This window comes from Lepidochelys kempii, chromosome 3, assembly GCF_965140265.1.
Source record: "Lepidochelys kempii isolate rLepKem1 chromosome 3, rLepKem1.hap2, whole genome shotgun sequence".
Lineage (NCBI taxonomy): Eukaryota > Metazoa > Chordata > Testudines > Cheloniidae > Lepidochelys > Lepidochelys kempii.
Window position 1 is genome coordinate 209,908,767 of NC_133258.1, and position 104,677 is coordinate 210,013,443.

The 104,677-nt window shown below is 49.8% G+C and overlaps 3 protein-coding genes across 14 annotated transcripts in view; 2 read left to right on the forward strand and 1 right to left on the reverse strand.

Moving 5' to 3' along the window:
• GINS1 (GINS complex subunit 1) overlaps nucleotides 1-11 on the forward strand; it is a 5,047-nt gene extending 5,036 nt beyond the window's left edge. For both annotated transcript variants that reach the window (XM_073339966.1, XM_073339965.1), the window contains one exon: nucleotides 1-11. This exon is cut by the window's left edge and continues 185 nt beyond it. The gene's annotated coding sequence lies outside the window, so the exon portion shown is untranslated.
• A 3,353-nt stretch (nucleotides 12-3,364) lies between these two features.
• Nucleotides 3,365-74,166, reverse strand: NINL (ninein like). Of its 11 annotated transcripts, XM_073339954.1 has the most exons (26): nucleotides 73,916-74,166; nucleotides 72,579-72,703; nucleotides 70,402-70,471; nucleotides 50,920-51,124; nucleotides 44,387-44,483; nucleotides 42,062-42,237; nucleotides 39,653-39,719; nucleotides 38,620-38,810; nucleotides 37,314-37,466; nucleotides 34,254-34,421; nucleotides 33,032-33,168; nucleotides 32,682-32,822; nucleotides 31,180-31,354; nucleotides 26,116-26,226; nucleotides 24,982-25,071; nucleotides 21,891-22,023; nucleotides 18,499-18,564; nucleotides 16,868-16,977; nucleotides 15,003-15,349; nucleotides 13,298-13,402; nucleotides 12,504-12,573; nucleotides 11,096-11,380; nucleotides 10,343-10,456; nucleotides 7,951-8,163; nucleotides 6,330-6,443; nucleotides 3,365-4,214 (listed from the first exon to the last, which is right to left on the reverse strand). In XM_073339954.1, the coding sequence occupies exons 2-26, from the start codon at nucleotides 72,604-72,606 to the stop codon at nucleotides 4,023-4,025; spliced, it is 3,558 nt and encodes a 1,185-aa protein (XP_073196055.1). In that variant the 5' UTR covers nucleotides 72,607-72,703; nucleotides 73,916-74,166; the 3' UTR covers nucleotides 3,365-4,022. The 11 variants fall into 11 exon arrangements, with proteins under 11 accessions (XP_073196055.1, XP_073196061.1, XP_073196060.1 ...); XM_073339960.1 differs by lacking the exon at nucleotides 70,402-70,471 and having other exon boundaries at nucleotides 73,916-74,165; XM_073339959.1 differs by lacking the exons at nucleotides 70,402-70,471; nucleotides 72,579-72,703 and having other exon boundaries at nucleotides 73,916-74,165.
• A 7,254-nt stretch (nucleotides 74,167-81,420) lies between these two features.
• EIF4A3 (eukaryotic translation initiation factor 4A3) lies at nucleotides 81,421-97,610 on the forward strand. Its single transcript, XM_073339969.1, has 12 exons — nucleotides 81,421-81,666; nucleotides 82,499-82,571; nucleotides 85,689-85,755; nucleotides 87,392-87,454; nucleotides 88,696-88,828; nucleotides 91,499-91,579; nucleotides 92,007-92,148; nucleotides 93,741-93,879; nucleotides 95,529-95,644; nucleotides 96,745-96,852; nucleotides 96,934-97,061; nucleotides 97,365-97,610. The coding sequence occupies exons 1-12, from the start codon at nucleotides 81,504-81,506 to the stop codon at nucleotides 97,379-97,381; spliced, it is 1,230 nt and encodes a 409-aa protein (XP_073196070.1). The 5' UTR covers nucleotides 81,421-81,503; the 3' UTR covers nucleotides 97,382-97,610.
• Nucleotides 97,611-104,677: the final 7,067 nt, after the last annotated feature.

Genomic DNA, 104,677 nt, shown 5'->3' on the forward strand with positions numbered 1-104,677 from the left:
TTCTAGTGTAATGTGTCCGTGTGTTGCTATAGTCTGCAAAGCCCTGGGGGGAACAATTAATTGTTGGAAAATACACAGAGGCTTTGGGGAGCATTTTTAAAGTGATGCCAATTGGCAACTGAGTAGTTTCAAAGAGTCTGAAGTAGTTTCTGGGGCATCACCTGTGTGAGTCCCCTTTGGCAACTCTGTGCTTTTACACTCGCACTTCGACTCAAGCAGGGATGAGTGAGATGGACAGCGAGTGATGCACTCAGGGCCCCTGGATGCACAGAGCCAGCTACCTGGAACCCCAGAGAGGATTTTTCTCTAATCTTTCTGCAACAACTCTGGTTCATGGGGCCTCTTGCTGCCAGGGACAGCAGCCTGAAGGAGACAAGAGTCACCCCAGGCTGCTCCTTGGCCTGGCCCTTGCTACCCTCCTAGCCCTGGCTGGTCTTGCCCCTCAGCCAAGATCCCTGAAAGCCCTAACACCAGGCCCCTTAGGTGGCCCCTCTGCCCCCACCTGTCTTCATGGCTCCTTCCCTGGGGGCCCCTGCCTTCAGCCCCAGAGGTGGCTCATTTCCTAACCCCCTTCCCTTTCCCTGCATGAACACCATTCTAGTACTGCCTCCCCTGCAGTGCCCTGTGCTGGGACATCAGCTGCTCAGCAAGTTGCCTGCCACACACCCAGCCCCATCTGCTGGGCCCCACCGACCAGCACTACCAGGCAGCTACCCAGGCCTGCAGGGGAGACCAAGGGGCCTGGTTCCCCCTCACTTTAACATCAATGCCAGGCAATTCCCTTCCCCTGTAACGAGGGACACTCAGCCCCTGCTACCATAGAGCCCCAAAGGCTGGACTCCCCCTGGTTTTCCTTCGATGCCAGGCTCCTCTATCGCCCAGCCGAGAGGGATGCGTTGCTGTTCTTTGGGAACCATCAGAGGCCTGGCTCCAGGCCCTAGCTGATGTAGTTGGTGGCTCCTATGGCCCCTACACTGAGGGGCTCTGCTGGGGTATTGCTGACAAGACACTGGTGCCTGCTCTTCCTCCTTCCATCATGCTGGGCAGGGAGGGACGCTGAGCCTGGGGGTGGGGTATGCAGACTCCACTCACTGCCCTACAGGATGATGCATGGCTCCTGCTCCTGGGGCACCGCGAGGACTGGCTCTACACGCCCCCCACACAGCGCCGCTCAGAGCCACTCGCTGCTGCTGGGCAGACCCTGGGGCCTGGCTCTATCCCCAGTCAGTGCCAGGCCAGGATAGGGCCCTGCTAGGAGGGGGGCTGCTGAGCTGCTCCCCCACCACCGACAGTGCTGATAGGCTCCTCGGTGGCCTGCTGGGAGCACTTGCGTCCTCCCCCAACCAGCCTCCACAGCCTGACACGGAGGGGCGCTCTAGGTCTGTGTAACTGGCCTGGCAGAGAAACGGGAGGAAATGAAGGTAAAGCTTTTGACCCTGCCCCAGGAAGGAGGAGGATGAGTGAGTGAGGCTGTCGCCAGAAATAATGCCCGGAACAGCTGGTAAACCCCCTATGACCCCGCCTGGCAGGAAAGTGCTGCGAAAGAGGTTTTTAAAACAAAACCAAGCAGCAGAAGAGGGATGAGGTACTTGGGTTACAAGCAGAGAACTGTGGAGTTCACAGGTAACTTTGCAGATAGAAGAGAGGCCCTGGTTAGAGATGGGTTCCTTGTGCGCCACACGGCTCCAGCTTACAGGAGAGAGTGGGGAGAAACAGCGCTACCCTTAGAGCCATACCTCCAAACGGCCAGGGCAGGAAAGGATCCAACCCCTGACAGCCACTCGTGCAGACCAGCTGCCCAGCCTCCCACTTAGGAACACAAGAAGCAGCAGCAGCATGTGCCGTGACTGAGGCCGTAGAGACGCTCAGCGAAGAGGAGGATACTGGCAGGGGCACATGAGCAGATCCAGACTCTCCATGCACATGCATCGCACAAGGCGGCTACCAGCCACTCACCTGCCAGGTTTGAGCTAATACCAGAGCTGCAATGACCAATCCGATGCCTGCTGGATTGTGAAGTCAGCTGCAATGTAGTCCCAGACACATTGCAAATGCACAATGGACAAACTGCACCTGTCACTGGAGGACCATGGCACTACGCTCTCCCAGGGGCTAGCTAGTCACCCAGCACAGGGACTGATGGGCCAAAGAACCAAGACTCTCCCAGCCCCGCAGAGGACAGACAGGGCATAGAAGAGATTAAGAGAACACCATGCTAGGCAGGCAGCCCCTACAACAAAGGAGACAAGGACCTGAGGTCACTATGCGCAGGTGACCAGGTCTGAGTCCAGCAATTGAACAGCAACACAAAGCAATAGCCAGAGGCCGCAGCCCAAGCTGCAGTGGGACAGATGTCTTACAAGGTAGCTACAGACTCAGGACAGCGGTGGAGACTCAACCAAGGACAACTGCGAAGTAGCAGCAGACAAGTCCAAGGCCAGGACCAGGAAGACTTAGAATGAGCCACAGCATCAGCTGGCCTGACGTCGGGGAGTCAGAAGAAACGAGGTACAGGAGCAACACAGAAGGCGAACAGAATGCCCCCCTGCATCCTCAGAATGAAGGCAGCAACGGGGTGAAAGCAAGTCCCCCACCCAGAGCGAGACCATAAACAAGAAGTGGGAGACTGCTTTCACAACCAGCACACTTGAAGGACCAATGCCTAACAGGCCACAATGGGCTGTGGTAAAGGCCATATCCCTAGACCAGGTGATGTACTAGCAACCCCAGCAAGTCAGCAAATGCTTGTACAAAAGACACCACACACAAAAAATTCGGAAAGGAAAGATGGAGCAGCCTGCATGGAACTTGGAGGGAGGAGCACAGGTTACAGGAGGGAGAAGACTGGAGGCAGCGCTGGAAGTCCATCTGTGTGCACAGGGCTGGAGTGCTGTTGGCCGTTGCAGCGTTTCTGTAAATAGTTCTCTCAGTAAAGAGCCATTTTAGCTTACAAGTATGGAGTCCTCATGTCCTCTCAGTTCTGCATGCTGGGTAACCACATGAGTGACTCCATATTTGTAAACTAAAGCCCCAGTGCTCTAATTAGTTAATTCTGCACGCCCCCTCGCTCCCTGCCCACAGGGCCCTAGTGCTGCAGCACTGAAGAGGGGAAGGAGCAGAGATGAGCCAAGCCATATTTCACAGGAGAGGAGCAGGGAGCAAAGCGACTCCTCTGACAGCCAAGGCAGAGAACAAGGAGAGGTCGCTCCATTGTGCCAGCTCTCCTGCTTGCCGTTGCAGCTGGGCCAGGGCCTGCACTCTTGACTTGACGTAAGCGAGGGTCTGTGTGTCCTAGAATCCAAGGGAAGCTGTAAGGCCGGGCAGAGCCAAATCCCAGGGGAAATAAAATCAACCCAGAAACCAATGGTAAAAATGTAATTTTAATATTAAAACCATTTCCCATTCCAAGTGACCCGAAAGCAGAAGACCCTACAAATAGAGCAGGTCCTTCCACTTCCAGCAGCATGGGCCACTGAACGACAGCCAGGACTTAGGGGTGAAGAGTATTTTCTCTGTGTATAAAACTGTGTGTGTACAACACAAACTGCCAGTGTGCAGACAAACTCAGAGGGCACGTTGCAATTACCGTAAATACCATCTGGCCCCAAGACAGACCCGCGCTGCAGAGAGCTTCCTTCTATCGTCTGGAATGGCCTGAACGGCGTTCAAGCATTCAATGCTTTCCCACTGAAAAAACAGGGCATGTTTCTCTTATGGCCATTATCCCTTCTCCCCAGCTCCCTGAGAGATCTCAGCAAGCCCTTTCCCCTACTGGGCACAGCTGGGGAAGGCACATACGGTGTCCCCACCCACCACTAACCCTGCCTATCCCAGCGGCAGACGGGAGTTCACCGTGACCCAGTTGTGCAGGCCCCAGCCGAAAGAGCTTTGCACTTTCCACTAGGCCAGGCCGGGATCCCCTGTAGCACAGCTGCTCCCAGGCTGAGATAATGGAGTGCAGCGACAGGTGTCCGCTGCTGATTGTCCTTCCAGCTGCAGCCAAACCCGGCACCGGGGCCCATTCACACGCTGAGAGATGCCTGCGCCATTCTTCTAATCAGTTGGGTTAGGGCTGAGAGTTTTTCCTCCAGGGCCAAGTTCTTTTTCTCAGCATTTTTCTGCCTCTGCTCAGTGGCCTGCAGAGCTTTCACCAGCTGCGCGTTCTCCACGTACAGGTCTTTCAGCAGCAGGTCACACTTAACGTTTCTGTCACGCTGGAAAGCAGGAGGAAGCAGCTTTAGGTCAACAGCCATTCTGTGTTAGCGATCCAGTCGTGGAGCATGCAGCCCTGCACGAACTCCCCTAGGGGTCAGGCTCTAGGCCTCATCTTGTTTGGTAAAAATAATTGTTACAGAATCAGATGGAGCCACAATTAACAGGTACTCCCCGGCTCTTCACCTGGACAATGGGGCAGGCTTTTGATGCCAGGAGAGCGGCCCTCTGATGCCCATCGCTGCCCAGCTGCTCTAACTAGAACCCGATTTCTTATCCAGCCTCCTCTGAGCACAGACAGGGTCCTGTACAGAGAAGCTCGTCATCCCAACTCGACTGACATTCCACATACTGCCATGGGGCTCTCTCCCCAGCACTAAGCCCAGGCACTGGGGCGAGATAAGGAGGAGTGCAGGGAGATGAACTCCACCCCTCCAATCCAGAGCCAGGATGTGGGGCTACCCCCCATAGCACCTCCCCTCTGCGGCTGCTACTCCACCCTAAGGGCGGGAGCAGAATGCACAGCCCCTCTGTGGTGGCTGAGCAGGGCACTGAAGCCAACGGAGTCTGCATCGGGGAAGAGCATCTTTGCACATGGACTCACCAGCCGAGCGAGGAGAGCTTTAAACTACGCGACAAAAGCCCCAGGCAAGTATAACAAAAGGTGCCTGTAACAGAGGACTAAATGTTGGGGGCAAATGGAACATTACACTGGGGTCATAGGAGCAACAGGAGGGGGAAAAATCAGTGGGGGAATCTGCTCAAAATTTTACATGTCTATACACACATGCAAGGAGTCTGGGAATAAACAGGAAGAATGAGAAGCCTTAGTCTAGAGGCTAAATGATGACTTAATTGGTATCACAGAGAGTACACGTATAAAACGTGCAGATCACACCAAGCTGGGAGAGGCTGCCAGCACTTTGGAGGACAGGACTGGAATTCACAATGATCTTGATAAATTTGAGAACTGGTCAGATATCAACAAGATGAAATGCACTAAAGAGAAGTGCAAAGTACTGCACTTAGGAAGGAAAAATCAAATGCACAGCTCCAAATGGTGGAGGATAGCTAGCTAGGTCGTAGTGCTGCTGAAGAGAATCTGGAGGTTTTATAGCGTATCCCCGTTTGAATATGAGTCAACAATGTGATGCAGCTGGGGGTGTATTCGCAAGAGTGCTGCATGTAAGTCACGGGAGGTAACCGTCCTGCTGTATTCGGCGCTGGTGAGGCCTCAGCTGGCGCACTGTGTCCAGTTCTGGGCGCTACACTTTAGGAAGGAGGTGGATAAATTGGAGAGAGTGCAGAGGAGAGCAAGGGAGATTTAGGTTAGAGATTTGGGGGGAGGGATAGCTCAGTGGTTTGAGCATTGGCCTGCTAAACCCAGGGTTGTGAAGTTCAATCCTTGAGGGGACCACTTGGGATCTGGGGCAAAAATTGGGGATTGGTCCTCCTTTGAGCAGGGGGTTGGACTAGACGACCTCCTGAGGTCCCTTCCAACCCTGGTATTCTATGATTAGGAAAAACTTTCTAACTCTCAGGGGAGTTAAGCTCTGGAACAGGCTTCCAAGGGAGGCTAGACAAACCCATCAGGGAGGGTCTGGGTTTACTTGGTCCTGCCTCAGCGCAGGGGGCTGGACTAGCTGAGCTCTTGAGGTTCCCTTCAGCCCATCATTTCTGTGAATCTAAGAACACAGACCCATGGCCCACTCTCAGCTAACGCCAAATTGACCTTGCAACCCCATCCTGCAGAGGCCAGTTTTGTGGTCTGGTGGCACACAGGCAAGGCCCCCTCCTCTGGCCATGATGGCTCCTGAGGACCCGGGGCGGGCTGCAATATATGGGATATAGCTGTCTCTGAACCCTGCACCCAGCCAGCCTAGCAGAGACCCCTCCGCAGCGGGATGGAGGGGAACAGTGCTGCAGAATGGAGCAGAGATTCATCCGGTGAACACCCAGCCTGGCACACTTGCGGGTGGGGGTTTGATCTGGGCCGACAGCAAAAACAAAACCAGAGGTGCCTCCGACAGGCACAAATGGCAGCTCCTGACAACTCAGCCCCTCCCTCGGCCCTTCACAGCCAGGCACTCAATGGCTAAGGCCCCTCTATCACTAACCTGCTCCTGGAGCTGGGTCACCTTTTCCTGTAGCATCATCTGCATGCTCCCCACATCCCGTTCCAGCTCCTCTGTCCTCTCCTCCCTTGTTCTGAGCAGCCTCTCGTGTTCCTCCTGCAATGCACGGCAACAAAGGCACATCAGGTCTCAGCCCCAAACCACCCCAGCACTCACCAGGGAGCCGCACCCGGCACCGTGCATGCCTGGCAGGTTTTCCATTAGCCATTGCTCCTGTCGGGCACTGGCTGAACTGGCGGCCACCTGTGAATGAAACCCCTGTGACTGCTAATGCAGACACCCGTCTGCTGCTCCTCATCCTTCCCTTCCTCCTCCCCCAGGCGTGAGCTCATTCCCCTCTACACACTGTCTAAACCTAGCGTGTGAGTTCTCGGAGGCAGGGACTGTGTTTGTATTTGCACATACAGCACCTAGCACAATGGGGCCACGATCCCCGGCGGGACCTTAGAAATGAGGGATAATAAGGCCTGGTCTAGGCTAGGAAATTCGATCAGTATAACCATGTTGCTCAGGGGTTTGAACGATCCACAGCCTGAGCGGCGCAGTTAACCTGAACTAACCCCCAGTGCAAACATCGATTCTCCTGTCGATCCAGCTCCCACCTCTTGGGGAGGTGCAGGACCTGCGCTCCCACTGGCGTAGGTAGCATCTCCCTGGAGCGCTCAGCAACATCGCTGCAGCCTTGTAAATGTAGACAGGCCCAAAGTTAAATGAAGTGGCAGAGATGGGACTGAATGAGTTTTATGTGGAAGCTCTTAGGGATTAACACAAAACCTTTAAAGGATGCCGGGTGAACTTTACAGCAATGTCTTCAAAAGTAATTGTTTTGAGTGGAGATTCCTTCCCCAAAGGCAGGGACCATGACCTGGGAAGCTCTGTTTTGACGTTTCCCTGGGTTCGATTTCCATTGCTGGCATTACCTGCTGGGCTCGCTTTTCATTCTTTTCCGTTTTATTTTGCTCTGTCTGATTTAATCGGAACATTTTGAAACTGGGACTGAAGCGACACACCCTGAGACCAGCCCGATGGAACCAAGCTTAGTAGCAGGGGTTACTGCTACTGGCTTAGTAGCAGGGGTCGCCAAGCACATGTCACTCCTGTACCCCTCACCCAGCACTATCTCCCCACTCCACAGTCTCCGGCGTTCCCCCAGTGGACACAAACAGGCGTACGGCCTCTCACCATGGCAAGCCCTGTTCCTGGAAGCGGGACGAAGCTCAGCAGTCTGCATGCAAAGGTTTGTTTCCCAGCGTTTGGGACACAGCGCAATGAAAAGGCTGCACTCGGGGAGTTTGAATTAACACAATGGATTGCGCTTTGTGTTAGATTTTTAAGATTAATGGTATGTCCCATGACTGAGCTCTTACATTGCCCTTTTCGCCACAGATCTCAAAGCACCTTACAAAGGCAGCGAAGTATCATCCTCCTCATTCATCAGATGGGGAAACTGAGGCACAGAGCAGGGGCGTGACTTGCCCATGGTCAACCCAGAGGCTGGCAGCAGAGCCAGGAACAGACCCCAGATTTCAAGTCCCAGGCCAGCGGCCTCTCCATTGGGTCACACTGCCTAAGCTGATGAGAAATCTCTGCACCTGCTTCTTACCTGAAAGGCGGCCAGTTGCCTGCTCGCCTGCTCGGCCTGGAAGCTGAGGTTTTCTTGTAGCTGCTGAACTTTCCGCTGTTCTTCTGCCCACCTACTTTGCAGCTGGGCGAGGCAGTCCCTGGGGACTGTGCTTTCCAGCTGGTCCTTTAGCAGCTGCAGCTCCTGCCTGTGCTGAGACTGGGCTAGGCTCAGTCTCGTGTTGGCTTCTAATAACTACAGCACAAGAGAAAAATGAAGACAGAGGCACCGTTTCACAGCAGAAGACAGCAACAGAGTCACAAAGGGTGGGGATTTAGGGGTGCTCCCAGCTAACCCACAGTGCAGAAAGAGGCTCACTGATCATCCCGGGGCCTGATGCAATGAGAACTGGATGTACTCCTGTTGTAAGATAGCAGTGTAACCTACATGCCTGAGCCATGCTCCGGGGTGAGGTCACTGAGGCCAGAAAGGCTGGCCGGGGCCAGGGGACTCCCACTGGTATTTCAATGATCATGTACAGACAACCAGAAGGACATTAGCCATTGGCTTCCTCGACAAGACAGAACATCAATGCAACACTGTCAGACACGGCTGGTCCTGCTGTATGTTGTTAATCAGCAGGACTACCCGCTCCTGGACTGAGAGAGCACCTCCAGAACGTGCCACTCGCTGCAGGGGGGGAGACGAGCTCGCTTTGTCCCAGCCCTGTGGGAGCTGCCCTTTCGTCCGTCACAAGAGCAGAACCGATGCACCAGGCCTGCCTGCAAGAGGCCATCAGTAACAGGTGTAAGGCCTGTGACTAGAGAACTGAGACCCTGACACACTGGGAAAGGTTAGGGTTGCTCTTGTTGGTCTGTTCTGAGACTGACGACGGTTCCTCTGTCTGTGAGCTGAGACAGGCTGGGTTCAGAGACGGCTGGAGGATTCCCATTGAGCAGAAGGCTGTGGGTGCCTGGGGAGTTCACCCCAGAGCGACCTCTCATGTCGGAGAAGGGCGCCTGGTGACCCTGTTTGCCGGTTTTGTCGTTTTCCTGCTCCAAGTTATAACTCTTGGGCATGTGGCCTGGAGGGCCCCAGCCATCTTTGGGGTTTAGCCACGCGTCCAAGACCGCCCAGGAGCTGGTGGCTGCCTGCACATCGGGCACCATCTCCTCTGGTTCTCGTCCCCCCGAGGGAGGGGGCTTCTCCCAACACCTGGCAGTTGTCTCTAACCCCCCCTCAGTTGGAGCCGTTCCCTGCCAACATGAGCCAACCCCCCCCGCTCACGCCCAGTGATGAGCTGCCAAAATCTTAACAACAGGTGCCCTCCTCACCCCACCAGGGGGTCGTTGCCCACCCCCGCCCCGGGACTCCTGCCCCATCCAACCCCCCTGCGTTCCTTGACGCCCCCCCGACCCCTGCCCGATCCACCCCCCTCCCCTGTCCCCTGACTGCCCCCAGAACCGGGCAGGAGGGTCTCATGGGCCACCGTAGTGGGTGCCCACCCCACCCCTAAGAGCCAGAGGCACCTGCCAGGGGGTGAGGAGGGGAGTCCCAGCGGTGCTTACCTGGGGCAGCTCCCAGGAAGCATCTGGCAGGTCCCCCTGGCTCCTAGGGGCGGGGGAGCACAGCTGGGGGGGAGCAGGAGGAGCGGCCGTTCCCCCCACTGATCACATCAAAAGTGGCACCTTAGGCGCCAACTCCCTGGGTGCTCCGGGGCTGGAGCACCACGGGGAAAATTTGGTGGGTGCAGAGCCCCCACCGGCAGCTCCCTGCCCCGCGCCTGGCCCCAGCTCACCTCCACTCCGCCTCCTCCCCCGAACCCACCGCCCCACTCTGCTTCTCTACCCCTCCTCTCCCCCCGGCTTCCCGCGAATCAGCTGTTCGGCTGGAAGCCGGGAGGGCTGAGAAGCAGGCGGTGGCTTCGCACTCAGGCCGAGGGAGGCAGACGGGAGCTGGGGCAGGGAGCGGTTCCCCTGCATGCTCCCTCCGCCCCGGGTTACCTGCTGCAGCGCGGGCGGCCCTCTTCGCGCCCCCCCTTCAGGGGAGGAGGCGGAGCGGAGGTGGGCTGGGAGCTGCCGGTGGGTGCTCTGCACCCACCAAATTTTCCCCGTGGGGGCTCCAGGGCTGGAGCACCCCTGGAGTCGGCGCCTAAGGAGCCACTTTTGGCCAGTTAAATTTAGAAGCCCTTTTAGAACCGGTTCTCCCTCGTGGGACAACCGGTTCTAAAAGAGCTTCTAAATTTAACAGCTGGTTCTAGCGAACCGGTGCGAACCGGCTCCAGCTCACCACAGGGATGGCTTGTACCACAGCGGTTGCTAGCAGGGAGCAGGTACTGCAATTATAGCTGGCTCCTTGCACCCAGGCCTCTCCCCACATGCAGCCAAGGACCAGCCACCATCCAGCCCAGCCTGCAGCTGCATCGAGTCCGTACCTGATCCTGGCTTTCCTCCAGCTCCTCTCTGAGCTGTGCAGTCATTAGCCGCAGCGTCTGGCACTCCTGCGTCACGCGTTCCAGTCCCATCTCCAGCTCCTGCACCTGGCTGACCTGTTAGGCAAAGGGTTGGGGGCGCCCGTGAGCGTGGAACCCACAGACCAGCCTTCTGGGCAGGACACGGCTATTTCTTGGGTTCCTGCGCTCGTTTCCGTGGACATGAACGAAGCCCTGCGCCCTCCTCCTGGTCCCAGGGTGCCTGTGTCGCGGCACATCCATCAGCCTGGCGCGTGGCAACGTCATTCACAGACCTGCCAGCTGGGATTTTTAAAGCCTTGAGGCTCAGCCTAGCAGTGACTAAACTCCCCAGTGACTGCAATGGGCGCAGAGCCAGCCCAAGGCTGGGGGCTTGTGTCAATCCTGCTCGCCAGCCCCAGAGACAACAGGCCAAACTGCCCACAGGCGTGTCGTGTCCAACCGTGCTGGAGCAGCACCACGCAGGGAATTGCAAACTTAACCCCACAGAGCAGCCATAGGTTTGTGGCCAGGCAGGGCCAGATGCCCCTCGCTAGCAGCGCTGCAAATCCCTTTCGAAGAGACCCAGGCGGGCACCACAAACTAGTACGGGTTGCTTCTTTTCCCTATGCACCACTGCCAGGCTGCACCCCGCACCCCCCGAGAGAGGAGGAGCTCCACCCCACCCAGGACAACCTAAGCCCAGGCTGTCGATTTAACACCCCGCTGAGATCTCACCTTCTCTCTGGACTCCCTGAGCTGCTGTTGGAGCAGCTCCCTCTCTCGCTGCCATGCTGACTGATGCTGACCGTACTCCAGCTCCAGTTTACTTGATGTCGCTTGCAGTTGCTTGGCAACAGCAGCTTCCTCTTCTTTCTGGCTCACCGTCTGGGCCAGTCTCTGGTTCAGCAGCTGGATTGTACTGTGGCTGGTCTCGCTCTGGAGGCTGAGGTCCGACAGCTGGCTACTCAGCTGCAGGGTCCTGGCATTTAGCCGGCAGATCTCCTGCTTGTACGTCTTGTTCTGAAGGGGAAGATTGGGGGGCGTCGGGGCCATGCACAGAAGAGGATGTGGACGTTGGTGATGGATTCACACAGATTCACCTGGGTGTCTTTACACAGTCAGAATTAAAGCATCCCAAGACAAGCCCCTTTCACAATGGCAACAACTCGTTCACACGCTAACTGGGGGGAGTTTACGTGGCCGCCCCGGCGAAGTGTGATGGGAGGGTGTGTCAAGAGAGTGCACGGCGACCCTCTCTCAAGAGAAGCCATGCACAGTAGCTCTGCAGGAAGTTAATTCCTTGGAACAAGGGGAGTCATTCTGGGGATAACGCACATTTGTTTTCATCTCCAGCAATGAAAGACCCCTGAAAGACCCCTGAAAGCCCGATCCTCAGTTTGGCTGCGGAGCCTTTACAGATGCTGCGGTGCGAAGAAGCTAGAGAGAACACCTGACAAAGCCTCAGCAGGCTATTCAAATCACCCCAACAAGCCCCAAAAACACGCAGTGTATTTTGCCCCCAACGCTGGCCTATGAGCGTGTTCCAGTGCTGCTTAGTAGCTAATTGTGCATCATTCTCTCTGCGTATCTAAAGGTCTTAGCCACGAGTCCACAAGTCTCAGAGGGAGACAGGAAAAAAAAGCAAGCCAAAATTTAAAGTGATTAGTGATTTGTGGGGCCTCTTTTTGAGGCATTTTAGCAGAGACATGACTTTTCGAAAGCAGGTGGCTCAGCGCTTTGTGATGATCCAGCTCCTTTTATGGGGCCTCAGCTAGTGAACCCAAAATTACTACTTGCTTTGAGATGGGGGAAAATTTCACACTCTCTAAACGATCTGAGACATGAAGAACATTTCCCATCCAGCTCTCCTGAAATGCTCAAAGTCATCTAAAGGACTTGGGTGCTTGATTCCCATTAAAATAGGTGGGAACAGGGTGTCCTAAACCCCCCAGCCTGCTTTGAAACCAAGTTGAAGTCAGCAGGGCGAGTCCAGAGACAAGTTAATTAATGCACAGATCCAAGTGTTTGCTCAAAACACCTTGCATGTTATACACAGGATGCTCCTTCTCTGCCCCTCTTTGCCTTGCTAAATCCTTAAGCAGAAGGGCTAATTAAGTGCCATTTAGCATTAGTAGGTTCTTACCAATTGATTTAACTCTTCTGTCTCAGATAGCACCGTCTCCTTCTCTCTTTGCAATTCATCAATTTGTTTCCTGTTGGAAGGGGAAACACATATCATTGCAAAGCATAGACCTCTTTTTGTAAAAGTACCTTCCCGGGCACAGAATGAACACCATGACAACACTGGTTTGGATTAAAAGAATGAGAATGGTTATTCTAGTCTGAGTAATCATGCCAGCATTAGCCCAGGACTCACAACATAACATTGTGCTAGCAATTTAGGCCAAGACTTTCAAACCTGACTAGTGATTTTAGGTGTCCAGCTGGACACATCTTAAAGGGACCTGATTTTCAGAGAGTACCAAGCAGCTGCCCTGTAAAAGTCGGGGACCCAAAAGTCATGGCTCACTCTTGGCCTTGAGTTCTTTGCTCAGTGAGCCTGCAGCCAACTGCCTGTGTTGGGAGCTGGTCAGACCTTCCCCAGAAGGTTGGGTTGGGCCAGAAGCGGTATCACCAATTGTCTCCAACCCCCTGGCACTCTGAAGCGTGGAGCCAGCCAGAACTCAATGACTGAGCTGACTTCACAACCAGATAGCAACTGAAATTCTGAGCTCAAAGCAGCCTCTCAAAGCCAGATCTGAATTGCTGTGTCACATCCCATTAGGATTTTTTGCACTGAATTATCAGTTTCTGGTGGATTTCCTGTTCAGACAATGGACTTGGGTATGTTCCATTTCCGACAGAGGCTTTCGCTTTTAAGGAACTCAGACGAACATCTTCAGCAAACTGCTAAATGTTAGTGGGTTCTTTTCTTACCTTTGTTTATTACTTGCTTCTTCCACATCCTCCACTTCCTGTTGAAATCTCCCGAGTTTACTTCTCAGCAAAGTGTTATCTTCCAAGACCCTGTGCAGCTCCATTCTGCACACAAAGAAATTGTTATTTGGGGACCTGTAGCAGCCTGCCCCAGATTTCCTGTGTGACTTTGGACCAGTCACTTAGTCTCTCTGCGCCTCAGTTCCCCAGCTGTAAAATGGGGAGAATAATCCTTTGTCTTGCCAAATGAGACTGCACACTCCTTGGAGAGGAGTACCCCGCACACTGTGTGTCTGTCCAGTGCCTAGTCCACCGAGGCACCAGGCATCAACTGTAGGTTTGGGCTTTTGACCAGTCCAAAAATAATTGGTCATTTGACTGGCCAAATAATGGTCAAATATTTCAGAGCAGTAATTTTTTAGGACAGTAACAAAAAGCCTCCAATAAGTTTAGCCTCAGATCAATACTTATGCCTAATTACTGTACAATCAAAGGGGACTTACCTGAGTTATTGTAACTCAGAAAAATGCAAAACATAATGAAATGTAGCTCTAATAAATGAAAGAACGGCACCATGGGCCATCAGAAAGGAAGGCCGCTACCCACCTCCAGGCATTCTTGCTGGAATACTTGACCGGGCTCAAATAGTAGGTGGTCAATTGATATTATTTGACTAGTCAATTGACCGGCTTACCAAGCCTACTTTATTATAATGCAAATATTAAGCAGTGGCCATTTGAGGAGACCACACATAGGTAGGTTCAAAGCGACCTACCTATGATGGGAGTAGGTGCCACTCACTCTTTAATCCCAGACCAGGCTTCATTGCCAGTTGCCCAATTCAGTCTTTGTTGGAGTGTTCTTTTACACCAAATCCTACACACGCCCCACTCCTGAGCCCGGAGTCTATCCCAGACAAGGAACAGTACAGAATGTGGGAAGACAAAGGGACCAACAGAGCAAGAGGTTTGAGCAAAGCCCAGGGGCAGAGGTGGAGAGTGATGGGAGAGGAGATGAACCAGCAGAGGGGCAGACAACGGCTACTGGATTTTTCATAACTGATTCCATTTACGAAGCATGAGAATCTCCCCCTCTCCCTCCCCCCACACCCCCACACACTTGCAAAGAATAAGCTATTGTGCAAAACAAATCGACAGCTAACGAAGAGCTGCCCGGTTGGGGGCAGGGAGGAGACCAAAATGTGGAACAAAGCCCTTACTTTCCTCTTCTACATGCCGCTTAATTCCTTGGTTGGCCAATTAAGAGAAACGAAACCCACTTTCGCTGCCTGTGGATCAGTCTAAGGGCAGGCCGGTTTGCTGGAGCAGCAAGAATTAAGATGCTGGTGAGAGCTGAACTCGTTAAGGCCCCCCCTCGTCTGGACATACTAGACATTCTGCGTTCATCGGGGAGACCCATCAGTGTCAGGGAAACCTGCAGAGAGCCTAGACGTTGAAATGCTCACACAAGGTGAGCACAGTCTTCTTGCTTTAAACTAGATCCACAGACTGCTACACTGTCCTGACTTGCTTGCAAAATAAGGAAACCTCTCAGAGCCAAATGCATAATACCCCATCTCTTGCAATCCCATAAGCCTGCTCTATTACAAGAGCTTGAATAGAGGCGAGCAGAACTGAGTTAGGATCCATTCCCAATCTCTTGTATGATTATGCACTCACGCTCCGGAAAGAAAAGGGTGTCAGACCTCATTAACTGTAGCTCGTTCTTGTGCTGCATCTTCATTTCTTCTTCCAGCTTGTCTCTTTCCTGAGCCAGCCGCTGTCCCAGGTTGCAAATCTCTTTGGCATAGTATTGTTCCATTTCTGACCTCTCCTTCTCAAACCTCTTCTCAAGCTCCTGACTTGGAGTGGATTTCTGGAGCTGGTCTTTCAAGCCATCAATTACCTCCTGGTATTTCATTTTGAGCTCTTCCAGGTCACCTTTCTGCTCTTCTAATTCGCTGATCTCCATCTTAAAGCCTTGCTCAATGTCCTTCCTTTCCTTCTCAAAGTTCCTTTTCATTAACTCAATTTCCCTCTCATAGTAATTTACCTGCAAGAGGAAAAATAGTTCTGTGTTAGCGAGGCACTCCTGAATACACTTTTCTGCACTCCGCTAGGAATCACACATTTATAGCATCCTAGCTTGAACAGAAAGTGTTTGCAAAGATCTCTGGCCTCCTTTAACCTAGGTTAAAACATTCTAATGCAATTGCCAGTGATACCAAGGAGGTCAGATTAAATGATCCACAATGGTCTCTTCTGATTTTAAAATCTCTCCTGGAGGAACCCTGCAGTGTTTCTATTAAAGCCAGTGGACGACGTAAGGCAATAGGATTTATTATTTCAGTTAAACATTTTCTGGGGTTACAACAAAAGCAGAGCAATCCTATGCTGTATTCTTGCTTTTTGAATAATTCTGACATCTTCACAACCAGGGAAGCATGTGCTTGCCCCTCCGTGGAGTGAGGAGGAACCGAGCGCCTTCCGCCCCATGAACATCCACACAGAAGCCAACCACGACCTTCCTTATTGCTCACTATGGGCCCAAAGCCCACCGAGGTCAGTGACATACACCTGATCTGAGACAAGACACCAAGGCTGAGATTTACAATGCTGTCCAAGGGATTTGGACTCACAGCTCCCATTAGCATCAATAGCATCCAAGGCTCCCTAAATTGTTTTGAAAAATCTCGTTCCTATTTACCGCCGGGACTCCCCAAGATTATGGCATGTGTGTGTCTTCTTCAGCAGCTCAACAACCCCATCAGGAGCCCACAAGGCAACCATCCCATTGGAAACAATGAAAATTAGTCCAATAGAGTCTGAATAGCTGCGAATTGGAGCCGTGACTCAGGCAAGCACGGAGGGGTTCACAGAATTCTTTTGCTACTTCTCCTTCCAACCCGCATGTGAACCAATCCCTCTTTTACTGCTAGTAGGACTAGGGGTGTGACACAGGGCAGAGAATCTAGAATCCTCGCAGAGCGCAAGAACCACGCCTGGAATCCCTCTTAAATCCCAGAGGAAAGAAACTCCAAGAGACAATAACAAACACAGCTCCTTGTTTAAAGTGTGTCCAATCTGCAGGCATTTCCTCTGGGCTGGCTGGTGCAATAGGACGTGCCCTTGCAAATGAACAAAACCCTTTACAAGTCTTTCCTAAGCCACACAGCCAACTGTGGCTTCAACTCCTGCTGCCTGCCAAGACGTCCTGTGCACCCCTGGGATGGGTGCGGGAAGGCACGCAGACTTCTCCCTGGCACCTCCGCAAACAGAGTCAGCACCCCCTAGAGAACCATCCATGGCCCGGATCTGAGGGGAAAAGCACAGATCTCTCCGGCCCCACCTTCCTATAACTCTGTCCCCCCCAGTTCCCCCACCTGAACCACACATGAATCAGGAGCGCCGTTCCCTCTAGAACAGCTGTGGTGCAAAGTAGAACCAAGCCCCAGCTGACTCCAGTTCCTTTCCTTTAAGAGCACTGAGTCACCCGAATGCAGACAGGAAATAGCCACACTGCTCTGCCCCAGCGTCTGTAAGTTCCCCAGGGCCCCTCTCCCCCCATCACCTTGGTTTCCAGTTGTATTTTCAGGTCCTGAAGTTGCTCTTTCAGCTGCTCTGTCATGAGCTCGGTTTCTATACTCACTGGACTGGCACCTGCTTCTACAAAAAGGACGCCTGAAAAGAAAACAGCTTTTTGAAATGGTCCCACAAGTGCAGAACTGAAGATCGCTCTGCACCCCACGATTACACTGGCAAACCAGCCAGCCTGCATCTGACCCATAACAGCTTGACAAGAGGCATTGCAGTTGTAAGCAGCACACTTCACTTGTGTGTGAATATCAAAAAGATTTACTGACCAGCATCACTAACCCATTCCTTTGTTGTAACAGAAATCAAGGGTAGATGCTAAATGTGTTTGTCTGTGTACCTGAGTCCTGTTAGATGTTTACCAATGTAACCAAATTAGCTTGTAGATGCTAAATCCTTTTCATGTCTGAATTGCCTTACATTACGTATGCCACTCTGTTCAGTTAACCTTCAGATCAAAGATGTGAGATGCTGCAGGGAACTAGTATTATCTACATTGTCTTCAGTTTATCTATCCCTGTGATAATGAACGGGGGGCAGTTCCCTCATGAAAATCAGTGTAACTAGGTTAGCTGCAAATGCATAGGAAATTGAGAGTTAACTTCAAAGTGGTGAGTAAGTGGGTGCTCAACAAAGCAGAATCCTCACTCACATGGTGTGCTCAAAACACCTGACAGCCCACAGCTCCCCCGAAGAACAAACAACTAGATCCACAGCTTGTCCTGGGTGTGATGGAGGAGCTGGTGATGGAGGCAGCTTTGGAGAGACCCGCTTCGCAGCCCAAGTACAAACTCTCTACTTCCCTCAGAGTAACAGCCCTGTTAGTCTGTATTCGCAAAAAGAAAAGGAGGACTTGTGGCACCTTAGAGACTAACCCATTTATTTGAGCATAAGCTTTCGTGAGCTACAGCATCCAATGAAGTGAGCTGTAGCTCACGAAAGCTCATGCTCAAATAAATGGGTTAGTCTCTAAGGTGCCACTAGTCCTCCTTTTCTCTACTTCCTGTCCCCCCAGGGGCTGCCACAGCTCCCCTGCTACAAGAGAAGGGATCCACCTAATGCAGCATCACTGGTGGACGAAGAACTAGAGGTGTTAGGGACAGTCCTGCTGCTACAGTACAATCTGACAAGCAGGATCCACCTACCTGCACGGGAGAGGACAGTGGAGTGCCCCGACAGCTCTAGATCAGGGGAACCTCCAGCAGGAGCAGTCTCCGAAGAACTGCCCAGCTACGCCACAAAAACAGCAGCCAAAGGCCACGGAGGTTGCAGGGGATGCTGTCAAACCATTAGTCAGCAGCCAGACATATGGGGAGTTAGCACCATGAATGGCAGCTTGTACAGCCTCCCAAATCCACCCCCCTCACCCCGTCTCTTTTCCAAGAAGAAGCGAGACTGAGCCCAAGGCAATGGGCTCCAGAAAAAACAACCACTCCCAAGCCACTCCCAAGCTCAGAGAGCGCTGGTTTCCTTGGGAACGCTGCAGACATTATTTAAGGAGACAGAGTTCCATTTGAAGCACGTAGATGCAGAAATGTGGCACCAGTTTAATATACTCTCCATGTAAACACCAGCCACGATCACTGCCCACATACAGCTGCTCCTTACCGGTTTTGCCTGCAGCAGATAGCTGCTGGCTCACCAAAAGGGACTGATCTCCTCTCTGGGTCTCGTCTTAAAAGCAAGGGGAAGAAAGGACAGAGTTATTAACCGTCTCTGATGACTCAGTGTAACAAAAGGAAGACATACAAGTGGTGGCTCTACATGCATCTAGAGCCGAGGAGTCCAACATCCAACTCACTTGATGGATTTACATGGCCCCCTTGGTGCATTCAGATCATGGGGAATCCTAGCTGTCATTAACAAAGAGTCTCCAGTCTGCTTGGTTGCCGAAAAAACACTCCAGATACAACCAAGGCAGCGCCGTCTACCTGAGTCTGCATGCAGCCTGAAACCATGGCCACAAGGTGTGACTTCCTCAGCTCCCTATTAAATTTCACCAGGGTGTCAGTTCTAACAGCCAGTGGTGACATTTAAAATATCATTAACTATTTAATTGCTCATTGTTTTAGTGGATGGATGTGACAGGGTGTACTCTACGTTCACCCCTTTTTCAAGACTATGATAAATTTTGTTCAAACTATGCCTTGTAAGGTATCATTTGAAAACTCATGATTTGCTGATCACAGTTGTCCTGGTCAAATATGTATGGCAACATTGTATGCAAAGTTGTAAGATTCTACTGTCTGATGTTATTAAGATGTATTCCAAACCTGGGGAAGCAGCCACAAACCACAAATCAGAGACAAAAGGCAAACTGATGCCTTAGCCAGGTGTCAATGAAATCAAATGGATCATCATCTGGTTAAGTGGCCATGCTTTGGCAGGAAAAAGGGTGTGAGTGAGAAATTTACATCTTGGCAAAGAAACAGCTGGAGGTTCCCGTCCCCACAGACTTTCTGACTCCTGAACTCCAGCTGCAGATGATTCTCAAAGAAGAGGAAAAAGTATAAAGAATGGGGAACAGACACCTCAAATCAGCTCTCCCTTCATCTCTACGCACGGCATCAACAGCACTTGAAGGACAAAGGAAGCAGCACTGGACTGGGGGAGGGATCCTGGCAGAAAGGAATTCAGCCAGTCAGACTGCTAGAACATGTGGTGAAAGAGACTTTTGCCTTGAAATCACTTAGCGGGTTAAGTTAGGTGTTAGTTTGTGTTTTACCTTTTATTTCTTTGTAATCAATTCTGACCGTTATGCCTCATTACATGTAATCACTTAAAATCTATCGTCTGTAGTTGTTAAGCTTGTTTTATTGTTTTACCTAGACCCGTGTGTTTGGACTGAAGTGTTTGGGACACGCCATTTGAGGTAACATGGCTGGTGCATATAATTTTCTATTAATAAAATGACGGACTTTCCATGATCTTGTATTGTCCAGTAGAGAGCTGGGCAGTACGAGACGCACATTTCTGGGGGAAAGTCTGAAACTGGGAGTTTGCTGGTGTTGCCCTGTAACGTAATTCATGAGTGGCTGGCCGGAGCTTTGATGTAATTCGGTTGGGAGTGACTTACATGCTGGAGGCTGGGTGCGAGCGGGTCAGGAGTGGCTGCTCTCACAGCAAAGCAGTGTACAAGGCACCCCAGGTTGGAGAACTGAGGGGACACAGCTGTTCAGATTGCACTCCGGGTAATGTCACAAGGAGATTGGGTGGGAGTGGAAATGGGGACTTGCTGCATGGAAGGAAATACCAAGGAAAAAAAGTGGAGACACACAGACAGGAAGAAGGACCGACACGCAGAAGGGAAGAAGAGACTCAAGGGGCAGAAACAGCCACAGCCTGAAGTGAAGATCTGTCTCCCCTGACCTCAGTTCTAGTGGGAACGCTGTAGCTTATCTGACAATCAGGTACCGACTAAGTCATCCGCGACAGAGAGCTCCAGGTACTCCATAAGGGCCACACGTGCCGCTGGCTCTCAGTCCAGAGCTCCCAATGACATGGAGTGCTACCATGGCCCAGCCTTGTAGCCTAGCCCATGGACCATACTTGGAATTCGTCATTCTCCACAGAATGGGTCTGACCTCAGAACGGAGACTGCGGTTAGGAGTTTCTAACACTCTGCTATCAGCGTCTGCTCTGTGCTGAGCATTGCCATGGAGATTAGACTCCGCATTCCCCACCCACCCCAGATTTGGCAGCTCTTAACCTTAGAAACAAACTAAGATTAACGGCATCTGATCTGTTTTCACTCAAGTAAATACAGGGCTTAGCTGAAACCCCCCAACCCTGAAACGCATGGGGATTAAAGACGAGAGCAGGGGTGCTGGAGCAATGTGTATAGTGGGGGTGCTGAGAGCCACTGAACCAAACTGTAAACCCTGCATGTGATGGAAACCACTTCCAGCCAGGTGGTGTAGCAGCCCCCGCCCAGCACCAGCCCCTCTGGACGAGAGAGACTCTCCTGGCAGCGAGGTCCATCAGACCATGAACTAACTCACCAAACACTTAGGGAGTCACTTCACGCGTCCAGCGCTAGCTGGCAGGATTCCCCCATTCACCACGTGGTCTAGCGCCTTTGAGGAACATTGGTGTGGTGGGAGAGGGGGCAGGAAAGGAGACAGTGAAATGCACCATGTCATTTAGAAAAGGGCTTATTTTTAAAAACAAACTTTTGAAGGAATTTTAATCCAATCTGCCAAACTCGCTGCACAACAAAAAACCAAGTGTACAGTGCTACCTGGAACAGTCCGTCTCCCAGTGCGTCGCAGCCAGAGGCTGCGTCTACGTGGCCAGCACAGGGGGTGACTGCAGCTCGCACAGACATCCCTGAGCTAGCATCGGTTCAGCTAGTGGTGCCAGCAGAGCAGTGAAGCCGTAGCAAGCTGCCTGGATCCATGGGTAATTACTCAGGCCATTACTCCATGCTGCCTTCTGCTCCCGGATCCGAACTAGCTTTAGTCTATTTCCCTCGGGCATGTCTACTTGAGCGCTGCAGTCCTACCCTGTGACTGCAGTACAGACATACCTTGAAGTATTATACCCCCTGTAAGCAAACTTTCATTAGCTATGTGCCCGATCCTCCAGCACAGCATCATCCGAACCTGCAGCTCTCTGTGCAAAGCGCTTGTGGAAGTGGCCTGGCTCATGCTCCGACAGTCAGAGAAACGGTGTACAGCTGCGGTTTTCAAAGCCAACAGAGGGATTTAGCCACACAACTCCTGGTTGTTTCAATGGAGTTTCCCGGTCAGCTTTGTAAATCCCAATCTCCACCCTGACCTCAGCTAGTTCTAGTGGGATTGCTGTAGCTTATCTGATACTCAGCCATAGGGCCAGGAAACAGAGTGATTTTATACGCCACATGGGCTGCAAGATCCAAGTGTAACGTGCTGAACTATGGGGCAATTTCAGCGTAACTCGAATTTTCATGGACCTTTTGCTGTACGAACGGAGTTTACATAGGATAGCGTCTCCCCCTCCCTGCAATTCAGTAACGTTACCAGCAGGTAGCAGCCTTCCTCCCGGCTTAGTCTCCTTCATTTTCCGCCAGGCCCTGCGGTACTGGCTTTCTTGCAGGTGGGAATGCAGCCTTTCTAGCTCCGTCTGCAGCTCATCGTTTTTATCCCGTAACTCCTGCAGGGCACACAGCAGATCTCATTTAAACCCGACACAGACCAGCCACAGCACTACCTCAGAAGTGCCAAGTGCCCACAGCTCCCGGGGCGGGGGTGTGTGGAAACGGTGGGTGCTCCTCCCTCCCGCAGTCAGGCCCTGGGTCAGCCAGCCTGGGACAAGAGGCGCGTGGACATACGCGTACGTCATATCATTAATCGATCTCTGTAATATAGCGACACCAGTATGGACCAATGGGCAACCCCCCTCATCTGTCAATCAGGCAGGTGATAGCCAATCCAGATGCAGGATTCTTGAACCCCGTTCCAAGTTCACACCAGCAAGTGCCGAACCAGTGGGTGTTATTTCACATGGTGGCTGGCTTTCGCCAGAACTAGGACAACTCTAGAGGAGTAACTTAGCTTGAGCTAACTCTGCAGAGAAGACAGAGCCTCTCTCCTGTTGCAGTTCACGGAAGTCACACTGAGAACAAATTAAGCACACACTTGCCTTCTGTTGTAACTTCAATGGGACTTAAGCCCATGTGTAAATGCTTCGCTCAATAGGGATGGGTGTAAGCACCTGCTCAAAACTAAGTATGTGCTAAGCGCTTTTTTCAGAGTAGCAGCCGTGTTAGTCTGTATTCGCAAAAAGAAAAGGAGGACTTGTGGCACCTCAGAGACTAACCAATTTATTTGAGCATGAGCTTTTGTGAGCTACAGCCCACTTCATCGGATGCATAAAAGTGCTTTTGCTGACTTGCGCCTTGTACTAGGTGGTATCACCAAGGTTGTTTAGACAACAATCTACTGAAGAAGAGCTCTGTGAAAGCTGGAAAGCTTGTCTCTCTGACCAACAGACGTTGGTCCAATACAAGATATTACCTCCCACACCTTGTCTCTCTAATATCCTGGGGCCAACACGGCTACAACAACACTGCAATCTACACAGTTAGCATTTTGGAACAGGAAAACTGGTGACAAGTGTACATGAAGTGCAGACATCTGGCATGTTCAAAGCACACACAGAGAAAACCAGTTACAAAGACTAAGTGAGTCACGATATACAAAATACACGAGTCAATTAACAACATAATCTCAAGCATTTGAGAGAATGATCCTTGTAAACACCCAAGATTTCAGGCTGTGCCAAGAGACCATGCAGGATGTGAAAGTCACAACAAGAATGTCTGAATCATGCATGCACAAGGTAGGAGTGCTCACCTTCACCCTCTAGCACCGAATTGGGGGGAGTTGGGGTTTTGTGAGATTTGGGGAAAGAAAAACAGGAAGAGGTGAGTTGATAATATACCTTCTAACAACAGCTACACGGAACAGTAACAGTTGCACTGGCCGTAGGGAGGTGACATCATTTGATGGTCTATAAGAACAGCCCCTCTCGATTTCTACAGCTACTGCTCAGTTTACAAACAGGGCTAGATGTTGGCCCCAAGACCCAGCCCAGAATAAGGGGTGGCACAGCATTCTGCTGTCCCAGTGGGTGGTCCCCACAAGGCAGGGGAATTAAACAGCATGGAGGAGAGAGCTGCAGGAAGTCACTCCCTGGGGAGCGAAGGGGTGCCAGGGAAGGAATCGTGACTCTCTACGGCTCCTCTAGGGGACTGCCCCACACAAAGGGCTTTGAGCAAGGGCTCATTCCAGACCTAAGGAGGGTGAGAAATAAACTCTCAATCGAATACAATAATAGTACCTAGCTCCTATCTACCACTTTTCACCAGTAACTCCCATAGCACATTCTTCACGAAGGAGTTCAGGAGCATGGTCCTCATATGGGGAAACCAAGGCACAGGGAGGCAAAGTGACTTGCCCAAGGTCACCCAGCAGGCCAATGGCACAGCTGGGAACTGAACTCAGGTCTGAGTACCAGCCCAGTGCTCTATCCACGAGAACACACTGCCTTGCTACAGCAAGCCCCTTAAGACACCCAGTCAACAAAGAAAGGAATGAAATTCTGGCATACACAGCGGATACTTCTCAATAGATTCTTCTTTCTTTTTTAAAAAAAGGCTTCGAACAAAGTTATGTTTCCTGAAAAATAAAAGACCCACCCCTCAGAACACCTGTGCTCCCAGGGATCAATTTAACCAGGCCCCTAGGTTTGTCTATCATGCCCATCACCGTGGTTTCTGATGAACTTGCAGCTACCCTGAGGGATCTTTAGGGCACGCCAGCCCTTCTCGGGAAATCATTAGTGACACTGGGGGCGTTTTATAAAAACCTATCCTCAAGTTTTTGCTCCATTTGTGTTTTATCAGCTTTAACCTACAATGGGATCAAATAAAATTTCGGGGTTGGTCCAGGGTTCTGCAGACTACAGAACATGCTGCCATGTGGGAGGCCAGATGCTATTCTAAGCCTCAGTGCTCATCTCTCAGGGCTATGCAGGGCCTCCCCCTTTGCACACGCGAACGGGGTGTGCTCCAGGACTCATTTGCACCCTGCAGTGACCAGGATGTGACTGAGATCACGGGGAAGTTTTCAGTGAGGTCAGCGCCTGAGTGCCACTGACTTTCAGTGAGACGTAGGCTTCTACATGCCACCGTCTATGCTGGAAATGGCATTTAGGCACTTTTGAAAACATTCCCCCCCGCCCCCATGTAGCTGCAGAACTGAACTAGGGTACAGAAACTGCAGATTGAGCAGGGGAGCCTAGGAAAGGAGAGGATTTAAAATTTGGGGTGGGGGTGATGATCCCAAGCACCCCAAGATGCACCCAGAACAGAGAGGGCTGAAAGACCCTTGTGTTGAACTGCCATGAAGTGCGAGTTGCCCAGCTGGGCTAGTGTGGAGGCCCCGCAAAATATTCCCCAGCGGGGTTCTGCCAAGACGGGGCAGAGCCTGCATGTCAATTCCACCACCTCTGAACCAGGACGGCTCCGCCACAACCCTCGCCCCTACCAGGGACGTGGAGCACACTGTCATCACAACAGCTTTCTTGAACGGCGCTGCCCGTACATACCCGACTCTGCAGCTCATATTCTTTTATGATCGCTGCAAAACGTTCTTCCTGAAGGAGCAGCTCTGTGCTGTGTGGATCCACCACGCCCAGCTACAACACGGAGAGAGAGAGCCCCAGAAATGCATTACACACAGGAAAAGGAGGAATTAACACCCCTCTGACAGTGCTACAAGACCTAAAGGTAAACTCCTAAAAGTCAATATTTAGGCATCTACAGAAGAGCCTGCTGCAAAGTCCTTTAAATCAACGGAAAGACTCCCAGGAACTTCAGTGGGCTTTGGACCAGGCCCAGAGTGACCTGATTTTTAAGAAAGCTGAGCAGCTAGCAGAAGCCCAGAGAGGGGGGTCGGCTGGTCACCAGGCCATTTCCAAAAGACGCTGGGGAGTCCACATTTTGTATCAGCCTTTGGCTACTAGGTTTAGTCCTCGGTCTGGAATCTACGCCCTGGGTGCCAGGGAGAGACTGGTGGGGCAAAAGAAGAGTGAGCCATTTTGGGTCGGGGGAGCGGGGAATGAGAGAAGAATGAAGTCAGAAAACAGACGGCGGCAGAGCACACAACACAGGGGGAGAGAGAGGAAAGGCGAGCAAGGAAAGAAGAGACAGACACGGAAGACATGAAAGGGAAAGATCCACCATGATCTGAGATAGGGAAGAAAGTACAGAACGAACACAGGTCATGACTCAGGGTAGAGCATTAAATTGCAGGGAGTGAGGCCACTGGGGAGGGGGTGTGGTTTGACAGATATTTTCACACTGCCTCACGGGCGTCAGGTCCATTTTCCAAGCCCTGCCCACTTTCCTGTATCAATCGCAGTGACAGAGGAAAAGGTTAGAGCTCAAATTATTTTTCTGACCAAAATTAAATTTCCAACCAGAAGGTTTCGTTTTAGTAGAAATTTTCTGGTTTTTGGACACAAGAAAGTATTTCTGTGCAAGTTTTGCATTTCTGAAAACTCCATTAAAAAAAAAATCAAACAAACATTTTTGAAAGCCAAAAATTTCAGTTTTTCATTGCAAAAAAGGGAACATTTTGGTGAGAGGGGTTCTGGAAAAAGGAAACGTTTTCCCCATAAAACACCAGGCATTTTTGGAGCAGCTCCAGAAAAAGTGCTGTTTGAAGAAGTGAACGTTACCTTGTCTTTCAGCATGAAGTCCAGCTCCTTCTGCAGCTTCGACACCAGTTTCTCTGACTCCGACAGCTTTTCAACTATTGCCGTAACCTCACTCTGTAACCTCCTGTTTTCCTTTAAATAGGGGGGAAAGGGAGCTTTGTTTAATGCCCACTGTACTGATGTTTAGAGGATGCCTGCGCCATGCACCTTCCTTGTGGGACACCTTTGAATGACGGCACAGTTTACTCCAGCGCAGCTCACATTTAGGGAGAAGGCGGTTTTAGGCTACGTCTGCCCTGCGAGCCAGGCATAGCCGCTTGTGTGCTCACTCCATTGAGCTCCTGTAAATAGCGACAGCAGGGCCCAGGCAGCGGTTTCAGGTGGGTTTGTGTCTCTCCTGCCAATGCTATCACAGCTACACGGCTATTTACGCTTGAGCCAGCTCTGTGAGAGGGAAGACACAGCCCTAGCTCCCAGTGTAGCCTCAGACAGGACATGCTGATTCTCTCCTTCCTCCCCACACAATTCTCCCCCGGGGAGAGGAGGAGGGAACGAACCACCCGTGACAGGTGCGTTGCTACGTCACTTACTGCGTGACTGGCGGTTGCTAGAACACTACAGCGATGAGGACGGTCTCGGCAGAGTCCGTAACCCATAGTCACGGATTCTGCATGCCGGGCTGACGCCTGGTCAACACACAGACTTTGTGCCACTTTAGTTATTCTCTGTTTAGACAGAAATAGTTAAAGCAGTGCAGCCCCCTAATGTGGGCCCTGCTGTAAGGGGCTTATCTCAGTATGACTGCAGCCAAGCAAGGGCACTGGACCACTTTAACTGGCTCTGCGGCTAAACGGATGTTGTTAAAGGGGTGCAAAGAAATTAGGCCCAGATTTTGCAAGCTGTCCCACGCAGGGAGACCCCTGCACCGGAGACCCTGCCCCACTGACTTCAGTGGGACACAGGCCATGCATGTGCACAGCAGCTTGCAGGATCGGGGTCTCAGAAAGAGCAGCACAAGTCTCTATAGCAAACCGGAGTGATGCTGGCACAGAGAGGCTAAGGCCACCCAGGATGCCCCTGACTGCTGCTAAATCTAGCCGGGTCTCTTCACTGAATGCACGACCAGCAGAAGGGTGGAATGAGAATGCTGAACATCGTGTGTGAGAGTCGGAACGTCATGATCAGCAACAGTCGTGAGCTAAATTGCAGAACGGTGGCAGCCAGGGCAGAATTAAGGCTTATTATAAATAAGGCTGCGAGTCTGTCCCGGAGGTCACAGATTCTGTGACTTTCCGTGACTTCTGCAGCAGTTGGTGCTGGCTCAGGGGCTGCCCGAGCCAAGCAGCCCCTGGATCAGAAGCAGCAGTTTGGGTGTGTGGGAGGGGGCTTAGGGCTAGGGGCAGGGGGTTGGGGAGTATGGGGGGCACTTACTTTGGGGTGGGGGGCTCCTCGGCTCCCACTGGCATGGCCCCCCTGCAGCTCCTGGATGGCCTGGCCCACCTTGCCCCCAGCGGGGATCCAGGGCCGCGTGCCATGGCCCAATCCCCCCGGCCCCCGCCAGCACCAGCGGGGGTCCCTGGCCACCTCCCTTAGCACCCGCGGTGCCCCCGGACTGCCCCCGGCCCTCCCCCGAGCACCTGCGCCCCCCGCCCATGTCTTATTCAGGACAAGTATTTTTATCTAAAGTCATGGACAGGTCACGGGCCCGTGAATTTTTGTTTACAGCCTGTGACCTGTCCATGACTTTTACTAAAAATACCCGTGACTAAAACATAGCCTTAATTATAAAGCCCAGTTTTCCTTCACCCCTTCTGACACAGCAGCCCCCAAAGGACCTAGCCCCCTGAAAGTTCACTCGCCTCGAGAACTGGTCGGGAGCCGGAATTTCTGTTCCCTGGGAAATTCTGACATTTCTGTGGGCGGGGTGGGGGATTTCTTTCAGGATGTACTCCCCATCAAATATCAGCTGTAACTGTTTGATGATGCCATGTACGGGTTCAAGTGCGGGGTGGCAGGTGACAACTAAGGGTTTGTGGTCGGGAAGTGGAGACGTTATTTTGTATTGGACTTATTCTCCCAGGGCGGCCCGTTCCATGATGTGATCTACTTCTCTGGTGGGGCAGCCTTGGTTAGGGAAGGTGGTTTTAAGTGTGTGAAAGTGCATATCCTGGACTCTCTCTTTGGAGCAAGTTCTGTGGTATCTGGGTGTCTGGCTGTAGAAATCTTCCCTGAACACCCTCCACTGGTCTTCAAACATCATCCCCCCGAACCTCTCCAAGCTCCTCATCAGAAGCAAGCTCCTCACAGACCAGGACACACCAACTCAAAGCAGCACCAGACCTTGCTGGAACAACAGATACAAAACCTGCAGACATATCGCCATTGCTACAGTGAGCAACACCCCCTCAGAATACACCTTTCAAGATCGATGGGTCCCACACATGCCTATCACAACGTGAGGTGTACTTCATCCAGTACATCAAATGCCCTGACAGCTATGTGGGTGACACTAGACAATCACTGCGCCCTCAAATGAATCCGCACAGAAAAATTACAAAAGACAAGAACACCCTATCACCCGTGGGTCACCACTTTTCACAGCGGGATCACTTTATAGCTGACCTCTCAGTCCTCATCTTCAAAGGAAACCTGCACAACACCCTCAAAAGACAAGCCTGGGAGCCTGAATGCTTAACTCTGCTAGGCTCTAAAAACCATGGACTAACTTGTCCCTTTCACCAACAGAAGCTGGTCCAATAAGAGAGATTAACTTACCCACCTGGTCTCTCTCGAATGAAATGCTGACACTAAAACCGAAACATTTTGACTTTCTTCTGTCAAAACTGACATGCCCCTGAAACATTTTCATTTGGACAAAACTGCATTTTTTCCCCAGGGGAAACTATTCAGTGAAAAAGTTCTCAGCTGGCTCCCTTGGCCATATTTCAACTCAGAGCAGGATTTCTGTGGGAAGTCTGAGGAGGAGTTGTTTAGTGAAAAATATTTTTTTTACAAATATTTTCATTTAAAATTCAATTTTTTATATATTAAAAAAATGTAAAAAATATTTCCATTGACTTTTTGAAAAAAAAAATCAAACTTTTTTTTTGACTCACAGATTTTCAGGCCAGCAGACACAGTCATGATCCCCTAGTTTCACCGGCCGGAGAGTCTCGCCCAGTGACTCCTGCACAAGGAGTTGTAGCTGAACTAGGGGGAAGGTTTGAGAATGACGTCCACTCTGCACAAATAGCTTTCAAAGGATGGGGCGTCCATCAGGATCATTAAGGGCAGGATTCTGCACACACTCACGACTTCGCTGCAGCTAGTGTGGTGGCGCCCGGAGGCCCCAATCAAGGAATCAGAGCCCCATCATTTTAGGTGCTGTACTCACACGTAAGTGCACACAGTTACAAGCCAAAGTGTTTGCAGCAGCGGGGTCTGTCTCTGTAAAACAGCTGGGCCCACAAAGGCCAGCCTGGTTCTGATCTGTTGGCCATGCGGGGGGAGGGGAGGGAAAGAGGCAGAGATTACACTGAAAATTAAAAAAAAAAGGACTTGTGATGGACTGGACAAACCCCAGACTAAAGCAGCCATGGAATAGGTTACATTAGGTGCTTGTTAAACCTGTTAAGTATCCTAAATGAATCTATTCAAAGATGTAATCTCAGGCAATAGGGGACTGTGAAGGGGCATGCATGCCCTGCACTGGGACTGCAGGGGTTAACCCCTCACTGTGGGCTGAGGAAACCACACCCCCACGGCCCTACTAGGCATGCTCGAAGTGCAACACCAGTATAAAAGGGAGCAGCCTGGCTCAGTCTGGGCAGACCACCATAGGGGAAGGAGGTATGCTGCTGGCCCCTGATGAAGGTCCGTGGGCACTCCACGACGTGGAGGCCAGCCAACTGATAGCAACCCCCAGGCGCTGGATGTTACAGAGGGAGAAGGAACTGGGGGAACTAGGAAGCCACAAGATGCGTAGAAGTGGGTAGGAAGTAACCCAGGGAGTCTTTGCGGGGAGTTGGTTGGACAACCAGAGGTTAGTTTGGCGTGTTTTGGCCGGATCCCTGCCGAGCTGGTGGCAGGCAACCCTGCCACCGACACAGCCCTGGATTGGGACCCGGTGGAGAGGGAGGGCCCAGGTCCCCCTATCCTGGCTGCTGCTCCCCCTGAGGTGGTGGCCCATCCTGACAATGACTGACTCTGCCCCGAGCCTGGGGGCAGTTATTGACTTTGACTGCTAGGCCGCACAGTCCTGAGCCAGGGGTGCACAGGCATGACCGCAGGCCCATCAAGACTCGTGCCCCACCCCGGGAGGGGACTGGGTGTGCCTGACCCGCAACGGGGACCATTAACATCCCAGTGGGTTTCCCTCCTGAGCTTTAAGGCAGGAACATGGGATGGCAGAGAGCCAAGCCATCAGAGCCTGGAAGCAATGACCTACTGTTATATTCCCTGATGCTTCACAAACGCACACTCCAATCCATAATGCAGCTAGCCAGTTTGGGCAATTCTTCTGGAGCGTGTTTCTGCCCACAACACACAGCTCCATCAGCATGGCCGAGCACAGCCACGCGGTGCGGTGGTCGCTTACCTTATGGAAAGAGCTGCTAACTTAATGGGAGAATCCCTTTTTCTGTTCTATAACCTTCCAATAATGTTTTCAGGGGAGGGCTGGCCTAATGTAAGACCCTGATCAGGAGATGTGAAGAAGAAAACCCATGATTTCTTGCTTTTAAACACTACTCTGTTCTCTATGGGCTCTTATTCATGGCGAAGGTCTGTCACGTGTGGCTTGCCTCTCTCATCCTCTCCCCAGGAGGGAGGTGTGTGGGCAGTGTTCTGTTTCGCGGGGAGGGGTTTGTTTCTAGGTGATATGAGCATGTTGCCGGGTGTGTGTTTCTACCTCCTCTGTCCTATTTAAAAAGGTTACAGTTCCCGCAGCAAAAAGTTTGATTTCAGACAGGAGGGTTTTCCATGTTAGCCTGGCTCCCGGCCTCTCCCATCAATCCGGCAGGAACACCACAGACTGCACATCGGGCACCCCCTTGCAGCGATAGGCTCCCAGGGTAGTGGCTTCACCTGTACTGCTAAGGTCAGCTTCTCCCTCAGGCTGGTCTTTTCGCCTTGGAGGAGTTTTATATCCACTTCCAGTTTGGTTTGCTGATCAGTCACTTGTTGCAAGAGGAGCGCTCGGTCTGTCTCCACGTCAGATTTAATAATGCTCAGCTTCCCTCGATAGTCTTGCTCCAGATCTCTGCAACAGACAAGCATCCCTGCTCAGTGTCCAGCAGAAAGCCACCATGGGCAAGTGACTGTGAAGACTGAGATTTCCCAAAGGCTCTTACGTGACTTGGGAGCACAATTCTCTCAGGCTTTCAATGCACTTGTGCTCCCAAGTCACATAGATGCTGTGGCAAGTCCCACCCTCGGCATTGTCATAGATTTTAAGGCCAGAAGGGACAATTAGGTCATCTAGTCTGACGTCCTGTAGTGCAGAAACCCTCACTCAGTTACCTGGCACTGAGCCCAATAACTTGGGTTGGACTAAAGTGTCTCTTCTGAAAAAGAGAATTGTCCCAGGGTTCGCAGGGTCCCTGAGTCCCAGGCCACTCCTTATCCAAACCCGCATCTTGTCTTTCAAATGGTCACTTCCCCCTGCTCTCATCCACTAATAACTGGCTCCAAAACGTGTGTGTGTGTGACTGAGAGAGTTCTGGGGTGGGTGGGTGGGTGCGTGTGTGAGATGTGTATAAAAACAGGACAGGAAGAAAATGGCTAGCTACATGGAAAATGAGTCGAATTTTATTTTCAAGTTTGAAAAAAAACCAAACAACCAATTAAAGCGTTATTAGAGCATCACTTCTGCTCCTCCTCAGATAGGGAACTCACTCTGATACAGGAGTGAAAATACCTATATTTCCCTTCAAATACCAAAGGCTGGTGGGTCTTGCCCACATGCTCAGCGTCATTGATCGCCATATTTGGGGTTGGGAAGGAATTTTCACCCAGGTCACATTACCAGAGACCCTGGGGGGTTTTCACCTTCCTCTGCAGCATAGGTCACTTGTAGGTTTAAACTAGTGTAAATGGTGGATTCTCTGCAACTTGAAGTCTTTAAACCATGGTTTGTGGGCATCAGTACCTTAGCCAGAGGTTATGGGTCTATTACAGGAGTGGGTGGGGAAGGTTCTGTAGCCTGCGATGTGCAGGAGGTCAGCCTAGATGATCATGATGGTCCCTTCTGGCCTTAAAGTCTATAAAGGGGAAGTGCTCAAACTCTTGTGAGTTTTTGGTCAATATCAGTCACATTGCTGGAAACTTATTCAAATCTTTGTAGCCTAATGGCAGCATTCGACTTCACAATGGGGCTGCACACCATGCATACCGTAAGACATGCAGGTTACTTGCTAATGCTGAAATCCGTGAGCACCAGACCCACACCTGGTGTAAATGGGCAAAGCTCCGCTGAAGTGAGTGGATCAGTGGAGCTGCACCCAGGTCACACAGACAGAGAATCTGGCTGTCTGTGTACCAATCCACAGGAGACATTGTATACAGGCACACAGGCTGCTCTCCCATACTTCAGTTTGCTCTCATGGTGGTGCTCCATGGCCTCATGATGATCATCCACTTCCTTAACGAGCTGCAGGTTTAGTTTCTCCGCCTTCTCCAAGTCCAGCCTTGCCTTGTCTCGCTCCCTGGAAACCTGCTCCACCTGGGCCCTGCAAGGACAGGCAGATGATGCTGACAGTATGACAAAGGCTTCCCGGCGTCCGGAGAGAAGCACCCCCTCAGAGGAGCCCACGAGTGCCCACACACAGTTACGTCCGGCACACGTCTCACCTGGCCTGAGACCAAAACAAATAAGAGCCTTTGTCGGCTCTAGTACAGAGACCCCGCCAAGCAGGGCAGGGAAGAGCAGACGCCTTACTCTAGGTAGTTCAGCTCATGTTTGTAGGAAGCAAAGGCCGCATGCTGGACTCCACTCTTGGAAACCATCAGCTCATTGTCAAAGGCCACAGCCAGCTCCGCCAGGCTCACTTTCTCCTCCAGGCTGAAATCCAGACTCTGCAAAAATTCAAGAACAGCCCCCTGAAGTTCTCTCTCTCAGGTACGCAATGCCTCCCACCCCCTCATTACCAGAGCACCTGAGCGCCTCGCAACCTAAAATAGCACTTCCCCTGTGTTCACCGATGGGGAGCAGAGACGCTAAGTGACTTGCCCCAGGTCACACAAAGTGTCTGCAGGAGAGAAAGGAATTGGCTCTCTCAAGTCCCAGGTTAGCATACTAACCACTGAGCCATCCTTCCTCTCCTACGTGCACACAGCGGATACCGCAGAGCAGGTCTGACAGAGAACATTTACTGAATAGCGCTTGCTGTGCACTAGATCACTGGCTCAAGAACCCAGCCCTGTAGATGCCGGGACCCGGCCTCTTCATCACGAACCGGGCAAAGGCTGACGTTTATTTGGAACACGAACAGCAGCAGGAGGTTGCTGTTGTTCACAACCCCAATCATCGTCAGGTTGCTCAAAGCAGCACGAGAAATATGCGATGCGGAACGGATCATAGCCCAGGACAGGCAGTCCTAAAACCGAACAATGTCTGCCCACATTTCAGCAAATCATGAGCAACTGGACGAGGGAATAGAAAAGAGAGCTTTGCACATCTTTATTATTGCTATTACATTACTTGTTTTGTGGCTGTGGCTAGAAGGCACGGACCAGGATCCCACTGTGCCAGGCACTGTACAAACACAAAACAGAGCAACAGTCCCTGTCCCAAGATGCTGATAATCTAAGTACAAGACAAGAGACACCGATAGTAGTGACTCCTACAGTAATGTTTTAAGCTGAATTACTTGCCTCTCTGTTGGAGTGAGACAGGGATGGTGATATAGGACAGGGAACAAGAAATTACATCTCAAAAGTGTTATGCCCCTGAGTACAGACCGTGCCCCTCGGTTCCCAGGCTGGTGGCCCATCATAAGGAAGTGCTCAGATAGTTACCCCTTGGCTACAGACGATAGAAATCCCCATGCAAATCTGGCATCTGCCATCCCTCCTCCATTCCCCATAAGCAGGAAGCTAGAGGGCTCGCAGTAACACGGAAAAGCAATTCTAAAATCAATCAATAAAGTAATCTGTAAAACCTTGAGAATCTCCTTGCAGTTTTCAACTCCTTCCTGGGCCCAGATGGAGAGGATCTGTGCAGGACTCGCAAAGCCGCTGCCGTCATTGATGCAGGAGAAGGGACGCAGACACTCGTAGCTGGACAGTAACAACGGAGTAGCAATTCTAAGCCCATTCTCCTCGGAAGCCTGGAAATCAACTGAGATGAGTCAGCTGAGCAAGGCATTTTGAGGCATCAAGAACACACACTTCAGTCCTGCAAACAGACTGCTGGCATGTAATAAATACTGGAGAAGACGGAAACACTCTGAGCTAAGAAGCAGCAGGATCTAGGCGCTCGGAGCCAGGAAGCCCCGAGTTCAATCCCAGTGCTGCCGTAACATTGATACAGAATCTTGGGCAAACCACCTAGGCTCAAATTCTCCAGAACGCCCTCCCCTTCTGGGTTCGCCGATTCCTGAACGCTCAGCTTTGGACACCAAGAGCTTGAATTTTGGAGCTGTGGATGCTCAGCATGTCTCAATGAACTCTGGGGGAGCTGGGGCTGCTCTGAATCTCTTGGAAGTCACGTGGAGGGGTCTGAAGCTGGGCACCCAACCCTACAAAATTAGAGGCCACTTTTGAAATTCTGGCCCTTAGCTGTGTGTATGTCAGTTCCCCAGATGTAGCAGAGCATCACGATACCGACCTGTACCACAAAGTCTTGGGCAGAATCAGCTGGGTCTGTTTGGCAGAGCACTTTGGAAGTGTCAGTCGCTAGATAAAGTGGAACTCGTTTGGTGTGGGAGTGATGGAACAACCCCAAAACTAGGTTCAGATCCTGATGGGTCAACCCAGCCCCCTGCACATGTGAGGCAGACAAATTAAGCTCAGTGCAATTTACTCCAAGGACTGGATTCTGATAGCCAGGACGTCCCTGCAGAGCCGAGAACATCTTGGGGTAAGCTACAAAGAGCATGGCTAAAAGGGCACACCTAGGGCCAGATTCTGATACTCTTACTCCTGCTGAGTAGTGCCTCACTCCTCAGGCCGTCCCCTGAAATCCCCAGTGAAATCCTCAGCCAAAAGATCTCATGGCCTATTTGGAAAGAGTAATGGTTTCCTCTGGTCTCCTTCCCCCACGGTTACGTAGTGGGCCCGTTGACTGTTTCCAGACTAGAAGTAGCTGCATTTTAGTGCTACGGTTAGTTTCTGAGCACTTGGAGATCCTTGGGAATGAAAAGCACCGAGTGTTTATTGCTAATATTTATTGCTATTATAGTAAGAAAACATTGATTGCGCCGATTTCCATGCTCCAGCGAGATGATCTCCCAAGGAGGTTACGCCCGTAGCACATGGAGACACACCTGATCTAGTTTGAACAGCAGCAGCAGGGAAGTTGCTGCATGGGCCGCGCAATCGCGCTGGGACCCTTGTGTTTGTATGCAAAAAGCTTCGCTGCTGTTATTACCTGAATCAAGGCTAGCGCGGGTGCGCCTCCAGGTGCTGCAGTCACACCTCGGATTGCGGTGTAGACATATCCAGAGTCAACACAAGGGCAGGGCGGCCCACAGTCCTGAAGCTGACATTATGATTAGAGCAGTATTTCTTCATTCCAGCGGCATAGGGTTTCCCTCCTCTCTCCGGCCAGACAGGAGGCAGTTACATGAGCCTCTCACTGTGTCCACACTGCAAGCGACAATGTGACTGTGGCCCAGGCAGGCATAGGGTGAGTAACAACAGCACAAAGACGCACCAGCAGAGAGACTGCAGCGTGGCCTAGCAATTCGAGTACGTATCCGGGGTCTCCGGCGGGCTAGTAGGCCGCGTCTGCACGAAGCACCCCTGGCGCCGGCGTGGAGTATCTGGGCAGCTACGCAGGCCCAGCGCTGGTAGCTGGGCCCCCCAGGGAGGAGGTGTTTTTAGACTGCTGGGAGAGCAGCAGCACGTTGGCGTTGCCCGTGCAGACTAGCCCCTAGAGATCTCTGAAGAGCCAAGCATCAGCAAAACCCAGCAACTGCAAAGGGCCTCTTCGATGCTGAACGAAAGCTGCATTCCTTGGCCCAGGACCAGCCTCTTTAGCAGCTGGGAACAAAGCTTGACAGCACGAACTACCTGAAAATCCAGACTCCTCTCACAGCAGTGACAGCGCTGGTGTGCCAGGGGAAGCAAGAGATTGTGCGTGTGAGAGAGACTGTACCAGCCACCCACTGACTTAACTAGGCCATAAACAACATGTGGATCCCTCAGCTCACAGACTGCTCCCATGACAGGTAGGAGGAGAACAGCGCTACTGAAATACGCAGACAGCACAGTTAAAACTCACGCGGAGTCTGGACACTCGGGAGCGACACTCCAACACCAGTCCTAGCCCCGCCATGCCGTGCAGCGTGTGTGTTTTTAGGGCACGCCCTTCGGGACAGTGATTTAGTTAGACATGTGGGGATGCACAGCGGGAACTGTGCTCCGCCTGGGTTGGTGCACAAAGGTGGGGCGTGAAGGGGGTGCCAGACGCCGCCCTTCCCATCATCACCAGGCTGGACACAACCTGTCCTGATGCTCAGGAGGCCTGAGGCTGTTACACTCGGGCCCCGTGATGTCAGTCTGGCAGTGTAAGAGGCCTTAAAGCCCCCATCTCCAGAATGCACCCTCGCAGAGGACTGCCCCACCTGGTGCAGAACTGGCATAAGGGCTCTGTGCCAGCCCCACTCCCAGCCTGCAGCACAAGGGACATGTCAGCAGGGGACACCTGAGTGAGGGCACAGCCAAAACAGGAAGGGGTGTGGCTGGAGTGCACAGGCTCTGGCTAGCTCTGCTTCCCAGGGACCAGGAGGAGCTGTAAGCAGTAAAACATCAGTCAGGGTGCCCCTCTTTGCAGGGGAGAGGGGCAAATCCTTCTACACTGGTAGCTGAGCCTCCCTGGGAATTCTGCTCAGAAAGCATCTGACGCAGAGCACTGTGTTTTGTCAGGCACTAGAATGTGCTTGATCCAGACCCCAGGGAAGTCAATGGGAGTCTTTCCACTGGCTCCCAGGCTCTTTAGCCAGGCCTGACATTCGGAGTTATATCCAGGACTCTTGGGAGTCCTGCCTCGGACTCACCTGGTGATCTGGCAGCTGTCTGGGCTGTTTGACAGGCGTGGAAAAAACAGGAAACGAAACAGGCCCATGGCTGGACAAGCCAAGCTCGAACTCCTGAAAGCTCACCCTGCCATCTCCATCTCTGTCCAGCCTACGAAATAAATCTTCTAGTTCCTGCAGAAAACCATTGGGGGAAAATGTTAGCAGAAACATCAGCCACATGCAAGATCCCAGACTCATTCACTGGAAACCAACATCTTTTTTTTTAAAGTTCCCTATTGTTTTTACATAACGAACAGAATCGACAATAAACAAGAATGAACCCTTCCACCTCTCCACACCAAAAGAGAAACTCCAGTAAATACAAAGGCATGTAGTGACTCCATGTAGATACACGCAGTCCACATCAGTTGCTCCAATTAGGGATAAAAACAATACACACCAGACACAGGTCATCGCACTGTATTTACAAATGCACTTGGGGAATGCGAGCTCAGCTCTGCAAACCAGCTACTTCACCGAACTAAGACTAGAACCTAGATTTCCCAACTTCCAGTGCTTTAGCTACAATCCCCATGTAGCCATTGGGCTGGGACAACTGTAGGTTGATTCCATCTCATATTAGTTTATATACCCAGGAGAGAGAAGAATTTGTGACAATGTGGTATTGACTTCATCGGGTGTCCATGCGCATGCAGGGGTCTGCCGGTGTGGACCACACTGCAGGACTGGGGCTGAACTGAGCAGAGGGTGCACTGCTAATTGGCTAATTAAATAGTCTTTTCCCACAGATGTAAATGTATCAGATTATGCAGAAGTGTCAGGCCAAGCTCACACCACAAACTTACCTTAGCGTAACTACGTCACTCAGGGATTGAAAAATCCTGTCGACAGAGCTGCCACCGCTCGTGCAAAGGACTTACCTATGCCAACGAGAGAAGTTCTCCCGGGAGTTAGTAGTGTCTTCCCTAAAGTGCTACCCTGGTGCAGCTGCGTCACTGCAGCACTGTATGAGAGACATGCCCTGTGTGCCACAAGGCTGGCTAGAAATCAGTACTGAATTCAGGTTTTGGGTTCAAAGAGGCTACTGTTAATTGCTTCATACATATTACAGACCAGATCCTCAGCTAGTCAAGACAGCTCCACCGAGATGAATGGAGCTGCACTGACTGACACCAGCTAAGGATCTGGCTATGTTCTTGAAGCATATTTGCAAGCGTCTGAAGACGTCACGATTTATTTCTGAAAGCCATTTACCCTGACTATGTGCTTTTACTAACCAGGTTGCCTTCCCAATGGACTCATTTCCATGCCACCCCCAACTCACCTCCTGCTCCAGCTCTTTGAGCCCAATATTCTTACAGACCGTCGCCAGCTCGCACTTGCTGAGGTAGCCGGTGTTCCCTATATCCAGTTCTTCCCAGATGCCCCGAATCTGACCCTCTGTCATATCAAAGCAAGGGCTGTCTGTCTGCCGGGGGCTGTCAAATAGGTCAGGATTCCAGGTGCCCGTTTGGCCTAAAATTATTAACCATGTATCAGTTACACTAACAGAGAGATACTACTGTTCCTAATGAGTACGTGGGCCCACCAGGAAGAGCTCACTACAGGTCTGACTCAACTCCCACTGTACTCAACGGGAGCGTCTCCCCTGACATCAATGGGAGCTAGACGGGGCCCTCTAAGTACTGTTCCATGGCACTATTTTAAAACCTCAATTTTTGGCAAAGAAAAGCTTCGTCCTTAGGACCCTATATTCTAAAGATCAGGTGTGTTTATAGGGAGAGCATTTATTTTTTAAAACCTACAAATTTCTTATCAGGGATCTTAAATCAGATGCTTCTGATTCAACTCCAAACTTTGCCAAAGAAAATTCTCTGGCCACAGATCACATGTATTGTTGGGAGCACCAAAGATATTGAAGCTAAGAGGTGATTGGGATTAAATTTTGGATTAGACTAGAAAGGTGTCATAACCTTAATTAGAGAGATCCTCATTTCTCATCGATTCTGGGCTCCCTAATTAAATAGCAGGAGTTCATCTTGGATATTTTTAGAAGATTAATAGGGCAGCTGTAGGAAGAATTGAAGCCTGGCAAAGCTCACTGCACTTCAGATCACCACAGCATCACCTCGAACAGAGTTGTGTCTACAAGGAAAGTATGATGTTCATCTTTTCTAAACCAATGCTGCAAAAAGGAGCCCCCCCAACAGATCTTCCTGAGGGACGGGAATAAAACGTAGGGTCAGCTCTTCAGCTGGCATAACTGGATTTCTAGTCACAAAGGATCTGGGCCATAAACATTCAGAAAGCCTGTTAACCCCAAAAGCATTTTACACAGAGGAGCACTGATTTTCTACCTTGTGCCGGGAACATTTCATTCTGTGGTTCTTTAGCACTTTCCACTTCTTCATCTGATTTAAGGCTCTGCAGAAACAATGTATGAACAGGATTAAGTATCACAGAGAAATTCTGGTGGGTGGAATAATGGTTTGTGATTTAGGGTAAGTGAAAAGGGCTGACATGAGTCATCAGAGACAGTCAACCATTTAAAATCCCTATTATCAAATACAAAATGATCGTTCATCTTATTTTTAGCTGTACATTTAATATACAAAGTCTTGATTATAATTTATCTGTAACATCATAATTCCACAACCCTACACATTCACCAAAGAAAGATCAGGTTATTAACTCACTGTTTTGTGTTACTTATCCAGTAATAAAGGATGTTACACTGACCAGTTCTACAACCTCTGGACAAGATTATCAAGAGCAACTAGTAATTTTTGGACTCAATTATTGGGAGCACATTTCAAGAGACATTAAAGACAAGTCTGATTTTCAGAAGGACTGAGCACCAGACCTCTGAAGAGCCAGCCCTATATTATTTGTCTTTCCTAGGTGCTTATATGGCCCCATCGCTACAGCATCCAGCCTTTAATGTGTTTATCCTCATCACCCTGGGGCAGGGTGATGATCCTCCTTGTATGGATGGGAACTGAGGCACAGAGAGGGTAAGTGCCTGACCCAAGGTCACACCAGGAGTCTGCAACAGAGCTGGGAATTGAACCTGGGTCTCCCAAGTCCCAGCAGCACGTAACCACTGGGCAACTCTTTGTCTGTTAAGGTGCCCTGGGACGGGTTCACAAATGACTGGTCACTTGGTTCCCGTGGGGTAAGACAGAGGGGAACACACAGGGGCATTTTAAAAGAAAGTAGTGTTCGATGAATGCTCTTTGAAAAGCCGTCAATCGTTTTTTCCCTACACACAAGCCAGTCTCTGCTGATCTGTCTTTCTTTTTTTTTTAAACTTAAAAAAATTGTTAAGGCAACTTACAAGAATGGCAGATGTAACAGCGGGACGTGAAGAATGTAACAACAAAGAACAAAACCATTCTGCTAAAAGGAAATCAGACACCAGAGCAAAACAACTAAGCAAAGGGCCCTGAGTCTGCCCCCAGCAGGGCTCGGGGCCGGGGGGAGGGAGAGGCACTGTGTGCAGGGATCCACCCATGCAGGGCAGCCTGCAGGACTGGGGCCAAGCCATGGAGCTGCATTTTTGGACCAGCAGGGGAGCTGCTCTGCCCACTCAGCCATGGGGGAGGGTAACATTTGTTTTCTCTCAAAATAGTTTTCTGTCCAAGGATGAATTTGTTCACGTTCTCCTTGCCCTGTATTTTTATTTTAAGAGAGAACGGTCTCGTGAAGCAGCATGTTCTAAGCAGCATGATATAAGCAATCTACATTTCTTTTCTTAGACTCTGTTTATATTTTCTTTAAAAATAATGCATCCAGTTGACTCATCGTCTGTTTTTCATTAACCAGAGCTCTCCCTGGAGACAGCACAAGCAATGACAACCCGCATTCTCAACCCCATGCCGATCCTCCTGTCCCACAAAGAGGGGCAAAGCTACTGTCCATTAAATGGGTTTTGAAGCACAACGTCCATAGGGGGGTCCTAGGTGCGATAGTTTAACTCACTTAGAACCCCCGTTAATAGCTCTTACAGAGTGGCCTGCTCTTGCTTGAATTGTTATTTGTATCACAGAAGCACCTTTAGGGCACCATTGGAGTAGGTAGGTAGCGAGAGACAGCCTTTGCCCCGAACAGCTGACATCCTACAGGGACAGGAGAGGGGCGGGAGGGAAAACGGAGGCCCTGAGAGTGGAAGGGACCTGAGCTCCACTCCAGTGCCCTGTGACTTCTATGGACGTGGGGTAGGGCGCAGCGAGGCAGCCAAGTTGGAATGTCCCTGACTTTTGTCCATTATCTTTCCAGCTGGGGCACTTCATGAATCGAGGAAATTTTTTTCCAATAAATTTTATTTCCTTCCATTTAATTCATTGTACAAAAGGGGGAATCTCTTCCCACAGGGGTAACCAGAATTTGGTAACCATAGGGGTGACCAAAACCAGGGGTACGGTACTGCTGTCTGGCTGCAGGCTCTGGGGGACAGGGACCGTGTGCAGACTCTGCCATGCACAATAGGCTCCCAGGGTGCCCCACCAATGTCCAAATGGCACCTGTATCAACTCTGCCTGGTACCTGTGCAGCATTCTTTCTACGACCCGCTCTAGCACTGGGCTTTGTAATCCATGCCCAGTGCAGATCGGCACTTCTTAAGGATTGCCACAGGTAACCATTCAGAACAGGTTAGACCACCATGAATGCGGCCTTCTGTTTAAACATTACTTGCAATCAAGCAAGAAGGCTGAGTTAAATCTGGCCAGCCTGCTCCAAGGAGCGGGGGAATGAGTCATTCCTACCTCCGCACTCTCCAGAGATGCCGAGCGTCTCAGCTGACTTTTCACACTGGCTTTAACTTGCTGATCTTGTAAATACTTGGTGGTTTCCACCTCGGTTTCTTGGAGCTCTGGCTTCGTCCAGCGGCCATACCACTTAGCCCCATTCACGTACTTGGGCTTGACATCATCTGGGACAGCTAGGTGGGAAAAAAATCAATCGCAGTCTGGGACACACAGATGTCTAGAAAAATTTCTTTTCAAACTCTGCTGCTTATTTAAAACCAAAAAAGACCGTGCTGCTCAGACTGAGAATACACAGAGCTCCTAGCACAGTGACTTTCACTGCGGAACCACAGCATTGCTCCCTTGCTCTCTCTAAAGGCCAAATAGCTTTCTATTTGGACACACAAATCACAGACCCACAGAGAGAACGGCCAGTCTGAAGAGTGACTCACTCTGCCTTCTCCCGCATTAGGATTCACACGCGTACCAAGTAAACAGAAAGAGTTCCCCTTTTCCGCTCTTATTTAAGCAGCAATGAGCTTTGAGTAATGGTGTCCCTGATCACATCATCATGTGCAGGGACCAAACCTGGGACCTCAGGATCTTAAAACAGGTGTCTATTGCCTGAGCCAAAGGACCACTTGTTGTCACATAAGCAGGTAGCAAACTCAAACCTCGGTACGTGGTGTGACCAGAGGCAGCCACGGTGCAGGGCGCGCAAGAAGCAAATTGTAGCGGCTGATATTTGCTGAACTCCAGCCGTGCTTGCGTGCTGCAGTATTCTAGCCTTCTGGCCCGCACTTAGCCCTCACCACTGCCCGCCCAAAAGCTTCACAATGGTTTTTTTTGGACAGCACCCGGCGAGGTAGGGAAGGACAGTCCCCACCTGTCAAAGGGAGAAGTGAAGCACAGGGTAGATTAAGCGACTGGCCCAAGGTCATGCAGGAAGTTTGGGGCAGAGCTGGGAACTGAAGCCTATCTCCCCAGTTCTGTGCCCTACCCCTGAGGCCATTCTCCCGGCCCTATTACAAGAGTATTCCAGTGTTTGAAGGATCAAGTGATCCAGAGATTCGCAGGCCCGAAGGGACCAATGTGACCATCTAGTCTGACCTTCTGTCTAACTAACACAGGCCAGACAACTGCCCCCAGCGATTCCTGCCTCCAGCCCACCGCTTCTAGACATAACCTTTTCCCCCATTCTAAACAATCCTAGCTATAATGCGCTGGTTGGGAGAGCATCAAAGCTCATGTCCTGCTGTGCTCCACCAGTCTCACACACCGTGGGCCCGTTGCCCACTGTACAAGTGTATGGGACGGTGTACGTCCAGTCCTGCCTCAATGAGACAAAATGAGGAATATCTGGGCATGCTAATGTGACACGTACAGCTGAAGTTGTGAATCTTCCGTTACCCTGCTGCATCCCTGGCCACCCCAGAAAGGACACACCTGGGCAGGTGGCCAGTTACCGACAGAGGCTATTTGTCTGGAAAAGCCCAATACTGAAGCTATGAGTGGGATTTAACAATCCTGAATTAACCCTTTTGTTGCTAGCCCTCACTTTGCTGAAGTTGCCAAGTCACTCAGTGCAAAATTCACACCCCACCCGGCCACAAAGCATAACAAACAATTAAAAAACTGCCTATCTTAGGTACTGATCTGGTCCCATTGCCTCTGTCTTGGGCACTGGTGCAACCTCTACTAGGCTGCTGTGGCATCCATAATTCAAGAAGGATGCTGATGAATTGGAGAGAGTTCAGAGGAGAGCCCTGACAACAATTATAAGGCATGTTTTCCAATCTTTTAGTGAAAGACTCAGGAAGCTCAATCTACTTGGCTTATCAAAGACAGAAGTTAGGGGTGACATGATCATTCAGATCCCACCTGGGGATCAGAAATTGGATAATAAAAGGGATATTCAGTCTAGAAGACAAAGGTCTAACAAGCTCCACCAGCTAGAAGTTGAAGCTAGACAAATCCAGTCAGACTAGATGATCACAGTGGTCCCTTAAGATCTAGGAAGGACCTAGTGTGGTATCTGAGCACCTCGCAGTGTTCAATGTATTTACCCTCAGCACCCCGGGGAGGTAGGGCAGTGCTGTGATCCCCGTCTTACAGACAGGGAACTGGGGCACAGAGAGACCTGCCCAAGGTCGCATGGGAAGTCTGTGCCAGAGCAGGGAATCAAACCCACAACTCTCTCGTTCCAGGCCAGTGCCCTAACCACTGGACCATCCTTCCTCTCTGTCTTGGCAATTCGTCAATGCACCAGCAGGTAAGGCTTTCAACTGGCAGCAGAAGCAGAGGGAAAAAAACTGAACAACCAGCTGCAAAGTCTCCCAGCACCTGGTTCCAAGTAGCTGCTCTCCTCGTCGGAAATGCCCAGGTCAATGTTGGAGGACAGCACTGCCACGAAACCTTCTTTAAACTCTTCAAAGTTTACCTAGTGGAGACAGGAAAAGATGCTGAACACGCATACCGGGCCTCCCATCAGACACCTGGGGCGGTCACTCGTACTCAGTTCAGCCTCACAAGCCTCGTTTCGTGCTTCTGCTGGGAGCCTGCTATGTGCAGAAGCAATGCGCTGTCCTCCTCCATCACTCAGAGATAACCTGGGGGGTTCGCCTCGGCTATTGCAGTGTCTGATAGGAGACGCTGGGTGCAGGCCGCTAGAAATCTTACACTGCACTGTCTGGGACCTGCAGCCTGGGTTCTGCTGGCTTACTCTGCCTTGGGCATCCATTACCAGGCTACTGGAACTCAGTCTGCTGGATAATAACTAGCTCATCTTCTTCTCAAAGGCCACGTCTACACTAAGGAAAAATGGGGTGTTTTTAAACACATGCTAGTGAACAGGAGCTAACATCTTAATGCAGACAAGGCAGAGGGCAGTTTTAACCTGCATTAGCTGGTCACGGTAAGCCCTGGGGGAGTCAAGGGTTTATCCTGGACAGGTATCCTGCTAGAACATGTCTACACTAGGATGTTAACATGTTGGCCAGCACACCTTTTCCCTAAAGAAGCCAACACCGAAGGAAAACTACAATGCGACATATACAGACAACAGGGTCTGATCCTGACTGAGCCTCGGAGGCATTACCACAATACACGTAGCAGTATATAATACAGACAACTAAATACTGACTGAAGCTAGAATATGTAAGCAGAACCTGGTATTTTCTGTGGACCCTGCTGACAATTCAGCCTCTACTGCCCGTTGTACTCCAGATTCGTAGCTTTCAGCCCTTGAGGCTGAGAACGAAACATTCCCAACCTGAATTACTGCTAGACCATCTCAGAAGCAAACAGCTTGAAACAGGACTTCTGAGAAGCATTCACTGACCCATCTATCTAAAGGGAATGTTAATACATATGTTCTACACTGATTATTTAAGAGGTTAATAGAGCACACTATTTCACCTCTGGTCATTTTAGTAGAAGCATTTAGGTAGCGTACTTCCATCGTTGTTAGATGCAGTAACAAATACGGGCACATCTAGTTGCTGGAACACAGAACTAGCTATTCAGCTCTTTCCCCTCAGTCCAATCCCCACAAACATGGCAGGTCCCCTCTATCCTTACAGTTTTTTAAAATGCATTTTGTTTGCATCAGAGCATCCCTATGTTCTCAGAGATCTCACTCTTGATCGTGTTCAAACATGCATGCAATTAAAGTAAAACAGAAGACAGTCGTTGACGTACTTGGAGAAAGAGAGAGAGAGAAACTGTGAGAGAGGTCAACTAAATTCATAGAATCATAAACATGTTGGGCTGGAAGGGACTTCAAGACACCATGGATTCCAGATCCCTGCATGGAGGCTGGGCCAAGTAACCCTAGACCCTCTTGGCAGGGCTTTGTCCAACCGGTTCTTAAAAACCTCCAATGACGGGGATTCCCCAGCCTCCCTTGGAAGCCTGTTCCAGAGCGTAACTGCCATAAATAGTTAGAGAGTTTTTCCTGGTAGCTAACCTAAACCTCCCCAGTTTCCTGTCTTGGGATGTTGCAGATTAAGCCTATTACTTCTTGTCCTACCTTTAGTGGACATGGGGAACAACTGATCACCGTCTGCTGTATAATGGCCCTTAACATCTTTGAAGACTGGTATCAGGTCCCCCCTCACTCTTCTTTTCTCAAAACTAAACGTGTTCAGTGTTTTTAACCTTTCCTCATAGCTCAAGTTTTCTAAACCTTTGATCATTTTTCTCTCTCCAATTTATCCACCTCCTTCCTGGAGTGCGCTGCCCAGAACTGGACACAGCGCTCCAGCTGAGGCCTCCCCAGTGCTGAGTAGAGCAGGACAGTGACCTCCTGTGTCTTACATACCAGACACAAGACTGATCCCTGCAGGACTCCACTAGATATGCCCTCCCAGTTCGACAGTGAGCCATTGATAAATACTCTGATTCTTTCAACTAGTTGTGCACCCACCTCAAAGTAATTTCATCTAGACATTTCCCTAGTTTGCTTGTGGGACTGCATCAGACACCTTACTAAACTCAAAATATAACATATCTACTGCTTCTCCCCTATCCACTAGGCCAATAACCCTGTCAAAGAAGAAAATTAGGTTGTTTGGCATGATTGGTTCTTAACAAATTCCTACTGGCTATTCCTTATAACCTTATTATCCTCTAGGTGCTCACAAATTGTCTGTTTATTTGTTCTGGTATCTTTCCAGAGATCAGAGTTAAGATGACTGGTCTATAATTCCAGGTGTGCACTTTGTTCCCCTTTTTAAAGCTAGGTACTAAGTTTGCCCCTCTGCAGTCCTCTGGGACCTCACCCACCCCCAGTAAGTTCCTCAAGATAATTGCCAACAGTTCCAAGATTAGGAACCAGCTGAAACAAACTACCCTAGGATGAATTTCAGCAGGCCCCACCAACTCAAATACATCTAACTCAACTAAATATTCTTTAATCTGTTCTCTCCCTATTTTGGCTTGTGTTCCTTCTCCCTTGTTAATATTAATTGTGTTGAGTGTCTGGTCACTGTTAACCTTTTCGGTGACAACTGAAGCAAAATAATCATTAGACACCTCAGCCTTCTTGACATCATCAATCATTAGCTCTCCTTCCCCACTAAGTAGAGGGCCTAACACTTTCCTTCATCTTTCTCTCACTCCTAATGTATTTAAAGTACCTCTTCTTGCCTTTTATGACCCTTGCTTGGCATAACTCACTTTGTGGATTAGCCTTTCTGATTTTGTCCCTACATGCTTGTGCTAGTCTTTTGTACTCCTCCTTAGCAATTCATCCACATTTCCACTTTTTGTAGAATTCCTTTCTGATTCTCAGGTCATTAAAGAACTCCTAATGGTACCATACTGGCCTCTTACTATTCTTTCTACCTTTGTGTCACCTCAGGTTAGCTTGCGATTGTGCCTTTAATATTGTCTCTTTGAGAAACTGCCACCTCTCCTGAACTCCTTTATCCCTTAGATTTTCTTCCCAGGAGACCTTACCTACCAGTTCTCCGAGTTTGTTAAAGGCTGCTTTTTTGAAGTCCATTGTCCTTATTCTGCTGCTCTCACTCCTTCCTTTCCTCAGAATCATGAAATATATCATTTTATGATCACTTCCATTCTAATTAAATAATAATCAGTTTATAGCAATGTCTTTTCTGCTGATAAAAGCAGAAATTGCATTTGTTTCCTTGAACTGAACAGCGAGCAAATGAATGTAATCAAAAGTTTTGCAATCATTTAAAAAAAACCACCAAAACCAGGATGTGATATCACTGTTTAGCTATCTTTCCTCTCACAGTCCTCGGGGCAGGCAAATCAAGTCAGTGGCTTTGGAATGTTACTTTTCAGAAGCTGAGATAATTAGCCAACCAGAAGTTAACAATTTTGCTTACAATGATTTTGGGATATCTATAAAAAGGGAAAACACCAACAATCACCCAACAACTGTAGGAAAGTCCGGAAGCACAGATTTTTTTACAGACAAAAAACTTAAAAAATCCAAAAACCTTACCCCAAACTTATCAAAAGGTTCACAAGCCTGGGACCTAGTTAAAATAGTACCAGACTGATTTATGGTTCTACGCTGAAACCATGAAAGCTGCAGTTCATCTGAGCTTTAGGTTTGTTTGAACTCAAGAGTGAAACTCAGGGGACGCAAACTCATGTAAACCAACACTGAAAGCCAGTTTGTACTACCTCCTGCAAAAAGAAAACCCTAGGGTAAAATCGTGACCCCACTGAAGTTAATGGGAGCTGTAGCATGGACTTCAAACAGGTCAGGCTATCGCCCAGCCTCCAGCATACATATATCACCCTGGTGCCTCCGCTCCCGCATCTCACTACACCCTGAGCACAGGCGTAGGTGGAAGGAATGTATAGCTGCCACGCGGAAACCCAGAGGCCTGGAACACACCGAGCTTTTCCCCGCCAACTTGCTGCGGAAGCCAGACTTCTGAGTCCTGTATTTCCCCTCAGTGAAACCCCAGTGTCTCTGCACATGCTTGCAGGGGAGTATGACTGACTGCGGGATGGCGATCTACTGCCATTCATAAATTGACTGGACCCATGTAGTTTAATGATGCTTTTGTCAGCATGAAAAATACAGCATAGCATTTTAATCACAAGAAAACACTGGGAGAAGAGGATTTTTTTGGGGGGGGGGGAGGGAGAGACGTTCCATTTACCCCAATATAAAGCAATCTGCTCTTTTTTCTTCTCCCTCCCTCTCCCCACAAGAGTTCCAACAATTACAATTCTTTAGCCGAGCTAACATGATGCTCTAGAGAGGGCCTGATCCAAAGCCCACTGGAGTCAATAAAGCAACGTCCATTAATGTCAATGGGCTTTGGATCAAGCCCATAGGGACTGTCCCAGATCCACTGGGAACTAGTGGCTTCAATTCTAAAGAGATCAGAGTTACAGTACTCTGCGATCCTCTCCTCTTCCCAAGCCAAACAGTGCTGAAGGAGAACACAGGTGGGAGCAGGGAGCGGAAGCCTCATTCACACTGGTTGCACTGGTTTAGTTAAATTGCTGCAATCCTGTGTGGACACTCATTTTGGTTTGAGGAGCTACTTTTGCTTGAGCTTAACTGGCTCATGATCAAGTCGTAATTGACTCAACCAGGTTTGTACTGATTTATGAGTCCTTCCACGCAGCCTTTTGTACTGGGCTAGATAAACTGATGGTAAGATTCCATTTTAAGGCCTCATCTACACTGCAAAGTTTTACCGGCATAACTATGTCGGCTAGGAACCCCCTGCCCCAGCCAACAGAGCTATGCCAGCAAAACCCCCAGTGTAACCACAACTAGACCAGCAGAAGAGTGCTTCTGTCGCATACCTAACATCCTTTGGGGAGATGGGTAGCTATGTGGGGAGAACTCCTCCTATGGGCTTATGCTGCATTTCCCCTGGCGGGGGCTCTGCCAGCCTAGCTATGTAGCCTATGGTCCGTAGACTAGACGAGCCCTTAGGAAAACCAGTATAACTCTATGTGTAGACAAACCCCAGTACTCTTCCCAGTAGCACTGCCCCAACAGGGCCAGCTAGAAGAGCAGCAGTGGAACTGAACTGGGGTGAGCTGGAACGGCAGGGGTGTTACGGGCAGGAGCAGCTGGGTCACGGATGCCATGTGCAGCAAGGCCAGAGACACAAGCCATCTTTCCCCCATCTCGTCTCCCACTGGGCCCAGTACTGGATGCTACAGAGGAAGGTGTAAGAACCACACACTAGGCACATGTGGTGTAATCAGCCCCCATGGAAGACTCAAACCAATACCTAATAGTTAGCGATTGGCTTAAACCCTGCAGAATGAGGTTTTATTTCCCTCACGCTCTCAACACAGGAGCAAGGGGACTACTATGGGCAATGAAACTGAAAAGCAACAGATTTAACATGAAAGTCACTACTCTTTCCACATGATATGTGCTAAGCCTGTGGAACTGTATGCCACAAGGTATCATGGAGGTCAAGAGCTTAGCAGGACTCAGACAGGATCAGACATGTTAATCGATAGCAAGAACATGGTGGTGCTGCAGTGGAAAAGGTTTTCTGAAAAGCATATAGAAGTTTCCTCATCTGCCTGCTCCAAAGCTCTCGCACCGTCCCCTGAAGCAGCTAGCGCAAGGCACTAGCGGAGACAGGATTAGACAGACCCCAAGTATGATCCAGCCTGGCAGTTCCTCTCAGGTGCTACCACGATGGGAGCTAGGTTCCATTCAGGCAGGGCGTGAGCAGCAGAAGGCTCCTGGCTCGCAGTGGGATTTTCTGGAAAATCTGCCTATTGAACCCCCTCCATTCCAAGGCAGGCAAACTTCAGAGCTGGCTGTGGGGCTCACTCCAACCCCACCAGCAGCAGGAGTCCCTGGAGCTGCCAGTGCCCCCCTCCTCCCCACGCAGCCAAGCACCATGGCACAGGTGAGCAGTCAGGTAAGGAACTTCTCTCATTGAGATAATCCACTGTTGGGTTAAAGGCATCCGTACTTTCACCTGGGTCCCACAAAAGCAGACACTAATGTTTCTAAAACCAGAAGAGTTGGAACAAAGCCATTAAATAATACAGGGCCCAACCCAGCCCAAGTGCTTTCCAACAGCATGTGACCTACACAGTCAACCTAACCGCACAGCTATGCTATTAATAGCCAACAAGCTTTTCATTCTGCCTCTTTTAAGTCAGTTTACTGCACTTCACCTACAGACCCCACCAGCAGTTACACAGTCCTGGGCCCAGAGCCTGAACTCGTGTCCGTCAGTACGTAGCTCCGGCATTAAGGTACAGATAGACCGGTACTAATCTGTGGTATTTAAGAACTTTCTGAGTTTCATTTATTTATTTGCACGTTCTCTTTGAAAGAAATTAACCTTTGCACAGTGGCATGTGTAACCGCATTCAGGTCGCACGCAGCTACTCACCCTGGCAAAGTGGTCGTGTCCCAGGAGAGTTTGCAGAAGTACAGGCAGCTGCCGCTCCAGATGGAGTTTGCGGCACAGCTCTGTCAGCTCCTCTTTGTCCAGATACCCCGTGCCCGTGGTATCGCAGCTGTTATAAACATCCTGGAGCTGGGACACGTACTTGTTCTCCGCTGCCTCGCCCATCCCACAGCAGACTGCAGCCAACCTGATGGGAGTCAGCAAGGGGAACAGAATGAGCAAGCCTTGCAAACGTGAGGCATTCAAATGAAAGGTTTTGATCCGCTCCTGCTACCCATCTGGCCCCACAGAACCAGCCACCCCAAAGCAACATTCTGCCCTAGAAAACCTTGGAGATTTATCACAGCAAGAAACACTCGGCTGTTTCTAGATGACAGCGACCCAGATTCTCCACCGGAAACCTTGCAGGTGCGAACACGGAGGAGAAGAAACCACTTTGCCTCCGCAACAGCCGTGCACGGGACTTGAAACACTCGGAACAGCACAAAAATGGGATCTAAACCTCCCTTTGCCCCGCACAGCTCGCGGATGAAATTCCTGGGACAGGAGATTGCAGCGCTGGTAGTGGCTGGTGCCCTCAGCTCTCCTGTGCCAGAGATTTCATCCACAGACTATGGTGAACTCTGATGGTGACACAGGGGAAGGGGAAACTCTGGTCCCATTGTCCTGCTGTTCAGACAGCTTGGTCTCAGAATAATCCAGGCCCCATGTACTCAGCAGCGTGCTGGACTTCGCAGCCAGGAGAGCCACGGGCACAGAAAAGCAAGACAGCAGCCTGTGAGCTCCCCACCCCACCTCATGCTGCCCCGCAGGAGACCCAAGACAGTGAAAACACAGAACATGTGTTGCCCGGACCCGCAAGGTTCCGGTGCCCCTGAGGGCAGCAGTCACCACTGGCCAACTCACAGAGCATTCCCGGTGACCTCCCGGTGAGAGGAGGGGTTGTGCACTGCAATGGTGTGACGGTGGCCACGCGGCTGATTCAGGCGGGAAATCGGATAAAATGGCAGCCACACAACAGGACAGGGACTAGGATCCCCACGGAGACTGGCCGTTAGGCTGAAGCCAGGCAGGACAGCAAGGGAAAGCACAACACCACAGGAGGAACCAAAACCATGAAGGGCTCTAGGGGCCACAATGGACACCTTGGATCGTGCCCAGGTAGGAGAGTCTCTGTTTAAATGCTCCCTTGGTGAAACACCCTGCAGCCGGACGGCACCTCATTCCACACCACCGGAGCTATCACAGCGTAGCTTCGAGAAACGGCTTGCTCTCTTCCCTTACCGAGGCCCTGTCCGCACTGCAAACTGTGCCGATTTAACCAAGCCAGTGTAGTTACAGCGATAAAACCCCCTACCCTGGACCAAGCGATTCTGGTACAAAGATACATACAACTGCATACAGCTATTCTCCTTCCTGTGCGAGGACAAGCTATACACGTTTAAGGCACCTTCACACCAGTAAAACTTCACCCACGCTATGGCATTTACCAGTGTAACTATCCTGGTAAAGAAGAAAGAGAGTCAGACCCCTAACTGAAATAGTTCTGCCAGTAAAACCTAAGTGCCAACCAGCTCGTATTGGCTCAGCATTGTAAAGAGCAAATAGAAGCAAAACCTTACCGCTGTTCAAATGATGCCAAATACATTTTTCTTTGGTTATTTCATTTCAGAAGGAAGTGCAGACTTCTGAAGGAAGGAAGCAAACTACAGAGCTAGTGGATAAAGCACTGGACTGAGACTCAGCAGATGTGGTTTCAATTCCCACTCTGCCACCAATTCCCTGCATGACTTTGGGCAACTCACTTCACATCTCTATTCCTGCGTTCCTCATTTGCAAAAGGGGAAAGAACGCTCCCTCTCGCCCCACCCCGTGCCTGTCTTGTCTATTTAGACTGTAATCTCTTTGGAGCAGAGACCGTCTCTTGCTATGTCTACGTACAGTACCTAGCGCAGTGCGCTTCTAGGTGCTACCATATAACAAATCAACAACAATACTGCATGAAATAAACAGAGAGTTGTTAGCGTAACTTCCCCTCCCTCCCTTCTTCCCCATGTGCCCGTTTGAAAAAAAAAGACAGGGTTTAGAAATGATCACATCAACCCACACCTCGGTTAATACAAAAGCCATGTAATCTAGTGCCTAAAGGACACATACACATTCTAACATGCCCCAGAGGTAACACAGCAAACATTCCCCACCCCCACATTCCTTAAGGGTCATCTGGAGAGAAACATCGCAGGCAGGCGTGTGGACACTTGGGATGGGAGCCACCCAACAGATGGAAATTGTAGGGTGGTTTTAAGCTTGTAGGGTGGGTTCAAATAGATTTACTATGACAGGGAATAAACCAATCAAACAGATCCCCCCCATGCACGCACCCACCCACCCACCCCCATAGAAACACAAGCCCCTCACTGTCTGACCTGCACTCGGAAGAGAAGTGCTCACCCACAGTGGCAAGCCCAGACCGTGGGAGGAACATGTGCTGCCCTTCCTGATTTGTGTTGTTTTAGGTGCAGGGAGCCAGCCTGACTGGCTAGAACATGTCACATAACAGAGCAAGAGGCGGGTAACTTGCAGAAACCAGAAACCCCTATTAAACAACTAGAAATACAGGCTCTCTTGCGCGTAGGTCTCCTGGACAACAAGCTGCTTGGAGCAGTTCGAGAACTGGAAAAAGACAAAAGTTCTTTAATAATTTTATTAAGATAATGTTGAAGTAAAAAGAAAACGGTACAGAGTTTAAGCATAGATGTTTCTGGTTTTCAGGGAATAAGGTACAGATTATCAAGGGGTGCGAAATTTGGTTTAGGAACCGGTGGCGTAAGGAATACATAATCTGCAATCTCCCCGATTGGGAGTAAAAGTTTAGCGGGTCAAAGTACAGACATTGAGATATGGGGGTATGTTGTTCATATAATGGCTATGTTCAGGTGTGGAGTATAATGAGTGGATACGATGATGAGGATGGATCTACCCTCATTTGGTGGGATTTAATGTTCAGTGAGTTTATGGTTCCAGTTCATACGGTCCAATGGAAAAAGTCTCTCCATCCCTTTCCCATAGTGGATGCACGATGTCGTTCCGGCTCACACCTCCTGGTACTGTCGGAGACCGGGGATGTGTTCGATGTAGATGTCCCTGGACCATCGGATGGTTTCCGAGACCATGAGGCGCCACACGAGCCTTGCGTAGCATTGACCGATCCCACAGGTCCGCAGCACACGCTCGTTGCAGCGGTCCCAAGCGCCTAGGACTCCGACGATCAGGGCATCCATCTGCACCTCGTAGCCCCTCACTCTCACGGTGTCGGCCAGGGGGGCGTATCTTTTCTACACTGAAAGGAAACGGCTTTGTATTCTGTCTTCCTGAACACAGAGAACATGCCTTAGGAGCCACGCAGCGACTGTCAATACCAAGCACCTCTTTTTCTAAAAACCTTCCTGCTACGCACACCTGTAACTTACCTAGCCTTATGTCAGACCTGGCCTAGCCCTGGGCGAAGGGGGGACCGAACCTGTCCCACCCCCAGAGGGGACGTCATGATTAAGAGCATGTCTGCACTCTCAACTAGGGGTGTGATTCCCAGTGCCAGGAGACATACATCCAGGACTCTATCTCTTACACACCCACACCCACACACACCCCATAGGCTCAGGGCACTAGCTGCCACACTGCAGCCAAGACTTCTCCCCTCTCCCGCCACTCTGGAGCGGAGGAGGTAATAGGCTCAGAACACCCACTTGGGTCGGTCCCAGGCGGAGGTGGCCCACATGGGGGCGTGAGCAGGGCTCTCACTCCTGGGTGGGGCATTGGCCAAGTCACAGTCCAGCCCAAAACAAACAGCGTAGGCCGTGCCCTGAAGGGTCAATACTGCAGCCCTGCGTGCATTGGCGCGAACTCCATGCTGGCGAAAGATGCCAGGCTCCCTACAGCCCCAGGAACTGATGCCATCTATTGAGCTGCAAATTTCTACCACCTCCAGTGCAAATGCAAAGACCACCAGCAGGCTCGCCCGCCACATCGCCAGGGAGAGAGGCAGGTTCTGCCACCTTCCCTCAGCAGTTACTCCCCACACAGATGGTGCTGGAGACTTGCAATAATGATATGGGGCTGAAGAATGTCTGACTGAGCAAAGAGGCCCTTCCAAGACCACCCAGCTGACAGCTCCAGTCAGCATGGACAAGGGAGCGGAGATCGCTCCGGGGAAGCATATAGTCCATTCATCCAGCCCATACTTCTTTGACTTGCTGGCAAGAATACTGTGGGAGACAATATCAAAAGCTTTGCTAAAGTCAAGGAATAGCACATCCACTGCTTTCCCCTCATCCACAGAGCCAGTTATCTCGTCAGAGAAGGCAATTAGGTTAGTCAGGCATGACTTGCCCTTGGTGAATCCATGCTGACTGTTCCTGATCACTTTCCTCTCCTTTAAGTGCTTCAGAATTGATTCCTTGAGGACCTGCTCCAGGATTTTTCCAGGGACTGAGGTGAGGCTGGCTGGCCTGTAGTGCCCCGGATCCTCCTTCTTCCCTTTTTTAAAGGTGGGCACTACATTAGCCTTTTTCCAGTCGTCCGGGATCTCCCCCGATTGCCATGAGTTTTCAAAGATAATGGTCAATGGCTCTGCAATCACATCCGCCAACTCCTTCAGCACTCTCAGATGCAACTCGTCCGGTCCCATGGACTTGTGCTTGTCCAGCTTTTTTAAATAGTCCCAAACCACTTCTTTCTCCACAGAGGGCTGGTCCCCTCCTCCCCATGCTGTGCTGCCCAGTGCAGCAGTCTGGGAGCTGACCTTGTTTGTGAAGACAGAGGCAAAAAAAGCATTGAGTACATTAGCTTTTTCCACATCCTCTGTCACTAGGTTGCCTCCCTCATTCAGTAAGGGGCCCACACTTTCCTTGGCTTTCTTCTTGTTGCTAACATACCTGAAGAAACCCTTCTTGTTACTCTTAACATCTCTTGCTAGCTGCAACTGCAAGTGTGATTTGGCCTTCCTGATTTCACTCCTGCATGCCCGGGCAATATTTTTATATTCTTCCCTGGTCATTTGTCCAATCTTCCACTTCTTATAAGCTTCTTTTTTGTGTTTAAGATCAGCAAGGATTTCACTGTTAAGCCAAGCTGGTCGCCTGCCATATTTACTATTCTTTCTACACATCGGGATGGTTTGTTCCTGCAACCTCAATAAGGTTTAAAATACAGCCAGCTCTCCTGGACTCCTTTCTACCTCATGTTATTCTCCCAGGGGATCCTGCCCATCAGTTCCCTGAGGTTGTCAAAGTCTGCTTTTCTGAAGTCCAAGGTCCGTATTCTGCTGCTCTCCTTTCCTCCTTGTGTCAGGATCCTGAACTCGACCATCTCATGGTCACTGCCTCCCAGGTTCCCATCCACTTTTGCTTCCCCTACTAATTCTTCTCGGTTTGTGAGCAGCAGGTCAAGAAGAGCTCTGCCCCTAGCTGGTTCCTCCTCTCTGCCTGTGACTCCAAACAGCCGCTGCCCTGCAGTGCTCCTCTTCCTCTCTCTTCCCTGAAGATCCTGGGGGGGGGGGGAGGGGGGAGGACGCGCAGGAGGGGAGAGCCCCCTGCATGCAACTCCTCAAGTCCTAAGCGAGACCTGTTTCTGCCTCGATGCCTCTGAACAAGAGGTGAGATGTGGAAAGGGCTCACGGACACAGAGACCAAACATTCCTTCATAGACTCATAGAATATCAGGGTTGGAAGGGACCTCAGGAGGGACCCCAAAGCAGGACCAATCTCCAATTTCCTGCACATCTAAAGCTGCCCCATGTGTCAATGCCCCTTCTCCTGTGCACCCACTCGGGAAATGCCTCCAGGATTTCTCCTTCACTCGTCCCTTTCCTGCCAAACGAAGAGCATCAAGGCAGGAATAGTAAATGTCTCTGAGCAATACAACATAATCCAACCAGCTGTGACAAGGGAGCTGGCACTGAACTGTAAAGACTCAGGACCTGGTCCAGCAAAGTACTCCAACACTTGCTTAGCTCTAAGCCCATGACTTAAATGGGATTGGTCAGGTGCTAAAGTTAAGCACCTGCTTGAATGCTTTGCTGGACTGGGGCTTCAGTTATTACAGGCTGGGGCCAGAAGCTACCAAGTGCCCCGCTGACAGGGAACGCATCCCCAGACATTTCAGCGAGCACCCCATGACTCCCGTCGGCAATGGCACAAGGACACAGAGATGTGTGCAATAGAGCTCAGATGATCACTCCTGAGCCTGGGTCAGGGACCCAAGGCTATGTCAGTTCAGTGGAGACTGTGGGAAGGCTGCTCTTAGCCTTGTACTTTGTCACTAAGCTGCCATTGCTCTGGGCCAAGCAAGCCACTACTCCATTACCCGGTTGTCAGCAGAGGATCCGGGGGAACAAAGGGTGTGGCTAGACAGCAGGGCGAAGCTCACTAGCGGAACAATGGTCTGATCTGCAGAAGTGCAGTGGGCCAAGAGTGCAGGCCAATCAACAGATCTGGATTTGCCCTGGCACCAGTACTGTCTGCTGCTTTGTGCTGCTCGAGGGCTTGCTAGGCCAGTCTCATGCCAGTCCCAAGGGCACTCCATAGCTGGGAAGGACCTGGTAGACCCAGGGACTTCTATCAGGCTAGATGGCTCTTTCTGCCACCATGGATGGCAACTGGCTACAGCCCAGGGGGAATCTAGACACAGGGACATCAGTGTGGGGATGGGCTGTGTGTGTGTGGAGAGAGGTGAGCGACAATCACCAGCTGCTGGAGGGCACATGCAGGAATCGTCTTCCACTGCTCCCAGCACTGCCGCCAGACCACGTGAACCGACAGGCCCAGCTCCGCCATGGCTTCCCGGACCAAGCATGCACAGAACAGGTCAATAGGAGCTCTCTACCCTGCAAGACGGCTCTCACCTTCCCACTCCTCTGCCCCACCCCTGGCAGCAGCCGGCTGTGAGAACCAGTCCTGAGTCGGGAGTCTGCGCCTCTCCTCGTGCCCACGTGCAGCGGTCAGAGAGCAGCATGGCGGATGGGCTTGGGCTGCGGTTGTGACAGAGAAGCCGCTGTGGGTTGGAGGGGATGGCTGGCAGGGAAGCAGCAAGGGATGGAGAGGGTGGCCTGTGCATGGGTATGAGGAGAGGCAAAGAGTTTACTGAAAAAGGAGCCATTTCGAAAACCCCTCCGGAGAGTTTCTGGTGCAGTTGCTACCAAGATTCCTACCAGGGCGTTGGTGCTGGAACCGGCTAAGTGCTGGCTCCCAGCCACTGGGAGGAAGGGAGACGTTCCTTCCCTGCCTCTGCTCTTCTCCTGCCCCCCGTTTTGGGGAGCCCTCCTCCACCCCCGCCCATTGAATTGGCTCCTGGCTCAGTTGCTGCTCGTGCTTTCATTGCTGCCCTGGAGAGCACAGGCTCAGACAGCCTTTCTCCACTCAGCAGCAGACTTCTGGGACAGCTGCTGAGAGCTGACAATCCTTAGCCCTTGGTGGCATTGATCTCTCTTACAGCAGTTTACTGAGGTGAACGAGCATCACCCCCCATTTACAGGTGAGGAAACTGAGGCACGGTCTGGCCACGTGACTTGCCCAAGGGCACAAAGTCACTAGCGGAACCCTACTTAAGAACCCAAATCTGACACGCTGTCAGGGGCTTTAGCTACTGCTCCTCTTGCTGTATTCCTAAAGGCACTGGGAAGCAGCGCTCCTGTACTCCAACTCCAGAAGGGGAGTATGGTCTTGCAGTAAGAGTACGAGGCGACTGGCAACTAGGACCCCTCCGTGAGTCCAGTCCTGCCCCTGGGAGGGAAGCAGGGCCAACAGGCTGCCTCAGTTGATTAGGTTCTGTAGCATATATTCTTCATGGACCCTCTTCAACTCCTAGGAACCAAGGGAACATGGCAGTAAATAGGCGTCTCTCTACTACGCTCGTGTTCCCTCTGGCAGCTCAGAAGCCAACAACGCTGTTCCGTACGTTGACAGGATGTTAAAAAGAATTGTTACTTGGTACCACCCTGGCTCAGCAGAGTCCGCAGTCCTTTTGGTGAGATGCGAAAGCAGACGGCGTTTTGACTCAGGGGAAAGACATCGTGCCAATGTAACAGGAAGCGCAGGGATGCGAGAGCAGGAACTCAGTAGGGAGGTTTGCCCAAAGCGCTGATCTGACCGAAGGCTTTATCTGGGTTGCCAGTAGATGCCCAGTGTTACTGTAGCCCCAGGGCGGCCTCTGAAGATTTCCCCTAAATTAAAGCAGGCATGGCCAAAGCCTAGCTTGGGCGGGCACAGGCAGCCTATTAATTTTCCTAAGGCAGCCCTGGCCCTGTATTCAGCACAAGAGAAATTGTTACATGTGGCCCCCTGCACAACAGCTGCTCCAGTGTTCTAGGGCACTCGAGCGGGCAGCTACCTGCTGCTACACGCTACCACTGTGGCTGCTGCCGGTTAACAGGGTCAGAGGCAAGACCCAGGCCCAACGCAGAGTGAAAATAATAGCACGCGCTGTATGGAAAGTGAAATGTGGGGCAAGGACTACAACGGAGGAGGCAGTAAGGAGCCCGGGCAACACATTGTGTCAGACAGCAGCATCTGGGGCATGACAGCAGCCCAATTTGCGATGGCTGTGAGTCCCCTGTGGCAGGAGGTTTGGATCCTCTCCCATCAAAGGGACTGATCCCGCAAGGTACTGCGCACTCTGGCTGGGACTTCCCAAAGGGATTAAATCACTGAGAACTCCTGAAAGTCCTATTGTGTGGCACCGATCCGCAAAGCACTTCAGCACATTCTGCACTAGCCAGCGTGGCTACTCACAGCCTTGGAGTCCAGCAGGCACCTCTGTGGTTTGCTGGATCAGGGCCAGAGAGCAGAGCACCTTGCAGGATCACTCCCTAAGTGATGATGAAACAGGGACAAGACCACCACAGACTTGTCTAGCAACGTATTTTCCTGTTGAGGCTTGTTAGCCATTCTAGATACAGTCAGCATCGTTTTGCTTTGTAGGACGATGGACACCATCCTCACTTCTTCCAGTGCCAGAACAAACAATGGAATAGCCTAAATCCACAACCAGGGGCCCTCCCTCCCTAATAACATACTAGAGACAAGTCAGCCACATAACCACTGAAGTCACAACACTAGCCACAATCCCCTGGGATAACAACAGCTGGAGTAGCAGTGTAAACAGACTCTCAGCAGCCATCAGCATTTTAAGCAGGAGGCCACCTACTGCTGCTCAGAGTAGGTCTAAATAACCCAGCATCGGTGTTGAGCCTGCATTATAGTGCTTATCATTGCTCCGAGCAGTAGGAATTCTCAGCAATAGTTTCCGAATGTAGACAAGGCCCAAGAATATGTGATGTAACGTTGGTGTGATCAAGAAGGTTTTCCCATGCCCGACAAAAACACTCAAACCATGTGTTAAAATGGAACGCTCAACATACCAACCATGGAGTATCCATTATATGTTCAACTAAGACCTTGTCTACACACAAGCTTTAACTACATCAGTATCCTTACCCCAGAATAATCCCACAGCATGGATGCAGTTATAAAGGTCCTTTATACCATTACAGCTATTCCCATCTGGGAAGGGGAACAAGCTAAACCAATATACGGCAGCTTTATACCCCTATAAATGCATCAGTGTAATACACCCCTGACACAGTAATGCCAGTACAAAGCATGGCAGCAGGGAAAGAAAGAGAGGGTTTAAGTGCAGCCATTTAAGTGTCAGAGACAGAGCAACTGTTGAGCTAAGTCTTAGCCTAATATCGCGAGACCTGTAGAAGCAGGGCTCACGTCAGAAGCGAGTGGGAAACAGCAGAATAGTCAGTGTGACCTAGCCTTGAGATAACGATGTTTTGAGAAGAGAAAGTGAGAAAATACTGCATTAGATAGTAAATGGCCAAAATAAAATGCAGATGTTTTTAATTAATGCACGTCACAATGAGGTATAAATGCTTGTGTGATTTTGCTTGTACTTTGCTCTCTGCCAGCTGTACTCTTCCCTTTCAATTGCTCAAATAAAGCTGTCTCTGATTTTGTTGCTTCCAACCTGAGAGTGGAGTTCGTTTTCTTCCACAATATTTGGTGCCGTGACTCAAATGGCTACGCCCAGCTGAGGCAGCGACCGCTACTACGGACTGTCCCCCTTTGAACCCCAGGCGCCAACTCAGAGGTAAGAGACCTTTTAAAATCTCTACTGGGGCATCGGAGGAGGACTGACTGTGGGGCCGTCTGTCCCTTTGGGCTCACGCCATGCGAACTTTTGCGTATGCAACAAGATCAGACGCAGAACGGTGTTGGGGAATTGGTTGCCCCATGTAAGGTTAGTTGTATGCGTACGCAGGGCTAGGAAATGTGTTGTTGCCCCAGGGTAAACCAACGTGTGGCTTAGGTCAGACCTATTGAGGGGTTGTGGTAACGCCCTCAGAGAAGAACACAGGTGTGTTCAGTCCAGACAGAGCGGTTGTGGTGAAGCCCTCAGGTTAAAAAAAAGACAGAGAAAAAAAAAAAAGAAAAAAAAGGAGAAAAAAACCCGATGCATCATGGTATGAATGGAATAGAGGAATAGAGGCCTTGGGGAGGGGGGTGCACACGCCAGTGTGAATGAGGGCCGCTGGAAGACGCCCAGAGCTCCCTGCAAAGCCCACAAGCTCCTGACAGGGGATAGCTCTAACGCAAGCTTGATGGCTGCACCTTAGTGGATCAGTAGAAGATCCGACCCAAGGTGGGCTATCTCTGCATGGCATGACCAGCGAGGGACCTGCCTGGGTCTAGGATTGTGTGACCCCATCTTTCCTCCCCCTCTCCTCCCCGCCTGAGCCACTGACTGGTCTGACCATCTCACTGGAAGCAATTAGAGTAAGCGGCGCTGTCCCTCTGAAACTAGCTGACGCTCTTTGCTGAAGGGAGATGTAGGAGGGTCGTGGACATCGTTGATAAATCTTTCCTGTGTGAGTGCCCGAGGAGTGGTGTGGTAATTTTAGCTTTATGAGCCGCTGACTCAGTGGACAGGATAGAGACGTCTTAGTTTATGAGCAGCTGCAGCAGACAGGGCACCCCCCACACGCCTAGAGAATGGGTGGAAATCAGTCCAAGACTACTCCTGTTCCACCGAAAGGCACGCCTGCTTATTTTATGTATGTGCATTATAGTCCCAGGACTTGTAAGTACTTAGAGAATTGGAATTTTTACACGCGTGATGATCCTTCTAAACAATTCCCACTAGAAGGTACCTTCGATTTCAAAAAGATTGTCCACCTCAGAGGCGCTCTTGTGTCACCTAAAATCCCTGATGGGCAGTGGGAACCGTTTGTTTATTGGTGGGAGGAAGCTTCAAAGAGACTCCATGAGTCTCGGGTGCGAACTTTAAAAGATTCCCAGGAGAAATTAAAAACTCAGATGCAGGAGTTAAAAACCAGGTGTAAGGCATCTGGATGCTTTCCGGCCAGAGCAATCTCATTACCTCCCTCAGCTCCTTTGTATCCCCAATTAGTTAAGACTGGGAGCGAGGAAGAGGCAGCTGAGGACACTGTGGACGTTTTCAGTGCTGCAAAGCAGCCCCCCCTTCCTCCCCCTCAACAGGCTGCCCCGCTTAATGAATTTCAGGCAGGCAGCAGTGTTTTCCAGCAGCAGCAGCAGCCTCACCAGCAAATGTGTCTGCTGCAGAGGAAACCTGTCCACTACAAGGGTCGGGGGCTGTTCCTGATTCTACCAGTGCCCCACTTGACTCCCCTTCCCCAATCTCCAGCCGCAGGAGGAGATAATTTGGTCACAGTGCATACCCCTTGGACACCGGGGGATCTTAGAAATCTGGTTAAGGAGTTCCCTAATGTTACAGAAGAGCCAGAGAAATTTAAAAAGGAACTCCAGACAGTGATTCAGTGTTATAATCCATCATGGGCTGACATTAACCAACTTTTGCAAGTAGTTATACCATCTGAAGTACAACAGCGACTACTTGCTAAGGCCCAGTGGCCCTCTACCGATCCCGGACAGGGTGCTACTTTGACTCAAGCTAGGGAAAATCTAGTGGCTGCCATTCCAGAAATTTGTCCTAGGAAGACAGACTGGACAAAGATTAACAACTGTAAACAGAACAAGGGCGAGTCCCCCGCTGACTATTTAGACAGACTGACAAAAGTGTTTGAACAACATTCCGGGATCAGTCAACCAGCTAGCAATGCTAAAGAAGCAGTAGGGGCTGTTTTTGTTCAGGGACTCTTGCCAAAGGTTCAGCAACAGTTAAAATTAAACTGCATCGGCTGGCAAACTAAGCCTCTTTCTGAATTGGTGACAGTTGCCAATCACTGTACTGCCTGTATAGAACAGAAAAAGGAAAACATGGAAACAGAACTTTTGGCCCTACAGCTGCGAACTTATCAGCTTAGAGGCCGTGGGGTACTGAGGGGTGGGCGAGGACGAGGAAGAGGGAGACTGAGAGGTCCCTCATATCTTCCCCTGTCAGGGAACACCGCATGCCACTTCTGTGGCCAGAAGGGGCATTAGAGAAACGAATGCCCGAACCGACCTCCTCTGAACCCCCCACTCCCTTTCCCAAACCCTGATGCGCCTACCTTTGTAGGACAGCCTGAGGGAACGGAACTGCATCATGAATCCTTTGCTTCCTATCAATCAAGAAGGCCATACATAAACTGTGAAATTGCAGGACAATCTGTAGCTTGCCTTGTAGATACAGGTGCTAGCAGATCTGCTTTACGGTCTGCTGAGTTTTCCTCTGTTCCCTTGTCATCTTCTTCTGTTAATGCAGTTGGTATCTCAAATAAACCTGTTCCCCATCCTGTTACCAAACCTCTTTCTATTTCTATCTTCTGCTAAAATTTAAGACACAGCATTTGTCTACTTCTCAACTTACCAAATATGAGCTTATTCTGTTATCTTCGTCTCACATTTTACTTTGGCTCATTGCCCCATTCTGAATCCCGCTTCCCTGTTACCAGGGCCTCAGGATGGAGAGCCTCATGATTGTGTGTCTGTTAATTCTCTTCTTACCCGCCCAACGGAAGATCTTACCAATGTGCCTTTGCAGAATCCCGACCTTATTTATTTTGTAGATGGTTCTTGTTTTGTGAAATTCTGAGGGAAAATTGGTTGCTGGTTATGCTGTCTGTTCTTTATATTCTGTTATTGAAAGTGCTTTCCTTCCCTCTGTCTTTTCAGCTCAGGTGGCCGAGCTCGTGGCCTTGACATGAGCATGTATTCTGGCACAGGATCAAACCGTTACTATTTAAACTAAAAGAAAAGGAGGACTTGTGGCACCTTAGAGACTAACCAATTTATTTGAGCATAAGCTTTCATGATCTACAGCTCACTTCATCGGATGCATACTGTAGCTGTAGCTCACAAAAGCTTATGCTCAAATAAATTGGTTAGTCTCTAAGGTGCCACAAGGCCTCCTTTTCTTTTTGCGAATACAGACTAACACGGCTGCTACTCTGAAACTATTTAAACTGACTCTCACTATGCTTTTGGAGTGGCTCATAATTATGGTGTACTTTGGAAACACAGAGGTTTCCTTACCTCCTCTGGTTCCCCCATTAAGAATAGTCAGTATGTATCTGCTCTTTTGGATGCTCTTTCGTTGCCCAAAGCTGTTGCTATTGTAAAACGCCTGGCTCATCAACCCCCTCGTGATGAAGTTACTCGTGGAAATGCTTCGGCTGATTCAGCAGCCAAGGATGCGGCCCTTTCTGACCCTCAGGCTGCTTTTATTTTTGCCTTAGTCGAGCAACCTCCACGGGCTTCCCTCAACGACCTTGCTAGGATCCAGGAGATGGCGCCAGAGACCGAAAAACGTTCTTGGAGTGTTGCTGGGTGCACTTTACACCCTGACCAATCTTGGTGCTTCCAGGATGGATGGCTGGTTGCACCACAGATGCTTTTGCCCTATCTTGCTCGCCTGCATCATGGGATATCGTGTGGGGAGACGCTTGTTGCAGGGGGACGCGATTGGTGTGCCCCAGGTTTTCCTTCTGTGTCCCAGCACTCCTGCCAACAATGTTCAATCTGCCAGCAACACAATGTTGGTAAAGCTGTTAAAACCAGACAAGCAGCCCATCCCGCTCCGTGGGGACCGTTTGTAAATATTCAGATTGATTTTATTCAAATGTCTAAATGTTGTAATTATGAATATGTATTCGTATTAGTTGATGTTTTTTCAAGCTGGGTTGAGGCCTTCTCCTGCAGGAGGGCAGATGCCAAGTCTGTTGTGAAAATTTTGCTCAAAGGCTTTGTACCAAGGTTTGGTATACCTGTTTGTATCAACAGTGACCGTGGCACTCATTTTACTGGACAGATTGTAAAAGAATTATGTGCAGCCTTGCAGATTCAACACAACCTCCACTGCCCTCACCATCCACAATCTGCTGGGACAGTGGAACGTCACAATGGGATTCTGAAAAACAAACTGGCTAAGATTTGTGCAGAGACAAACCTCAAATGGCCAGATGCCTTGCCGTTAGCATTGACGAGCATGAGGGCCACTCCCAACCGAAAGACTGGACTCAGCCCACATGAGATTTTGATAGGGCACCCGATGTGACTTCCAGTAGGGCCCCCACTGGCCCTTGCTCAGATGGACATTCATTTGATGGATGATATGATGCTTAATTACTGCCAGACACTAATGAAATGTGTAAAGTCTTTTTACTCACAGGTGAAAGCAGCATTACCCAAGGACCCTGAACAGCCTTGCCACTCCTTGGAATCAGGAGATTGGGTCTACGTAAAGGTCCACCAGTGAAAGAATGCTCTGGCTCCACGCTGAAAAGGCCCTTACCAAGTCCTGCTGACTACCAACACGCTGTGAAGTGCCAAGGACTGACTGCCTGGGCCCATGCTTCTCACTACAAAAAGACCCCTCCACCTCGAGATGATTCTACATCAACTGCTGATCAGCTTGTTTCTACTTCTGTTCCTCACCCTGAACTGCAGGAGAAAAGGACAAGGTGAAGTGCTAGTAACCTCTCCCTTGTCCGCTGATGAAATCATTGTGTCGTCAGCATTTGCTACAGAAACCACAGCACTACAGGGTGACGTGCTGGTAACCTTTCCCCTGTATGATGCTGGACCACGACTGTTCCAGGAAAGAAGAAAAAAGAAATACTCACTCCGCCGAACCTGCCAAGGCCCAGGAGTTCCTGACTATAAAGGACATTAAGAACTGGCCCTGGTGGAAGAAACGGAGGATTGTAGACTGGCAGGGAGGAAACTGTGATCAGTCTTGGGAGTGTGGTGTTCACTGGATTTTGGGGTTTATTCCATCAGCTGCACAGTGCGCTACTGGAAAAGTACCCTGGAAATGTACTATTCTCCCTAATTGGATTTCAGATGAAGAATATTAAACCAACGCCTTATTGCCACAACCACTACCCCTGCCATTACCTCCATTTTCACGGCCATTCCCACCCCGTAACATACCCAGACATAGACAATACTATCTATTTGGATGAAACCCAATGGCCAAGGCCTTCACATGCTGGTGATTTATTTAAGTATTGTTTGGAAAATTCATTTTTTAAGGTTCAGGACATGTCATATGAGCAAAGAACTGACTGGAGAACAAATGGATCAGCAGAAATAGAAGTATATGACATTACCGCAAATGACTCTAGGGAATCTGAATTGGAGATACATGGGTTTTATGAAGGGGTTGATATGATGGCCATTCCAGGGGTTTGTAGTGTATTGGGAGAAAGGGGCCCTTGTTGTTATTTAGTTACCCAATTAGCAAATAACCAGGCTCATACTCAGAGAGTATGTTCTGCCACTGGAAAGTTTACCTGTACTGAAATGATCCCAGTAACTAGCAATTTAACCTGTACCATCTTACAATATACTTTCTTATGCTATTGATGTTAATGCCTCTCAAAAGTATTTGAAAATAGTTAAACAACAGATGTGCTATAATGCTATCCCCGAAAGAGATGTACTAGGACATCGAATAACCATAATTAATGCCACATTAGGGACTGTGACATTCACCCTGCCCCTATCCAGCTTTCAAATTACTTCCACGTATCCCAATTGTTCCAAGGGATCTGCTATCCAGCTAGAACAGCAAAGAGCACGGGTCTCCTCTCGGAAGAAAAGAGGCTTAGCTGGTCACTTATGGGATGGTGCAAATAGTGCAGCAGCAATTTGGAATATTCTTAAGGGCCAACAACATGAGGAGAAATTAGGACAACTAGAGAAAGCCACTGGTCTTATTACTGGAGCACAGCTGACCCAGGTGCAAGCTGGAGTTGGTGAATTACATGTTATTTCCACCCTTAGTTCGATGACCCTGGAGCTGTTGACGGGAATGGTATTGAATATCACTGAGGCAGGAAAGGAATTGCAGTGGGACCTAGCATGTTCAGAGATTCGGGATTTCCTGAATGACCAGCTGATGGCCATTCGGAGTGATCTTGAGCATCAGGCTTGGCCCACTGCCCTTACTAGTGCTTCAGGAGTACCATCTGATTTGTGGCCATGGAGACGTACTTGGAGATTTTCAGGATGGAGTTGCAAGTACTCGCAGTGCTCCTTCCAAGCATATGGGCCGGTAGGAGGGGTGTGGGCTCCTCCATACCGAATCCTTCCAGGTCCATGGGGAGGATGCATGTGGGACTGGATTATTCACCGTGACGTCTGAGAGATTAGACCACATAGTATGCCTAGCCAATTTGTTGTTAGTGCTCCTGGAATAACACCCGATATTTGGATTGGAATAGGGAATCAGTGGATATTGTGGCCCTTTAAACCCCCGCAGTTTCAGTGCCTAAGAAAATTGAAGCAAGGGGAAATTGTCACAGTATTTGACAAAGTTTGTTGGGAAGGTATGGGACAAGGAACTACCCTGACAGGACAGTTACTTTTCCAAGCTAATGATAGTTGTGTATATGTTAAGGCCACCACTTTGCAAGACTTACATTTTAATCCCACTATGGCCACAGGAAATCACATTATTTCTTGGCCTGCAGACAAAACCCTACAATTGGACCTTGGGTATCAGATTTCTTTTAACTGAACCACTTTGATACCCGACCGGTTTCGAAATTTACACTCACTCCTACCAGAGGTTCGGAAAATTTCTGACTTACAGGATCAAATCCATGTGCTTCAGAATATATATCAAATTGAAAAATGTGCTTTTCATACAGCTTATAGAGTGTCTACTTTGTGTACTAATTATGATGTAATGTGCTATGTAACTAAGGCAAAGAAACAACCCCAGCATATTATTACAATGGAGACATTAATGTGTGTATTGCTTTTGTTTAGTCTAGGATTATGTTATTGTTGTAAGGGATGGACTAAAAAAAATGCTTCTCATGTTCATACTAACCATGCATGATCGTTTTATCCAGTTAAGATTTATAGGGCTGATTCTGATCCTCCTGAGCTAGAAACAGAAATACAAGGCTTGATGAAATTGGAGGTTTAAGAATGTTAGTTGTTCTAAAGGAAGCACAAAGGGGGGAGTATGGAAGCAGGGAAAGAAAGAGAGGGTTTAAGTGCAGCCATTTAAGTGTCAGAGACAGAGCAACTGTTGAGCTAAGTCTTAGCCTAATATCGCGAGACCTGTAGAAGCAGGACTCACAGAGTGGGAAACAGCAGAATAGTCAGTGTGACCTAGCCTTGAGATAACGATGTTTTGGGAAGAGAAAGTGAGAAAATACTGGATTAGATAGTAAATAGCCTAAATAAAATGCAGATGTTTTTAATTAATGCACGTCACAATGAGGTATAAATGCTTGTGTGATTTTGCTTGTACTTTGGAGAACTTGAGGCAGAGATGCTCTCTGCCAGCTGTATTCTTCCCTTTCAATTGCTTGAATAAACCTGTCTCTGATTTTGTGGCTTCCAACCTGAGAGCGGAGTTCATTTTCTTCCACAAAAGTCAGGCCTATGAACTTTCAATGTAAACTTGGCTATTGTTCAAGAAGCAGGTATAAGCTAAACCAAATGCTGCAAAGCACCATCTGATCTGATTAAATGGAGACTTGTGATTTTGGATGCCTCAATTATCAGGTGCCTTCTAAGGGGTCTCAAGTTAGGCAGCCAAAAAATCACGTTTCACTTATGAAAATTAAGCCTTTTCTATTAGAGCCATCTGTTTTCTTTCACATAAAAATTTGCAATTGCAGCAAGAAATTGCAAGTTCAGAAACTGCTGTTGCAACTGCGATTTCAGCCCTGACTAAGGAGATCTAACCCACAAACCCACTACTGGTGGGATGTGTTTGCAGGAAGTTTCCTAAAACACATTTTTTGGTAAAAAATAATCATATACAAAAATCTGTAAAAGTGAAAATAAACAGAGCTAAGAGACAGTCTGTGCATTCCCCCACCTCGCCGTGAACCACAGCACTACGTGTTTATTCCCCAGTGATGGCCACTGTTTTTTAAACAGGCAGTATTACTTTGTATGATTTTTTAAACATAATGGTGTTAATTTCAGATATTTTGGAGCCTCCTACCAAACATCTCCCCATATTCCTGCTGAGTAACTTTCTCCATAAATAGGACCCCAATGCAAGCTTAGTATGTAGCTTCTGGGTGCTTGGCACTTTTGAAAAACAGTTACTTAGTTAGGTGACTATATATGGATTTATGAGCTTAATTTTAAGCACCCTTTTTTAAAATCTTGGTTTAAAATCAATACCTAATCTTTAGCTCAAGTCTTGAAGACTGCAGTGAAAAAGAAAAGGGATAGCAGTCTGTCTAATTTACTTGCTACGTTAAATGTCAGTCACCACTAAAAAATAGGTCAGGATTGATCTGTAAAATATTTTAGCCAGAGGCAAAAGAAATCCAAATCTTCCAACATTCCTGTTTATTCAGCACATTTAAACACACATTAAGAGAAGTATGAATGAAGAGTCTAAAAAATGCCAATACCATTTGGACAGGGTGTTACACATATAAAAAAAAAGTCATTCCCCCCAAAATTAATATGTTGGGTTGTTGTTTGAGAATGATCCAGCAGCCAAGTCTGACATTAGCTTTATCAGCTTGCTGATACTGGAGCGGTTAATTTAACAGCCAAGAGCTCATTAGCGTAACAGCATTTGAGACTCCAAGCTAAGAGGCTAACAGATTATTTTTGGATCTCTGATCAATTTCCTAGTTCAGTTATTCTGAAAGCACATGTAACAACAAGACACACAGGAACATCAGTGACACAAGTAGACAGTTTCATGAGTTACATTAAAAGAAAAGGAGTACTTGTGGCACCTTAGAGACTAACCAATTTATTTGAGCATAAGCTTTCGTGAGCTACAGCTCACTTCATCACGAAAGCTTATGCTCAAATAAATTGGTTAGTCTCTAAGGTGCCACAAGTACTCCTTGTCTTTTTGCGAATACAGACTAACACAGCTGCTACTCTGAAATGAGTTACATTATAGTTCATAGCTACAAGTCATGGGGAAACTTACACAGATTGCTGAATGCAATGCCATTGTAGCTTTGAGTCAACCTACCAGTGTAATAGCAATCTGTCCCACCAACATATGGTGGAGGAGATCCAAGGGCTTCCACTTCTCATGGCAACTGGAATTAAATATGAGAGAGACAGAGACAGAGAGACACTTGAGAAGAAAACAAGCAAGAAGGAAAGTGGCACATTTTGCAGGCTTTGGAAAGACAAATAAAATATCTCCAGAATAAGCCCTATAAAAGAAGCCATCCAAATTCAAGGCAAGGTACTCAAGCTGTCTACTGAACAGCTCAGGATATTGGTGATGTGATACGCCATGGTCCAGGGAGTCTTTTACCTGTGTCACCAGTTTTATTCTGACCAGTTCGAGAGACAACGAAAGTTATTACAGGCCAGTGGCAGTGTGGTGGCCTGGGTGAAATGAACAGATGGTCTTAGTCCGAAGCCTGCTAAACAGATGCCTGCAGCACAAACCCCACCACGACTACAACATGAGTAATCTCTGCAAGGATGCCAAGAACTGAACGGGACCAAATTATTCTATCATCACGCCCTAAGGTGATCCTTCCAAAACAGGGCTGAGGCAGGGCAGCAGGGGATAGCTTGTGCTGTATTATTGTCATTAGTCATGCGCCTCTGGCAATGCCCTCTGTGTGTTGTGTTCTACAGACACAAAACAACTAGACAAAATCAAACAGCCACCAAGTAAGAGACAGGGGAACAGCAAACGAGTAAAGTGCTTCCACGTGGCAACTGGCCACATCCAAATACTGTACTGCTGTAGGTCCTAGATCAGTGGTTTTCAAACTGTGGGTAGCAACCCAGTCCTGGATCGCAAAATGTAAGGCTCTGGGTCACAGCGGCTCTAGTCAGCGCTGCCAACTGGGCCATTAAAAGTCCCGTCAGTGGTGCTGCCTGGCTAAGGCAGGCTAGTCCCTACCTGTTCCGACACCGTGTTGCACCCCGGAAGCAGCCAGCAGCAGGTCTGGCTCCTAGGCAGGGGGGCCATGGGGCTCTTTGCGCTGCCCCCACCCCGAGCGCCAGCTCCGCACTCCCATTGGCCAGTTCCCAGCCAATGGGAGCTAGGGGGAGGGGCGGTGCCTGCCAGCAAGAGCTGTGCAGAGCCGCTTGCATACCTCCGCCTAGGAGCTGGACCTGCTGCTGGCCACTTCCAGGGTGCAGCACGGTCCATGGTGCCAGGACAGGCAGGAAGCCTGCCTTAGCACCCACACTGCACTGCTGACCGGGAGCTGCCGCAGGTAAGCCCGCACCCCAACCCCCTGCCCCAACCCGGTGCCCCCTCCTACACCCCAAAGCCCTCATCCCCGGCCCCACCCCAGAGCCTACACCCCCAGCCCAGAGCCCTGATCCCTTCCCACACCCCAACCCCCTGCCCCAACCCCACCCCACAGCCCTCACCCCTACACCCCAACTCTCTGCCCCAGCCCTGGGCCCCTCCCACACCCCAAACCCCTCATCCCCAGCTCCGTTGGGTCACGGGCATCAACAATTTTCTTCAAACTAGGTCGTCAGAAAAAAAGTTTGAAAACCACTGCTCTAGATGACCCAGCCACATGGTTCTAGGCGCACAACACTCACAATAGAGCCTGTCGCTACACCCAAACGATGACAGTCTAAGTATGAAATGACAGACAAGAGGCTAATACAAACAGGGAGCACCAGGGCACAGGGAGACAATTACAACAACACAAGGGTTGCATGACACATTGGTGTTGTCCAGGCTGTCCCTGTTCCGTGTATAAATCAAGGACTTCGGTTTCCATTTATGTTGATTCTGCACTGTCTCCTCACATTTAGTAGTTTATTCTGCGAGCAGCCTCATAGGAATCAGATTATTCACAGACAAAAGCATTACTCAGTATGTGTAAGGGTGGCACAATCCAGGCCTTAATGAGCTCTAAACTCACACTAAGGGAAAACAGATTTGTCATGGGAGTCAGGGAAACTTCCATAGTCCTGCCGCTTCAATCTCATTCAGCTCCTGTCCCTACAGACAAGTAGAGGTGTCCTCCTTTCACCTGCTAGATGTGAGAAGAGGGTAGCCAGACTGCCCAAGATACTCTTAATTAGCTGTGTACATTTATCTGCAAAAAAGGCAAACACACACCCATCACATAAACCAGCGCAAACCCTAAGGTCTGCGCCTGCAGTGAGATTAAAAGAAACCAAATGAGCACGGACTGTTTTGGCCCTACCAACCTTGAAATCTCTGGAATTCTCCTGGCATCTATCTAGTCCTTCACATGGACTGTTTTCCAAACAGACACACACTCCCCCTCTCTGCCCACTGAAGTTTTTATGCAGAGGCAATAGCAACTACGGAGCTAGAAGTGGGAACAAAGGAGAAAATATTGTGTCAATGGGAGTGACTCCGAGATGAGGCTACAAAGAAATTCAGTGCAAAATAGTCAAATAGAAGGAAGAAAAGGGAAAAATTTAAACTGACAAAACCCAGGTAATTTAGGGTCTCCACACATTGGTGAAGTGACCTACTGTTAGCAAGTGTTGCTGACAGTTAAGCCATTTTTGTTTCTGATTCTCAGGGACCTGCTGCTGATTTCATTTATCAGCAGCAGGTGAGCTTCCTAGTGTACAGAGGCCCAGCGTACCTCGTGTAATGGTGTTGGAACTGGACTGTCCCCTCCCACACACACACTCATCATTTTTGAGCCTGTTGAGACACAGTTCACAAAGGAATCGAGCGGACAAGCAATCTCAGCAGTAGATCATTTCCTTTCACCATACACATTACCGCTTCGCACTGCAAGGCATGTCAAGTGATCTCTCTCCTGCCATCCATCTCCACCCTCAGACAAACAGAGGCCAGGGACACCCTTCCTTACCCCAACCTGGCAAATAGCCGTTCATGGACTTAACCTCCATGAATTTATCCAGTTCTCTTTTAAAACCCCGTTCTAGTCCTCGCCTTCACAACCTCCCCAGGCAAGGAGTTCCACAGGTGGCCTGTGCGCTGAGTGAAGAAGAACTTCCTTTTGTTTGTTTTAAACCTGCTGCCCCATTCATTTCATTGGGTGGCCCCTAGTTCTTGTGTTATGGGGACAAGTCGATAGCCAGTGAACGTCCTTGCGGCTCTAAGAGCCCTTCCCTCCAGGCAGGGCCTGGGGCAGGAAGCCGGAATGGAGCAGCCGCGTTCCTGCCTCCGAAGGGAGCCCCGAGCACGGATCCAGGAGCAGGCCCCGGCCCCGGCCCCGGCCCCGCACAGAACCAGCCTCCCCGGCCCCGCCGCAGCAAGCTGCCAAAGGCGGGCTCCCGAGCCCTGGTCCCGGAGCGGGAGTGCCGGGCGGGGGCTGGGGACGCGGCCCGGCCCCTCTCGCAGCCCGGGGGGCTCCGGGACAAACCTTCGCTGCCGGCAGCGCTGCGCCCGTCCAGCTCGCTCGGCCGCCGCCCATCGCCGGGGCCTCTGGGCGCCCGCCGGGCAGCGGCCGGGCCCCTGGCGCCCCCGGCTTCTCGCGGCCTGCGGGAGGGAGCGTCGCCGCGGCGGGCCCAGGCCGGCGGTTCCCGGGCACAAGCCTTACCGGGCAGGCGGGTTTCGCAGCGGGCCCCCTCAGGACCCGGCTCCGTGCCGGCCGGTGCCCGCTGGAGGGAGCCCGGGGCGCCGGGACTCGCCTCCTGCGTCCCCGGCCCGAGCCCGCGGGGCTCCGCGCCCCGCCGGTCCCGCTGCGGGCGGCGGCAGCTGTGCGGGGCGCCCGGGAGGCCTGGGGCGGGGGAGCGGCGCACGCCGGCCCCGGCCTTTGTTCCGCCTGGCGGGAGCTGGGCCCGGCCTGGGCCGCGGGGCTGGGCCTCGCCGGGCGGCTTCTCTCCGCAGCCAGGGGCTGGGGCCTGGGGCCTGGGCAGGAATCTCCCCCCCCGCTACACTAATAATTAATGGGGGGGCCTGGGGGCCTGAGCAGGAATATCCCCCCCGCTACACTAATAATTAATGGGGGGGCCTGGGGGCCTGAGCAGGAATATCCCCCCCGCTACACTAATAATTAATGGGGGGCCCTGGGGGCCTGAGCAGGAATATCCCCCCCGCTACACTAATAATTAATGGGGGGCCCTGGGGGCCTGAGCAGGAATATCCCCCCCCTACACTAATAATTAATGGGGGGCCCTGGGGGCCTGAGCAGGAATATCCCCCCCGCTACACTAATAATTAATGGGGGGCCCTGGGGGCCTGGGCAGGAATCTCCCCCCGGGCTACACTAATAATTAATGGGGGGCCCTGGGGGCCTGGGCAGGAATCTCCCCCCGGCTACACTAATAATTAATGGGGGGCCCTGGGGGCCTGAGCAGGAATATCCCCCCCGCTACACTAATAATTAATGGGGGGCCCTGGGGGCCTGAGCAGGAATATCCCCCCCGCTACACTAATAATGGGGGGCCCTGGGGGCCTGAGCAGGAATATCCCCCCCGCTACACTAATAATTAATGGGGGGCCCTGGGGGCCTGAGCAGGAATATCCCCCCCGCTACACTAATAATTAATGGGGGGGCCCTGGGGGCCTGAGCAGGAATATCCCCCCCCTACACTAATAATTAATGGGGGGGCCCTGGGGGCCTGGGCAGGAATCTCCCCCCCGCTACACTAATAATTAATGGGGGGCCCTGGGGGCCTGAGCAGGAATATCCCCCCCGCTACACTAATAATTAATGGGGGGCCCTGGGGGCCTGAGCAGGAATCTCCCCCCCCGCTACACTAATAATTAATGGGGGGCCCTGGGGGCCTGAGCAGGAATATCCCCCCCGCTACACTAATAATTAATGGGGGGGCCCTGGGGGCCTGAGCAGGAATATCCCCCCCTACACTAATAATTAATGGGGGGCCCTGGGGGCCTGAGCAGGAATATCCCCCCCCTACACTAATAATTAATGGGGGGGCCCCTGGGGCCCTGAGCAGGAATATCCCCCCCGCTACACTAATAATTAATGGGGGGCCCTGGGGGCCTGAGCAGGAATATCCCCCCCGCTACACTAATAATTAATGGGGGGCCCTGGGGGCCTGAGCAGGAATATCCCCCCCGCTACACTAATAATTAATGGGGGGCCCTGGGGGCCTGAGCAGGAATCTCCCCCCCGCTACACTAATAATTAATGGGGGGCCCTGGGGGCCTGAGCAGGAATATCCCCCCCGCTACACTAATAATTAATGGGGGGGCCCTGGGGGCCTGAGCAGGAATATCCCCCCCCTACACTAATAATTAATGGGGGGCCCTGGGGGCCTGAGCAGGAATCTCCCCCCCCGCTACACTAATAATTAATGGGGGGCCCTGGGGGCCTGAGCAGGAATATCCCCCCCGCTACACTAATAATTAATGGGGGGGCCCTGGGGGCCTGGGCAGGAATCTCCCCCCCGCTACACTAATAATTAATGGGGGGCCCTGGGGGCCTGAGCAGGAATATCCCCCCCGCTACACTAATAATTAATGGGGGGCCCTGGGGGCCTGAGCAGGAATCTCCCCCCCGCTACACTAATAATTAATGGGGGCCCCTGGGGGCCTGAGCAGGAATATCCCCCCCGCTACACTAATAATTAATGGGGGGGCCCTGGGGGCCTGAGCAGGAATATCCCCCCCCTACACTAATAATTAATGGGGGGCCCTGGGGGCCTGAGCAGGAATATCCCCCCCCTACACTAATAATTAATGGGGGGGCCCCTGGGGCCCTGAGCAGGAATATCCCCCCCCGCTACACTAATAATTAATGGGGGGCCCTGGGGGCCTGAGCAGGAATATCCCCCCCGCTACACTAATAATTAATGGGGGGGCCCTGGGGGCCTGAGCAGGAATATCCCCCCCCGCTACACTAATAATTAATGGGGGGCCCTGGGGGCCTGAGCAGGAATCTCCCCCCCCGCTACACTAATAATTAATGGGGGGCCCTGGGGGCCTGAGCAGGAATATCCCCCCACACTAATAATTAATGGGGGGGGGGGGAATGAGCTACTGTGGGCCCTGAGCAGGAATATCCCCCCCAGCTATACTAATAATTAATGGGGCGGGGCGTGAACTGCCAGGGGCCCTAACCAGGAATTCCCCCCCCCCCGCCCCAGCTATACTAATAATTAATGGGGCCGGTGGGGGGCTTGAGCTGCTGTGGGCCCTAAGCAGTTGCTTAGTCTGCTTATGCCTCCTGCCGGCTCCAGAAGTGTTTACACCTAGGGCTAGTCTACACGAGAAGCACTGCCTCTGGGCCACTGTAGCGTCGTCTCTGGTGAAGACGCTCTATGCTGCCAGGGGAGAGAGCACGCCCACTGACATAACAAATCCACATCCCGGACAGGCAGTAGCTGTGTCGGCAGGAGAAGCTCTCCCACCGCCATAGCGCTGTCCATACCGGCACTTAGTTCGGTGTAACTTGCGTCACTCGGTGCGCAGCTTAGTCACACCCCTGAGTGATGTAAGTTATACCAAAGTAAGTGGTAGTGTAAACCTGACCTTAAATTTTGCTCCCCCTGATGTGACTGCCCCACTACCCAACTTAATAACTCCACCTACACCAGCCGTCAAGGTCAATGGATTTGGTCGATGCAGTATCAGTCCAGACACTGCATTGCTCATGTCAATGACTGTTCGTGGCTTTCAGGAGCTGTCTCACAATGAGAATACAATTGATACGATCGTTCCTGGGGAGGATACGCACTACTGACACAAAGAACAAAGTGTAGACACGCACAAGCGATGTAGTTACAGTGGCGGCTGTATGCCAACGTAAGTTAGGTCGACTTAATTTTGTAGTGTAGACATGGCCTCAGTCACTCCTGAGTTCAAGGAGCACTCAGACCAGGTTTACACTCAAAAGTTAAGTCAACCAAACTAGGTAGCTCAGGCATGTGAAAAATCCACACACCTAAGTATCCTCTGGGAGGATACCAATTTAAAATGAGTTATATAGAGTAGCAGTGATATTCAGTGTGATATTTTGCTATGATGAATAAGAAATGGATGCAATATCTCAGTACATCAAGAAAACTATCAGCACAAGAAATCCATCAACCTAGCTACTACCTCTTGGGGAGATGGGTTACCTATGACAACAGGAGAATCTTCTGTCAACTAATTACTGTGTGCCCCAGGGGTCAGCTTAACTGCATTGCTCAAGGCTGTGGATTTTTCACATCCCTGAGTGATGTTGGGGTTGGCCTAAACTTTTAGTGTAGATCAGAGCTGAGTGTCTACACTGGGGTGCTGCAGCTGTGCTGCTCTAGCATTTCAAGTGTAGACAATCCCTTACTGTAGAGCAGAGCAGGCCTTTACCTTGGAGCTTGCCACTGAATTACTATGTAGCCTTCACTTTTCCATTCCAGGTTCCCCATTAAAACAAACATAGGGAAATATTTATTTACACAACACACAGTCAATGTGTGGAACTCATTGCCAGGGGATGTTGTGAAGGCCAAAACTATACCTGGATTCAAAAAAGAATTTAGATAACTAGAGGATAGTTGCCCCGAGGGCTATTAGCCAAGATAGTCAGGAATGCAACTCCCATGCTCTGAGTGTAAGCCTCTGACTGCCAGATGCTGGGACTGGATGACAGAGGATGAATCACTTGATAATTGCCCTGTTCTGTTCATTCCCTCTGAAGTATCCAGCATTGGCCCGGGGTTGCCAATTTTGGTTGCACGTATTCCTGGAGGTTTCATTACATGACATAATCTTTAATTGAAGAATCATCTTTAATTGCTGGGACTCCAGGACAATCCTGGAGAGTTGGCAAGCACAGGAAGACAGGCTACTGGGATAGATGGACCACTGGTCTGACCCAGTATGGCTGTTTTTATGTTCATATCAGTAAAATGGGGTGATGATCATTCCTATCCACCCACCCACATAGGATCTGAGCAGTCCTTTGACTATAGAGATGCTAGGTACAGTTGTGTTATTTGCTGTGAATCTCTAAAACTCCAAGCCTGCAAATATTTAGGCTGATAAATCAATCCAGGCATAAATTCGTCCTACTGAGTTAACATAGTGATTTGTATTTGCAAGATCAAGGCCTTAGTAGTTCTTCCAATTATCGGAACCTCTCTTTATTCATGTTTGGATGTCCCATAAATTCTGAGCAAATCAGCTCTGACTGTATAACTGGATCTATTGTGCAGATGGCATGCAGTAGGGAAATTAGATGGGTCACCTCTTGGGGAAAAAGAGAAAGACCTTGTCTACACCATAGGTTACTTCAGTGTAATTGATGTCACTCAGGGGTGTAAGCACTAGTGTAGACAGCACTACGTCAGCAGGAGAGCTTCTCCTCACGACATAGCTATCGCCTCTCGCAGAGACAGGCGTTATTAAGATGAGGGGAGAGCCCATCAGCTTAGAGCATCTCCGTGACAAGCACAACAGTTAGAAATAGCAGCCTGCACCCCACAACAGGCACTGTACAGCAGTGACTACCGCTGTGCCAGCCGCAGAGCCCCCCACGGGGCAGCAGTGAGAGAGGGAGGGGGGCCAGGGGTTCCTCGCACTCAGGCCACGTGCCTGAGGCAACCGCAGGGACTCAGAGACCCTGGTTAGGGGCATGCATGCTGCGAGTGGGGAGTGCACAGCAATGCACAGGGCTGCAACGCGGGAGCCTCAGCCCCATAGCGGGGGAAAGAGCCAGCCCCTGGGGTAGAGGAGGGGCGGCCCTAGCAGCAGGGTGGGGGCGGAGCCAGCCCCCTGGGGTGGAGGAGGGGCGGCCCTAGCAGCAGAGTGGGGGCGGAGCCAGCCCCTGGGGTAGAGGAGGGGCGGCCCTAGCAGCAGAGTGGGGGCGGAGCCAGCCCCTGGGGTAGAGGAGGGGCGGCCCTAGCAGCAGGGTGGGGGCGGAGCCAGCCCCCTGGGGTGGAGGAGGGGCGGCCCTAGCAGCAGAGTGGGGGCGGAGCCAGCCCCCTGGGGTAGAGGAGGGGCGGCCCTAGCAGCAGGGTGGGGGCGGAGCCAGCCCCCTGGGGTAGAGGAGGGGCGGCCCTAGCAGCAGGGTGGGGGCGGAGCCAGCCCCTGGGGTAGAGGAGGGGCGGCCCTAGTAGCAGGGTGGGGGCGGAGCCAGCCCCTGGGGTAGAGGAGGGGCGGCCCTAGCAGCAGGGTGGGGGCGGAGCCAGCCCCTGGGGTAGAGGAGGGGCGGCCCTAGCAGCAGGGTGGGGGCGGAGCCAGCCCCCTGGGGTAGAGGAGGGGCGGCCCTAGCAGCAGAGTGGGGGCGGAGCCAGCCCCCTGGGGTGGAGGAGGGGCGGCCCTAGCAGCAGAGTGGGGGCGGAGCCAGCCCCTGGGGTAGAGGAGGGGCGGCCCTAGCAGCAGAGTGGGGGCGGAGCCAGCCCCTGGGGTAGAGGAGGGGCGGCCCTAGCAGCAGGGTGGGGGCGGAGCCAGCCCCTGGGGTAGAGGAGGGGCGGCCCTAGCAGCAGGGTGGGGGCGGAGCCAGCCCCCTCGGGTAGAGGAGGGGCGGCCCTAGCAGCAGGGTGGGGGCGGAGCCAGCCCCCTGGGGTAGAGGAGGGGCGGCCCTAGCAGCAGAGTGGGGGCGGAGCCAGCCCCTGGGGTAGAGGAGGGGCGGCCCTAGCAGCAGGGTGGGGGCGGAGCCAGCCCCTGGGGTAGAGGAGGGGCGGCCCTAGCAGCAGGGTGGGGGCGGAGCCAGCCCCTGGGGTGGAGGAGGGGCGGCCCTAGCAGCAGGGTGAGGGCGGAGTCAGCCCCCTGGGGTAGAGGAGGGGCGGCCCTAGCAGCAGGGTGGGGGCGGAGCCAGCCCCCTGGGGTAGAGGAGGGGCGGCCCTAGCAGCAGGGTGGGGGCGGAGCCAGCCCCTGGGGTAGAGGAGGGGCGGCCCTAGCAGCAGGGTGGGGGCGGAGCCAGCCCCTGGGGTAGAGGAGGGGCGGCCCTAGCAGCAGGGTGAGGGCGGAGTCAGCCCCCTGGGGTAGAGGAGGGGCGGCCCTAGCAGCAGGGTGAGGGCGGAGTCAGCCCCCTGGGGTAGAGGAGGGGCGGCCCTAGCAGCAGGGTGGGGGCGGAGCCAGCCCCCTGGGGTAGAGGAGGGGCGGCCCTAGCAGCAGGGTGGGGGCGGAGCCAGCCCCCTGGGGTAGAGGAGGGGCGGCCCTAGCAGCAGGGTGGGGGCGGAGCCAGCCCCTGGGGTAGAGGAGGGGCGGCCCTAGCAGCAGGGTGGGGGCGGAGCCAGCCCCTGGGGTAGAGGAGGGGCGGCCCTAGCAGCAGGGTGGGGGCGGAGCCAGCCCCTGGGGTAGAGGAGGGGCGGCCCTAGCAGCAGGGTGGGGGCGGAGCCAGCCCCCTGGGGTAGAGGAGGGGCGGCCCTAGCAGCAGGGTGGGGGCGGAGCCAGCCCCTGGGGTAGAGGAGGGGCGGCCCTAGCAGCAGGGTGGGGGCGGAGCCAGCCCCCTGGGGTAGAGGAGGGGCGGCCCTAGTAGCAGGGTGGGGGCGGAGCCAGCCCCTGGGGTAGAGGAGGGGCGGCCCTAGCAGCAGGGTGGGGGCGGAGCCAGCCCCTGGGGTAGAGGAGGGGCGGCCCTAGCAGCAGGGTGGGGGCGGAGCCAGCCCCTGGGGTAGAGGAGGGGCGGCCCTAGCAGCAGGGTGGGGCGGAGCCAGCCCCTGGGGTAGAGGAGGGGCGGCCCTTAGCAGCAGGGTGAGGGCGGAGCCAGCCCCTGGGGTAGAGGAGGGGCGGCCCTAGCAGCAGGGTGGGGGCGGAGCCAGCCCCTGGGGTAGAGGAGGGGCGGCCCTAGCAGCAGGGTGGGGGCGGAGCCAGCCCCTGGGGTAGAGGAGGGGCGGCCCTAGCAGCAGGGTGGGGCGGAGCCAGCCCCTGGGGTAGAGGAGGGGCGGCTCTAGCAGCAGAGTGGGGGCGGAGCCAGCCCCTGGGGTAGAGGAGGGGCGGCCCTAGCAGCAGGGTGGGGCGGAGCCAGCCCCTGGGGTAGAGGAGGGGCGCCCTTAGCAGCAGGGTGGGGGCGGAGCCAGCTCTACGTGGGGGGAGGAGCCAGGCCCGTGGCGTCAGGGCAGGGCAGCCCCGGAGGGGAGGAGCTAGCCCCGCAGGTTGGCGGGGGGAAGGGCCCGTTCCGGAGCCAGGCGCGCGCTCCCCTGTCACGTGGGGCGGCGCGCGGAGCTGACGCGGCGCAGGCGCATCGCGCGGCGATCGTGTGGCGGCGCGGCCGGAGTCGCGGAGCCGGGGCGGCCATGTCGGGCGCGGCAGGCGCGGCGGGCTCGGCCCGCAAGCGGCTGCTGAAGGAGGAGGACATGACCAAGGTGGAGTTCGAGACCAGCGAGGAGGTGGACGTGACCCCCACCTTCGACACCATGGGGCTGCGCGAGGACCTGCTGCGCGGCATCTACGCCTACGGTGCGGGCCGGGGCCGGGGCCTGGGGGGCCGGAGGGGCCGGGGGGGCCGGGGCCGGGGGGGCAGGAGGGGCCGGGGCCGGGGGGGCAGGAGGGGCCGGGGCGGCCGGGGGGGCAGGAGGGGCCGGGGCGGCCGGAGGGGCCGGAGGTGCCGGGGCGGCCGGAGGGGCCGGGGCCGGGGGGGCCGGAGGGGCCGGGGGGGCCGGGGCCTGGGGGGCCGGGGGGGCCGGGGGGGCCGGGGCCTGGGGGGGCAGGAGGGGCCGGGGCCGGGGGGGCCTGGGGGGCCGGGGGGGCCGGAGGGGCCGGGGCCTGGGGGGCCGGGGGGGCCGGGGGGGCCGGGGCCGGGCCGTGCGAGGCGCTCCCCCAGGGCCCCGCGGGCCTGGCTCTCCCTTGCCGGTCCCCGCTGTGGGGGAGGGGGGGTCCCCGGGGCTCCGCGCGCGTGGCCGCTGGCCGCGCTCCCGCCCTTCCGCGCGCTCCCGGCGGGCGCGGAGCCGTCGCGCAAAGTGGGGCCGAGCGTGGGCGCCGGGAGCGTGTCCGCGGCTCGGCGGCGCCTCTCCGGGCCGGTCCCCCGGCGGGCGCGGCGCGGCGCTGGCCGGCCGGCCCGGGCTCCGTGACAACGGGCGTGGTGCGGCCGGGGCCGGCTCCCCCTCGCGCGGGTTCGGCTCGCCGCCCGCCGGGCTGGCGTGAAGCCGCTTCCACCGGGCACGCGTCTGCTCGGCGCGGCGGGTCCCTGGGCTGAACGTTGCCCCTTCCCGTCAGCAGCCGCCGGGCGCGTGGCCCCCTCGCCGCTCGCGGGCAGCGCTGTAAGGTGCCTCTCTCTCAAACCCCATTGCAGGCTTTGAGAAACCGTCAGCTATTCAGCAGAGGGCGATCAAACAGATTATCAAAGGAAGGGACGTGATTGCACAGTAAGTGGAATGGCGCGCTGAAGGAGGAGAATGGAGGCGCTTTGCTTTTAAAAAGGTGGTTAGCGACTTAGCTCATCTTTCCAAGGGCCTCCGAGTTTTTTAAAATAATGGTATTAAACAAACCTTAAATGGTCAAGGTTTCAAGAATGAGCTATCACCAACAACTTCTTGTTGGCTGTGATTGCATGAAAGAAAATTCACCACCTACAACCTTAAAAAAATGCTGCACCCAAGCAGAGTTCAAAACCAGCATTGGGCTAGATGTGATCGCAGCTGAAATGTCGTTCCCCCTCCCCCCCGTAATAGTTCACTGCTTCTCATTTTATCATCCTTCTGCTAAAAGGAAAGCAGTGCAAGAGATGCACGTGCTATCGCCTTGAGTACCTGTTGTCCCTACAATGACTGCTGCCATTTCTTGATAAGACAAGCGTTGGGGGAAAATAAGGGTTAGATTCTGCCAATGGATCTGCCCTGGTGTACTTGTGTCTGTACTGATCCATTTTCGGGATCTAGCCCTTATTTGTGATTGTGTGGTTTTCTGCAGACAGCGTGTTTTCAGATGTTAATGTGAGTGCCCACTAAACTACCTGGACCTTTTTTTTTTTTGCAGTCTTTATATAGAGTTATATTTTAGGATTATACATTTTCAGTGTGTAAAATATGGTGAATGCTCTATTGCTTATTTACTACATAATTAACATTTTGCTCATGGTTTGTCAGGCTGCATTAGGATGGTAACTGGAATTTAAACAGCATATAAAATCAATTTTTATTAATAAAATAAGCCCTTAGTACATGATGTATTGTGCCATATTTATAAAGCTTGACCTCAAATGTTAATTTCCCTCTCCCCCGATTCTCTTTTTATAGAAGAGCGGTCTTTAACTCAAAGTTTTTGCTAGAGGCTCTTGGATTCAGCAGTTTTTTATTTAAATGTTTTAAAAGATTATAAAAAGAAAAGGAGTCCTTGTGGCACCTTAGAGACTAATTTATTTGAGCATAAGCTTTCGTGGGTTACAGCTCAATTCATTGGATACAAGCTCACGAAAGCTTATGCTCAAATAAATTGGTTAGTCTCTAAGGTGCCACAAGGCCTCCTTTTCTTTTTGCAAATACAGACTAACACGGCTGTTACTCTGAAACCTAAAAGATTATAGTAAGCTTAGGTCTTAACATTTTACATTAAGTTCAGATTTTATTTTAAACAGTTTTTTTTTTTAAATCTTAATCATTTAAATAATTTAAAATTTTTAAAATTTTTGTTCACACTGCTGAAACTTGAGTGGTCTAATGTAGAACTTATTAAAGCACAGATCTGGCAAATGTTTATGTATTCATTTAAATGTGTATGCAAAAGTTTGCAGGATTGGGCCTAAGTAACATATCTAGCCCTGTCTACCATGGGAAATTGTGTACACTTGTCTACACTGATGAACTTTCCTAAAACTTCAAACAAGTTTACTGGTTTTAAAATCTGATGAGATGTTTTTGTAGCTGAAACCTTGGTTTTACCTAATATGCCAGTGCTAGCCCATATTGGTTATGAGCTAGCATCGTGAAAGTCAATCTCAGGATTCAAGTTCTTGCCTGTAATAGGCTCTCTGGCTGACCCTCATTGTCAATCGTGAGTCACTTCCATAGCTTTGACAGAACCCTATCTAAGCAGCCCCTAAGCAGGGTTGACAACAGCTTGGGAGCTCATGTAGAAAGGCTATACTATTTACTACACCCATTACAGAAAGCATGCTACAATTCTATAACAAGTGTTGTGTGGTGTGACCTCCTGTAGATAAGCTCCCAAGTTGTGTTCATCTGTATCTGAGTAACAGTCTAGCTGGGCCTTCTGGTAGACCTCTATTGTCAGCCATGTCTATCTAGTGGCTGAAGATGACATTCCAAAAGGAGAGAGAATTGGGCTTGTGCCGGATGTTTGCTCCTTTGTCAGGGGAGAGTGTCGAAGGGTTTTATAAAATCTGCTGCTGCTTGTTTTCATTTAGAAATCTGGGATTTTTTTCTGCCATAAAAGACTTAGCCCTATCTACACTAGGAAACCATCTGAAAATCTTCCACTGTTGCTTGCAGTGGTTCTTCCATGGAGTAAGCAACAGTGGGAGCCCTGGGATTGGCTGCCAGTGTTTTTAAACACTATCCTAGAACCCTGTTCAGAGCAGGCTGAATCAACTTGTTAAAACAGTGGCAGGTTCTTAGCATTGCTAATGTCAGTGGACCTGAACCGTTAACCAGTGGTGGGACATTTCTCTGTTGTCCCAAACTAGTGCCTGGGATAGCTGGAACTAGGGAAATAGCGACATTGCAAGTGTAGAGGGTGGAAGTGGAGCAGTGTAGAGATTTTTAGTCATGGGTTAACACCTGTTTGACTTCAGTGACTATTTGAATACAGGGGTTGGATAAAGATCTAGCACTACACCTTTAGGCTATGTCTACTCTACAGTCGGTTGGCATAACTTATGTCACTCAGGGGTGTGAATAAGCTGCCCCCGAGCAACTGTTACATCGACGTAAGCATTCGTGTGCCCAGCGCTACATCGGAGGGAGAGCTTTTCCCACCAACATAGCTTCTGCTGTTCGTGGAGGTGATCGAAGTAGAGTGTCTTCACCAGACGCACTGCAGCAGTACAGCTGCGCATGTAGACATGCGCTCAGTTGAGATGTGAGCTCCCAGTAAACATACTCTAAGACTCTCAGGAAAGTCGTCTAGCTAAGCCGGAGAAGCAGACTTGATATTCTTGGAGAGATCTAAGGTAAAATACAAGCAGAAAACACCTTTACCAACCCCTCTCCCTGCTTCTTTATGACCTGTTTTTCAAAGAAGCAAAATCATTCCCGAGTCGTCATCACAGGCGAATAGTCTCTTAGTTTGGAGACTGGGGGTTCCAGAGCTGGGGATTTACTAGTGTCAAACAAGGTTTTTTCATTATGCAAATGACAACTGTTAGCTAAAATTTTGTAAGGTACATTGTTAAAAATTAACATTGTTAATTGTAAAATTGACTATTAAAGGATGAGCAGAAAAGTTAACTATTTTGTTTTGGGGAATGTTAAAATTAGCTGGGTGTGTTCTCCAGAAATAGATTCTTAAATGCTTTATCTTTTCAGGTCACAATCTGGAACAGGCAAAACAGCAACATTTTGCATCTCTGTTCTACAGTGTTTAGATATTCAGGTAACTTTCAGCACTTAAATAGACTACATTTTACAATTTTAAAATAAACTTTTTAAATAGATTTAATAATTTATATGCATTTATTGTTAAGATTACAACTGGATGAGTGAAGCTTTAAACTGAAATCTTCTAACCATAGGCAATAGAATTTGTCAAATTTAATTTAGTCAGATTTTGGCTTAAATCCACTTCTGCAGAAATTTAACTCTTGAGGTCTACTTGGCTGTATTCCTATATTTTAATAGGCGTCACTGGAAGACAGACGTGGCCATCTTCTTTCCACCTTTCCCATGCAAGCAACCCATGAATTCATTGGATCCACTCATGTGACTTAGAGAATTGTGGCCTAAGGAGGTTCTTTAAGGGAAAAATACTGAAATTTCATCACAATAAAGCTGATTTTTCATTATCAGCCCCGCCTTCCCCAAATGCTCACATTTACATTCTGTAAATACTGAAGTAAACGATCAAGCAATTATAAAGAGACCAATAGTCCCTTTACAGTCTGGCTTCATTTATGAGTCTGATTCTTCCTTTCGCAGCTCCCTGCAGTCTAGTAACTTTAAAATAAATTCACATTTTCCAAATGCTAAATTTAATTTTATGGGATGTTTACTTAAAATTTTCAGTGTTCCCAGTGGAAGAGATTTAAATTTTCGTCTCTTTGATTTTTGACTAGTAAAATTATACCTGAGAAAATCATCTGATAAATTGTTTCCATCTTTCATGGGAAGTCCACTCACCGCTGGTGGCACCTCCTCCAGGTGTTGCGCCCTCCTGTAGCGGTGTCTCTCCCATTGTCCTCTTGCCCCAGGAACCGCAGCCTCCTCTCTGCAACTTCACCGTTTGGCCAGGTCACTATCTTTGTTTCCTCGTGCTGGGGTAGCAAAGTCTCTCTTGACAAATGGGCTCAGGCAGTCTTCCTGGCCAGCTGGTGCCACTTCCTCAGCAGCTGGTAGGGGAATCTGGGGCAGCCCTCTCATCAGCAGTGAAGGCTGTTCCTTGCTGCTTCCCCTCTCTGGGTTTGCCAGCCTCCCAACTCCCTCCCCGCAGGGAGCAGCTGTGAATTACCCATCTCCACAGATTGCAAACACTCCTCCCTCTTCTTAGGGAGTGACTGCAGCCTTTCCCAGCAGCCCCCACTGTCAGCTCTCTGGTTTATATAGGCTCTTCTGGTTCCTGCACAAGTGAGCTTCTTCTAATTAAGGCTTCTGTCTTAATTCCCCCCAGCTTGCAACCTCATAGATTAATTGGCCCCTCTGGCCTGCCTTTCAGGGCAGGTATTGGGAGGGCACACCATCATATTCATGTGCAAGCAACATTCATAATTAGTAGTTTTCAGAAAGTAGGACTGAGTGTCTGGTTGTAGCTAGCATAATGAAAAACAAGCCCGTGGAGTGAAACATGCTGCTGGATGATACTGTTGAATGTGATTTATGCAGGGAGGTATTCTCGTGTGAGTGGGTTCGAGCAGGAGCAACTTCCCAGATGCGTTGATTGACCCTTACGCATTTTGTACTAGCATCTATGCTGAATCCTTCTTGGTTTCTGTCATTTCCAAGCCCTTTGGGATCCACTGCCCCTGTTATGTTTGGGTGATATTGGACTTGTTTAATTTGTCTATTGTTTCATTCAGGTTCGTGAAACCCAGGCATTGATCTTAGCACCAACAAGAGAGTTGGCAGTACAGATTCAAAAGGTAAGAACATTTGAAGCAGCCAAACTTTTGAACACATTCTTCATGCCTGTAAGCTCTTTCCAGTGTTTTACAGATGTTGGTAAGTTCCAAGTGTTACTAGAACAGTTGGGGACTTTTTAGAATTTTGTCAATTTGCAGTGATTATTTTCCTCCAGAGAAAATGAAGTGGTGGCACATATACTTGTTACTGTATCTAATACTGTATTAAGTATAGTAACAAATTGATAATACTACTGGTTTACTGATATTCCATAGGAATAACTCTTGATTAGCCCAAAAGTACATATTTTGTTGCTTGCTGAGGTACTGTTGGCGCTCTTAATGTTAGACTCTCTGACTGTACCGTGTTGGTTGTTCCTCTTCTTATCATGCTCACATGGTACAACAGTTAACTTTTTGGCATTGTAGTGATCCTTCTGTAAACACAGCTGTGATGTGTGCAGATCTCTTGACGGTGTTGTGAAGCTGAATTTATTCATCTTTTCTGTCCAGTCTGGGTGGGAGATTGCGGGTTTAGAAGATGTCCAGTGGAGTGGGTTGAAACCTTTGCCTTGATGCTGTAGCTTTTTATCCTGGATTTTTGGAATGTGGCACCATAGCATTTTCTCTTTGTTGGAACTTCAAAAAATCCCACGGTGTGTCCTGTGATTGAGAAACTCATACATAGCTAGAAATGCCATAATCAGATAAAGTGTTGCCTTATTGATACAGATTGCAATTCCTCTGTTTAAATTCAGCTGCAAATTTTCAGACACTTGTGATTTGACCTACCAACTCTAATTTAAATGTTGAGGGAATTAGATTAATCATGGAGATACTATGTTCCTGCCCATGGTCCTGAAACTCCCTTATCAGTGCGGGAGGTTTGTGTCTGTGCTGCTATTTCTGCATACAAAGTGTCACTGGAAGACCGACATGGCCATCTTCTTTCCACCTTTCCCATGAAAGCAACCCATGAATTCACTGGATCCACTTATATGACTTAGAGGATTGTGTCTCCAAAGATGCCTAAAGACATGACAGCAGTCCTCCCTTTCCCACTCTTGCTTTACAGAGAAAGCACAGGAATAACACTACAGGCTGGAGCAGGGGGCAGAAAGGTGTGTGATGTGGAAAGATCTGCATATAAATAGCAGGGTGCTGCAAACAGGGAGGGATCTGTCTAGGGATCTCATTGCAAATAGTTTAAGTGGTGCTATTGTAAACTGTCTAAATATTTCTTCTATGCTGATGTGACACAGGGCCTTCTTGCTCTTGGTGACTACATGAATGTACAGTGTCATGCCTGTATTGGAGGCACAAATGTTGGTGAAGATATCCGGAAATTGGATTACGGACAACATGTCGTTGCTGGCACACCAGGCCGTGTGTTCGGTAAGGAGGTCACTGGCTAGCTATGCCATATCTGGCTTAATACCTAAGATACACATAATTATTCAGGATAAATTTTGTATACTTCATGTTTAAGGGATTGTTCTGCTCCTGCGAATGTAAGTGGTATGAAAACTCCATTTAAAGGGACACTGTAAACCTAAACACCCTAACTTTTACCAACCATTAATAGTAACTTCTAAGATCACTCCTGCGGAAAGAATTGGAGAGAGAGATCATTTTGTAGTTGTTTTCAGTTTATCATGTATAGTCAATTTCACTTCCCTGAATAATCGGTTTCCTGTTTGTGTGGTATTTGCACAGCAACAAGGCAGAGAATAATTTACGAGGAAAATGTTATTGCGTACCCCCAGAAATGGGTATGAGGCTCGGGGGAGGGATAGGAGCTGAAGCTACACAATTGTTTTTTAATTGACTAGATTAAAAATTGTCTGAATCCTTTTTGTGGTTTGTAAAAAGTTCTCAGCGATATATTTCCACTCGAAACTAGCTACCAATCCTCCCCTTTTGGCTAGCCCAGCATGCCAATGCAGCGTTGTTTTCTGGCTTCTCTATAATAACTTCGATTTTTACGGCTACTGAAAGGGGCCTGGATGACAGTATTGGAGACTCAGTTCCTTTAACAGTGCAGGCATGGCACGGCATGGGCAGCAGCAGTACAGGCTTCTCACACTGCCCTGCCAATGTACCTTAGTGCTGACTTATCTCCTGGGCTGAATAGCCCTCCTGTTCAGTCCTTGGACTCTCTAAGCCTGGCAACAAGTGTCAGTTCTGGTTGTATTTATAACGTATCGATATGTTTAGTTTGGAAAAGAGGAGATTAAGGGGTGGACATGGTAGCAGACTTGAAAGGCTACCATAAAAAAAATGAAGAAAAGCTGTTCTCTCTTGTCACAGGGGGCAGGACAAATGGCAGTGGGTTCAAACTTAAGCACTGCAGATTTAGATTAAATCTCAGGAAACGCTTCCTAACTGTAAGAACAGTGGAACAGACTGCCTAGGAGGTTGTGGAAGCTCCATCCCTGGAGGTTTTCAAAAGGAGGCTGGGTAGCCATTTGTCCTGGATGGTTTAGACACAACAAATCCTGCATCTTGGCAGGGGGTTAGACTAGATGACCCTGGCGGTCCCTCCTAACCCTGTGATTTTAACATGGAGCCAGTCTTCATATTCCACAAAATGGGAATTAGTTGGTAACTACCCTCCTGGTCTGGATTGACCCACATGGTAATAGTGAAAGGCTTCCATATCACGGGACCAGGGGCTATTCTGAGCCATCCAGAAATAGGAACGAAACCTGGATCCGTGTGATTGGTTTCTTGTGCAGCAGTTTCCAAAGGATATGCACATCTCTCTTTTCAGCTGAAGTCCCCCCGTATCCTGCTGTCTCACTGGTGTTATGCAAATGGCTGCAACTCACCTGTCCTATCTTCCTTGCCTCAGATAGCAAGTTGTGTCCTGGGGCTTGGAATTCTGAATTTTTCCCCCCGTCTTTGGTCCCTTAACTGGCATGTGAGGAGCCAACCCCGAATACAATATACTCTTGTTTATTCAAAACCCTATTATCCAGATTTCCACATTATCCAAATCCCGTCCTTGTCCCCAACACCCCGGCCTGCATACAACCCCCCCAGTTAGCCACTCTGCCTCCTGCTGGCATGCAGCCCTCCAGTGAAACCCCCTGCCACCCAGGTCCAAGTGCCTATTCGCACATCCCCACCTTCTCCCCCCTCGCCACCATCTTGCACCTCTGGGAGGGAGGGACAGCTTAGTGGAGAGGGAGGGATAGCTTAGTGGGTTGAGCATTGGCCTGCTAAACCCAGGGATATGAGTTCAATCCTTGAGGGGGGCCATTCTGTGTGACAGTTTTGTTTTTTTTTTGGGGCGGGGGGGAGGGATAGCTCAGTGGTTTGAGCATTGGCCTGCTAAACCCAGGGTTGTGATTCAATCCTTGAGGGGGCCATTTAGGGATCTGGGGCAAAAATTGGGGATTGGCCCCGCTTTGAGCAGGGGGTTGGACTAGGTGACCTCCTGAGGTCCCTTCCAACCCTGATATTCTGTGACTCTGCTGCAGAGTTGCTCTTCTCACCTGGTTAATGCCGTAGCTCTGGCCCTGGCAGATGCAGCACCGAAGTGCCCAGCTCCCTCATTGGCACAGCCTCTATGCTGCTCCTTGGGCAGCATGCAGGATCCAGTGCTGGGGCGCACACCAAACTGAGCAACCACAGAAGGAGCCCAGCTGCTAGGGAGTCTGCTGCTTTGCTGTTACTGCACATGTGTAGTGACAACAGTGAAATCTGTACCCTATCCATCTGTTTCCTCTGCAAGGGAGAGCCCTGGGAGGGTTGGGGTGAGAGGCTGTCCTTTCGATTATCTGAACTCCCAACTATCCAAATAGTGTGAGGGACACAGATTTTATTTGGATAAATTAAAGTATACTGTGTATGATTTCTGGGGCTTGCAAAGTGGTGTCAGGACTGCAAGCACCCTGGCCTTCCTAGGTTGCCACATGAATATGGGGCAATAATATGGAGAGAATCGCTGCCCCAGTGGAATGCATAGATCAGTAGAACTGTCTGATGGTGGCGGTCAGGGAGTGTTGCAAGTATCTGTGTAGCTGGAAACTTTCATGATACTGAACTGGAATCTTGCAGATATGATTCGTCGTCGAAGTTTAAGGACTCGTGCCATCAAAATGTTGGTTTTGGATGAAGCTGATGAGATGCTCAATAAAGGTAAGAAATACCCTCTGCACGCCTTTCTCCTTCCTCCACCTCATGCTCTAGTGTGCACAGCACTGGGAATCCTGTTACCAAAGGGCGTGTAATGTAGCTGCTTAGAACTTCAGTAGCCCTGTGGCTGTACTTGCTACACCTAATCTGATACAGCGAGAGATCCCTTAGGAAGAACGCACACCCCTGGAACTAGTAGTCAGCAAAGCCTCAAACAATCTCCATTTTCTGTGGGGTTCAGTGGTTTTGCAGCGTGGGGGATAAGATAGAGTTGAAGTTGTTTGGGTGACTTTAGCTGTGAATTCACTACTTTCTAATGTTTGTCTTTAAGTGTAACCTTAATTTTGAATTCCAGAGTCAGTGTAAGAACAAGGTTTTCACAGAAAACACAAACATTAACACTGCTGTGCTATTTGGTTTGCTTTGTCAGGTTTTAAAGAACAGATTTATGATGTGTACAGATACCTGCCCCCAGCTACTCAGGTGGTTCTAATCAGTGCTACCTTGCCTCATGAAATCCTGGAGATGACCAATAAATTCATGACTGACCCAATCCGCATCTTGGTTAAACGGTGAGTGATGCTCCCACGAGAAAAGCCGCTGTCGAGTTCCACCAGAAGTTGGGCTCTTGTCAGTCTCTGGAATTAGTCTTCCTCTGTAAGTGATTGATTGCTTCAGATACCTTCATTGTTGGACTAGAAAGGGACTGGTTAAGGCTGTAAACTTGGTTTAAAGAGCAAAGCCCATTCAGATGTTTCTTCTAGTTTGGTGCTGTTTGCCAAGCAGCTTGCAAACCTTCTGTGCTAAAACTTGGGATAGTTTTGTTCTGCAGCAAACATCTCTCCTTCATAGAACTCTGTAGCTTCCCTCCAGCCTGGCTGGTAGCTCCCTACTCTGCTCCCCAGACCACTTCTGCTGCTTTTTCATGGCCTTCTCCCATGCAGTGCCCTCCTAGAGATCCCTTCTTCACCTCCGCCCTGCCACCTCTTGCTCCTCCTATAGAGGTGACCCAGAAGATATTTTGATGCCTCCTCTCACATCTTATAATGTGTGAGGTAGGTCTAAAAAGTGTTGCACCTTGGAAATACCTGGAAAGCTCAATTTGGGCTTCCTGGGTTTTGCTGGAAGACTTTTGGGGGAGGTGAGGTCTGATATGTCTCAGCTTTCACATCATAACCAAAGGGGATGGGGTGTTTGGATCTTAAACAGATCTCTCTTGTCCCAAATTCCCATTATACATTGGAGTTCTATGTGTGGCAACAAAACCAGAGTTTTAAGCAGGATAAGTAATGGGTCCTTCCCCTTGCTTAGCCATCTCTCTTGTGATGTCATGATCGCATTAGATTTCCAAAAAGAAAAGGAAGACTTGTGGCACCTTAGAGACTAACACATTTATTTGAGCATTAGCTTTCGTGATGCATCCGATGAAGTGAGCTGTAGCTCACGAAAGCTTATGCTCAAATAAATGTGTTAGTCTCTGAGGTGCCACAAGTCCTCCTTTTCTTTTTACGAATACAGACTAACATGGCTGCTACTCTGAAACCTGTCATTAGATTTCCCGTCTTTCTGACAGAACTCCTAAGGTCAAAAGCAGCAGCATTGAAAATCTCACCTTTTGGGTCCTCTGTGTGTAGTGCACGCAGGGCACAAGCTCAGTTTTGTCATGCGGGTCACCTTTACGTCCATCCTCAAAGCACGCTTCCCAGAGAACACGTCTGAACCATTAACCATTACATGAACCATTCCCCAAATCCGCATAACCCTTAGGTTGTGCGCATCACTCCACATAAGTGGGTGCATGACCCTTAGCCTCCCCTGCATCACTGCTTCCTGTTGATTTAGGCCCCAATCCCACAAGTTGGTCAACACATGCAGACTCATTTAGCCCTTCACTGGGGTTCAGCACATGCACACAGCCCTCTCACATGGAACAGCTTGCAGTCAGAGCCTTAATGGAACTTCCAGGCAGGGTCTCCCTCTGTCTGCTTTTTAAAGCACCATGTGCATGTAGGACCTTGTGTAAATAAAATATCAGCAGTTCACAGTGTATGTGACAGTAGTATGAACTCTGTTCAGCGTGGTTGCAGGCTGAAATGTATTGGCTTACAGATTGCCCTGAAGTGTCTGTCTATTAAAAGACACGATGGCTTGTTTCTATCTGCAGTGATGAATTAACTCTGGAAGGAATCAAACAGTTTTTTGTGGCCGTGGAAAGGGAAGAGTGGAAGTTTGATACACTGTGCGATCTGTACGACACACTCACTATCACGCAGGCTGTCATCTTCTGTAACACCAAGAGGAAGGTATGGCAGCTACGAATCAGTGTTCATGTTTACTTCTTTAGTGGTAGCTGTGTTGTTCCCTGGCCTGTCAGAGTTATCAGAATCTAATAATGTGAGACTGAAGACTAGAGGCCAACTGTTAGCCTTGGGAACTGTTAATCTCTGCAGTTTCTCTTACTTTAAACTGCAGCCTTCTGCTCCTGGCGATTGACTTTTAATAACAAAAGCCTTGAGTGGATATGCCAAAGAAAATTCCACTCACGGGTTAGGATCCCTCTTCTAACAGCTTCTTTCCAGGTTGTTCCTAGTAGAAGTAGGGAGAATCTGCTGAGGGGTCTGGAGGATTTTCCACCACTAACCATTTTTTAAATCAAGACTGGACTAGAGCCAATCTTTTAAAAAACATCTAAACAGGAATTGTGGGGATGGTCTGTGGCCTGTGCTATGCAGGTCAGACTAGATGATCACAGTGGTCTCTTCTGGACTTACAATCTACTCTCTCTGTCATGCCTGCTGGCCCTTGGTTACAGTGATCAAGCCTCCTGGCTCAGGTGTGTTGGGTGGGATGAGCCCTGGGCAGTGAAGGCTGCTGAAAAGAGAGGAGGAGCATTGTCCTCCCTGCCCACCCAAACCTGGCCTGGGAAGTGTCAACTAATTTACCTGCAGCAGCCAGTTACAGTGGAATTGTAAATCATGTTGCTGTTGAACTACCTAGCCAGTCTTTTAACTAACCAACATGAACCGTGACTTGATATTGACTAAAGGCAGCATGTAATGGGCAGTAGAACCAATTGGAAGAGAGATTTTGTGCCCTGATTTGAGACTGTTCAGCTAGAAGCTTATGGAACTAGAATCAAATGGCACTGGGTGCCTGTTTGAGACATGCTAACCTGGTGCTGGGTTTCTAGTGAGCTAGTCACTAACCAGTTATGTGCTGTCATATTGCCATCCTGTCCACTAAGAAAATTGCAATCAGAGGTGGAGTTGCCTGTTTAGAACAATAAAATTGACTAGCAAGTAGAGATCCATAGTCCCCTTGGGACTATTAAAAACAAAACTGAACCCCGGGAGGAAATTCACTTAATCCATACATGGGGGTTGGGAGAGAAAAATACAACTTTTTCTATCACACAGGCAAGCCCACTGCTAGGTTTGGATCCCCCTCCTGATGTATAGGGACAGCTTGAGCTGTCACTCATGGATGTTTAGGAATAGTGGAGCTTGCTCTTTCTGGATCAGCTGTCTCTCTCCCTGGATGGTTTTAATGCCCAGGCAAGTATATTGAAGGGGATCCAGCTGTCCCCATGTGGAGTTAGTCCTGGCTGTTACTTATTAGCTAGTAGGAGTCTTGCAGGTGTTAGTTCAAATGCAGTGATCCACTGTTGCTAGGATCGAATTCACTGAACCTTGCATTGGGTCCGTGCTCCATAAATAACGGAAATGCTTCATGTTCCACAGGCAGGATGCTGACTGCTTTTTCCTCCTGAAAGTCTAATCTTCAGAAGCAGCCATGGAGATGTCTTGTAGCTCCCTCTAACATCTGTGCTTTTTCATGAAAGCTCCATAAGAGGGTGCTTCTTCAAGCATGGCTAGCAAACCCTTATTTCAGGAACAAAGAGCATGATAGTACATGGACAGAACTAACCCTCACTACCTGTTTGTGTGTGCAGGTAGACTGGCTAACGGAGAAGATGAGAGAAGCCAACTTCACGGTGTCCTCAATGCATGGTGATATGCCACAGAAGGAGAGGGAATCCATCATGAAGGAGTTCAGATCTGGGGCAAGGCAAGTGACTTAAATACTCTTCTGTGTATGGTGTTACAGCAAGAGACCAGGATTCCCCAGTGTCCTATGGAAGACTGGCTGAACTATGCCTTCAATATCTGTCCTTCTGCATCTCTGCCCTGAAAGCCCCCTTCACCTTTTCACCCTCATTTCTGGTGATTCTAGAATAAGCTATAAGATAAAAATATAAGTTCTGAGACTCTCACTGAGATCACTGGACTGCTCTTCCATAGCACCTCAGGGTGGGGGACCTCTGCATAGGCTGGGTGGAGAACTGTGATGTTAGAAGTAGAATGAGCTCATGGTATTTATTAAGAGTAGGTGGGAGCTGGAGAAAGCTGCAGAGATTGAGCTTCATTTCTCAGCATGTGGAAGGAGTTGCCTCTGACTGTGCCATACCAGGCAGCTGCTGTTGAATGTGATACTTGGTACTGGAGGTTTTTAGCCCCCATCTTCCCCGACCCTAAAAGCTCTAGTTTCTTGTGTATTCTGCTGAGTCCTCCCTGGAGGAAGCACATAGCTGGTTCCCCCTGTTGAAGAACTAGAAGAAGGAGCCTCCTGCTGAAGTGGCAGAACATGAAATGACTCATTCCATCTGCTGAATATCAAAATGAGCTTCTCACCAGCTGTCCTGTCATCAAGGGGCTGGCGTGAGCAGTTTGATTACAGTAGAACCCCTGTTTGATGAACTAATAGGGGATCGAGGAGTTTGCAAAATTGAATACCTCAATTGTAGTAGCTCCAGTGTGGAAGTTGCAGCAGGTGCACTGCATCACTTTGTCCTTCGAAGCACTGCAAAGCCATTTAGTGTCAAGGGGTGTCAACTTATCCATCAACATCACATTTGTTATGCCATGTGTATTTTGTCAGGAAAATGATTTGTATAACTGGTCAGTCATAAGATTCATGTTCGTAAAGTTGGAGTTTGACTGTAGCTCTTTGAAACAGTTTTCTTATTAACTAGTTTCCTAAAGCTGCTAAGTGACACTCAGCATGTCAGTGCACTGCAGGAAGAGGGTTGTCAATATCTCCCTAACTCATTTCACAACGCCCTTCCTGTGGGATATGAGTGTAATAACTCCGCTCTTCTCTCTTGGCAGCCGCGTGCTTATTTCTACAGATGTTTGGGCCAGGGGGTTGGACGTTCCTCAGGTGTCCCTGATCATTAACTACGACTTGCCCAACAACAGAGAACTGTATATACACAGGTACAGGAACGGCTACTTTTATTAAGTCTGATTGAACTATGACTACCCAGTCAACTAATCCTGGATCCTTTCCTTCAACAGAATTGGTAGATCAGGTCGGTATGGCCGAAAAGGTGTTGCCATCAACTTTGTAAAGAATGATGACATCCGTATCCTGCGTGATATTGAACAGTACTACTCTACCCAGATTGATGAGATGCCCATGAACGGTGAGTGTAGGGTGCATCCAAATATGACTCCTAGCTCAGCTGGGCAGAATGGCAGCTGCCTCCTAACCTAGTTGTAGATCACCATGTAAAATATTACAACAATCAAACAGGGAAATGTAAAATACTAAATTTTATTGTACTGAAGTTTTTGGCCATTTGTAAACTCAAATCCTGGTGGACTGGCAGGTGCTTGTATTCCACTGAAGAGGCTGAAGCAGTTATGTGCATTGGCTGCATTACTGTGTGCTGGAATCTGTAGCATGTTCAGCATATGCTTAACTTATGTTCTCTCTCTTAATTCAGTTGCTGATCTTATTTAAAGAAGCAAGACACCTTGAAGACCAGTAGACGGGGAGAGCTCCATTTTAGACTTACTTTACAAGGACTCAGTCTTATGTGGTATTTTTATTTAACCGTGAAATTTTTGAAGTTCCCTTGGAGGAACATTGCCCTTTTCTTGATGTAATCTGCAAATTAGGATTTGTGTAAATAATGTGTTCACTTCCATTCTAACTACTATTTTCAATTAAAATTTTACCATAAACTCTTCATCTGATCACTGTAAGTTGATAACTGGGTCCAAAGAGGGGTGTGTTACAGCTGGATGCAGCATTATGAAAGGGCAACAGCTGTCACGTACTGAGGCCCCTTGACAACATAATAGGCAAACCTCCCAGTCATGTTTGTTCCAGTTGTAACATTCCTGTAAGTTCTGGCTGGTTTGTGTAAGGAAAGAAAGCCACACTCTTGGAAAGCAAATAGTACTAGTTATTAAGATAACTTCATGGTGGCTCACTGCACAAGCTGTTTACTTTTGTACCAGACCCAATGTGAGGACATCTGTCTCAGTGAGGTTAGGGTTATCTGAAGTGACATGTCAGTGGTGGTAGACTATGGAGTGCTCAACAGGAGCAAATGTAAGAGCAACATGACTGCTTGGGAGTTAGATTTTGAAGGGCAGAGGGTGTTAGGGGAATGTCTTGACCTAGACAACTAGGTTTCCTTGCAGTGTTTAGTCTGACAAACCTTATTCATGGGGTTATTGAAAGCAGCAGGGGCAAGTTGAAGTGGCAGGATGGAGCAAGAGAATGGGGGGCTTGTCAGCACTTAGTCTGACATTTACAGGAGTCTCTGCAAACCTGTAAGCCGAGCAAAAGCATGATTTATTTAAAAAAGTATATTAAAAGAATAGTCACAGAAACCCAACCTGGATAGCGTGAAGGTTAGTTCTATCAGTAACAAAAAATAAGGATTACAGTAGCTTCAGGGGGCTCTAGTTCTTTTACTGCACAGTTCCTCTGTTGATTCAGCTAAAAATAAATGTCTGGTAACTTTCAGGAGCTCCAATCTTCTAACATGAATGGGGCTGGAACATGGTAGGAGTTGCAGAATTGGCAGCCCCACACATCACAAGGCAGGGGTCCCTTATTAAAGACAAACTTTAAAAAATTACCTCCTTCCCTTGGTGAGGGGAGGAGCTGGTGAGCAGGTCAGAATTTACTATTGTCATCTCACTGCCCTGGCCAAACCTAGCCAGCAGCTGGCTCCCATGGTCTGGAAACAATTTCCATAGGGGGAAGGGCACTTCCTATTCAATGCACGGCACTTGATCACTACCATGAGCAGATTTTATGTTCTGTTAGGTGAAAGGCTGAACTCTAGCTCCAGTGTCAAGTTTGGGATTTCAGTTTCAAGTCTTATTTCCAGTACAGCTAATTTGTTGGAGTGAACTACTCTTTCAGAGCAGCAGTTATGTTAATATATATCTGCAAAAAGGAAAGGAGGACTTAGGGCACCTTTGAGCTTAACACATTTTAGGTGAGCGTAAGCTTTCATGAGCTGTAGGTCACAAAAACTTATGCTCAAATTTGTTAGTTGCTAAAAGTGCCACAAGTCGTCGTCCTCTTCTTTCAGAGCCAGCATCAAATGTGCAAAATAAGATAGGTGGTGACATGCAGGGAGGTCTGGCTGATTCAGCACAATGGTAGGTGGTTGTCAGTTGTAACATGCCAGTGGTGTCAGATATTGGACAGTCACTTCACCTGTGTTTCCTCATCTGTAAAATGAGTAATACTTACCCCCCTACTCCACAAGGGTCCTGTGAGGATTAGTGAGTGAACAGCTGGACAGTTCTTTAGAAAATAAAGTTCTAGAAAATGCTTAGTACTGTACTTTGTTGTGGGACAGTATCCTTTGCTCATTCAGGTTCTTGAGGGTACCCATCACTGCTATGAGCCTTGCTGGTGTAGCTGAGGCAGGAGGAGGGTCTCTGACACTGGTTCTACACTGCAGTCCTCCCCCAGCACAGTCTGGATCCACATCAGCAGTCAGGCTTGGTGTTTGAGAGAAGAAGGTAGCCTACTGAGCTGTTCTAAGCCTTTCAGAAAGGAATCCGTTTTAGTTTAGAAGTAATGATTTTTACAGCAGGACAACACACTTCACCCTCAGGAGGCTGTTTATAGAAGCATGGCAAGGTTTACTCCTTGGCCAGCTGGCTAAATCTAAATCAGCATCTTCTGAGAGAGTCTACAACTATCAGAAAAATCCCAGGTAGGGATTCCCTTGCTTTGCTCCCAACTTAAGAGGAAGAGGCATAGCTTGATGCAGACATCAGAGAAACAGGTGCAGTTCAGCACTTCTGATTCTCAGCCAGGGTCAGGGTGGTGGTTTGGATTCCAATTTAAACTGTCAGTGACAAACAGGTGCAAACACTCAATCCAAAAGGAATAGCAATACACTTTAGTGTAGTCTGCTGAAGAGGTTTCCTGCTCTCCTCTGTTGCTGGCAAGAGGTGTTTTGATAAGTTCAGTAGGAGCCTGGAAGCACGCACAATGCTGCAGAGCAAAGGGCAGCTACTGTCAGTTCTAGGCAAGGACAAGGGGGGGGCGGGGCTCAGCCAACCTTTTTCCACCACCAGTGTTCAGTCTTTAGAACATGCTTAGTGTCAGCCACACATTCAGAATCTATTTGTTCAGAGCCAATAAAGTATCTAAAATTAATGGAAGTTGCAGAATTAATGAGAGCTGAGGATGAATCAACTGTATTAAGGATAGAGATTGTAGCAGGAATCCACTTTATTTCACCTATAGTGCATGCCCACATTTATCCGTCTGTTGAGCTGATATTTGACTAGCTTTAGAAGCAGGTGATTTCAGGTGCTCAGCTTACTCCACATGAGCAGCAGGCACCAAAGAATGGGATTCACTGAAGCTGAGTAGGGAGCTGTGTAAGCCACTCCCTAGGAAGTGACAAGGAGGGGTGTGGCCTGCTCAGAGGTAGGGAGACACTTAACTTTGTTTGGGAGGCAGTCGCACTGCCACTGCTGAAGTTAGGTACCTCAAACAGGCCAGCCCTTTTGAATGGAGAAGGGGGTAGAGACACCTACCCACAGCAAAGTGGTTAGGAGGTGCACCTGGGATGTGGAAAACCTGGATTGAAGACCCTGCTCCAAATCAGGCAGAGCTAGGATCTGAAAACAGGGCTTCCAGATCCCATGTAATTGTGCTAATCCCTGGGCTGTTGGACAGTGACACTAAATAGAGCCCTTCAGCTCTGTGCAAGAGGGTAACACTGCCCAACAGTGCAGTACTGGCCTGACAGCACCCCCGTAGAGGGGGCAAGGTGCTCTGCTACTTAGAAACAGAAGACAGATGTATTTTAGAAATTATTTTTAAGCTTCAGTTTTAAAGCCTTTACAAGATTTAAGCAGCTGAGATTTTGGTGTAATCATGACAACTGGAGCTTTAAGAAAGTTTAAAAAAATCACAAAAATTGTCAATGCTGAAGAGGCCACTTCAAGCACCTGCTAGATCCTTGGCTCCACAACATGGGTTGAGAGATGGACATTGGTTTAGAATTTGAGTCAGAACATCACAAACAGTTTTTCTTGAGTGTTAGAGCAGCACTCATGTTATAAGTCAGCCAGACTCCTGGCTTCAGCAGTAGCTTTTTCTTCTTGTTGCCATGAAAAGGGAGATGAAAGTTGAAGGCCTGTACATACAGCTGGCATGAATGCTCCATTCTACTCTTGCACAACAGTCTTGGATACAAGCAGCCACCTACAAAAGGGCTTCCAGCTGAAGGGAAGGGAGCTTCAGTGTTAAAACACAGTTTCAGGTGAAATGCTTATGGTAGCCTGTAACAAGCCAGTTGACAGGCATAGAATTCCTCTTGAAGAAACCTGGATGAAAGACAGGTATTGGTACAGAGATGGAAAGCAGTTCAGGAATACTGAAATAAACTGAAGTTTAACTTACTCAGTGGGTTTAAGACAAAAGTTTTCTGAAACAAAGTAGACCGTGCAGAAGTCAAACTATATACTGTAGAAGGCATGTCAAATCTTCCACTTTAGAGCCAGAATTGGGAACCCAAGAAGTGTTGCCTGCAGTCATTTGATTGTATTTTAGGATCCCATCAGGCTAACATTTGTGTATAGGTTTCTAGCAAGACATCCAAGGAGCAGATGGTTTTGGGACAATTCTTCTACAAGTGACACACATCCTTCCACCACAACTTGATGGCCAGCACTGCCAGGAGTGTTAGAAAGGCTGCACCTTCAGGGGCTGTGAAGTGAGGTCGACAATCCTTCAGAAAGAAGGGAGTGCTTCTTGTCAGCAAGTTAAAGTAGTATGGGCTGGATGAATGCACTCTAAGGTGGGTAGAAAGTTGGCTAGATTGTCGGGCTCAACGGGTAGTGATCAATGGCTCCATATCTAGTTGGCAGCCGGTGTCAAGTGGAGTGCCCCAGGGGTCAGTCCTGGGGCCGGTTTTGTTCAATATCTTCATAAATGATCTGGAGGATGGTGTGGATTGCACTCTCAGCAAATTTGCGGATGATACTAAACTGGGAGGAGTGGTAGATACGCTGGAGGGCAGGATAGGATACAGAGGGACCTAGACAAATTGGAGGATTGGGCCAAAAGAAATCGGATGAGGTTCAATAAGGATAAGTGCAGGGTCCTGCACTTAGGACGGAAGAATCCAATGCACTGCTACAGACTAGGGACCGAATGGCTAGGCAGCAGTTCTGCGGAAAAGGACCTAGGGGTGAGAGTGGACGAGAAGCTGGATATGAGTCAGCTGTGTGCCCTTGTTGCCAAGAAGGCCAATGGCATTTTGGGATGTATAAGTAGGGGCATAGCGAGCAGATGGAGGGACGTGATCGTCCCCCTCTATTCAACTTTGGTGAGGCCTCATCTGGAGTACTGTGTCCAGTTTTGGGCCCCACACTACAAGAAGGATGTGGATAAATTGGAGAGAGTCCAGCGAAGGGCAACAAAAATTATTAGGGGTCTGGAACACGTGAGTTATATGAGGAGAGGCTGAGGGAACTGGGATTGTTTAGTCTGCAGAAGAGAAGAATGAGGGGGGATTTGATAGCTGCTTTCAACTACCTGAGAGGTGGTTCCAGAGAGGATGCTTCTAGACTATTCTCAGTGGTAGAAGAGGACAGGACAAGGAGTACTGGTCTCAAGTTGCAGTGGGGGAGGTTTAGGTTGGATATTAGGAAAAAAATTTTCACTAGGAGGGTGGTGAAACACTGGAATGCGTTACCTAGGGAGGTGGTAGAATCTCCTTCCTTAGAAGTTTTTAAGGTCAGGCTTGACAAAGCCCTGGCTGGGATGATTTAATTGGGGATTGGTCCTGCTTTGAGCAGGGGGTTGGACTAGATGACCTCCTGAGGTCCCTTCCAACCCTGATACTCTATGATGGAGTAAATTGGCACCATTGTGAAGGCATTGTAGAATTCTCATTTATCTTTGTTGTAATTTACTAGATTGTCCAACACCAACCAAAAAACCTTCAAAAGTTCTATTTGCTGTACTTTAAACTGCATCCAATCTTGTTAAATTTTGAAGAAACCACATAACCCAATATACATGCCTGTTTTAGAGTTTTTGTAGCTTGAAGGGTTGTCTCTTTCACCAACAAAAGTTGGTCCAATAAAAGATATTACCTCACATACCTTGTCTCAGTTAAACAAAGACTTTCTCCAGGCTCAAAACACCTGCTACTCCAGAAAAAAAAATAGACAAGCTACATTGATGTTCCAGGTGTTTCCCTATCTGAATTTATTGCCTATTGCATGAAACAATCATGGCAGAATTCCCTTATGCCTAGTGCATGTTATTTTTAGACTTCACTTGATTCCTTGATTTGTCTGAAAAAAAATTCTAGGAGCTTTAACCAATCAGTTTCATGCTTTTGCTACTAGGTAAGTAACTAGGGACGCAAAACAATCCACTGCGCAACTGATCATTTTCAGGTGAAACTGAAATAGTTAAGATGCTATTTAGTTACCCTTCTTAAGTTGTCTTATATATATTTGAAAACATTTTCGTTCATATCAGCTTAATACATATGGAACTGAAGGTCACAATCCATAACAAAACCAAGTTTCTGAAAAATACAATCAATGAAGTTTGGAAACTGACATGCAACTCAACAAGTGACCTAGTGTGCTTTGTGGGGTATTAATTAGGATGAGATCTTATACCACCACCACTTTTGTGTGTGTTTTTTTTAAAAAAAAAACACAAGACTTGCTAGACAAAGTGTTCTCTTTCAAAGACAGACATTCCAGCATGAAAGGGGACCAATATACTTTCAGGTTCATCTTCATTAAAAGCTGGAGCATATATTTGTGCTAAGTACAGCATGCAATTCTTGTTGTATCTTTTCAGATTAAATAGCTGGCATGATTTATGGAGTGAGTACATGTAAACACCATTTCTTAAAGAAGAAAGAGGAGTTTCATTTAATATATACACAACTTATTTTAATCATGTACTGAAAATAAATTACAGGAAATAACTTTAAAATGCAACAGAGGACAATAAGTTTCACAACCAACATTCCCATTGATTTCCCGGGGTGAGAGATCGCAGTGCTCAAGGCAGGTAAATATCACAACTATATCAAAAACGTCGAACTGTTGATGCATTCACACGTTTACATGAGCCACAAGCATTCCATCACAGGGACTGTACTTAGCCTACCGAAGAACCAGGTTTTGCCATAAACTACAAAACTTTGATACAAAATTGTATTTATATATTTATATTTCATGTACACGCCCTATCTGACTTCTTAAAAATAAAAACTCAACACGCTGTACAAACCACCCTCACTCACTGCTTCCTAGCTGTAGGCAACTTTTTTTGGATGGAATTGCCCTCCAGGAACGTCAATGGTGTATTATTATACGCACGAAGGCTAAACTGCAGAAAAAGACAGCTCAGTTTCCTGATGTGCCTCTCCGACAAAGTGTGTGAATCAAAAAGGCAAGACAAATGTACACTTGGAATCACTTCCTTAGTTACAATAGTTAGTTCTAATGTCATTTTTTGTAAGGAACCAACATGCATTCGGATAACACTGGTGTAAAAAGCAGTCAAGCAAGATCCTCTTTATACAGTGGCTCAATAATGGCTTCACTGACGTTTCAATTTGACTCTTGATACAGTGATTTTATAAATCCTCCAGAAGTTAAAAGTTCCAATGGGATACTGGGGGGCTAAACACACTGTTACATGATTTCCTTGTACACATTTGACAATTACTTCCCTGAAATATCCTTGTAGAGAGGATACGTTTCCATTGCACGCCAGACTGCA

Bases quoted from the DNA above. Each gene is read 5' to 3' on its own strand.
- NINL (XM_073339953.1), bottom strand. From the start codon at position 70,607: ATGGCTTCTTTTATAGGGCTTATTCTGGAGATATTTTATTTGTCTTTC. The intron at 51,125-70,401 runs GTAGGTTGACTC...GACTCCCATCAG, and splicing joins GACAGATTGCTATTACACTG to GTTGGCTGCAGTCTGCTGTG. The intron at 12,574-13,297 runs GTAAGAAAAGAA...CCCTTCCAACAG, and splicing joins GAAGCAAGTAATAAACAAAG to GAAACAAATTGATGAATTGC.
- EIF4A3 (XM_073339969.1), top strand. From the start codon at position 81,504: ATGTCGGGCGCGGCAGGCGCGGCGGGCTCGGCCCGCAAGCGGCTGCTG. The intron at 81,667-82,498 runs GTGCGGGCCGGG...ACCCCATTGCAG, and splicing joins GCGCGGCATCTACGCCTACG to GCTTTGAGAAACCGTCAGCT. The intron at 91,580-92,006 runs GTAAGAAATACC...TTGCTTTGTCAG, and splicing joins TGATGAGATGCTCAATAAAG to GTTTTAAAGAACAGATTTAT.